At 44.9% G+C, this 144,179-nt stretch overlaps 1 protein-coding gene and 2 long non-coding RNA genes across 3 annotated transcripts; all 3 read right to left on the bottom strand.

Annotated features, from left to right (window-relative positions):
* Window positions 1-35,939: 35,939 nt before the first annotated feature.
* On the bottom strand, window positions 35,940-59,450 carry LOC134577533 (uncharacterized). Its single transcript, XR_010086036.1, has 3 exons — window positions 59,402-59,450; window positions 58,057-58,097; window positions 35,940-36,193 (listed from the first exon to the last, which is right to left on the bottom strand). It is a non-coding gene; the product is annotated as an uncharacterized LOC134577533 (long non-coding RNA).
* Window positions 59,451-65,294: 5,844 nt separating this feature from the next.
* On the bottom strand, window positions 65,295-81,711 carry LOC134577099 (uncharacterized). The gene is made up of 3 exons (XR_010085925.1): window positions 81,662-81,711; window positions 81,491-81,538; window positions 65,295-65,384 (listed from the first exon to the last, which is right to left on the bottom strand). It is a non-coding gene; the product is annotated as an uncharacterized LOC134577099 (long non-coding RNA).
* Window positions 81,712-81,807: 96 nt separating this feature from the next.
* On the bottom strand, window positions 81,808-138,460 carry LOC134576869 (uncharacterized). Its single transcript, XM_063435558.1, has 5 exons — window positions 138,387-138,460; window positions 108,231-108,263; window positions 104,800-105,081; window positions 87,515-87,796; window positions 81,808-81,881 (listed from the first exon to the last, which is right to left on the bottom strand). The coding sequence occupies exons 1-5, from the start codon at window positions 138,412-138,414 to the stop codon at window positions 81,808-81,810; spliced, it is 699 nt and encodes a 232-aa protein (XP_063291628.1). The 5' UTR covers window positions 138,415-138,460.
* Between the last annotated feature and the right edge of the window lie 5,719 nt (window positions 138,461-144,179).

The following is a 144,179-nucleotide window of genomic DNA, read 5'->3' as shown; positions in this document are numbered from 1 at the left end:
AGGGGTCCAGGTCACAGACGAAGATGAGTATGAGGAGGAATCCCAGGGCTCACAGGATGCCACGGGGCCTCCGCCTCGCCGTTCCCTCGATGATCCTTTCGGACATACGGGCCGGGGAGATCGGGCCCCTCCTAAATATGTAGCTTTTAATCCTACTCAGGCTAGTGCTCTGATGAAATCACTGACTGACCCGAAAAGCAACCTATGCCTTTTTACCGAGGGATAGTTCAGATTCAAAAGACTTATTCCGCAGCATGGCGTGATTTACTGAGCATTTGTGCTATTAAAGCCGGAGATGCATACTGGCCCAGCATAGCCCGCCACCTCAGCACAGATTTGCTTATAAGTGACATTGATTACCCCTCCGGAGTAGCATTCTGCAACCAGCTAAAGGAATGGCCTAAGGACAAACCTGCTGATCAGGCTGCTGGCCTTACTGATATTGTACAGGAAAAAGGAGAATCAGTGGAAAAGTTTCATGCAAGACTGTTTCAACTGTTTACAGATTTGGGATTTGATCTCACAGACAAGATGCTGTCAAATGCTGTCTGGTTCATTTGTCCAAGGTGTTAAAGACTCCATTCGCAAGGGAATCATTGCTGCACGTCCTGAATATAAAGTAGTCCCTCTGGATACCTTACTCCTAGTTGCTAGGGGTCTGGAATCTGCCCAGACTCCCAGAAGGCCCAATTCAGCTCCTCTCATGGTGTCCCGCCCCGGACCTGTTCCAAAAGGCACTAAACCCGAGGATGGACATTGCTTTAATTGTGGTGCTAAAGGTCATTTCAGGGGTGAATGTCCGGAACCTAAGAAAGTGACAAAGGCTGCACATGTCCCCAAAGCCCCCAAAACAGTTCCAATTGTTGAGGAACCAGATGATTAGGAAATTGGCAAGCCTGTGTCATTAACCCCTGTCATGGCAGTGTCTTCAGGGGATAAGGGGGGGCCACTTGCCACTGTGACTCTACCCATTGAAGGGCAACCTACTACATTTCTTGTTGACACAGGTGCAGCCCGAAGTGTTCTGCGAGAACAAGATCTGCCAGACCCATAATTTCTGTCAAATATTGATGTCTCTTGTGTAGGAGTGGATGGCCTACCAAGACACAGTCCTTTAACAACTCCATTACGAGTTGGCAACTACCCTAGCTTGCTTGCTCGTTTTGTGGTATCCTCCACATGCCCCATTAACCTGTTAGGTGCTGATGTCCTCTCACGCCTGCAGGCATCTATCATTTTCACTCCAGATGGACAAGTAGAGTTATCTACCCCTCTAGCTGTGTCAGACACCTCAGCCTTGTGCTCCCTTCCTTTGATGCTCCATTTAGAAGAACCCCATGGGGAGGCAAAGGAACTGAGGTCCAATTTCCCTGATTCACTAAAGGCAGCTGTTCCTGCAAAACTATGGTCCTCAGGCCCAGAGGACATAGGTCACCTAAAAGTTCCACCTGTGGTGGTAAAGCTCATTCCAGGAGCAAAGCTACCAAGAAAACCACAATACCCTTTAAAGCCAGCCCAAGCTGCAGCTATCTCAATTCAAATCAAAGCACTCTTGGAGAAGGGTGCTCTTGTCAAGTGTGAATCAAAATGCAACTCCCCATTATTTCCTGTGAAGAAGAAGACTCCAAAAGGTGAACCAGAGAAATACAGAATGGTCCAGGATCTCCGTGCAGTGAATGAAGCCACAGTCCTGGACACCCCTATTGTGCCAAACCCACACACTCTGCTCTCTGGGGTCCCACCTTCTGCAAAATACTTCACAGTTCATGATCTGGCCAATGCCTTCTTCAGTGTACCACTGGATCCAATTTGCCAATACCTGTTTGCCTTCACACATGAAAAACAACAGTATACATGGACTGTCATGCCCCAAGGGGCACAAAATTCTCCAAGTCAATTTGCAAAGGCCATGTGCTCTATCCTTGACCCATGGCAATCAGACCATCCAGAAGTTGTCCTACTCCAGTATGTGGATGATTTGCTGCTCTGTGGAGATGACATACCCACAACAGAAGAATGTTCAATTAATCTCCTTTGCTATCTAGCAGACCAAGGATGCAAAGCTTCACTTCTCAAGCTTCAATTCTGTCAACCAACTGTCATCTTCCTTGGCCATTGTCTATCCCAGGGTACTAGACATCTCACTTGTGACCGAGTTAGAGCAGTACTGGAAATTCCACCTCCAAGGACTTCAAAATCTCTACATGCCTTCTTAGGCCTCATTTCCTACTGCCGAGCATGGATCCCTGAAGCCTCTCTGCTCATGCAACCACTCTATGATGCACTCAAGTCAGACCCATTCTGCCTGACCAATGAAGCACTAGACAACTTCGGTACACTAAAACGTGCCATTGCATCTGCTCCTGCTCTAGGCCTACCAGACTATTCCAAACCCTTCAAGTTATTTGTCTCTGAAAGACAAGGCCATGCTACAGGAGTCCTTACTCAAACAAATGAATTTAGAGGCCGTCAAAGGCCTATTGGATTTTTCTCCTGCCAGCTGGATGTTGTGGCCAGAGGGACCCCTTCTTGCCTTTGGGCCATTTTTGCAGCAAGAGAACTCATTGAAAGAACTGCAGACCTGGTCCTTGGCCACCCTTTAGTTGTCTTGGCCCCTCATGACATTTCTGCCATCATCAACCAAGTACAACTCAAGCATGTGTCTCCTGCAAGGCACCTACGTCTCCAATGTCATCTCCTGTTACCTGACAACATTACCATACAAAGATGTCAAGTTCTCAATCCGTCCACTCTTCTCCCACTACCTGAGGGGGGTATCCACTATGGGTTTATCATGGATGAAACCTACATCTATCTTCTTGCTGGTACCATCAAGAGAATGCATCCTGATTTATCCTTTCATGATGGACAAACACCTCTCTGCGAGGGAGCAGGATATGCCTTCTGTACCATGTGGTACAAAGCAAACATCACTCCTGAACCTTGCTATGAAGATGAGCTCTATCATCTGGTGGAGGTGAAACTCACTGCACAAGACTTCTACTGTGACTCTGAAGGCAACAGCATGGTCCTGATTCTTCTACCTTCGGAACTCAAATACTTGTATCGTCATTGGGACATTGCCGTCCCACATGTCCCTGTCACCAAGCTGAAAACAAGATCATGGAATGATCTTGGGCCCATGGCAAAATTATGGGCCACCATGGATGAACCACAGCTACAGGAAAATTGCATTGTCAAATACCCAACAACTGACCATCTTGAAGCATGGCCACGCCACTTCCTGGAAAATGAATTTCAAGATCTGGTCATAGTGAATGACTATGACCCAGAGACACCTCATGACTGTTTTGAACAGATTAAAATGGAAACAATACACCTACCAACTGTACATGAGGATCCACTAACAGATCCTGATCTCACTCTGTTTGTGGACGGTTCAAGGTATGCTGATGAAGAAGGAAAATACCACACAGGATATGCCGTAACCACAACAGATGAAGTTATCAAATCATCATCTTTACCACCAGCAATGTCTGCACAAGAAGCTGAATTGCAAGCTCTGACTTCAGCATGCAAGATCTCCAAAGGAAAACGTGCCAGCATCTACACAGATTCAAGATACGCTCTGGGTGTGGCACATGACTTCGGACTAATTTGGAAAACAAGAGGATTTCTTACTACTGCCGGTACACCAGTCAAACACAGCTCTGCAATCAAGGAACTAATGGACGCCCTCCTACTCCCTGAAGAAGTGGCCATCTTGAAAGTGAAGGCACATGGGAAGTTGGATACAGATGAAGCAAAGGGCAACCACTTAGCTGATCAGGCTGCTAAGCAAGCAGCAAGAAAATTGCAGGAAGTGGATGAAGAAGTGTCCGGACACGAAGAAATTCCTATTTTTACCTTGCAGACTCTTCCTACTGACCTAAGAATCTTACGGGAACAGCAAGCTACAACTGCCCCCGAAGAAATACAGAAAAAGGAAGAAGAAAGGAGCAGTCCTAAAGGATGGAGTATACTACAACAACTTTAGATTCTGCCTTCCTAAGAATTTATATCCAGCAGTCCAATGGGCACATGGACCTGCACATCTGTCAAATGGCTGCCCTCATACAGAAGTATTATGAAGCACCTGGAATCACAACATTGATCAAGCTTCTGTAGGGCCTGTGTCATTTGCGCAAAATGCAACCCAGGAAAACCAACTAAAGTGCCCTTGAAACACCTGGCTAAGCCTATGTACCCATTCCAGAGAATTCAGATTGATCACATACAAATGCCCAAGAGTGGGCCTCATGAATATGCACTAGTAATAGTGGACATGTTTTCAGGCTGGCCAGAAGCCTATCCAGTGGCTAATATCACTGCCAAAACAACAGCAAAACGTCTACTTGCAGATATTGTATGTAGATTTGGACTTCCAGAAGTCATAGAAAGTGACCAGAGCCCAGCCTTTACAGCAACAGTGACTAAAGAAATTTGGACTGCTCTGGGAGTGACCCTAGCTTTTCACACCCCTTACCACCCACAAAGTAGTGGCAAAGTGGAACGCATGAATGGCACCCTAAAAGCCAGAATGTTAAAAATGTCACAAGAAACAAAGATGCCCTGGCCAGAAAGTCTGTCAATAGCTTTATTCAGCGTTAGGCACGCACCTAGAGGGAAGCACTCACTATCCCCATATGAGATTCTATTTGGGACTGCACCCAGACTAGGTTGTTATTACCCGCAACAGTTGCAGCTTCAAACTGATGTTTTAGTAGACTATGTAACTGAACTTGCAAGTGCCTTGAACAAAATACATGCCCAAGTTTTCTCTTCAATTCCAGATCCCGATTTTGACACAGGTACTCACAACCTGCTTCCCGGAGATTGGGTTCTGGTCAAGAAATTTGTGCGGAAACACACTCTGGAACCAAGATTTGACGGACCATTCCAAGTTCTCCTGATCACCTCAACCTCCGTCAAGTTGGCCGGCAGGCCACATTGGATCCACGCTTCCCATTGCAAGAAGACCCCTGCCCCAGAGGAAGCAGATACCGCACAACCATGTGCCTCTGGTACATTATCTCCTTAATTAGCTTAATTAAGGCCCAACAAGTAGCCATTACTAAAGATGCCAGTGGGTATACCTTCTGGTACAATTCTTCATGTACCCGTGTGGCTACTTACACTTTTGATTACTGTGACATTGTAGACTGCCCATTCCCTACGTCACAAATTCAAAATATCTATAGAGATATCCCACATGTAAAAGACCCCTATGTTTGTGTAGTTGACAAACAATGGGGGCATAATTGTAACCATTGGGGGGGCTGCAGGGTGGAATGCTGGGCCTGCCTGGGGTTACAAACCCAAAAGTGCCTTATCTAAGGTAGATGACCATGGTAGATCCCTCCTCCAAAGAATGACCCTAAGGAAGCCTGGAGGAGGTACACCCATGAAATTAATCCTAAATATTGAGCATCCCAGCCCAACAGATGCAGACCAGTATGTAATGGGAATGTATTGGAAGAAAGGTTCCTATAACAAATTAGGGCACTTCTACCTGAAAGATATGTGCCACTCCCCAGAGTGGCAAGGGGCCACCCATATGGTCTCAAATCCATTAAAACCACACATTCAGTCCTTTAACCCCTTAAGGACACATGACGTGTGTGACACGTCATGATTCCCTTTTATTCCAGAAGTTTGGTCCTTAAGGGGTTAAAGACATGATGGCCATTGCTAACCCCACCTTTGAAGATACCATGGCCGCTGAAACAGGTTTTAATGATGTTAATTTATGGTTAGAATGGATGAAATATAATGCCAACAAACATAACAGAACTGCATGCTATGTGTGTGGTGGTGCCCGGCCTCACCTCGGCACCGTACCTTTAACCTTGCCAGTAGATATAGAAGAATGTGTTCTGAGTCTTTTTGCCTACCACTACAACTTCAATAGGTCCCTCTGCAAAGCATGGACAGTAGAATACCCTCTCCTAACCAAGGATGTCAAACCCCCAGACGGTGTTACAGTTTATAAAGGTAACTACACCTGTTATGCTAATTATGATGGAATTGGTAAATTCTTGGGTAACTTCTCCAAAGGGTATTGTGCCACCTACAGAACTGTCCCTATGAACCTGTTGCAATTCCATACTAGGTCATTGGGGGGATATTTACTGGTTGTGTGGGGATTTACAGCTAAGATCCAGGATGGACAAGGAATGGTGGGGGGAGTGTACTCTGGCTAAAGCCATCATGCCTATACATATTATCTCTGACACACACCCTGACATACATGAGTCCATACACACACCAGCCAAGGTTAAGCGTGAAGCCCCAGTAAGAGGCAGTTTTGACCCTCACATTTACATTGATGCCATTGGGGTGCCCAGGGGGGTGCCTAATGAATTTAAAGCAAGAGATGAAGTTGCTGCGGGGTTTGAATCACTTTTTACCATAGTTACTGCAAACAAGAATTTAAATTGGATAAATTACATTTACTACAACCAACAACGCTTTGTTAACTACACCAGGGATGCCCTCCAGGGTTTAGCTGAACAGCTGCAGGCTACATCTCAAATGTCCTTCCAAAATAGAATGGCCTTAGACATGATTCTAGCTGAAAAAGGGGGTGTATGTAAAATATTGCCCGACACCATGACCTGTTGTACTTACATCCCAGAAAACACAGGTCCTAATGGTAAAGTCACTTTGGCCATAGAGAAATTAAATGAGCTCTCTGAAGAGTTAAAAAGGAATTCTGGGATAAAAGATCCCTGGGAAAGATGGTTTGGTTGGATGACAGGATGGCAAAAAGCTTTAATGCATATTGGTATGGCAATACTAATTTCTCTTTTTATTTTTGCTCTTCTCGTTTGTTGTGTCCTCCCTTGTCTGAGAAAATTCCTACAGAAGACTGTAGACCAAGCAACACCAACTTTTGCACATCTGACAGTTGATGACCAAGATTTCCAAGATCTCAACTCACCCTGTATACCGCTGCAAACTATCCCTTTTACTGATAAAGTGCAAGAGTTTTAGGTAGGGAACCAGCTTAGGGACAGCGTCCGTCTCTATGGAACTGACTGCCGTGCGGAGAAGTGGTGGACTAGCCACCATGGGCCACCAGCGGAGTGAAGAGATTTCCTGACCGTATTGACGGATGTGCTGCAGCCTGTCAGGGAAAGGAAGGGACAGAATTGCACTTCGCAATAACACCTAGCTAGCGGTCACGGGGTTTCTGTGCCTTTGGGCTAACACGTCTTCTGGTATTAACAAATAAAGTTTATCTTTTTTAGAATCTAACATTTCATAGGGGGGACTGATGTAGAATTATTAAAAACCTTTATTAAACCTGTATCGAATTTTTGTACTAACTCCATTTTAACTTCATTACATGACAGATTTCCTAACAGCATTTAGAATACTGCATAGAGAATGTATTTTCTAGAAGGACATGACTAACACCGGAATTATCAAGTTCCTGTAATATGAAACAAAGTATATTATAGCTAGGCCATGAGAAAGCTGCTCTAATGAAATGTTCTTTCATAAAAAAGACCCTGAACCTGACCACGAGTCTGACATCACTAACTACCCAAAATGACGCCCAAGCCCCCCTTCCCACCGAGTAAACCTCGTGCTGGGTAAGATGGCGCCTGAGCCATCTGTCCACACCCGTGTCCAAAATAACGCCACCTCCCGGTGGGAGGACACCTAGCTAACCACTTAGTTCTTGAGCCAATTAGTAATATTGATGGGTGGACATTGACATAACCACTTAACACTTAATCCAATTAATGATGTTTATTTATTGTTATCTTGATATACAATGATGATGTAATTTTGCTCTTATAAGGGTCTGCGAGCCCGCTTTTAATCAGATGCCATTAAATTTTCTCGAAGTGCTTTTAACCTGAACTCTGTGTGTCAGTGTGAACTTACTTCTGCGTATACGCAATTTAATCATCTCAGATTTGGACAGGAACAGATAGACATTTAAACATATTTGTTTATTTCTAAATTAATCTACATCAATTGTAGTACACTGAATGACCAGTAGGGGGTCAGTGTGTAGGTGAAAATGCAGTGGTTTATTGGCTTGTACATGAAAAAGCAAAAAAAACGTCTAAGAAGCCTGTAGTACACCGAATGACTGATAGGGGTCAGTGTGTAGGTGAAAAATGCGGTGGTTAGTTGGTTTGTACATGAAATGCAATAATGTCTAAGAAGCCTGTAGTACACCAAAAGACCAGTAGTGGTCAGTGTGTAGGCGAAAATGCAGTGGTTTGTTGGTTTGTACATGAAATGCGATAATGTCTAAGAAGCCTGTAGTACACCCAAAGACCGGTAGGGGGTTTAAACGAATTATATGCATGAACATGCAATGGTTTTAGAACAGACTTAGACAAAATGCAGTCGTAAAGTGAGGACCTGACCCGTGCATGGTGCTGTGGGACTGATGCCTGGCGTAACGGGTAGGTCAACTTACGGTTTGTGAGTCACTTGGACACCATCCACGGCGATGGATTGAAGAAAGAAGGTGGTAGGCCGGAAAAGCCTGTGGCTGGATTCCTGACACAGCTCAGCTTAGAAAACCTCATGGAGTAATCAGGTAAAATGGCGTCTGGATGACCCGGAAGTGGAAATCATTCTGATGCTGACCTCAAGCGATATGAGTCAGGTAAGGGGTGTCCCTTATATAGGGGAGTGAATTAATTTAAGCCCCTCCCACAAATACAGGCCAAACGGCCTTAATATTTTTATATATATATATATCTATATATATATATCTATATATATATATTTCTAATATTGTGGGGAGGGGGGTTGTAAGGTGTGTAGGGGTTCTGTAAGGTGGATGGGGGACTGTGAGGTGGGTAGGGGTTCTGCAAGCTGGGTAGTGTGGCTGTATGGTGGGTAAGGGGACTGTGAGGTGGGTAGAGGGGCTGTATGGTGGGTAGGGGGGCTGTATAATGGGTAGATGGACTGTATAGTGGGTAGAGGGATTGTGAGGTGGGTAGGGGGGCTGTATAGTAGGTAGGGGGACTGTGACATGGCTAGGGGGGCTGTATGGTGGGTAGGCGTTCTGTAAGGTGGGTACGGGGGCTGTGAGTGGGTAGGGGGCTGTATGATGGGTAGGGGGACTGTGAGGTGGGTATATATATATAAATTTGTGTGTATATATTACTCAATCATCTGGGGTGGCAAGACATGGTGGGTAGGAGTTCTGTAAGGTGGCTACGGGGGCTGTGAGTGGGTAGGGGGCTGTATGATGGGTAGGGGGACTGTGAGGTGGGCAGGGGGGCTGTATTGTGGGTAGGGGGCTGTATTGTGGGTAGGGGGCTGTATAGTGGGTAGGGGGGCTGTATAGTTGGTAGGGGGGCTGTGATGTGGGTAGGGGGGCCGTATGGTTGGTAGGGGAGCTGTAAGGTGGGTAGGTGGGCTGTATAGTGGGTAGGGGGCCCGTATGGTGGGTAGGGGGCTGTAGAGGAGCTGTAAGGTGGGAAGGGGGGCTGTATAGTGGGTAGGGGGGCTGTGAGGTGGGAAAAACAAAATACACCTACAAATATAAAATAGAGAAAGCACTCATAGGGTAGTAACGTAATATTAGTTTAACCCCATGGTTTAAAGATTGCACTCACAGAATGACTGAAAGTTCAGGCTCATCAGTACCCTGTTGGTTCCACCAGGTTCGATTTATTATTTGGAAATCCAGAGATTATGTGGAGAAAAATTGAGAAACCATAGTGCAGTACTGATTGTAAATAAAAAATACACTTCAATGGTCACACAAGATAAAAAAGAATAAAATGCCCATCAATACGTTCTCATGATCCCCAGTCCAGGTCTCTTGAGTATTCACAGGAACCAAAGGCAGTCAATGAACTAACAGCATACATAGAAATAAAAACTAGTTAAACTAGACTTCCTCAGGAGTATTAATAAAGTGCTTGCTTCTATGTAGATAAAGTGCTGTAATCTGTAGCCTGAATGAGAGATTTATTTTAAATTCCTTACACTATCAGCCAATCTCTTTTTTGCTCTTCATCTGTTGGCAATCCTTCTGATGGCAGTATTCCATATATGGAGATCCGGGAAATTCTTCTTGGAATGAAAATGCGTTCCACATACCCGAAAGTTCGGTCCGTAAGTCCGGCATAAATGATGACGTAATCACGTCTGAAACGCACAATTGCATTCCAAACACTGTCTGTATCCTTGTAAATGTCTCTCAATCAGGCGGACATATGCATAAAAAAGAAGGAGTGATCAGACAATATCATAATATTTTACATGGTCTATTGCACATTGTATTATTGAGATATTTATCCACAAGAACAATCAAAATATTCTGCATACATACAATGAAGGATATGAATAAATAGAAATGTGGACAGTATCCTATATCTAACTCAGCATATTCCCACACCAAATTTGTGTTGAATGCACAAGTAAGAATAACACTAGATCTGTGGTTCTTTGGACATGCGAGGGTGAACTCCTAAAAAAAGAAATGGAGTCATTAAGTGAAAAAATAAGTGAAAAAATAAGTGAAAAAATAAAATTTTAAAATAAGGAGCAAGTAAAAAGATATGAACATAAAAATAATAATAACTGTGAACATAAATAATAATTAATAAATAAAAATAGAAATAAATATAAAAATAAATATATTAAAAATCAGAAGGCCTGTAACAGCGGAGAAGAACGGTTGCACGCTCGATGAGCTCCAGGCCGCGATAAGGGAAAAACCCTCCATCCACACCCTTAACTGGGTAAAACGTGTCTCTGAGGGACCCCATCAGACAAAAGAGCATAATGGGGCGAAAAACGAAAAAGCTTAGACCTGAAAGGCCCATGCCGGGCATGGATATCGGCGAGCTCTGGCGGCAGGCCCGCAGCGCCTCAGGCCCCAATATGGCATCTCTACATGGCGGGTGCTCTGATTTTTTCGAGGAGACATCGAACGAAGGTGAGGAGGAAATCCCCTCGGGTCACCCACAGCCACAGCCGGCCAAAACACAGCATCCACCACCGGCCAAGGCCACCACGCCTGTAAGCATGGAGGCCATCAGAGAGCTAGTGGCAGAACACCACACAAAGATTTCGGCGGATGTCGCCTCGATCAGGGATGCACTGCAGGGCTTGACAGGCCGCATTGGGACCGTGGAAGCCTCCATGACCACCCACATCACCCAAATCCAAACGCTGCAGCAAGAAGTCCAGGAACTGAAACGCTAGCAGGACAGACTGAGCTAAGGTTTGCGGCACTTGAAGATAAACACCGCATGAGGCACCTTAAGATTAGGGGCATCAGCGACGACATACCTGATACCGAACTCCCCCACCTCACCAGGCGACTCATTACAGCTCTGCTGACTCCAAAAGCAGCCAAAGCTGTAACAATAGATGGAGTATTCCGTATACCAAAGCCCACTAAAGCTCCAGCCACTGCCACACGGGACGTAATCTTACAGTTCCAAGCATACAGGGACAGAACAGCAGTACTAGCAACTACCAGGGATCAGTCATCCTACCTCTTCGAGGACATGTCTCTCACATTTTAACCTGATTTATCAGGAGCGACGCTGGCGTGGAGGCGATCCCTACAACAATTGACAGCCCTCCTGCGAAAGCACAGCATCAGGTACCGCAAGGGGGCCAGCACATACCCTACTGATCACCAAGGGCGACACCGCACTTACGATACGCAGGATGCAGGAGGCATCGGCGATGCTACGAGAGCTACAGCTCCCGGCGGACTCTCTGGCACTACCGACACCAGCGGACAGACACAAGAATCCACCAACTTGGTGCACAGCAGGCGCAGCGGAATTTATCCCCAGGAAGTAGGCAGGAATCCCTAAAGCCAAGACCACCACCTGAAAGGACTGGGACTCTATACCATACTACCGGGACTTTGCCCTCTAGTACTGACCCTGAACCAAACACAAAATACCGGAGAATTGTAGCCCTTCTTTGCGGATGGCTGCACTCCCCTACCCAACGGCATCCACACACCACACACTAGCGCCAGGCCCCCCTTTAGGAGCTGACTTACCCCTCACATCTCCACCACCACGCGGGCACCCCAAGCTAACCTTTCTTCCCAACAACATAGAATAGGAATAGGAATTTGGCCCCCACCTAGCTCCTAACACGAAAACACCTCCCATCGCCCTTCATATCCATGCCCTTAAGGGATTCACCGAGAAACTCACCACCCGACAACAATTTGTGCAATGTCTTTCTGCCACTGTTTTACTCGCATATGTTCCAGTATAAATGCACGCTGTTGTGGCGTATGTAAACCGTATGTACTCACCTGCACACCAAAAATAAAGAATTAAAAAAAAAAAAAATAAATAAGAATAAAGAATAAATAGAAACATAGAAACATAGAATGTGATGGCAGATAAGAACCATTCTGCCCTTCTACTCTGCCCAATTTTATAACTGAAAATAAAATAAGAAATAATATAAGAAATAAAAATGAAAAGTAAATGAAAAAATAAAAATAAATATAAAAATGAAAATACAAGTGAAAATAAAAATAATAATAATAAGTAAAATAATAATAAAATAAAATAAGTAAATGTTCCTCCTAATAAATCATAAAAAAACAAACTAAATCAGGTTTTTAACCTGTGTATCCAGAAACCCTGTTGCTGTCTTAATTTAATTATGCGATTCCCACCTCTTACATCCAAAGTGACCCATTCTATTATAATCCATGAGAAATTCTCCACCTTAAAACTAGGACAGACATTACAGTGTGTGGGGATGGAGTGGTTTTGGGCACCCCTCCTAATATTGTTCATATGCTCAAGGAAACAGGTTTTCGCCTTTCTACCCGTCCTTCCCACATATTGTGCCACGCATCCAAATGTGAGAAGGTACACAACATGTGTGCAAAAACAGGTAGACCCCCCCTGGATTTTGAAGGTTTCTCCAGTAGTCCTACTAGAGAAGGAATGAGTGTGAGATGGAATAAAGCGGCATGCCTTGCAGTGTCCACAAGTGTAAAAACCCTTTCTAGTATGATCCAGTTTCCTCTTGTTAGAGAACAGACTAGTGGTTAAATAAGTAGTGAAGTTCCTTCCCTTTCTATATATGACTTGTGGTCTTTCCGGCAGTTCTCGTCCCAGATACTCATCCTGCTGGAGAATTGACCAATGTCTTTTTAATACACGTTGGATAGAGAAAGCTTTAGAATTATACTGGGTGCTGAAGGAGTATTCAAATTTACGGTTTCAATGTGAAGCGGGTAGGGGGACTGTGAGGTGGGTGGGGGGCTGTATAGTGGGTAGGTGGGCTGTATAGTGGGTAGGTGGGCTGTGAAGAGGGTAGGGGGGCCGTATAGTGGGTAGAGGGGCTGTAAGGTGGTTAGGGGGACTGAATAGTGGGTAGGGGGGTTGTGAGGTGGGTAGGGGGGCTGTATAGTGGGTAGGGGGGCTGTATAGTGGGTAGGGAGGTTGTATAGTGGGTAGGGAGCTGTGATGTGGGTAGGGGGGCTGTATAATGGGACTGTGAGGTGGTAGGGGGGCTGTATATGGGGTAGGGGGACTGTGATGTGGATAGGGGGGCTGTAGGGTGGGTAGGAGTTCTGTAAGGTAGGTATGGGGACTGTGAGTGGGTAGGGGGCTCTAGGGTGGGTAGAAGTTCTGTAAGGTGGGTATGGGGCTGTGAGTGGGTAGGGGGGCTGTATGGTGGGTAGGAGGACTGTGAGGTGGGTAGTGGGGCTGTATAGTGGGTAGGGGGGCTGTGATGTGGGTAGGGGGCTGTATAGAGGGTAGGGGGATGTATAGTGGTAGGGGGGCTGTATAGTGGATAGGGGTCTGTGATGTGGGTAGGGGGGCTGTATGGAGGGTAGGGGGCTGTATAGAGGATAGGGGGTGTGGCGGGATTGCCTTAACTGTGAATTTTGCATGTGCATGTGCCTATTAGAATGTGTGTTTCCCCTCTTTCCTATCCCTTTTTCTATAATTTTGCACTACACCCGTTTGACCGACCAGGGGCGATCCGGCGCACGGAGCCCTGTGTGGCAGACCACCCCGGCACCTCAGTTAGAACGTTTACTTAGAATGTTCACACCTCGCTAACGTTCGTATTGCCGAACACCCACCAGGGGGAGCATTCGTCCTCCGAACAGTGCCGGACCACCATGATGCTCCAATTAGAATGTTCACACCTTACTACCGAGGTGTGAAAACCACAGAAGCCAGGGGAACGAGCGGCGCGTGCCGCCCCTGGGTGACTGCTGGTTCGTATTACCGAACGCCCACCAGGGGGAGCATTTGTCTCCAGAACGGCCCTCTGTATGCTGACTTTGATCCCGGTGTCAGGGATCACCCTACCTGCTCCCAACAGAGCTTTAATCACTTTTCCTCTTGCCTTGTCCTACCCGTAGTCCCTCATCCCTGACCCTCACCTGGGGGCTACGAGGTTGTGCTCGTGGCTGCCCCGGTGAGAGACGCGCAGGGCTCTCGCTGGCCGCATGGACTGCCTCAGAACATCATACACAAGCTACAGTTGATACAGAACGCAGCTGCAAGGCTACTTACGGGTGTGGCCCGCAATGACCATATCACTCCATCATTAAGAGCCTTGCACTGGCTGCCCGTTCGTGAACGGGTTCTGTTTAAAAATGGTTGTTTGGTATATAAGGCAATCCATGGTATGGGACCAGACTATCTGAAGGATAAATTCACACGCTATGCTCCCAGTCGATCCTTGAGATCGGCTGATTTAGCCTTATTGAAGATTCCAAATTTTAAAAAGAAAAAGTGCGGAGGGAGAACGAGTGATGTTCAGGGAGCGCAATTTTGGAACTCCCTGCCTCTGACATTAAGACTTGAGAATGATCTACTGAAGTTCCGCCGGAGCTTAAAAACAGTTTTATTTGCTCAGGCGTATGGGATGACATGAAATTTTTAATTTGGTTCAAATGCATGTGATTATAATGCTGTTGTTTTGCTGGATATTGTTTTGTCTGTTTTTTGCTGGTATGCGCATCGGGACCCTATGGGTAATAAGACTGCGTTTTCTTAAGAATTTGTAATAAATAAATAATAAATAAATGGAAGTCCGCACCGACCAATGGGAGAGGGAGCGCCCATTCAAACTTCGTTTGCGCCACTCTCTTGGTTGGCCGGCGCGAACAAAGCGCTGATTGGTCGCCACAGGGAGCGAGTGACCAATCCAAGTATGAGTGCTCATTCAAACAGGGTTTCGCGCCCTTCCATCTGATTGGGCGGCAAAGCCCTCCCGTCCGTAGGCGCTGATTGGCGCGAATCCGTTTTGCACCTTTCAGCCGATTGGTGACATTGGGTTTCGCGCCCTATCTTTTGATTGGGCTGCGAAACCCCCATCCTTCTCAAGCACGGATTGGTGTTTCGTGCCATCTCTTCGGATTGGGAGGCAACACTCCTTCCTTTCCCTAACGCTGATTGGTGCGATTTGGTTCGCGCCAGTTCGGCTGGTTGGTCGTTGCTTGGTTTAGGCGTGAAGTTTGAATTCATCGGACTAAACCAAGCAACACCATGGAACTGATTCCGGGGATGTACAGAACCTTGAGCCACAGACTTCCGACACTGCTATCTCCGGCTCTGTACATCCGATCACCCCACTTTTTTGCATGGATCCCAGATGGGACCCAGGGCTATCCCCCCATATAAAATGTAGCACTGTGCCCCCGTCCTGGGGCACCAAGCCCCAAAGTTCACCCCCCTGTATGTGAAGTGTCTAATGCGTGTCCCTGTGTCCTGTTAGTATCTCCCAGAGCGGGAGATGGTTATCAGTTCCCCAGCCCCCTCCTGTATGTGTGTGTGCTGTGCTGGATGGAGGCCCCCTGCGGGGGTCTGTGCATAAAAAGGTGTGTGCCAAATAAACATTGTCAAATGTTGTATCCTGGAACTGTGTCCTGTCCTGTTACTGGGGAAATGGGTCTGACCTACTCTAACCAAAGGGGATAACCAGCCAGGTTACCCAGGTCCCGCTACAGGGGGGCTGCATAGTGGGTAGGAGTACTGTCTGTGAGGTGGAGGGCTGTATGGTGGGTGGGGGAGTTCTGAATGGTGGGTAGGGCACTGTAAAAAGGTAAATACCTTTTCGTTTCCTGATGGTCCGGTGGGCAGCTTTCCAGCAACGTGTTTGGGGCGGAGCTTGTGTGAGGGAGGCAGAGCTTCCATGTGGGGGCAGGGCATGCGGCTGAAATGGTTTAAGACTGTGCAGGGAGACTGGCAGGCCTCCCTGCGGCTGCTGACAGCCACACCAGCCCCCAGCTCCTCCCTCCTTACTCCCCTCGGACTGACAGGCTGGCACAGTCCGAGGGGAGTATTAATCATGATCATCATTAGGGCTGTCAGCCCAGCTCCAGCTTGCTGCGGCCCACCGGGAAATTTCCCGGTATCCCGGTGGGCCAGACTGGCCCTGGCTGCATCCCCAGAACTGAATCAAACTGAAACAAACACATTTAACAGGCTTAATCATAATAAGAATAAGACATGTGCAACAATATCCTACTGAAGCCACTCAATGAATCTTAGTCAGCAAAAATAAACAAATCTAAATTCGAAAATCCGATGTAAATACATATACAAAGGTACCATAACACTAACAATAAAACACCATAAGGTACGAAAGCAACATACGAGACAGATTGTCAAACATCAACAAATTATTCATAAATAGGAAGAGAATCAGAGACATAAATATATAAATAGATATAAATATATAATTCAGAATAGAAAAAGAAGAAGGGAGGGGAAATACTCACATGTCATTACTAAAATTTAGATTATAAGTATGCTAAAGCTAGCATAATCTTAAATTTTACCACATGATAGGCGGCTTGATATTTTGCATTTTTAATGCTAAGAAATTAGAAAAAAGTGGCATTAGAAGATATACGGAAATAAAAAGTCCAAAACTTATCCACCCAAGATCAGAATGCATGGCTCAGGGGGGCCGGAACGGAAGGAGGGGGACTCCCTGGAATGCCAGGTGATTCCCTGCATCGTGATCGCCATCGTGGGATCGCCGGCGACCGGGTAAGTACAAAGGACGGCAGGGACATGCTATGCCGCCCCCTGGCTTTAGAGCCGGGTCCCCAAGGACTGCATAGCATGCCCACTGTCCTTAAGGGGTTAATATAATGAATTATAAAGTTTTTATGTCTATATTTATTTATATTTAATACATTATTTTAAAAAACAAAAGATTTTATTGCTTCCAAAACAATCCCTATTTTTTATTGTATTCTCAATTAATAATATATTTTAAATATAATATATTTTTATATTGTAATATATTTTAAATAGAGAAACTCTTATCAATTATATAACATTATGGCTAAACATATCTGTGTGGTCAGCCCTGCTAAATTCTATGCTTTAAGACTTTATAGTGGTCAATTGGGGTAGCAGCTGTATTAACCAGCCAGTACTGTAAAAAAGACTAGAGAAACATCCCACAAACAAGAATATTTCAGACCCGGGGGTCATCGAAGGCGAATGCCCCTCAACTAACATCAAACTAAGGGTTTCTTGCCAATTGGAAGCCCTTGAACTGGAACATGAAAAACCAAATTCGCAGAACAAGCTACGTTTATGGAACTACAGGAACAACCCGATGAAAAAAGCAACAAAGTTTAAGACTGCAGATAGAGGGAATGTAAATTGATCAAGACCCCATTCCACACCATCAAGTTCAGTAATCCCAAGCGGAGAACTACGTTTCATCCCCGGAGGCCCACAAGTCTAAAAGATGTCCTTAGCCACTTGTGAAAGTTTATTGACATGCTAGGAATCCTTGAAACAGTCCAAGACATGAGAGGGAGTCGGTCATCCAAGAGCATTGTGTGAGAGTTCCCTTGCAGATAAGTGAGAAGCACAGTTTGTTCATCTCTGCCCCAGCCATGTGTTTAGCTCTACCCCGCTTCCCAGTTTTTAAAATTCTGCACTGCTGTCTGCCGTTCACTGTGTGTGTGATTTATGTGGGCCGCCAGGCGCTCCTGCTGCCTTGGCGCCTGGTGCGGCCACACAGCTTCCACACTCCTAAGGTCAGCTATGCCTGGCCCCGGGAATCCCTTACATAGATTGCAGTGGAAAAAATTGAGTTCCTGAAGCAGAAAACATGTAGCAAGGCCCAGATGCCTCCCAAAGAACCTAGAGAAAATAAGACAACCCAGGAACAGAATTGGAAAAGGAAGGTAGGAACACACAATATGCTTAAAGGATAGCAAAGGGTAATACATATAAAGGCAATAAAAGTACAAGGAAGAGTTCAAAAACTCTGACCCTGTGGATGGAGGAGGTGCTCAGGTGCTCTGTACCTCATATACACCCTACTTATTGTTGATTGGTTCTTTGTTTCTGTGTGTGTTTTCTTTGCTGCTATCGAGCTAATTACATAGAATAATGCAAAATATGAAGCCTCCTGTCATTTGGTAAAATTACCCATGCCCCAAAAAATAAATGTGTTCTATATGTGCATTGTATGCCTTTTATCATGAACAGTATACAGGGTTATTAATAAACACCAGATTTTGAATAGACAGAATTAGGTGAAAATGTGTTTACTCTTAAGGAATTCGGTGATATCCTGCTCCCTAAACTGCTCGCGGGCCTTAACTCCCTCTTGGAGGGCGAGAACCTCCCAAGGGACTTACTAACGGCCACTATCACAGTTATACTTAAGGAAGGAAAAGACCCGACCGCCTGTGCGAGCTATAGACCGATTTCCCTCCTAAACGCAGACCTGAAGCTTTTCACGAAAGTCATAGCCACGCGCATTAGCCGGATATTGCCAGAGCTGGTCCACCCAGATCAGGTCGGATTCATCCCGAGGAGAGAAGCTAGGGACAACACTATACGTGCCCTGAATGTCATCCAGGCAGCACGCCAGTCCTCGCAAAAGATCCTACTCCTCTCAACAGATGCCGAGAAGGCCTTTGACAGGGTCGACTGGCGCTACATGAAGGCTACGTTGAGGGCCATGGGCTTTGGACCGCACATGATGGCGTGGATCTCCTCCCTGTATGTGGACCCGACAGCGCGCATACGGATCAATGGCGCCCTATCCGAGCCTATCCACATTCGTAACGGAACGCGACAAGGCTGCCCGCTTTCCCCTCTTCTGTTTGCCCTCTCCCTAGAGCCATTTCTGGGTGCGGTCAGGCAGGACGGGGGAATCGGGGGACTAAATATCTATGGCCAGACACACAAGGTTGCGGCCTATGCCGATGACATGCTGTTCTTCGTCGCTAACCCGCTGGTGTCCCTACCGAACTTGCTGAAGGCTTTCGCGGAATACGGTAGTGTGTCCAAGCTAAACACGGATAAGTCGGAAGCGCTACCCATCACCATCGACAAGGAACTGACCGAACGCCTGAAAACCCATTTCGCCTTTTCGTGGTGTAGCCACAAAATCAAATACCTAGGTATATGGCTATCGGCGGACTTAACCCAACTCTACACCCACAACTTCGCACCAATGCTCCACACCCTGAAAGCAGACCTGACACGCTGGGCGAGCCTCTGTGTCTCCTGGTTCGGAAGAATAAACGCCATAAAGATGAACCTCCTGCCCCGCCTTCTTTATCTCTTTCAAACTTCAAACCATCCCCATCAACCCACCTACCTCCTTCTTCCGAACCGTCGAGGCAGCCGTCACCCAGTTTATATGGCGATCTAAGACCCCCAGGCTGAAGAGAATACACCTCCACCAGCCGAAAGATCGAGGGGGAACTGGCCTCCCTTCTATCAGGGACTACCATAGGGCAACACACCTACTCAGAGTAGTAGACTGGCACGTGAACAGGACCGACAAAACATGGATACACCTGGAGCGGGCGCAACTGGGGGGCACCCTCCCAGCGGTGGCCTGGCTCGGCGGCCCACTGACTAACTCGCGGACCCGGAACCATCCTCTGATAGGGGTGACACTGCGGACCTGGTACTCCATCAGGATGAGGCTCCAGCTCTCCACGACACCGGGACCGCTCACTCCGATCACACCGGAACCTGTCGAGGCAACGCCATCGGGCCTCGACAGGTTCCGGTACTTCCAGGTTAAGACCTTCTATCAATCCCACCCTGGACGCCACCTGTTTCATAGACCGACCACGGAACTTGAGAACCTGTGCGTGCGACGGGCTCATATGACTGGCGGTGTCTCTACCCTCTACAAGATGATTCTCGCCGCATCCGCCGGGGAACCTATGAAACATATGACACGCTGGGAAGAGGCCGCGGGCATCACACTTTCGGCCCCCCAGTGGACGAAAATCCATATACTGGCCCACCAGAGCGCCTTGAGCTCCAAACATCAAGAGCTTAACTATAAACTACTGACTGGCTGGTATAGGACCCCAGTACGGCTACACAGGATGATGCCCGAAATCTCCGAGGTCTGCTGGAGGTGTGGCTTGGAGGCAGGTACTGATATACATATCTGGTGGTTGTGTGGGAAGATAGCCACATACTGGCGGCAAGTCCACGCGAAGATCAAGGACATTTTGGACGTAGAACTCCCCTTCCAACCGCTGCAGATGCTCCTTCACCACACCCCCCTACCCCTTTCCCGATACAAAAAATCTCTGACCCGACACCTCTTGAATGCGGCCAAGCTCCTAATACCAGCTAGATGGCGGTCCCCCCAGGTGCCCACTCTTATCCAATGGATGGACAAGGTGGAGGAGATTCATGGCATGGAACAACTTACGGCTTCCCTCCGGAACACCACAGAACGACACCTACAGACCTGGACCCCATGGCTCATGTTTATCTCTGACAACCGCAATACCAGGGCACAACCAACGCCCGTAGCCACCGCCATCGCTGAAAGAGAGACTGACTAGACCATTCGAGGGCCTCAGACGTCCTTGGGTACCCCCTGAGGAGCCACTGTGGAGGGGCGCGGAGAGGGAGGACACCCCAGAAAGGGGTCGTCCCGAGAGGTCCACATTGTCCTAATCCACTCCTCCCTCCTGTCCTCAAGCACCCACACTTCCCCGTCTATCTCCTTTTCTTCCCGAATCTTTGCTCGCTCTGCTCTACCTGCTTTCACCTCTCCTTGCCTCCCGTACCGAACACGCCCAGTACTAGGGTGTCAGGATCGGGACAGGGATCCAACACGCAGAGTACAAACAGTAGAAAGGTACGTATACCGGGCCTTAGAATGGCCGGACTAACGTACAGAGAATAACAGAGAATGGTCAGAGACAAGCCGAGGTCGAGGGAACGAGAAGACAGGTAAGCGAGAGACAAGCCGGGTCAGAGGGATAACAGAGATAAGCAGAATAGTACAACAAGCCGGGTCAGAACCAAAGAGAATGCTAGAATACAAGAGCACTGAGTGACTAGACAAGCTAGAACCACGACAGGGCAATGAGCTGACGAGAGAAGCAAGCTTAAATACCCTGAGTCCGGAGAGTAGACACGCCTCCGCTGGGTGCTGATTGGATAAAGCCAATAGAGTGACAGGTCGCTCGGGATAGCGTCAAGACGTCACGTATCGAGCGTCATGTTAGAAAAGGAAGCGGATCCCTTGCGGCCAGCGTTAGAATGACTGGATGGAGCGCGAGGAACGGGAGATATGGCGTGTCTAGACGGATAAACAACTAAGTCTCTACCCTTCTCAAGGGTAGAGACCTCAGGTACCCTGACAGTACCCCCCCCTCTCAGATACGCCCACCGGGCGGAAGGAACCGGGACGAGATGGGAAGCGGGAGTGAAACGCCCTGCGGAGACGAGGAGCATGAACGTCCTCCTGAGGTACCCAACTCCTCTCCTCAGGACCATATCCCTTCCAGTTGACCAGATACTGTAATCTTCCCCGGGAGAATCGGGAATAGATAATGGAGTTGACCTCGTACTCCTCCTGACCGTCCACCTGAACCGAACGAGGAGAGGAAACCGTAGAGGAGAATCTGTTGCAAATCAGTGGTTTCAGCAAAGACACATGAAAGGAGTTGGGAATACGTAAGGCCGATGGCAGAGCTAGGCGATACGCAACCGGGTTGATACGAGACAAAACCCTGTAAGGGCCTATGTACCGAGGCGCGAATTTCATAGAGGGAACTTTTAAACGAATGTTCTTAGTACTCAGCCATACTCTATCCCCAGGGACAAAAACTGGAGCCGCCCTTCTGTGTTTATCAGCGTGTTTTTTGAACAACATAGAATTATGCAGGAGAATTTGACGAGTCTGATCCCACAACTTCTTCAGATTGGCGACATGATCATCAACCGACGGTACTCCTTGGGAAGAAGAGACCGAAGGAAAAATGGAAGGATGAAAGCCATAGTTCATGAAGAAGGGGCTGGAACGAGTAGAATCACAAACGAGATTATTGTGTGCGAACTCTGCCCAAGGAATCAAACCGACCCAATCATCCTGGTGTTCGGAAACAAAGCAGCGCAGATATTGTTCAATCTTTTGATTAGTACGCTCAGCGGCTCCGTTAGACTGAGGGTGATATGCAGAGGAAAAGTTCAATTTGATACCTAATTGAGAACAGAAGGATCTCCAGAATCGTGAGACAAATTGAGAGCCTCTATCAGAAACGATTTCAGAAGGTATCCCATGTAAGCGAAAAACTTCTCTCGCAAAAATCTCTGCCAATTCAGGAGACGTGGGGAGTTTAGGCAACGGCACAAAATGAGCCATCTTAGTGAATCTATCCACCACCGTGAGAATAACAGTCTGTCTCTTGGAAGCAGGTAAATCCACAATAAAGTCCATGGCCAAACAGGACCATGGTTTCACAGGAATGTCCAAGGGGAGCAACAAACCACAAGGAGATGCGTGAGGCTGTTTAGTCCTGGTACAAGTCTCGCAAGCTCCGACGAACTCCTTAATATCCTTACGTAAGGAAGGCCACCAGAAATCCTTGGAGATCAGGGAATAAGTCTTGCGAATGCCAGGATGACCAGCCACCTTGCTTTCGTGGAAACACTGTAAGAGCTCCAGTTGGAGTTCAGGGGGAACAAATTTTCTTCCCTCAGGAGTCTGTCCAGGTGCCAGATGCTGTAAGTTCAAGATCTGGGCATGCAACGGGGAATGGATTTTGAGACTCGTGTTAGCAATAATATTGCATTTAGGTACAATAGAGGACAGAACCGGTTCAGATGAAGCAGAAGGTTCATATTGGCGAGATAGGGCATCGGCTTTAGAATTCTTCGAACCAGGCCTATAAGTGAGAACGTAATTGAAATGGGTGAGGAATAACGACCAACGAGCTTGCCTGGAAGACAATCGCTTGGCCTCTCCAATATAGGACAAGTTCTTGTGATCCGTTAAAATAGTAACAGGATGTAATGTCCCTTCCAATAAATGTCTCCATTCTTTTAAAGCCTTGATAACAGCTAGTAGTTCTCTGTCACCAATGTCATATCTGCTCTCAGCACCAGACAATTTTTTAGAAAAAAATCCACATGGATGTAATGGTTTATCCACACCTAGCCTTTGGGATAGGATAGCACCTATGCCAGTCTCCGAGGCGTCTACCTCAAGTAGGAAAGGAAGAGTGGTATTAGGGTGAACTAAAATTGGGGCGGAAGCAAAAAGCTCCTTGAGAGTTTTGAAAGCAAGGAGAGCTTCCGTAGACCAATTCTTAGTATCAGCCCCCTGTTTGGTCATATTGGTGATGGGCGCAATAATAGAAGAATATCCCTTAATAAAGCGCCTATAATAATTGGAAAACCCAATAAATCTCTGAACGGCCTTGAGACCCTTGGGTAGAGGCCAATCTAGAATGGACTGGAGTTTATCCGGGTCCATCTTAAATCCCTCCCCAGAGATCACATAACCGAGGAAATTTACTTGGGATTGATCGAAACTACATTTCTCCAATTTGCAGTACAGACCATGTTGAAGAAGTTTGTGCAAAACCCTTCTGACTTGTTCGTGGTGAGTCTCAATCTCTCTAGAATGTATGAGTATATCGTCCAGGTATACAATAACACACTCATGCTGAAATTCCCTAAGAACCTCATTTATCAGATCCTGGAATACAGCCGGTGCATTACATAACCCAAAAGGCATTACTGTATATTCATAGTGACCGTAACGAGTATTGAACGCCGTCATCCACTCGTGTCCCTGCTGGACTCTCACCAAGTTGTATGCCCCTCTGAGATCTAACTTGGTGAAAATGTTAGAACCCTTTAAACGATCAAAGAGTTCGGTAATCAAAGGAATGGGATAAGCATTCCTAATGGTTATCTTGTTCAAACCTCGATAATCAATACAAGGCCTAAGTGAACCATCCTTCTTTTTAACAAAAAAAAATCCAGCCCCGGCAGGAGAGGAGGATCTCCTGATGAATCCCTTGTCTAAATTCTCGTGAATATACTCCTCCAGAACTGAATTCTCTTTAGTAGATAACGGGTATACATGACCCCTGGGAGGCATGGTACCAGGGAGTAGGTTAATCTTGCAATCAAAGGATCTGTGTGGAGGTAAGGTATCGGCTCTCTTTTTATCAAATACTGCCTTTAAATCCAGGTACTGAGGAGGTATTTGTGTCTCTGTAGGATTAGAGGAGTTAGCCGACGTGTTCGCCAGGCAAAGAGGCGAGGCCTTCCGCAAACATTTCTCTAGACAATTCTGACCCCATGAAACTATCTCCCCTAACTCCCAATTAATGATAGGGTTATGTCTCTTTAACCAGGAGTACCCCAGGACTATGGGAATAGAAGGAGAGGAAATGATCAACAGGGATAGGTCTTCCTCATGCAAGATACCAACAGTTAAATTAACAGGTATGGTCTCACGGAAAATAACAGGCTCAAGTAAAGGTCTACCATCTATGGCCTCAACGGCCAGGGGTGTCTCCCTTAACTGGGATAGTATGCTTGTTAACAAAAACTTGATCGATAAAGCTCTCAGCGGCTCCAGAATCGATCAAAGCCATGGTTTTTACTACTCCCTTCTCCCAAGTCAAAGAAACGGGTAACAGAAGCCTGTGATCTTTATAATTGTGAACAGAGGACAAAATAGATACACCCAAGGCCTGTCCTCTAGAGAAACTTAGGTGCGAGCGTTTCCCGAACGATTGGGACAATTTAGGCGTAAATGACCTCTGACTCCACAGTACATACATAAACCCTCCCTTCTCCTGTACTGTCTCTCCTCCTCTGTGAGGTGAGTATTACCTATCTGCATAGGCTCAGGGAAACGTGAGGTTTCGATCTCAGAATTTCGAAATGCAGGAGCTAGTTTAAAGGAGGGTCTACGAGTCCTATCTCGAGTGTTCTGCCTCTCTCTTAAGCGTTCATCAATGCGAGAGATAAAAGAAATTAAATCCTCCAAATTCTCAGGGAGCTCTCTAGTAGTGACCTCGTCAAGGATTACATCTGATAACCCATTTAAAAATACATCTATATAAGCCTGTTCGTTCCACTTAACTTCTGCCGCCAAGGATCTGAACTCTAGTGCATAATCCACAAGTGTTCGATTTTCCTGTCTAAGGCGCAACAGTAATCTAGCTGCATTGACCTTCCTACCAGGGGGGTCAAAAGTTCTTTTAAAAGCAGCTACAAAGGCATTATAGTTATAGACTAACGGGTTATCATTCTCCCATAAAGGATTAGCCCATCTCAGAGCCTTCTCAATGAGTAACGTAACAATAAATCCAACCTTCGCTCTATCTGTAGGATAGGAGCGGGGTTGTAATTCGAAATGGATGCTGATCTGGTTCAAAAAGCCACGACACTTCTCAGGAGAACCGCCATAACGTACTGGTGGAGTAATACGAGAAGAAGCACCTACAGTAGCTACTTCTAGACCTGAACTTACAGGAGAGATCGAAGGAGTACGTGTCTCCTCTGGTGGGTTACTAGCACGAGACAATAGCGCCTGTAGTGCTAGGGCCATCTGATCCATCCTGTGTTCCATGGCATCAAACCTGGGGTCGGAAGAACCAAGCTGACTGTTTGTACCTGCAGGATCCATTGGCCCTGTCGTAATGTCAGGATCGGGACAGGGATCCAACACGCAGAGTACAAACAGTAGAAAGGTACGTATACCGGGCCTTAGAATGGCCGGACTAACGTACAGAGAATAACAGAGAATGGTCAGAGACAAGCCGAGGTCGAGGGAACGAGAAGACAGGTAAGCGAGAGACAAGCCGGGTCAGAGGGATAACAGAGATAAGCAGAATAGTACAACAAGCCAGGTCAGAACCAAAGAGAATGCTAGAATACAAGAGCACTGAGTGACTAGACAAGCTAGAACCACGACAGGGCAATGAGCTGACGAGAGAAGCAAGCTTAAATACCCTGAGTCCGGAGAGTAGACACGCCTCCGCTGGGTGCTGATTGGATAAAGCCAATAGAGTGACAGGTCGCTCGGGATAGCGTCAAGACGTCACGTATCGAGCGTCATGTTAGAAAAGGAAGCGGATCCCTTGCGGCCAGCGTTAGAATGACTGGATGGAGCGCGAGGAACGGGAGATATGGCGTGTCTAGACGGATAAACAACTAAGTCTCTACCCTTCTCAAGGGTAGAGACCTCAGGTACCCTGACATAGGGTTACTACCAGGCCGACCGGGTACCCAGTACTAACGCCACCTTCTCCCATCACATTACCGGTGAACCCTGAAAGGCCCAACCATGGGTTAGAGGGGAGATAGATGCCGCAAGGTGGACATAAAGATAGGGATGCACCTTGATCCTCACCACACTACTCAACGGTAGTGACACGTACATTTTAGAGGCCCATGACCGACACATGACGGGGACACGATACACCCACAACAGCCCAAGGATGATTGTGACTAGGTGACCCTAGAATACCCATACTTACTTCGTGAAACGTGACACCTTGATAGGTGATCCGCGTCTGACAGTTGACTTCTGGTAACTGGCGACCTCCCGTGGGCGCCACCTAGGCGAGCTTCATGTAACCACACACAAGGTATAGGCTGAAAGCTCGCAAATTACCCGGGCACTCGGACGAACGCAGTACATACACATAGTATACAAGATAGATAAATCGGCGCAAAACACCTCTATAATGAAAACTGGGTATAGACAGCAGCACCAACAAAATACCCTGGTAAAATGGTATACAGTAAAATAGGAAGAAAGAAAGTGCTAGTGCGCTTAAAACATATACAGACACCTCTAATATATAAAAGTGACTTGCAATATGCAAAACAGTGTTAATATTAAAAAACCCAAACAAGGTGTGTGAAACGAAAACACTGACAGGTGTATACTTATAGCCTGCCAATGAACAGCTGGATACTGTAATAAAGGAGACAAAAAATGGGGGAGGGGGGACAACAGAAAGCACTCCTAGTGCAATAAAGTTAATAATATAAAAATATAAAAATAATCTCTCTAGCGATAAAAAACTCACAAGTAAAGAGTGGTATAAGCCCCACTCATGGCTATCAAGCCCAGGGAGGATCAGCCCCTTGGGTGCGTGGGATCAAAAGAAAAGCTCTGGTGACCACTGTGTCAAACTCGAAAATTTTAATTCACATAAAAAACACTCCAATCTGCACACTTTAAAACGACTGAGTCCACTGCAGGCTCACCACACCAAATGGGGATCTGTTGCTGTTACGAGGACGGTATTTAGATCCTGTTCTCGTTCCCCTGCTCGGAGTGGTGTCTCCTGCCTGCTGATATGTAACGAACACTTCCGTGTGTGTTGATCACGTGGTCCCGTGACGCGTTTCGCCCCGCCTCTTGGGGCTTTCTCAAACGAGCATAATCTCCTCCCACTGGAGAACCCATTAAGAATCATATGTCCTGAGGCCGTGATCCAATCGGCCTTTCAACCTTATTAAGTTCATATGAGGTCTGTTATTATTCAATTATGCAAAAGCTTCTCTTTACAAATAAAGTTCATTTAGTCCATATAAAGTCTGTTATTATTCAATTGTACAAAAACTTTTCTTTAAAAATAGCCGGTAAACTCCTACAGTTCCCTAAAAAAATAAGTCATATTCTATATATCAGCCACCTATACACCGCAATATTAAAAAAGTATTATATATAAGCCATATTTAAAGAAACATCATATGTGCAAAAAACATTATCCTATATTAAGTACATATAATCCTGTATGGAAGGGGCACATCCCATAGCTAGTAAATAAAACAGTCCAGAGAAGAATCTATATTTGGAGGAAAAAGGGGAAAGTCTTCTAAATGAAAACTTCCAAAGTTACACATCATAAAGATATAAAGGAGATGATAATCATACAACGTGAGGTGAGGAATAAGTATATATCTATATAGAGTAAAAAAGGGAATGAAATTAAAACACACAGAAAAATATAACATATAAAAAAATAGTACATAAAACATACCATCTCCTGTAAACAAATAGATAAAGGGACAGGAACTTTATAAAAATGATTATAAAAAATTATTATAAAAAATTACATAACTCAAAATCCCTATTAAGACCGGACGGGGATAAGGTATCAAGTAAAAAAATCCAGCGCATCTCCTCCTGTCCGATCTTACGGATAAAATCACCTCCTCTCCAATCCCTGAGAACCCGTTTTATCCCTATAAATTCCAACCCACTCGGGTCTTGGTTATGCATTTTCTTAAAATGTTCAGAGACACTATGACACTCTAAACCCCTCTTAATATTGTACATGTGCTCCCTTATTCTGATATGGAGAGGACGTGTAGTCCTCCCCACATACTGTAGATGACATGGGCACTGGAGAAGGTAAATTACATTATTGGAATGACAGCTAATATGTTCTCTGATGTTATACTCCTTACTTGTCTTCTCTGATTTAAAAGTTAGTTCCGTTTTGGTATCCTTCTTATTACCAGTCCTGCATGCATAGCACATCTTACATCTATAAAAGCCCTTTGACTCTCCTAGAAACGTACCAGGTGGTCTCTTCGTCTTTTCTTTATGAAAACTATGCACTAAAGTGCTTCTTAGGCTGGGTGCTCCTCGAAAGGTTATTTTAGGTTCAGGTGGTAATAAATCTCCCAAATCTTTATCTGATTTTAATATTGGCCAGTATTTTTTTATTGTATGTTTAACCGACCTGTGTTGATCATTAAAATCAAAAACTAAAACATCTTTAAAATCACCTAGGTTATTATTTTGTTCCTGTGTTCTCTCTATCAGTTCTATCTGTGTTACCTCTTTCACTTCATCAATAGCGCTCTCTAAAATTTCCTCCGGATACTGTTTATCCTTAAATTTCTTCACAAGGTCCAGTGCTTGCTCTTGATACCTCTTTTCCTCTGTGCAATTACGCTTCAGTCTTAGGAGTTGGCCCTTCGGAATATTGTTCAGCCATGGGGAGTAATGCCCACTACTATAGGTCACATATCCGTTAACATCCACCTTCTTAAAAAAGGTTTCCGTCTTCAGGACTCCTCCATCTATAAAAGTCTTAAGATCTAAAAAATCTATGGACTCTGAGCTAAAAGAACTAGTAAGGTGAATACCCCACATATTATTGTTCATAAAATGTAAAAAATCATTAAAATCCTGTTCTGTTCCCTCCCAAATAAAAATCATATCATCGATATACCTGCGATAGGCACGTACCCGTGCGCTCCAGTCATGCTGCCCGCTCCAGTCATGCTGTGATAACACATGTTCACAACCCAGAATTACAGGTGCTCCACCATTGGGAATCATCCTCTCACTACAGCACTCACCAACCTTACTAATACCCGCAAGGAATCCCCACACTAAGTTATCACTTAACACAAAGATTTAACTATAGCGCACCTATATATGAGGAACCTGGGCAAAGCGTAAAATCTAACCCTCATCACTCGCCGGCAAGGTGCAGGAGAGAGAGCCCCCTAGCTTCCCATTTCCCCTCACCTTAACCCTGTGTACTCCCCTAATACTGGCTTATCGCCGAAAACAAAGCCTACAATATAATTATCCGACTAGCCTACCCTGGAGCACGGATGGCATAACACTACTAGCGATCTCTCTTACGTGTTGCCCTTTACAATATTGTTGTGAAATACTCACTAGCACTACTCATCTCAATAACATTAAGAGGCTCGCAGTCACTCAGAGATACCGTACGGTACATTGTATCTTACCTCCCTCATATCGAACTTCGTTGCCTTCCTAGCCCCACTCTGTACCCCGCTTAACTTTATGCCTTCATGACTCAAAAGGTGACTAATATGCCTCCTCAGAACCATAGTTTGTATTTCTGACTCAGGCTTATTGCCAAAACTTATCTTATTTAACTCTTAAAACAAAATCTGAAAACAAAAAATAAGGCATCGTACTTTGGTATTATAATCTATTCTTGTTGTTTGTTGTATCAAACCCATACTGTTACTTAATCGTATGTTTCCCACCGACTTTTCTTCTGTATCCCATATTTACTGCCTTTAATAAAAGAAAGATTGACAAAAAAAAATGTGTTTACTAATTTAGACCACAATGGCAATTCTCATGTTTACTAAAGCATAAAATACAATCTGAATACATCCAGTTCCTATAAAGGCCCCATCCCATAGGTATATGGCCTGTAAAATAACAGGGGAGGGAGGTAAACACCACAGGGTATTTATCTCTTGGCATTGGGTGGTAGACTTTGGTGGGGGATATTAAATAAAAAATGTAAATAAAAAAAAAAGAAGAAAAAAAGCAGGGGGCATGCCCCAACTGTGGAGAGCAGGTGGGTGCTATTTACAAAATAGGGGACCTAGCATTCCCCACTATATTATAATATAACATGTGGAACCTAGTGTCCCCCCATCCATTGGCATTTAGCGGAGGCCCTAATTACAATATTCAAAGGGGAGCCTAGTGAATGGGGCTCCAAATAATTATACAAGGGGTTGCATTCCATTGTCTACTTTCTCAAATATCTACCAATGACCCACCCCCATATGCCAAAGGGTTCCATATCATATATTAATTATATCTACCCCCTCGCCATAATAATAGTAAGAGGGGCATTAAACTACAACTGTAAAATAAAATAATTGTATTTTTGGGGTAACGATGATAGGTAGGGTTGGTTTAATTTAATGCGGTGGCTAAGAGCTTGGAGATCCCTAGCCACGTGGGAGGAAGAATGCACAATGGCATGTTATTAAGGTGGACAATGCCATGTTCACTTCTGTAGCAGAGCTCCTCTACTCCGGCTGGGTATCTCACTGGATTCTCCTCGCAGCTAGAAGGAGCACTGGTTAGTGATTATAATACTTTACCCCAGTAACTATACAACACATAGTTCTTGGAGTTTTTTTTTTTTTTTTTGGCAGTCCAGGTAGTTACAAGCAAGTTTGTAGTGCCACAACAACATCAACAGACATAAATAGTCAGACACAGTGGTACGTAGGCATGGCAGGTAAATACTGTGCACAATTTTCTTCTTTAAGATAAGGTAAGGTCAAAGGATATAGGCAAAGTAGTAATTGGCATCCTGAGAACAAGCAGATTAAGACAATCGATCGTGCTGGACACAAGATAATAGTCAAGAGTAAACTCTTTTAGCGTTTTTATTCCTAACACGTCTAAGCTTAAACACAGAATATATGTATACATCAGCAGGTAACTAGACCTCTATATAGAGTTAATGATGAGGTTAGTAATCACTGGGCCCCAAACCACTGCATCGTGGCTGCACCCGGTCAGGCTTTACGTATTGGCAGGATAAACATGCGCCTCTGGGCCTTTTACAAGAGATAAAACAGAATTGTAAGGACATGAGTTGAAAAAAATAATAAAAATAGCATATCGCGGTTCATTCAGTGGGGACATAATTTTAATGAAAATAAACAACTTCATATAACTAGTGGAGTTTGGCTGTTCAAAGAACTTGGCGCCCACTGAATTCAACAGGCTAATTAGAGGGACAGCTAGACTACAAGGAAGTTTGGTGGCCACTCAACCTATGACTAAGTGTGGTAAGTCCTGATCTCCATCTTCAGTAGGCAACCCCTCGAGATCAGTCCCCCTGGTCCACATTGCCCGGCACCGCTGCATTGACTGCCGCAGGCTTTTGACAGGGGTTTGTAGCTTTGGTATCACAGCATTGCGTGCATGGTGTTTTGATGTGCAGGCTATAGGGACAGGTGGGTCACGCTGGTGGTATCTGGGATTATCTCTCTGTAGTCGGGGTGAGTGGTATCTGCTACAGTAGCGTGATTGTTGAGGCCCAGCCGGCTGCCGGAATGGCTTCCCGCTTCTTCTCCTCTTCAACTTTCCTCTGGGAACATGCAAAGGTAGAGCATGTGGTCGAGGTTGTTGAGCAAGTCGGCTCTGCGGGATCGGAGTGTAGGTGTGTCTCCGGTGGATTTTTGTGGATTTTTGCTCAGAACTTTCCATTTTCTCCAACGTGGCTCAGTACTGCTCCCTATCCAAACATTTAAGCATCTGTGAGAACAAAGACGCATTTAGATGGTGTGGAGAGACCGCTGCCTGTCTGTGAATTTTCTTTATGTGATTGCCTGTATTCCCCCCGACATTGTATTTGGGAATATTTGTATGTTTTACCTGCCGTTCGTCTCCCTAACAGGGACCACCTCAATACCCCATTTAGAATGTTTATTTAGAACGTTCACACCTCGCTAACGAGGTGTGAAAACCACAAACCACAAGGGAGAAGAGCGGTGCGTGCCTCTCCTGGGTGGCAGCATTTCGTATATATGAACGCCAACCAGGGGGAGCATTCACTGATTGTGTCCTGGTGCATTCGTTTCCCAAAAAAGGACCCCCCAGTGTCCTTTGGAATGTTCGCACCAATCAACTAGAACGTTCCCCAACTTGCAACATAAGTGCGAAACCGCAATAACATTTCGCAACAAGTGTGAAACCGCAAGGGAAGTAATTAATGAGTGCTTCCCATGGGTGGCTGCCATTCTTATGGACGAACGCCGACCAGGGGGAACGTTCATATCCCAAAAGGAGATGCTTCCCTTGCCTGGTTTCACACAGGGACTTCACGAACAGAGGAGGTTCGCACCGAACACTGTTGTGGAGGTCCCTGGGTTTGGTGTGGACATCTCTTTGTGGACAATCAGAGGGGGGGGGGGGGTGTTGGTGGGCTTTCCAGCGCTGGGACTCCCAAGTACAGAGGATCCTGGACAAGAAGACCCCCCTGTCCCGGAAAGTGGAAAACCCTGTACTTAGGTGGCAGGAACTGGGGACAAAGGAATTGGAGTCACTGTCACATGCAAAGGCCCCTGGGAGGGGGAGGACCCTGGGAGGGGTCATTGTCTGTGTCTGGTGTTCACCCCTTGCATGGCGAAAAGTATGTTGTTGTACCCCTGGAACTGTGTGTCTTCCAGTTACTGGGGGAAGATGGGTCTCTTCATTCTGTATTAGCTGAGGTAACCATTCAGATTACCCTCGGCCTGCTACAGATGGATTGGGAGCATTGGGGCATTTACAAGAGCTGTTTCCAGTTGCTGGAATGCGTTCTCATACTCGGGGGCCCATACTACCTGCCGGGGGTGGTTGAGGGGTTTAGTGAAGACACTATACTTCAGGACAAACTTTCGGTAGTTACCTGAGGTTCGGGGGGAAGGACACTGGGCTATAGCCTCAAACGTGGCTGGTTCGGCCTTTTGCTTCCCACAACCCACCCGGTGCCCCAGATACTGGACCTTGGCCATCCCTATATGGCACTTGCTGGGCTTAAGCGTCATGCCTGCTCTCCGGATCCTGTCGAACACAGCTCATATATGCTCCTCCCACATAACGCTAAAGATGGCGATGTCATCTATGTATGCACAGGCATAGTCCTGGAGACCATCTAGGAACCAGTCTACCATCCACTGGAACACAGCCGGAGCGTTCTTCCGGTGTAACCCGAAATTGGTATAAGCTGAACGGTGTGACGAATGCTGACTTAGGCATGGCATCCTCAGCTATATAGACCACACTATGAGGGTCTTAAAAGTCAGGACCATAAAACATAGCAACAATATCCCAAAAACTTATATGTCCCACTCCATCCCGGTACACTGTAATTCATGGCCACAAATTTAATTTCAGTTTTTGTTATTATGGCTTGACTCTATACTACCTCTAAATAGCACTGAATCTATAAAAAGAGCATTAGAACTCTATTTCTGGTGCTGCTGTAAAGACCAAAATATATACAAAATGCAGATTAAGGAACAGCATACACTCAAAAAATTACCCCCTATTTGGAATTCAGGCCAGATTCATGTTTGTGTTAAGCACCCACCCTTCCACTATAGGTGCCGCTTTGATAATGACCATAGGAAAGCATTCATTTGAGGGAAGTCTCATCTTCCATGGTAAAATTAGCATAGAACCCACCGATATTGAGGTACTGTGATGTAGTGATGGGCCTAACAATATCGCCATATGGTGTAACTGAATCCCCATATTCGTTTGCTAATACAGGTGATTTTAGTAGCCTTGTAATATGTAAAACTGTATTTTTCTTTCTGTATACGATGTTCCTTAATCTGTATTTTGAAAAGCAGCATACAGTCACAATTATACACTATATCATATACAGTCACATAGACACAGACACACAATCAAACATACAAATCCACAAATACAGTCACTTGCTTACCTTGTCACATATATTCACATACATACAATCAGTCACACAATCAGACATGCACAGTCACAAGGACACAGTCATTCAGTCATATGCATATAGCCAGATGTCAAACTCAGGAACACCCACAGTCACATACAGTGACGGGCACATAGTCACACTCATGCTCAGTCACAGGCATACAGTCAAGCACAGCTGTACCGTCACAGACACACAGTCATTACCAGGAATACATACAGAGTTACAGGCACACATGCAGATTTCGTACCCAGGGGTGGGGGGGGGTGCGGGGCTTTTTATGTTATTTGAATATCTATTTTGCTGTGACAGATATGGGATTTGTGCACTGACGGTCACTCAAAATTTTGACGGTTACTCAAAATTAACCTCTCCCAATTGCGCCCCCCCCCCCCCCACTTGGCAGTGGCGGTTCCAGAAACTAATCTTGGGAGGGGCACTGGCAGATCATTTAAAGAAACAATCCAGGCACAATAACCACTATAGCTCTCTGTAGTGGTTTTGGTGCCAGGAGTGCCGTGGCACCCTTCCAGAGTAAGTAGTTAAACCGTTTCAAAAAAATGATTGATAGCTTGCCTGGGGTCTGAGGGTCGCAGTATGTGTATGGAGGGGCAGTGTGTGTGTATGGGGGGTCAGTGCGTGTGTGTGAGGGGTGCAGTGCATGTATGGAGGGGCAGTGTGTGTGAGGGTCGCAGTATGTGTATGGAGGGGCAGTGTGTGTGAGGGTCGCAGTATGCGTATGGAGGGGCAGTGCGTGTGTATGGGGGGCAGTGCGTGTGTGTGTGAGGGGTGCAGTGTATGTATGGAAGGGCCGTTTGTGTATTGGGAGCAGTTTGTTTGTGTGTGAGGGGCAGAGTGTGTGTATAAGGGGGAAGTGTGTAAGGGGGGCAATATGTGTAAGGTAGGTAAGAGCTCCCCCAGGTCCTCTTTCCCTCTCCCTCTCCTGCTGGCTTCCAGCAATGTGCCCGTGGGCCGGGGAGGAAGATCACTGTTCTCCCCTCCCGTCCGTAAAGGCAAACAGCAAGGCAGCAGGGGAGAGCCTCGGCTTCACTATTTTCTTCTGTTTGTATCCCTAACGCTATAGTGTTTCTTTGATTTATTCATCCTTATTTTCCTTCCACTCCTACATCACTTTGCACCATAGGATCTTTGCTGGGACTTTTATGAGTCCATCTGCCTTACGCAGAAGGACTGTAAATTATTTCACACCTTCCTTTACGGTACACAGTTCTACTCATTGTCAGCAGAGGAGATATGGAAGGCTCTATGCACAAACTGGATTTACCCCAAAAATTATATCAACATTCAGATGGTATTCTGTAATTTCTGAAACAAATAATGACTGGGAAGTGGTTTGTTTAATTTGGCTATAAATAATAAAATGAAAAACTATTTTACTTTACTTCATTAAGAAGCAAGAAACTATGTCCTCACAATAAAATACACAATCATCTGCTTCTTCTTCTTTTTATTTACAGAACAGTTTAGCAATTTACCCGACATTCTACAAAAACACAAAAATACAATAGAACCGTTTGATCAATTGTTAGTTCCTGTTTTGACTAATGCATACACGCTGACATCTTCAACAGGCACATCTTGTGAAACATTCTTCTTTTTTAAGGCATTAGTGTTCAGTATGGCGTAAGTTATCTCATCCTCATCTTTGTAATCACTGAGATTTTCCGCCTACATTTTTAAGAAAAGAGAAGAACAAGTGCTATTGACGTCTCTGTTTGTATCCTTAACATTTCATCTGAAGAACAGAAGCTCAGTTAAATGGATATCATTTTTAAAATTGCAATTATTTATAAACCGTTAACATGCTATGTAGCACTGTACAATAAGTAAAACAAGATGAAAAATTAACCCATTTCACATACAGGACAATCAAGGAAGGAAATAATTAGAACATGGACAAACATTTTGGTTGCTCCTGAGTTGGAAAGGGGCAAATGCGAGAAATATTTTTAAGGTCAAAGTGACAGGATTTGGTGATAGAGTTTATGTAAAGGGTGAACGTATGGTGAGAGTCAAAGAGCACACCAAGATTACGTGCCAACGGGGTAGAGGATGTGATAGTTTTGTTGACCTGAAGAGAAACAAGGACATACCTAACATTAGAGGGAGAAAAGACAAGAGTTCAGTCTTGCAGAGGTCGGATTTTAGGAATTGTGAACTCCTCTAATCATAAATATAGGATAGGCAGTCAGTGATACAATCCAGCAGATGGCAAGAAAGACCAGAGAAGTATATCTCTGTATCATCAGTATTGGGGCATCTAAGATAGACTGTTTCTTTCTAGCTCTTGCTAATTTGAGCTAAACACAGGCTAATACCACACTAAAACACCCCCCACTCAAATCAGGGACCACCCTTACTTTTAACTACATCGTATTCAACTTGCTTAAACGTGCCCAGGCAGAGATATACTGAGACCGACACTTACGTCCCGTACCGAGGCCTATCGAGTTTTAGGCGCTGAGGTGGCCAATCTCCTGACATCAAGCGCACATCTTGGTGTGGACCAGTCATAGCCCCATCCAAGATGGCCTCCACAATGGAATCTCCACAATATTGACTGAGCCCAGAGAAACAGCAGGGGAAGGAGGTCTTCAATGCAAAGTCTAAAGCAATATACCAAGAATTCTGGAGCTGCATCTAGAGCAGATCTCTAGTGCTGCACAAGTATCCCATTATGCAGACCCAGCCACCTGTCCTTCTGGTCTAGGGGCCTACTGGCAGACATCTCCATACCACCATCCAAATGTCCATGAGGAAACCCAAACCACAGAGGACCTATGGGCTCAAGAATCAGCCATCATAGGGAGGAGGATCATTGGACTAATGGGATCGGCCCTCATCGAAGCATGTAGGATGATCGTACTTAGGAAATGTTGTAGTTTTGTGCACCATTTATAATACACCTATTATACATGTAGAGTTAGGTGCTTTGGTCCTGTACATTTTCCTTTATGATCTTTATGATCTCTTACGGCTCTCCAACATCCAGTGGTCTTTCCTATGCCTTTCTTACTATAAGTAAGTTTAGCTTTGCTTTATTGTTTTGCCTTACTATTCGAATAACTTGCCAGTTAAATCTTTTTTTCTTTACTTTAAAATGAGGCATACTTGTTTGGTATGTGACATATTACCCTCATGTTGTACGTTATAGTAATAGCACTACAATGCTTATTAGGGATTATTCTAGCTTACAGTGAACAAATAATCTAAATTTTATTAAAGACAGGAAGCGAATATTTGCTTATCTTTCTTTACTGTAACTCCCAGCAGCAAAGAAATAGTTAACAAGTTGTAAATAAAAATTCAACCAATCAGAACACATCATACAACAATATAGTGCTATCAGACTCCTCCCACTTCCTCTTTCTTGCTGGTGCCGATCAGCGATAGTAGTAGTCAACCATGTAAACTTTAAACTGTGGAACTAGAATTCCGGTGTACAAGCAATCAACCATGTAAACGAGTAGCCGAGCAGATGCAAATGTGATCTTCACACTAGGAGAGAAGAAGAGAAAACTCGTGAAAGTATGGTCTCTTGCATAAGATTCCCTTGACCAATCTGCGGCGGATAGAATATCCGCCAACGAGCTGCCCGCATGAAGGGTAGAGGATGCGGCTGCACCTCTAACGGAGTGAGCACCAAAGGATTGATCGATCTTATCCAGCGCGCGATCGTGGGGGAAGAGACCGGTTTGTGAGGTCTAACGTAGGAGACAAAAAGAGGTCCAGTTGGGGCACGTAGAGAGGTCGTGCTCTCAATGTAACAGTGGGTACACAGGGCTATACAGAGAGACGGTCTGTCTGGAAAGTAAGGATAAAAAACTGAGGAGGAATTAGTCTTAGTGCATCTAGTAATAGTAAATTTTACACCGTCCGGTGCGAAGGTCACAGCATGAGAGTCAAAGGCCCAAACGTCTGAAACTCTGCGGAAGGACACCAGGCACAGGAGCCGGGCCAATTTCGCAGAGAGTTGGCGTAGGGATAGATCCTCGTTAGACGGCCAGGAATCCAACAGCTGGAAAACTTTAGAAATATCCCAAAAGTTGGAGAATTTAGCTGCGGGTGGCCTCGTCAAGCGTATGCCCCGTAGGAGAATTATCAACAATGTCATGGGCCGCCGAAATGGCGGAACAAAAAATATTAATCGACCGGTATGACTTACCTTGGTCGAAAAGGGATGACAAAAAATTTAAAATTGGTGAAAGAGGTGCTGAAACGGGATCGAGGTCCCTCTCCAGACACCAGCTGACCCAAACCCGCCATGCGGCGAGATAGGTTCGTCTGGTTCCTGGAGCCCACGAGTCCCACAGGAGCGTCTGGGCAGTGCGTGAAAGTCCCGCGACATGCCAGGCTCCCCTGAAACTGTCCAAGCTACCAATTGGAGATGGCCCTGTAGGGCGAGTGGGTCGTAGTCACCCGTTGGGTTCCTGAGGACCCGGAGGGAGCGAGGTAGTAGGATCGGATAGTCTACCGATAGTTCCAGGAGAGTCGGGAACCAGGTCTGAGCCCTCCATAGTGGAGTGATTATTACTATCTTGGCCATTTGTGCTCTGACCCGGTGAAGGGTCCGTTGAATCATCGAGAAGGGAGGGAAAGCATAGGCTCCTCTCCTTGGCCAAGGTTGTAGAAAAGCATCGACAGCCAGAGATAGAGGGTCTGGTAGCAAGCTGAAAAAATCGTCTGTCTGACGGTTCAGACGGGATGCAAAGAGATCGAGTGTGAGGGGGCCCCGTGATAGATGAATATGGTGGAACAGAAAAGGGTCTAATTGCCAATCGCTGGCATCCCTCCAGTGACGTGAAAACCAGTCTGCGACTAGGTTGTCGGGTCCTGGGAGATATTCCGCACGGATGGATAGATTCCTGTTCAGGCAGAATTGATACAGATCTTTGGTGAGATCGGACAGTAGTTTGGATTTGGAGCCTCCGAGGCGGTTTACATTCCTCACTGCAGAGATGTTGTCCATCCAAAGTACTAGAGAGCAGTTGGACGCGTTCTTGGCAAAGCTGCAGATCACAAAGGATCCAGCAATGAGTTTGAGACAATTTATATGGAGTGCCTGTTCCGAAGGGGACCAGAGACCCCCTGTGGAGGTTCGGGCACATGTAGCGCCCCAACCCAGAAGGCTTGCATCGGATTCCAGGATAAAATCTGGTTGAGATCCGAAGATCGCTTTCCCATTCCAGGCTTCCATGTTGCAAAGCCACCAGTGGAGTTCGATGAGAACTTCGTCTGTCAGGGATATGAATTGGTCGTAAGAGGTTGAGCGATGCAAGTAGGAGGTTTTCAACCGTTGCATTGCTCTGTAGTGTAAAGGCCCAGGAAATATAGCTTGAATTGTTGTGGACAGGAGTCCAAGAATGTGAGCAAGGTCTCGGAGCCGAGGTCGTTGCGAAGAGAGTAACTTTCGTATTTCCTTCTTTATGTTTTTGATTTTTGGGTAAGGCAACTGCAAAGTCGCCTGAACCGAATCTATCTGAAAGCCCAGAAATTGGACTATTTGAGAAGGTTCCAGATCTGATTTCTGGAAATTTATTATGAAACCGAGGTTTCGAAGGAGAGCAGAGGTCATGTGTGTGTGTGTTTGCGGAGCAAATGTCGGTCTTGGGCCATAATCAGGATATCGTCTAGATATATGATGGGGCGTACTCCTTGAGAACGGAGTAGAGCTATGACCAGTTTCATTAACTTGGTGAAACACCAAGGAGCGGAACAAAGTCCGAAAGGGAGGCAGGTGAACTGCCAAATTTCATCTTGCCAGAGAAATTGCAGGAAAGCACGATGACTCAGTGCGATAGGGACCGTGAGGTAAGCGTCCGTCAGATCGAATCTGGAGAGCCAATCTCCCACGCAGTGTAGGTCCCTGAGAAGATGGATACCTTCCATCTTGAAGTGACGGTATGTGATAAATTGGTTCAATGTCTTGAGGTTGATAATAGGACGGTGGTCTCCCGTCTTTTTCTGTACTAGGAAAATATTGCTGATGAAAGTGTGAGGGAAAGGCGAAGGTTTGATCGCCCCTTTGTCTAGAAGTTTGTGTAACTCTGAATTCAAGGTTTGTTTGTCTACTTTCGACATCTCTAGGGGTGTCGGAGGAGAGTTTTGAATGGGGTGTGTAAGGAAATCTATCTTGAAACCCCTGACTGTATGAATGATCCAGTGATCCTGAGAGAGTAGTTTCCACTGTTGGAAAAAAAGGGTTAGTCGACCAGCAATTGGTACATTTTAGAAATAAGTAAGGTCCATTACCTGAAGCAGTGCGTCCCCGCAGGGATGCAGAACCACGTCCTCGAATGGAGCCTCTTATGTTGAAGAGCTGTCTGTGGTATGGTCGGGTGGGTCCTGAAGACCAGTAGTCTGTGGGTCGGGTCTGTAGCCTTGAAAGGCTGCTCTACTGGTAGCTCGACCCCGAAAGCGACCAGCTCTCCCATAAAAACAATTTGTTTGGGACCTAAAAACCCTGCGTAATGAGGACTGGGCTTTATTTAGGGTTGTAAAAACTGAGACATGCTTAGAGAGGTCTTGCATAAACTTGTTGCCGAATAAAAGACCATCGGCTTCTGGCCCCAACTCTTTGGAGCTTAAATCCACTAATTTGGCATCAATCTTATAGAGTGCTGCTTTCCGTCTCTCTATCGACATTGCCACATTGGCGTTACCCAATAGGCATAGAGCTCATTGAGCCCATTCCCTTACTGTGTGTGGGTCAAATTTACCGCTAGTGAGTGCCTCATCTGCCAGAATAAAAATTTGAACTATAGGACCTGAAACGTTCAAAAGTTTGTCTTGGGAGGCGGAGCTTGATGGTGGAGCGAAGCGGTCGCATGCTCGAGAGGCTCCGTGACTGAGCGAAGAAATCAACCCGTTTTGGGGGACACTAACCTCTAAAACTGAGACCTATCCCCCCATAACAACAATGGGTCGAAAGACGAAGAAGCTGAAACCGGACCGACCCAAAACAGGGGCCACAATAGGCGATCTGTTCCGGCAGGCAAGAAGCGCATGTGGGCCCAATATGGCCGCCGAGCTAGCAGAGCTCTCAGACTCCTCCGGGGACTTCTACCAGGAGGAAGCCTTCAGTGGCCTACCCACGGCACAACCGCCGCAATTAAGCAGGAATCCGGGCGACTCGGAACCAGTAACTGCAACCTTACTGAAAACGATGCTGGGAGAGCTACAGAGGGCCCTGCAGGCAGATGTAGCACAACTGCGAGCTGACCTAACGGGCTTGGTAGGCCGCATTGACACAGCGGAACAAATCTCCGCCCAACACTCCCATGAGATTGCCGAGCTCAAGCAGGAGATATGTGCCCTGAAGCTACAGCAAGCGAAAACAGAGCACCACTTTGCGGCACTGGAAGACTCCAGACGCAACAAGACCTTAAAGGTCCGAGGTGTAGCAGAGGGAGTCCCTGCAGAAGAACTCCCACACTTCGCCAGGAGACTAGTGGGATCCTTGATACCCCCCAAACAGGCCAAAACAATCAACATAGAGGCGGCTTTCCGCATACCCAAGCCCCAGAGAGCACCAGAAAAGGCGCCCCGAGACCTCGTGGTGAGGTTTAAAACTATTACTGACAAAATGGCGCTCCTCGCAGCCCTGAAAGGGACAGCTACATACAACTTCGAAAATATGGACTTATCCTTCTATGCCGATCTGTCGGGAGCCACCATGCAATGGCGCAAGTCCATGCAACCACTTACTGGCCTGCTCCGGGCGCACCAAATACCATATCGTTGGCGTCCTCAATGCAAGATACAGGTACTGCACAAAGACTCAGTCCACCTAGTCACAGACCTCCAGGGCGCGACAGCACTGCTAAATACACTGGGACTGCCGCAGTTGGAAAAGCAGACAGCACCAAAGAACCAGGGGAAACACAAATGGGATCCGGCCAGAATTACCCCGTTTGTCCCACAGGGAAAGGGCACAGCTACTGCAGGCACCAGCACGGCCCGCACATAGTAGGGGCCAAGCTCACCCCATCTTTCCAGTCAGTCGTATAGACCCATACTGCACTACTCAGCAGCAACCTCTGGACTGCCATTGCCAAGGGGATCACTAGATCGCTTGATACACGCATTTATCCCGAGACTCACCTCCAAGTCTGGAGCCAAAACGGGGACGACAATCCTCACATCAGACGCCTCGAGCGGGGCCCCCCCAGACTGCCAACTTACTGGACTTTCACCAGCCAGAACCTGGATCCAGGAACGTGGGTCTGAATGCTGAACGGGACTGTGTGACCCATTGGATGGTATACTAAGGGACAATCTGCTAAACGCTTCCAGTCATGGACTAAAATGTGGGACAATCACTATAGGGCACTAACTTTTTACGCTGACATCTTGTGTTTTGTTTACACTTCTACCCACAACACAATTTCACACACTAAGGCCACAATGAGACCACGACCCATAGCATTCTTAACGTTAATCTCTAACACACAAAACCCTACACACAGGTTGCGCACATAACCCTCGTCAGAGTTACTGCCATTCTATTTTTCTTTTGTACTAGACCTCGCCAATCTCTCAGCTAAAGTAGCCTTTATACTGTGTAGCTAGGGACAGTTATCAGCTTAATCTGCAGTTACTTACGTTTATTATGTTGATTAGACAGCTAATCCACTCATATTGCCCTGTAAATTTAGCACAGCTTACTCGTGAACACAATGGCCTTGTCCTGTTACAGTGAGCCATTCAAATGAAAATATTCAGCTGTCGCACACCTTGCACTCACTGTACATGTTCAGGTTAACCTAGCCTCACAGGTAATATATTGTGGTTATATGGTGTGTGACGAAGTGCCCTTCGCCACTTTGTCCTGGAGAGGCCTGCTTGCCTGCCTCCTCCCCTGCGACTATGGTCCTGGACTATATTGCACTGTAAACCCTGTATTCAGGCATATGGGCTTGTATTAGACTGTCTTTTTCCCTTTATCTATGCTGTAGGTTTGGACTACTAATATAACCTAACAGCCAGGAGATTTAGGCGAATATATTGCATAAGAATCACATTACTGGAGAATACAGCCGTTCGCATGATTTCATGCGAATTCTTTGTGCTCTGAATAGGTGGCCGCCATTTCGGGACTTTTCCACGTGTTCGCGGCCATCTTGCGTGCGAACAGCGGTGTTTGCCTGTGAACGCATGGAACTGAAATCGGAAGCGCAAACAGGCGAATACCGCTAAGACCTCCAGACATCCAGAATTACGCACGGAAACTACCGAACGACCGGCCGTTCGGTAGTTATACTTAACTTAGTATGGGGATTCTAGCGACCACAAAGATGCGAATGGATGGCAAGAATTTCGTCTATTTTACCGTGCGAACGGAGACCGACCGCAAGGCCAAAACTCATGGAACTATTTTCGGCTAGTTGGTCTGTGCGGTCGGTCAAAACTTTGGAGCCCTGTATCTCCCGAACCATCCATCCGAATGGGCTGATTTTTGGACAGACTGTTCCCCTGAACAAGGGCTATTTGGGGATACCAGATTTAAAGCTGTACCCCCTGTTTTTGGGGTACATCCAGAACTTGGGTAAAATAATGTATGTTTTAATTGGGTTATGTGTTTATCTGAGGGGAGGAGACGTGGGGGTGTTACCATGCATGTGATTGGTCAATTTCATCCTCCCCCTGGGAGTGTCCTGTATGTACCTGATCCTAATAAAAAGCAGGCTGGGTGTTCCAGTCGAGAGACCTCTTCTGACCCTCAATACGTAGCCGTGTCTCGTTATTGGAGGGAACTGCTATATCTCACTGGGGACTGCTATGCGCTGCATATTCCCCTGAGCTCTTAATCACTTAGCTCTTGTAAGAGCTTGTTCCGGATACGCTCTCCTGGAGGAGAGGTCTTCCCCACACGGTCCTGGAGGACAGAAGCCGATCCAGGGTGGAAGGAAGACGGCGCGGCTCCAGTTAAGCTACGGCGGTTGTGGAGCCTGCGGTGGTTGTGGTGTCGTCTGCAGTGCTTGGAGTCCTCTGAGAGCGCTAGGAGCATCCATCAACGGAGGGTACTCGGTCGGAGTACACGGAGCTCCGTTACATTGGTGGCAGCGGTGGGATGGCGTCCTAGTGCGAGGAGAAGCAGCTCAGAGACACTGGTAACGTTTGGAGTTACAATTGAGGGCAACGCTAGCCATTGGGCAGCGCCCCTGGCTACAACAGGATGGCTTCCCTAGGGCGAGGAACAGCATCCTGGGAACACCCAGCAAAACTGGACTATTGGTATAGTCACGTACAGTTTGACGCTATGCTGAAGCGGCGGTTGGATGTCTACGGGTCCCTTCTAACCGAGGAAATGGTACCAAGAATAAGGAGAGAACTGGCGGAGTATCTGCAGATGGAAGCAGAATATCGGGCAGTGAGGGCAAAGTATTCCGTCCCTGCGCCCCAACAACAGCGTGAGTTACAGGGGGCCGAAGGGGTCGTCCTTTCCCCCCAGCAGCCGTGTGTCCTACAGAGAGCAGAGACAGTTGGTCCCTCTCTACAGCAACAGGACCATGGTAAGGGAGTGGAGACAGGCGGTCTCCCTCTCCAGCGGCAGTGTGTACCCCAGGGGGCCGAAGGTGCCGTCCTTCCCCCCCAGCAGCAGTATGTCCTACAGAGAGCCGAGACAGTTGGTCCCTCTCTACAGCAACAGGACCAGGGTAAGGGAGCGGAGACAGGCGGTCTCCCTCTCCAGCGGCAGTGTGTACCCCAGGGGGCCGAAGGTGCCGTCCTTCCCCCCCAGCAGCAGTGTGTCCTACAGAGAGCAGAGACAGTTGGTCCCTCTCTACAGCAACAGGACCATGGTAAGGGAGTGGAGACAGGCGGTCTCCCTCTCCAGCGGCAGCCTGTGTTTCCAGGAAAGGAGCACAGCACCCCCTCTCCCCAGCGGCAGCTTCCCCCAACAAGGGGAGACACCAATCCTCCAGACGGCGCAGATGGGACCGTGGTCTCTGTGCCTGACCTACAGGGATGCTGGACAGCCTTTCCAGATCCCCAACTACCCTCACCGGGACACCCAGAGGAGGGGGTAAGTACAAATTCCCCTCCCCAGCTAACTCCTAGCGTGGCACCAGGGTTAACGGAGGCGATGCTAACCCCTCCTGACGTCCATGTTCCCTTGACTACTGAGCCGGACTATGGTCTCAGCACCCCAGCGGAAGAGCTGGCAGCTGGACAGAGCGCAGTCGGCCTCTGCCCTACCTTTGTCCCTGGTCCAGAGCCTGATGTCCTGCAGGCTACCCCAGCGGAAGAGCTGGCAGCTGGACAGAGCGCAGTCGGCCTCTGCCCTACCTTTGTCCCTGATCCAGAGCCTGATGTCCTGCAGGCTACCCCAGCAGAAGAGCTGGCATCTGGGCAGAGTGCAGTTGGCCTCTGCCCTTCAAGTACCCTCGGCATGTGGCCTCATTACCACAGCCAAATACCCAGGTGCAGTGACTGTGTGTTGTGGGTGGGCTGTTCCTGTACTTTGATGTTGTGGGGGGGCTACTCGGACATCTGTTTATTGTGGGTTGGTGGATCGACTAACGGAGGCACTGACCGACAGAAGGTCAGGTGCCTGGTTAGTCTTTCCCCCAAAGGGGAGATGTGTGACGAAGTGCCCTTCGCCACTTTGTCCTGGAGAGGCCTGCTTGCCTGCCTCCTCCCCTGCGACTATGGTCCTGGACTATATTGCACTGTAAACCCTGTATTCAGGCATATGGGCTTGTATTAGACTGTCTTTTTCCCTTTATCTATGCTGTAGGTTTGGACTACTAATATAACCTAACAGCCAGGAGATTTAGGCGAATATATTGCATAAGAATCACATTACTGGAGAATACAGCCGTTCGCATGATTTCATGCGAATTCTTTGTGCTCTGAATAGGTGGCCGCCATTTCGGGACTTTTCCACGTGTTCGCGGCCATCTTGCGTGCGAACAGCGGTGTTTGCCTGTGAACGCATGGAACTGAAATCGGAAGCGCAAACAGGCGAATACCGCTAAGACCTCCAGACATCCAGAATTACGCACGGAAACTACCGAACGACCGGCCGTTCGGTAGTTATACTTAACTTAGTATGGGGATTCTAGCGACCACAAAGATGCGAATGGATGGCAAGAATTTCGTCTATTTTACCGTGCGAACGGAGACCGACCGCAAGGCCAAAACTCATGGAACTATTTTCGGCTAGTTGGTCTGTGCGGTCGGTCAAAACTTTGGAGCCCTGTATCTCCCGAACCATCCATCCGAATGGGCTGATTTTTGGACAGACTGTTCCCCTGAACAAGGGCTATTTGGGGATACCAGATTTAAAGCTGTACCCCCTGTTTTTGGGGTACATCCAGAACTTGGGTAAAATAATGTATGTTTTAATTGGGTTATGTGTTTATCTGAGGGGAGGAGACGTGGAGGTGTTACCATGCATGTGATTGGTCAATTTCATCCTCCCCCTGGGAGTGTCCTGTATGTACCTGATCCTAATAAAAAGCAGGCTGGGTGTTCCAGTCGAGAGACCTCTTCTGACCCTCAATACGTAGCCGTGTCTCGTTATTGGAGGGAACTGCTATATCTCACTGGGGACTGCTATGCGCTGCATATTCCCCTGAGCTCTTAATCACTTAGCTCTTGTAAGAGCTTGTTCCGGATACGCTCTCCTGGAGGAGAGGTCTTCCCCACACGGTCCTGGAGGACAGAAGCCGATCCAGGGTGGAAGGAAGACGGCGCGGCTCCAGTTAAGCTACGGCGGTTGTGGAGCCTGCGGTGGTTGTGGTGTCGTCTGCAGTGCTTGGAGTCCTCTGAGAGCGCTAGGAGCATCCATCAACGGAGGGTACTCGGTCGGAGTACACGGAGCTCCGTTACTTGGTGTTTCCCACGTGCATTACCGCCACCGTTTAATGTTGTTTTACTAAATTTCTACGCAAAGACGCCTAATCGGGACTGTACATTGCCCCAGGCGGGAATTGGCTGAACGGGACATTTACCACCTCGGATGGGACAACCGCCCCATACCTCCCATCGCTCCTAATCGGTGTCTGAATATACAATGTGGTGAACATGTTTTATTCTAGGCCTGTTGCCCACTTGCAATACCTTGCTCCTAAACATGATAACTAGCTGTCGACTAACAAAGCGATTGTTTAGCCAATATATATAGTGTATAGCCTAATTGTACAATATGTTCCAAGCGAAACTTTTAATACAAACTGAGCTGACATTGCATGCCACAAAGCGTTCTTAAATGCTCTTCTCTTTACCTGTACAGGTTGGTGCGGTGGCTCAAGCGGGATGTTTAAGCACGCTTTGCTAACCATTTGTCCGTTTACTTTATGCTACTATAAATGACTAATCGCCGTAGTTGAGATTATATTATACAAAAATGCCTTATAGTACTTGTTAACTTGTTAACTGACTTAAAGCAACAGTTGCAATCAACCTGTTTTATTATGTACACGAGCTGACTATCGTTTACCTAAATATTACTTTACAAAAATTGTGCAGAACATTCTACATGCTACCCAATGGTTAAATATTCTGTTTATATGCTGGTCAAGCTGTTGGGGCTTGACGAGCCCACTTGTTATATTTTCATGCACGCAAAAATAAAGAATTTAAAAAATTTGGTTAAATAAGTGACCAGCATAGGGTCAAATTTAGGGGTAGAGGCAACTTTGCCTGGTATAGTGGGTCTTGGGCACTCAGCCCTTAACTTGTTCCTAATCTCTTTTTCAAGTGGCTTGCGAAGCCACATTTTGCAGAAATTGGCAATATGATCAGGAGGGTCCCACTCTGCAGATCGTGGATGACGAATTGTCCTTGGGTCGAACAAGGGGAGGCCTGAAGCATCCAGAAGGATGTCTGAAGCAGGCTCTTTAAATGAAGGGCCACCTTTCATATCTAGATTAAGGAAGGTTTCCTTAACGAACTCCGATGTTGAGGAATCCTGGGGCACATTCGCCGTGGAGTCCTCATCAGAGTACGTTGGATCATAATCATTTAAGATACGTCCAGCGAGTCGTGAAGTAGAACCCTCAAGGGGATTCTCCACGGTGTGAGGCAGAGAATATTTCAAAACTTTGGCAGGAGCTTTGCCTTTGCCCACTGTAGCGCTATTCCCTTTCCAGGGTCTTTTGCGCGGGGCACTTTCTTGGTCAGAAAAATGGGAGTCCTCTGAGTCAGATGGTAGGTGAGTAGAGGGATGAACCTCTAGAGCAGTCTGTTCATGATAGGCTGCCAAGGCTTTGGGAATGGACTCCACAATGGTGGAGAAAAGCCATTCCCGAAGTTCCGCAGAGATTGCAGGGTCTTGGCGGTCTGACATAGTTTATTGATTATTAGATGGGACTGGCAGACAGAAATTAAGATATTATGAATCTGAATGTATAGTAGTCTTGTTAGACAACAAAAGATGAGGCAACTCAGCTAGGGTATTTGAGGAGGAAAAGGTGGGGGTCACCCACTATGTGTATTAAATCACTGTGGATAGTGAAAAAGTGGATAGTGAAAAATATATGGGTGTCACCCAGTAGATAAAGGGGTGTTCTACCACTGAGACCTTAATGAAACAGGCATAAATATATGTATATAATAACAAAATGATGGGGGTCACCCACTATTATTGGAGCAGCTGATAATAGAGATCACCCACAATATAGAATAAAAAGCTATGGTGATGATGAGTGGGGGTCACCCACAGAGACAACAAGGTGGGGTCACCCACAATACTTTGGAAAACAGATAAAAGTATATATATATATAATGTAAAGTGGGGGTCACCCACAGAGTAATAAGGTGGTGTCAGCCACACAGTAAAGTTATAATAATATAAAAGCTATATTAAACCAATTGTTTATTAATAAAACAGGGAGGGGGTCACCCAAACAGTCTGAGCAGGTTTTGTCCTGAAGCAAGGAACCTGCAAATGTAGGAAAAAGGAAAAAAATCAGACTTCTGATCAAAAGGGGGTACAAAGGCAACAAAACCCTTAATGAAAGGGTTAATTCTATTTGGGTGAGACTTACCTTCCGAAACCAAACAGGCGTTTAGAGGTGAATTCCCTGTCAGGAGCCGCGGGGTCTGCCAAAAACGCGAAACTGCGATCAAAGATGGCCGCCGCGTGTGAGAGGAAGGCGTTGCCGGCCGCAACGGCGGGAAGAAAAAAGGGCGCGAAGGCTGTAGTGCAAGGTAACGGACTCCTGGGAGATGGCGTCCGTTACTGAAGAGATTCCCCTGACGGAAGGGGAAAGGAATGACCCGGCGGGCCGTTCTTGTAGTTGAGAAGAGAACGGCCCGGCAGAAATTAAAAACTGAAACTAATTAAAGGTGTAAGACCTTAAAAAATAAAGGTGTAACTCAAACGCAAAAAAACAAACATAGCATAGGTATATAAATATAAAAGGTTCTAGTGAAGCATGAAATGCCTCATAGCAACAAGTATTTATTAAAAATAGTAATAAAATATAAATTCATGTAAAAGTAGAAATACAATTAATGACAAGATAATAAAATAATGAATGAGACTAGGCAACGTAATTAGAATAGACTCACCTGGGAGGCAAGCAGCAAAGAAAGATGAAGTGGGAGGAGTCTGATAGCACTATATTGTTGTATGATGTGTTATGATTGGTTGAATTTTTATTTACAACTTGTTAACTATTTCTTTGCTGCTGGGAGTTACAGTAAAGAAAGATAAGCAAATATGAAGCCTCCTGTCTTGCCATAAAATTACCCATACCCATTACATGCCTGATTTTGTTACTGTCACTACTGTCAGGGTACCTGTGGTCTCTACCTCCGAAAGAGGTAGAGACTTAGCTGTTCCTCCATCCAGACGGTCTGATGGCTCCCTTCCCTGCGGTCTATCCGGTCATGCTAGGCCGGCCGCGAGGGAGTGACTGCCTTTTACAGCATCTAGGCAGGAAGTAGTCATCAGGACACTCCCCCGGAACGACCTGTCAGTCAATTGCTGCAGGACCAATCAGGATGCCTCGGAGGCGTGGTTACTGCTCTGAACAGGGTATTTAACAGAGCTTCTTTCATTAGCTCATTGCCCTGTCGTGGTTCTAGCTTGTTCTAGTCACTCAGTGCTTGTGTATTCTATTATCCCTTTTGGTTTTGACCCGGCTTGTTTACCTTACTCTGCTTATCTCTGTTACCCTTGATTCGGCTTGTCTCTCGCTTACCTGTCTTCTGTTACCCTCGACCTCGGCTTGTCTTTGACCATTCTATACTGTACTACTTACGTTAGTCCGGCCATTCTAAGGTCCGGTATACGTATCTGGCTACTGTTTGTACTCTGCGTGTTGGATCCCTGTCCCGATCCTGACATTACGACAGGGCCAATGGATCCTGCAATGGATCCTGCAACAGTAAGCTGGCTGCTCCTGATCCTAGGTTTGAAGCCATGGATCACAGAATGGATCAGATGGCGCTTGCGCTACAGGCTCTATTAGCTTGTGCCAATAACCCACCAGAGGAGATACGTAATATCCCTGTTTCTCCTGTCGGTTCAGGTCTAGAGGTAGCCACAGTGGGTGCTTCTTCTCACATTACCCCCCCCCCCGGTACGCTATGGTGGGGCTCCTGAGAAGTGTTGTGGTTTTTTAAACCAAATTAGTATCCACTTTGAATTGCAACCTCGCTCTTATCCTACAGATAGGGCAAAGTAGGATTTATTATCACCCTACTCATTGAGAAAGCTCTGAGATGGGCCAACCCACTATGGGAGAACGATAACCCATTAGTTTATAACTATAACGCATTTGTAGCTGCTTTTAGAAGAACATTTGACCCTCCAGGTAGAAAGGTTAATGCAGCCAGATTACTGTTGCGCCTGAGACAGGAGAACCGAACACTGGTGGATTATGCACTAGAGTTCAGGTCTCTGGCGGCAGAAATCAAGTGGAATGAGCAGGCGTATATGGATGTATTTTTGAATGGCCTATCTGATGTAATCCTTGATGAGGTTGCTACCAGAGAACTCCCTGAGAATTTAGAGGATTTAATTTCGTTCATCTCTCGTATAGATGAACGTCTAAGAGAGAGACAGAACACTCGAGAGAGGAACCAGAGACCTTCTTTTAGGTTAGCTCCCGCTTTTCCAAGTCCTGACTCCACTGCTACCAGTTTCCTTAACTTGGGGGAAGGAAGTAGTAAGGGCTATGGCATTGATAGATTCCGGTGCTGCTGAGAATTTTATCGACCAAGCCTTTGCTAGTAAGAACAATTTCCCATCCCAGCTAACGGAGACACCTTTGGCCGTTGAGGCCATAGATGGTAGACCACTACTAGACCCTGTTATCTTTCGTGAGACCATACCCATTGATTTAAATGTTGGTATCCTACACGTGGAGAAATTATCTCTTATGCTCATTTCGTCTCCTTCCGTTCCCATAGTTCTGGGGTACCCATGGTTGAAAAAACATAACCCTATTATCGATTGGGAGTTAGGAGAGATACTCTCGTGGGGCCAGGGCTGCCAGGATCGGTGTTTGTGCAAGGTTTCTCCATTAGCTAATATTAACATACCGGAGAATCCTACTCAGTCCACAGAAAGACAAATACCAGACCTTTACCTAGACTTAAGGGCAGTGTTTGACAAGAAGAATGCCGATTCTTTGCCTCCACACAGGTCATTTGACTGTAAGATTAAGCTTCTACCCGGCACTATGCCTCCGAGGGGCCATGTATATCCTTTGTCTGTTCAGGAAAACTCGGTTCTAGAGGAGTATATTCGGGAGAATTTAGAAAAGGGATTCATCAGGAGGTCTTCTTCTCCGGCCGGGGCTGGGTTCTTTTTCATTAAGAAAAAGGATGGCACGCTGAGACCTTGTATCGATTACCGAGGCTTGAATAAAATAACTGTCAGAAATGCCTATCCTATCCCACTAATTACCGAGTTATTTGATCGTCTTAAGGGCTCCAAAATCTTCACCAAGTTAGATCTCAGAGGGGCTTACAATTTGGTGAGAATCCAGCAAGGTCACGAGTGGATGACGGCATTCAATACCCGGTATGGCCATTACGAATACACTGTTATGCCATTTGGACTATGCAATGCTCCTGCAGTATTTCAAGATTTGATTAATGAGGTACTTAGGGAGTTTCAGCATGATTGTGTTATTGTTTACCTGGACGACATACTAATACACTCTAAGGAGATTGAGACTCACCATAGACAGGTCAGAAAGGTATTACACAAGCTGCTGCAACATGGTCTATATTGCAAATTGGAGAAGTGCAGTTTTGATCAGTCTCAGGTAGACTTTCTTGGATAAGTGATTTCTGGGGAAGGTTTTAGAATGGATCCTGTAAAACTCCAATCTATTTTAGACTGGCCCTTGCCCAAAGGACTCAAGGCTATCCAAAGGTTTATTGGTTTTTCCAACTACTATAGGCGCTTCATTAAAGGATACTCCTCTATCATTGCGCCTATTACCAATATGACCAAACAAGGGGCTGATACTAAGTTCTGGTCTAAGGAAGCTCTTGGTGCTTTCAAGACTCTCAAGGAACTTTTTGCCTCGGCTCCCATTCTAGTCCATCCTGATACGACCCTGCCTTTCTTGCTTGAGGTCGATGCCTCTGAGACAGCAGTTGGGGCTGCTCTGTCTCAAAGGTTAGGGGTGGATAAACCGTTACACCCTTGTGGTTTCTTCTCTAAGAAATTTTCTGGGCCTGAGAGCAGATATGACATCGGGGAAAGGGAACTGTTAGCAGTCATTAAAGCCTTAAAGGAGTGGAGACATTTGTTGGAGGAGACCCTACACCCTATTACGATTTTGACGGACCACAAAAACTTGTCCTATATTGGGGAGGCTAAGCGCTTATCCTCTAGACAAGCTCGTTGGTCCTTATTCCTGACTCACTTCAATTATGTACTGACTTACAGACCTGGTTCTAAAAACTCTAAAGCCGATGCATTATCTCGCCAATATGAACCTTCTACTGTACCTGAACCAGTTCTTTCTTCTATAGTTCCGAAATGCAATATCATTGCTAATACAAATCTCAGGATTCATTCTCCATTACTGGCCGAGATCATTAAGTTGCAACATCTAGCACCTAAACAGACTCCTGCGGGCCGTCATTTCGTTCCTCCTGCTCTTCAACTGGAACTTTTACAGTGTTTACATAATAGCAAGATGGCGGGACATCCGGGTATTCGCAAAACTTACGCGTTGATCTCTAAGGACTTCTGGTGGCCTGCTTTACGGAGGGATATTGAGGAGTTCATCGCTGCATGTGAAGTTTGTACTAAAACCAAACAACCCCATACGCTTCCATGTGGATTCCTGCACCCCTTGGAGGTTCCAGAAAAACCATGGTCCTGTTTGGCCATGGACTTTATTGTCGATCTACCTATCTCTAAAAGACAGACTGTTATCCTCACCGTGGTTGACAGGTTTACTAAGATGGCACACTTCATTCCCCTGCCTAAACTCCCGTCTTCTCCCGAATTGGCAGAGATATTCGCTAAGGAGATTTTTCGCCTACATGGGATACCCTCTCAAATTGTATCGGACAGAGGCTCCCAATTTGTTTCCCGCTTTTGGAGGTCCTTCTGCTCTCAACTTGGTATTAAATTAAACTTTTCTTCTGCCTATCATCCTCAGTCTAACGGAGCTGCTGAACGTACCAACCAGAAAATTGAACAATATTTACGATGCTTTGTTTCTGAACACCAGGATGATTGGGTCGGTTTGATTCCTTGGGCGGAGTTTGCACACAACAATCTCGTTTGCGATTCTACTCATTCAAGCCCCTTCTTCATGAATTATGGCTTTCATCCGTCTAATCTTCCTTCGGATTTTCCTTCCCAGGGGGTGCCGTCGGTTGATGTTCATGTTGCCAATTTGAGGAAGTTGTGGGATCAAACTCGACAAATCCTTGTGCACAACTCTATGTTGGTCAAGAAACACGCTGATAAACGTAGAAGGGCGGCTCCGGTCTTTGTTCCAGGTGATAGGGTATGGCTGAGCACGAGGAACATCCGTTTAAAAGTGCCCTCCATGAAGTTCGCTCCTCGTTATATTGGACCCTACAGGGTGCTGACCCGTATCAATCCAGTTGCGTATCGTTTAGCTCTTCCTAATACCTTACGCATCCCGAACTCGTTTCACGTTTCATTGCTGAAACCACTCATATGTAACAGATTTTCCTCCACAATAGCCCCTCCTCGCTCCGTTCAGGTGGAGGGTCAGGAGGAGTATGAGGTTAACTCTATTATTGATTCTCGAATCTCCCTGGGGAGAGTACAATATCTGGTTGATTGGAAGGGATATGGTCCTGAGGAGAGAAGTTGGGTACCTCAGGAGGATGTTCATGCTCCCCGTCTCCGCAGGGCGTATCACTCTCGCTTCCCATCTCGTCCCGGTTCATTCCGCCCGGTGGGCGTATCTGAGAGGGGGGTACTGTCAGGGTACCTGTGGTCTCTACCTCCGAAAGAGGTAGAGACTTAGCTGTTCCTCCATCCAGACGGTCTGATGGCTCCCTTCCCTGCGGTCTATCCGGTCATGCTAGGCCGGCCGCGAGGGAGTGACTGCCTTTTACAGCATCTAGGCAGGAAGTAGTCATCAGGACACTCCCCCGGAACGACCTGTCAGTCAATTGCTGCAGGACCAATCAGGACGCCTCGGAGGCGTGGTTACTGCTCTGAACAGGGTATTTAACAGAGCTTCTTTCATTAGCTCATTGCCCTGTCGTGGTTCTAGCTTGTTCTAGTCACTCAGTGCTTGTGTATTCTATTATCCCTTTTGGTTTTGACCCGGCTTGTTTACCTTACTCTGCTTATCTCTGTTACCCTTGATTCGGCTTGTCTCTCGCTTACCTGTCTTCTGTTACCCTCGACCTCGGCTTGTCTTTGACCATTCTATACTGTACTACTTACGTTAGTCCGGCCATTCTAAGGTCCGGTATACGTATCTGGCTACTGTTTGTACTCTGCGTGTTGGATCCCTGTCCCGATCCTGACAACTACTATGCAACTGCGTATGTTTCTAATATGTGCCTCAATAAAAATTTTGATTGACAAAAAATAAGCCATAGGATGATATCAGGTCACCAAAAGAGGCAAAGTAAATTGAATAGAGGTCCCAGAACAGAGCCTTGAGGAACACCAACCGAGAGAGGTACATAAGAGAAGGAGGAACATGACAAGGAAAGTTCTTTCTCCACCAGTCCCACATTTCAAAATCCTTCATTGTTTATCACTGTTTCTAGGGATGTGTGGGGATTGGGACATTCTGGAGACAAGTAGAAAGTTATGTAACTCGACTACTGGGTAGATTATTTAGTATTTTTCTATTACTAGAAACACTAGGGGTAACAACGGAAGGGTCAAGTCATGTTTCTAAACTTCCACTGTGGCACGTAAAATTATATTACACCACTGGATCAGTCCTTTCACGTCTTCACTATAACTGCTTCACACAAAAATGTCCTTCCTATTCCTCATGGATTGGATAGAAGCCCTCATCAAAAAAAGCACATTGGCAAAAACATTTGTTTCTTACTTGGCAACATTATATTAACTCACTGGATAGCTCTATTTAATCTAAAATGTTATGATATGTTGTTCCTTTTATTTACCTTTTAAACAAAAATGTTATGCAAGATAAGTCATTAGTCTCAATTCTGCTATTTTAAATGTGTGACGGATCACCCTGTCCCTGGATTGTAAACCCTTCATTTCATTCCCCTATGAGTTGGGGACATTGCCTTCTGTTTAGTTTATTTCTAATTTCTTGCCCTACCGAACAAACTACAGAACGGCCTGATCACCAGTGTGTGGGGTGTGTCCCTCCTTAACCTCTATCACCTCTAACACCTCGAAAACCACACACATTCTAAGCAGTCGGCTGGGTGGTCAGTGTTTGGTATACGAACACGTGGCGGCGACCATATTTAACAGTGAACACATACAGCGATGTTTGGTCGTCGAGTGCATGGAACTATAATTGGACACTCGACGATGCTAACACCGCTGGGACTTCCATACCTTCATCTGGATTCGTATGAAAAGAGCGGAGTTCGCTAGGAATAAGCTCCTGAACCAGATACACAGACTAAGTACCCATACGAACTCTTACGTTCGGTATTTTGACTGTTTCATGTATTCCTGAAATAGACCGACCGCACAGCCTGATTTCATGGAACTCTTTTGGGTAGGAGCCTCATGGGGTCGGTTCAAAATGTGACTTCAATGGAAATCCCGAACCCCTGAACCGATCTGTGTAATCTTTGGATATGTTGGTCCCCCAGATCAGGGCTATCAGGGGATATAATTTAGTGGGGTTTCCAGGAGTTTTGAGGGTACTTTCAGGATACTGTTTAAAAGTATATTTTGTCTGTGCTTGGAGATAATTGGATTATGTGAGTACAGTGCCTGAATTAATTATCTCCCAAGCACAGAGGAAGGATTACATTGTTTGTGTATGGGAGTGTCCTGGACCTGAGAGCCAATATCATTGTATGATTGTCTTTACTGTAGTCTACTCTCAGGTCCAGTGGGGGGGGGGGGGTGTTCCTTGCATGGGGATTGACATAAAAGGCTGTGTGTGGCTCCATTAAAACCAGTTATCTCACAGCATAGAGCCTCGTCTCATGATTGTGGGAGATAGCTATAACAGCTGTCTCTCTTCTGCTTGGAGTGCTTAATCACTAGCTCTTGTAAGAGCTGTTCCTGCTCTGCACTACAGCATCCCTCCCACTAGGGAGAAAATAACATATCTGGCAGCGAAACCCCTCTTCCCATTGGGGAGGCTGCCACAAAATGCAACATCTTTTGCTGTTCTACTAAAAGTTTTGGGTCGTGCGAGAAGGTGGATAAGAGGAAGTTTAAGTATGTTTGGGAATAGAGAGGGAACAAACGTAACAGAAATTTGTAGTGCAGGAAGTCAGCCGTACTTTGACACTTCCTCCTTAAACATAAATAAAACATATTAAAGTGTTAACACAAATATTTAACTGCTAACCACAATGCTAGATTAAGCAATAGCTCAAAAGTCCTGTATTGCGTTCTATCTAAGCTAGTTTACTCATTGTCAAATGTATGTCTGTGTTCAGAAAAGGAAATAGATCAGTATATATGGTTAAATACTAAACCCACACTGGTTTTCATATACATGAAGAATTTGCAAAACTCACTAGAGCTAAGGTCATCCATTCACAGAAATAGAGCACCCATTCCCTGAAGTAGGCTTCTCTTATACATCTGACTAAGTGTACATTGTGCATCTACGGGATGCACAATGTAAGACCTATCTCTTTGGGAGGTTGTTTCTGAGCAGGGAAAGCTCATTTTGAAGTGAGGGAAGTTGATTTCTCCTGTGTAAGATTTATAAAAAGATTGTGCAGTAATAAATCATATTAACACAACACAACAATTTCTATTAAGGCCACTTGTTATTGTCTTTAGTTACAGCCATATAAAATTAAACACAAATGGTAAATGCATGAGTCCTTCCACTGATCGATACACTACAGCCATAGTACTAGCTGTATGATTAGCGCTTTACAATATCAGAGATCCATGCATTCCTGTAAATTTTACTTACATTTAAATAGCTCTCTTTCCCATGTTCGTCCGCAGAGAAATCTGCCAAAAATAAGAAAAAAAAATCAGGAAAACTGCATATAGTTGCACACTTCGACAAAATGGTGTGATTTATGCATATGTAAATTAAAATATTGTGTCTAACTGCCAGGATCAGGCAATTGCTATTGTAATTATAGTGCTTGTCTTTTAGATAGGACCAGTCTTTCTCTGGATTTTACCAGTGCTCTGTTCAGAAAATAATCAGTAAGTAAAAGAGACAGTAATCTCTAGAAAAAAATATATATATTTTACTTATATTCACTCTCTGATCAAGTGTTGAGCTTTTTATTAGATGGTCACCAGTGAAGCAAGTTGTGTCACTGGTGACTTCTCTTCTGATCTTTCCTCCCTCAAGTGCTACTACTCCCGTGTCTGTCTCCCTCCAAGTCAACGGCGCTACCATCACCTCTACTTTGAAGGCTCGCTGCCTGGGTGTTCTTTTTGACTCCAACCTCTCCTTCACCCCTCATGTCCAATCAATCTCCAAATCCTGTCACTTGCATCTCAAAAACATTGCACGCATCCGCCCTTATTTAACCCCGGATGCGGCTAAGGTGCTGGTCCACGCTCTTGTTCTCTCTCGCCTGGACTACTGGAATACTCTTCTCACTGGTCTTACGTGTTCCCAGATTGCACCGTTGCAATCTATAATGAATGCAGCGGCAAGGCTCATTTTACTGTCCGCTCGCACCTCCCACGCCTCCCCGCTCTGTCAGTACTTGCATTGGCTTCCAGTTAGATATAGGGCTCAATTTAAAATTCTGGTGCTTGCTTACAAGTCCCTACATAATGCTGCTCCAACCTACCTATCCTCCCTAATACACAAGTATGTTCCGTCAAGGCCCCTATGCTCTGCCAAAGACCTACGTATATATCCTCTGTCTGTACTCCCACCTCTAACGCTCGCCTCCAAGACTTTTCCAGGGCTGCACCTCTTCTGTGGAACTCCCTTCCCTCCTCCATAAGAATTTTACCCAGTCTTCACTCATTCAAAAAATCATTGAAAACTCACTTCTTTCATCCCCCACCCTCCATGACTCCTCTTCTGCAACTGTCAAAAATTACCTATTAAGCCCTCATCGAATACTTTTCTAACAACTTACTTCATACCACTACTTTTACCCTTTGTGTCACTCTACCCCACTCCCTCTAGAATGTAAGCTCATTAAGCAGGGCCCTCCACCTCTCTGTTCCTGTACGTCCAATTGTCTAGTTACAATTAAATGTCTGTTAGTCCACCCTTTGTACAGCGCTACGTAATCTGATGGCGTTATATAAATAATAATAATAACGATGTTACTTACACACTGGTTCAATGACTTCTGCTGGTTTGTCATCAAGTGGTAATGAACTAGAATTTAGAAATTTAAATAGTTACCAAAATAAAGCATCCAAAGTAATGAAAAGGTGACATGAATTTATAAAATCAGAACCATATCCACCAGTCTAAATACATTTAGAGTCAGCCAAGGGTTGATTTAGAAAGAATGAATTTTATAGGAGCTTTTCCTATATTTTCTTTTCTATTCTCTTTCTTATGCATTTTAACATTTTTACATTCCAAAACAGCTACCCCGGTCATTCCCCAACATTTTCCTTTTTTCTGACTTCCGTGAAAAATATGTAGCATAGCTACAAGAATATCTATCCTCCCCCAAGAATTAGATTTGATGACAAATACCTCTTTGTAGTGCAGTAAATAATCGTATAAAATATATGAATAAACGGGGGCTTCCGGTCGGCGACTCGAGGTGATCGGACGCACTACTCTGGAGCTCCGCGACAAAATCGGAGAAATCTCGCCTAATCAACGCCAAGATCACCACCGCTCCTTGTCAGCAAGTACCCCACAAGCCAAATGGGACGCAAGCATAAGAAGAAGGCGGCAGACGTAACAACCCCGGGGCTCACGATCGGGGAAATGTGGAGGAGAGCATGTGGCCCGAGTGAAGCCAATATGGCGGCGCTCCACGGTGGCTGCTTGGACCTCTCGGACGATTATTCTGAGGAAGCAGAGGAGGAATACCTCCCACCTTCAGACCCGAAACCAAAGCAACCCTCCAGCAACGTGAGAAAAGACCCTGATGCCGACCTGGTGACCACGGGGGTGCTCAAGGCCCTCCTGGCAGACCTGCAAAGCAATATCCTCACGGATGTCACGGCCTTAAGGGGCGAACTGCGAGGTCTGACAGGCCGCATCTCTGTGCTAGAGGCCTCCTCTCAGGAACACAAGAGCACCATCGCTACCCTGCAAAGTGACCTGCGGGAACTGCACCGCAAGAATGCGCTGCTGGAACGACGCCTAGACGCCCAGGAGGACGCGAAGAGGCGATTCAATATCAAGGTCAGGGGGCTGCCAGAAGAGCTACCGGAGACAGAAGTTCCGCGCACGGTCAAACGCCTTCTGACCAGCATACTGCCTCCAGGTACTACTGCACCTATTGAGCCCATAACTATATTCAGAGTCCCAAAATCAGCCAAAGCCCCTACCTCAGCCACAAGGGACACCATCCTTACCTTTCGTAACGGAGCGGACAGAGCGTCGGTCCTTACCGCCCTCCGGGGAAAGACCCCCCTGCAATTCGAGAATAGGAAGCTGACTTTCTATGGAGACCTGTCAGGGGGCACCTTGGCGTGGCGTAGGTCACTCCGACCCCTCACCATTACGCTTCAGCAGCAAAATATTCCATATCGCTGGCGGACCCCCAACTCACTCCATGTACAGCACGGGGAGATAACCCACAAGATCAATGACCCGCTAGACGCAGCGGAACTACTACAGACCCTGGGCCTCACAAGGGACTCACTCCTCCAGACGGGCCCCGCAACCTCCACCACACCGACCCACAGTTGGAATCCAGCGGGCAGCGCCCCATTTGTACCCCGAAACCTTACACCAGTTACATACGCCGCAGTTACCACATAAACCGAACTGAGGCGCCTTCACCTTCTCTCCGACGTTGCCCCCACCTGACTACACTGGGCCCCACCACCAACCTCTATCAAGCAACTTAAAATCTCTGGGACTTAATAGATCACCTACCGGATTGTTATCCCACCCATTGCTGGGTCCCGACGCAGCCACCAAGAGACCACGACTCGTTCCAGCCAACCGGACACAGACTCTCTCTCTGGGAATAGATCTCTGTGGATGGTCGTGACGACCCAACTTACCGCCCATGCTGCAGCCAACGGACTGTACTGGTATCGGGTTTGCTCCAGAAGCGGACTACACCCATGTCGGCCCCAATTCCGGGACACTGTATGATGTACATGGTTCTATATTTATCTATGATTTGAGATTAGCAATCAACATCGAACTTCTGAGCGCAGTTTATTCATATTCATAGTAGTGTTGTTTTTTCTTTTTTTTTTTTTTTTTTTTTTAATTTATTTTTTATTTTTTATTTTATTTTTTATTTTCTTGCTTTGCTCCCGAGCTATTGCATGCCTATATATTTCGCAGCTATGTAAAGGTTAAATATCCTCATGTGTTCAGCAGACATGCACCTGAATAACAGACCAGCACTGCACAGTGTAATGATATCTTACTTAGCTCCCTACCAAGTTAATCTAAACACTGTGCCCGTATATCACTATCATTATCCTGTCCCTTACTTAAAAGTGTGGAGCTAACCAGTGCACATACTCAGCGTGTTTCTCCCACGCATGTCCTAATTGTGCAGACATGTGTACCCAACATCTTATTTTATTGCCATATGGCAGTTTAAAGACGTGCTGGACTGTAGATAAAACTTTGTTTCACCAGGCAATCTCCCTCCTGACGCCCAATAAGTAACAAGCCTACTGTATCTAACCACAAAATGTATTAGCCCAGCCCATCTAAAATGTTTAAAATCTGTTTTGCCCTTTGAATTTGCCATTACCTCTGCTATTAACCCGCATGCAACAGATAATGCCCTAAATAAGCCTGTGCCTTTAAATCCACAGGCAGTCAACACGTCACCTTTAATGGCTCCCCGTTGGCCCTACCTGATCAGGCATAACGTGCGGATCTTAAACCTGATATCTTTCCCTGCTGGACACACACGCAACCCACTCTAGGCACACAACGATTAACTAACGGACAGCTTCACACTGTTGGGCTTCTACAAGCCAACAGTAGCACGTAGTGCACAACTACCACAAAATGTGACATATCCATTCACCTGAACCCATTGTATAACTTCACCAGACTGCATACCCACACTAAGCCCTTGTCCAGGGCGATCACAGAGTTTACTCCTGCATAGCTAAGCGAACTCTCTCACACTTAAGTACCAATATATATGCATTATGTTTTACTCGCTGACCTCAACGTGACCCACTACATTAATCGTACTTAGCCCTTATTCAGCTTGCACTACACTATTCATAAATCTGTGCTTCTTCCTTATAAGCCAAGCAAATGTTCAACTCTATCATTATATGTTTATAAGCTAGCTACGCATTTCTTGAGTTAAATACGTTATGTTAATACTCTTTCAATCAAAAGCGTTCGGTAACGAATGATGTTAAATTTCTCAACACTCCTTAAACGTGACTAGCTTTGTTAAAGGCTTAACTATTGTAACATGTTATGTAAGCGTTTCTATTAGCCTGTCAACTTTATACAAAAAATGTGCCGACTAATCTGCCACAATGTAAACTGCAATAACTATGCTTGTGGATGCTGTTGTGGCTCTACTTGCTTGTTGTCATCATCTGCACAAGAAAAATAAAGAATTAAAAAAAATAAAAAAAATAAAAAATATATGAATAAACTAAACAGTCAGGTTCAAGTTAAACTCCGGTATTACTCCAACTGCTAGCACCAAATTTTTGCTGTGTTGCAGTACTTGTGGTTTTCCTGTGTTCCCATGTGTATATAAACAGACCCATCCTCTATTCAATCACTCTATTCTAAGTCTACTGCTGGTAAGTTAATTTCTAATGTCTAGTACTTTTAAACACATGTTTCCGTTTAAGGTATGGGATCACCTATAGTCATGTACTGAGAAGTGGCCAGCTTTCATCTCTAGACCATTAGGTGCAATCAAACATTCATTTATTATCAGCACCAGGTCCTACTGTGAGATCTCTCTATTTTTATTTATGTTCATGCTAAATTACATAGTGCAGTGGCAAAGCGTTAAAAAGTTTAAAAAAGAAATGGTCTTTCCATGTGAGAGTGCAGAGAGGTGGGTTCTCATCTCACGAGACATACAACAAATCACTAGAGTCAGATCCTACACGGATGACTTTCATGACATACTCCATCAAACAGATTGATTAAAAAATTTTTTTATTCAAAAACAAAATTATATTTGGACATTATGTGCAGGGGCACAAGGAAGGGCAACGCTGATGCGTTTTGTACTACGCAAGGCACGTCCTCCATGTTTTTGAATAAAAGAAGATTTTAATCCGTTTGATGGATAGTGACATGTATGTACGGAATTCAGGATCCAGCACTGATGATGTATTTTTATGTCCATGCTCCTTGCCTTTTGAGTGTATATTTTTGTGACTCTGGATCTTGACTCCTACTCTGTGCCCTGAGGAACACCTACTTCTCTATTTTTCATCCTGGTCAAACCTTGTTTCCTTAAATATTTTATTGTTCAGGTGGAAATTGGTGTAAAGCTCTCTAAATAGCATATTTCGGTTTTGGTTTTTAGTTTTCTACATTAATACAACATACATTTTTAAGCTGTTCAACTACATTTAAATTTACTTCTTACTTTCAGAAATAGAGCATTTCAAAAGGCAATTTTTGTCCCCAACTTACCAGTTTTCTGTAATATTCCTAGAATTCTCTGTAAAAATAAACAAGTTAAAAAATATGTATAATACACATTTGAAAATGGAATAACAAGCACTCATGTTCATTATTGCAGATTCTCTTTAAAGGCACTTTTCAATTTTCAACTTAAATAAAAATTATACTTTAAACGTTTTGTTTTTAGTACATACAATTTCTTTCAGTGGGCACTTAGTGAGCGTCAGTGGGTTCATGTGTTTCAACTTCGGGTTTAACCATTTAAAAAATGGATTAACTCCTGAAAGTATGATGGTGCCCGGACACTTTGTCCCAATACCAACTAAAATATTTACATTGTCAAGGGTTTGGGGTGTTTCTTAAAGCAAACTTCCATTTCAGTTGCTAAGCTAAGTTATCCACGATCTGCCAGTCAAAAGTATTTCACAAAAGTGAAAACTGCAGACATTAGGAACAGAGAAGAAGAAAATGGCAGTGCCTTGATATTGGAATGCAGCACAAGAACAAGAGAAGACAATACATATAAAAAAGGGACATATTTAAAGGAACATTGAAAGAATAAAAATACGACAGTGCCACTTTAAGTAAATCACTAATAAGCACCAAAAGAGCAGTATAAATATAGTCTCGGTCAACACCTTTAAAGAGCCACTGAGCTAGACACAAAACAATCAAAATAGTCAAGATCAGCTTGTGGGTTAGTGTAGAGATAAATAGTTAGCATGATGCTTTAGCAAAAGTAAAGGTCATTTAGATTAGACCACTTGGTAAATGCCATTGTACAGAACACTGGTGAGACCTCACTTGGAGTACTGTACACAGTACTGGAGACCCTATCTTCAGAAGGATATTGATACCTTAGAGAGAGTTCAAAGAAGGGCTACTAAACTGGTTCATGGATTGCAGGATAAAACTTACCAGGAAAGGTTAAAGGATCTTAACATGTATAGCATGGAGGAAAGACGAGACAGGGGGGATATGATAGAAACATTTAAATACATAAAGGGAATCAACACAGTAAAGGAGGAGACTATATTTAAAAGAAGAAAAACTACCACAACAAGAGGACATAGTCTTAAATTAGAGGGACAAAGGTTTAAAAATAATATCAGGAAGTATTACTTTACTGAGAGGGTAGTGGATGCATGGAATAGCCTTCCAGCAGAAGTGGTAGAGGTTAACACAGTAAAGGAGTTTAAGCATGCGTGGGATAGGCATAAGGCTATCCTAACTATAAGATAAGGCCAGGGACTAATGAAAGTATTTAGAAAACTGGGCAGACTAGATGGGCCGAATGGTTCTTATCTGCCGTCACATTCTATGTTTCTATGTTTCTAAATGTGCAAAAATCTAATATCAAATATGCCGTGAACACCACAGAACTGGTCAAGTAAAACATATTATTTTGCGTTAATGAATCCCTAACCAATACTTACTATGCTTCCTTATGATGCAGCATGCTATGATCAGAACACAGATAAGTACCACTAGGGCACTCACAGATGAAATAATAGGAATCAGTAGGTCTGAAATAGAAAAATAGAGAGTTATACCATACATTACGCAAGTCACAATCCCATTACAAAATGTTCAATAAAGAAAGGATCAAACCTGAAATGTTTTCCTAAGATGCTGCTATTTGACTGTAGACTCTATGTTAGCTTTGGATTGTAGACCTTCTATAGACTCAGAGGTGTCAATATAATACTGTCACGGCGCAGGGGGTCTGAATCGATGCGGTTGCGCCTGATGAGTGCGACCTCGCCGATGCTTCAGAGATAAGTAAGTCCCTGATCAGCACGGCCACACATGAGCAGGGCAGTAGCGACGTAAAAGGGAATTATAGCTTACCTGGATCGCGCCCGAGTGCCGCCAATCCTTCAAGAAGATGGGTCCTGGCTGGTGCGGCGTTCTAACGGACGCCGGCCAATGCGGTCCCGTTCTTAAAGTTAAAGGGCGCAGAGTCCACATTAAAGATGGCACCGGTGTGCGTGTGACGTCACGTTATCGATGCACACGCATGTTTTGGGGGTCAAAGGCTGTGTAATAACCAATCACAGCACTGAGAGGCATATTTAAACCCTGTTATGCCCTTTCTCGGTGCACTGTCATGGTTTCCACTTGTTGGTTGTCAGAGAGCGAGTTCTTGTTTTGACTTTCCCTACTTCTGGTATCCTGACCCTTGGCTAGTTTATTCGTATTGTCTCATTCTGTATCCCCGGCCTTGGCTTGTTATTTTGACCATTCTCTTTTACGTTCAGTACGGCTATATACGTTGTTTGTGTTGATATAGTTTTGCGTATTGGGTCAAACCGTAATCGTGACAAATACTATAACACACATAAGCTTGCAAAAGGATGATCAGATGGGTAAAACTTGAAAATTAAAAGATCATAGCCAAACAGAGCAAGACCAACCTCCAAATTTCTTTTTATGTACATTGATGCCAAAAATGTTAAGAGTAAAAGAGTTGGTCCATTGGAATCTGAGATGGTTGTGTTAATCAAGCGGGAGCAGGGCAGGGCAGAAATTCTAAGAAAAAAAATGTCTTCATTATACGGGTCTTACAGCAAACAGGAGATTGGTTAACACAGGATAAAGTGCTACGGCAAGTTAATGTAAACCAAGCCCCAGGGCCAGATATAATTCACCCACAAGAGCCTATGGAGCATAGTGTACCACTGTTTTTAATATTTTAGGATTCTTTTCAAGATTATCTCTCCCTGTGTCTATATATAGGGAAGTATACTTCGTAACAAAATTAAGTTCAAGCTATACAGCTATATACAGCTAATGGAGCGTCAAGAGGCTATCTAAGACTGATTCTCTGGTCTATTTATTTCTCCTTATTTTACTTACACCTTATCAAATGTTTTACACATTTTTCACTATTTGATTTCCTTGCTCTATATGTGTTTGTCCTGTTTTATGTAACATATATACAGAGGGATTTGGATAAATTGGGGGACTGAGCAGGCAATTGGCAGATGAGAGTCAATAAAGATAAATGTAAAGTTATGCATTTTTAACTAAGGTACCCACAAGCCACTAATACTTTAAATGGGGTTAAGTTAGGGATAACATTAAATGAAAACAGACTTGAGAACAATTATAGATAACAAACTAGGCAATGACAGGTCAACAGTATGCAATGTAGACCTGTGATTGCAAAAGACTAATAAGGTACTTTTGTGTATAAAAGAGATCATTTAAATATTTGACATCATATATACATAGTTAAATATATACATTTATATCGAAAGCAATTAAGGGATGGTCAGATCCCCCCATGGTTAAATGTTGGCCATTGTGAGTAGAAGAAATTATTTTGCTTTCTCTAAACAAAACTGGATGCAAAAAAATAGACTGAAAATTACTCATCATCAAACCATGTTATGTTTTTCTATTTCACAATGGTCCAGTATGGTGCAATAAAGAAAACAGTTATCCATCTGTGCATTGGTTATAGATACAAGAGATGTAAGACAAGCTCTTTTGTTGTAATTGGGATAAAAATATGCTGATCCAATCTTGCCACGTCATGTGAGATATTCATCTATCTCAAATGGTGTCAGTATTTTTGAGGTTCTTCAGTATCCAGTGTGTAATTTGGGCACAGACTTTTGGCCTCATAAGGTGAGTAAAAACAACAAATACATACAGAATACCTCTTTTTCACTGATTAATTTACAAGCACTTAATTAATGCATAAAATAATAAGAAAACATTTACTCATGCAAAACATGCATTTGCGAAAAGTAATGCCTTGCCAAGGTCCCAGAGACAGTCTTGTGCGTTATTTCGCAAAACTCAGAATCGCAAATGATCCCGCCATAGGTTTCGGGGCATTGATGTGCATTCTTGACTTGCTCTCCAACCATCGACCTCCTGTTGACACACACTCGCAGTGGGTGCCCCATTCATGGAGCCACAGGAGTTAAAATAGCTGCAGTCGGCAAGGCGGCCCCTAGATCTGCCGACCCTAGTAGAGACTTTCCCCTGGAATTCACTCCTCATGGAGGAATGGGCCTTATCTAGGACAGTTAAGGCCCCAACGAAATGATCTTTGATAAAGGAGTTGCCAAACAGCAGACCCTGGGTATCTTTACCAGCCTCAGTGAGGACGAGATTGGCCAATTTAGGCTCAATTTTAAATAAAATAGCTTTGCCCTGCTCCATAGAGAGGGAGGTGTTCACGCTGCCAGCAATACAAATGGCCCTTTGGACCTAACCACGGAGTTCCTCCGGGTGGACCAACCTGTTATCGTCCCTGGCGTCCTCTGCTAGATCAAAAAGGTTAGCCATAGGGCCAAAAATGTCTAAATTGGCATGATCTGAGTGCTGAATTAAGTCCCTTGTGGGTTCCAACCTAGCTTGGTCAAGAACTGTGTCATATTGGGGTCAACTTCCAGGGTGTCACATACCTTGTTAGGTACCACCAGTCTAGGGCACTCAGCTCTAAGCTTGTTACGTGCTGCCTTGCTAAGGGGGCGCCGCAACCAAGTTTCCAGGTAGTGGTCCACATGGTCCACTGGAAGCCACTCGGCCAACCTTGGATAAAATAGGTCATCCGGGTCGAACAAGGGCTCACCCGGACCAGCCCTGAAAAAGGTATACGAGGAGAATCCACTTTTAAATACTATAAAAGAAGTAGAAGCAATGGATAGATCTTCTTTTAAAATGCAAATCTAAAACAAAGAACAAAACCAACATTTTGCCTTTTATTTGTAATTTTAATCAAGAAAGTCAGAAAATGAAATGTATAATAAATAAATACTGGCCTATGTTAAGAAATGACCCTATGCTATATACTATATTACCAGAGAAACCTAGACTTATATATAGGGGAACCCCTAATTTAAGACCGAAGCTAACCCACAACCATATAAAAGAGAATAAACCAAATTCATTCTTCCAAAAAGAGGTTTTTTTTGGTTGTGGGCAATGTAGGAGCACAAAAACGCTAAGAGACACATAACAAAGTTTCTGGATCCAAGTGGCCAAAAAGAATATAAAATAAAGGATATGATTACATGTTTCTACAAAAGAGTAATCTATTTATTAAAATGTCCATGTAACCTTTTTTATGTTAACAGAACAAAATGTCCCTTACAAGTCAGGATAAATGAACATATACGCAATATAAAGAAAGGATAAGACAAACCCAGTGTCTCTGAACATTTTAAATTAGTGCATGGAAATTATCCCCAATTTTTAGATTTTTTTGCGATCCAAAAAGTTACATTAAACTGGCAAGGAGAGGATGAAATAAGAAAATTAGGTAAAAATGAAAAAAATGGATTTTTGACTTGAATACTGTAGCGGATTGTGTTGGGCTGTCTTTAACTATTGGTGTTATAAGGTCATTTCCGTTTCATTTGTTTTCTATATACATGTATTGTATGACGCATTCGTCTGATTGTTTGGTAAAACCACTCCGTTCGTCATACGAACAAACTACCGAACAATCAGACCACCCCAGAGAGAAGTGTGCCTCTAGTTTACCTCCTTGATCGGTGCTAACTGCAGTCTAATTAGCAATTAGACAAATGCTCTGTGTGTGTTCCCATCTTGCCATACGAATGCCCAACGGTGTTTGGTCGTCGAGTGTCTGGAACCCAAATCGGACTCTCGACTACGCGAACACCACTAAGACCTCCATAGTTCCATAATTACCCAAACCAAACACACGAACAGCCCGCCGTTCGGTTAAATTAATCCTACGAACAAGGGGATTGATACGAACATCAGCTATGGATGGCAAGGATTTTCGGATCTTTTACCCCACGAACAAAGACCGAACTGATTTCGGCTACAGCCTCGTGTGCGGTCGGTCAAATAAACACTTCCACCTAACTCCCGAGCCCCTGGTCCGATCTGGGTGATTTTTGAATATGTTGTTCACCCAGATCAGGACGTCTATCTGGTATATTTGGGGTACACCCAAAAACAGGGGAAAACCATGTATTGTATAAGTGAATTATCTGTTACGCTGAAGGGAGGAGATGTGTGGGAGGTAACGTGTAAATGATTGGTTACTGTACTAATTACTGTGGGTGTCTCCCTTGCGTGGAATACATCTTCAGTTCTGCTCCTGATACTGTGTGTCGTCCAGTTATTGGGAATCGTGATGGGATATTACTGGATTATTTTATTATCATTGATGCTGTTTATCCTGGATTAACTTCTTGTTCCTGCTTCACTGTTCTAATACCAGCGGAGAACTCTATGGGAAACTAGTGCTCCGCTACAAATACCCTTGCCCCATTCAGATTGAGTGCGGACTTTGAGCTATGCCATTTTTTATAATTATTTTAAGTCAAATTTTTATTGTCTAACTGTATTATTATTATTTTATTTTTTTAAACAGTTCATGCATATATAGGAGTTTCCATTGCTACTCCTAAAGAATATCAATATTTTCTTCATATCTAAATTTTCAGTATAGTTTTATCTATTAATACTGGCTATTTAAATATGCTTACTAAACATGCCTGTTTTCAAAATATAGATAGGATTCTCTGTAGAATATACTTCCTATGGAAAGATTAAAACATACATCTTGTCCTTTAAAAGAATTTTAATAAGAACCAAAAATAGTTTTTTTGAAGAGTTTGTTTTATATATATATATATATATATATATATATATATATATATATATATATATATATATATATATATATTCTTTTCACATTTCTATATACTACCACATGTATATGTACAATAAGGTATATATCTATCTCTGTGGATATTTTCACTAATATTCTAACAAAATGTACATATTTAAGCAAGCTCTTTAAAAATCAATCACAATGTGGACGTATATATATTTTTCTTACTATATATTTATATGTACATTTGATATTTATGCACATTTGTTCCTTTTTTCACACTCTGTTTTGAGTAAATCAAATATAGATTCACACACAGAATGCCAACCAATGGATTGTAACCGTGCTAATCATATATTAACACGAAACATACTGGAAATACTAGTACTCTGAGGACACAAAGCATTGCAGGACTTGAATTTCAGGAAACAAAAACGGAAACGATGTTACGCCACTCTGAATGTCAGAGTAATTACATGAAACTCTGGGTTGGACAGCCGAAAATTAGTGTAATGTAAGGGATACAAAGACCGGAACGAGCAGAATGAAGTTGAAGCCGACTGAGGAAGCCGATCTACACGGCGAAATGCGTCTTGGCAACAAGTGAACTACTAAATTGACTATTAGTAATACCCTATTTGCTTTTATTATTTTATGTAATTGTTATTTTTTAATACAGTAATTTTAATTATTCTTTAATAAACTTACCATCAACTTCCATCTGCATCCTGCACTGTGATTCCGGTGAGGGGAGTGTCACCCCCAAACTTGACACCAAGCCTACATACTTAGAGCCAGTTATTAAAAGGCTCTTGAGAAGGTGAGCACTTACCTCATTTTGTGTATAAAATCACTCAAAATAATTATCAAAGGTACTGCACCTACAGGTGATACTCAAAAAGTTCATTTATTTCAGTAATGCAACATAAAAGGGGAAACTAATATATGAGATAGACGCATTACATGCAAAGCAAGATAGTTCAAGCCATGATTTGTCATAAGTGCGATGATTATGGCTTACAGCTCATGAAAACCCCAAATCCACAATCTCAGTAAATTAGAATATTGTGAAAATGTGTAATATTCTAGGCTCACAGTGTCCCACTCTAATCAGCTAAGTAAGCCATAACACATGCAAAGGGCTTCTGAGCACTTAAATGGTCTTTCTGTTCAGTAGGAATCACAACCATGGTGAAGACTGCTGACCTGACAGTTGTGCAGAAAACCATCATTGACACCCTCCATAAGGAGGGAAAGCCTCAAAAGGTAATTGCAAAGGAAGTTGGATGTTCCCAAAGTGCTGTATCAAAGCAAGTTATGTGGAAGGGAAACGTGTGGAAGAAAAAGGTGCACAAGCAGCAGGGATGACCACAGCCTGGAGAGGATTGTCAGGAAAAGGACATTCAAAAGTGTTGGGGACTTTCACAAGGAGTGGACTGAGGCTGGAGTCAGTGCATCAAGAGCCACTACACACAGACTGATCCTGGACATTGGCTTCAGATGTCGTATTCCTCGTCAAGCCGCTCCTGAACAACAAACAACATCAGAAGCGTCTTACCTGGGCTAAAGAAAAACAGACCTGGTCTGTTGCTCAGTGGTCCAAAGTCCTCTTTTCTGATGAGAGCAACTTTTGCATCTCATTTGGAAACCAAGGACCCAGAGTCTGGAGGAAGAATGGAGAGGCACACACTGAAAGATGCTTGAAGTCCAGTGTGAGGTTTCCACAGTCTGTGTTGATTTGGGGAGCCATGTCATCTGCTGGTGTTGGTCCACTGCGCTTCATTAAGTCCAGGGTCAACGCAGCCGTCTACCAGGAGATTTTCGAGCACTTCATGCTTCCTTCCGCAGACAAGCTTTATGGGGATGCTGACTTCATTTTCCAGCAGGACTTGGCACCTGCCCACACTGCCAAAAGCACCAAAGCCTGGTTCAATGACCGTGGGATTACTGTGCTTGATTGGCCAGCAAACTCGCCTGACCTGAACCCCATAGAGAATCTATGGGGCATTGCCAAGAGATAGATGAGAGACATGAGACCGAACAATGCAGAAGAGCTGAGAGCCGCTATTGAAGTATCCTGGTCTCCCATAACACCTCAGCAGTGCCATAGGGTGAAAACTTCCATGCCACGCCACATTGAGGCAGTAATTGCTGCAAAAGGGGCCCAAACAAAGTACTGAGTTCATATGCATGCTTATACTTTTCAGAGGTCCGATATTGTTCTATGCACACTCCTTATTTTATTGATTGCATGTAATATTCTAATTTACTGAGATTGTGGATTTGGGGTTTTCATGAGCTGTAAGCCATAATCATCGCACTTATGACAAATCACGTCTTGAACTATCTTGCTTTGCATGTAATGCGTCTATCTCATATATTAGATTCCGTTGTATTACTGAAATAAATGAACTTTTGCACGATATTCTAATTTTTCGAGTATCACCTGTAGATTCTGTTTTTCCCTGCACTTTTGTTTATTGCATATATCAAGGGGAAGAACGTATACATCATTCTGCAGAAAAGGGGTTGTGTTGTCTACCTTAAAGGCACAGGAATCTGTAAGTTTAGAGCCTTATATCTGGAAAAGGCTCTATAAAATGTGAGTGTATTTCCACTCACAACTCACAAATAACAATTTTTCTGCTACAATATACAATATTGCACTATTATTTGTATCTTTCTTTTGTCTTTAAGTATACCTCTTAAAACAAGTGTTGCAAAGAGGGTAAGAGTTTTATGCACTTCTTTGAGGGAATTCTACCTCACATACTGGTATAGCGCTGCACTCAAACTGACAGCTTGGGAGGTGGAAACACCAACCAGACTTCAAGTTTATGGTTTTGAGGGGGATACATGCCTAGATTTTCGTGTAGCCTTTTTCGGGGCTTCCCCAAGGGAATCCACCTCTAGATGCGGAGTGTGCATCAAGGGATTTGTGGCCCCTGTGCCCAAAGGAAGAGCATATACTCTGGGACAAAGCCGAAGACATTGAACCCAAAGCGCTCATAATTGCTTCGGTCACAGACTATTGGAGTGCCAAGGACTGCACATCCTCCCTGGGAGCAGGGAGCAGTGTCCCCCGCCGAGGGAGGGGAGCCAGCAGTAGGTGGGGCAGCTCCCAAAAGCAGAGGGGCGTCCAGGGGTAGGGGGGCATACAGGCACCTTAGGCTTAGGCATGGCAGGCAAATATTTAAGACACACAATAAACTAAAAAGTGCAATAGGCTAATGTGAATGCTGTCAGGAAAAAGCAGTGCAAGTAGTGAGGGTTAATCATCCAAACTAGCAACCCAGAAGAAGGGACAGAAGAGAGCTCACCAGGGCCCAGACCAGCAGCTAGAGACACAAACCAGAAAGAGGCAGGGGCAGGGAGAAAACGGAAGGAAGCACAGTGAAAAATCGCGAATTTGCATAAAAGAACTACCGAATGGGTGAATTTGTTCTGCAAACAACATGAGTCAGCGAACATGAGTCAGCGAACAACGGAACGGCCAGGTAAGAATCCGTGAACGAACAGTGTTCGAAGTTAACAATCAATATGTATAAGACTACCTGGCGTTCGCATGCGAACTGCAGAACATGGGTCCTGAAACGGTGCTAATTGGGCCGAAAGGAGGTGCGAAATACCACCGAAAGGGCGCCAAAATGGACCTGAGACCCGGCAAGGATTAAGGGAGAGATACCCAGGCAGGAAAAGACAAATAAAAGAGGGGGAAAACACAGGTTCTGGAGAAGGGAAAGTACAAGAACCAAAGTAAGGTGAAATAAGCCAGTGGGGGGATCCCACATTAGAAGGGGGGAAAAAAGAAAACCTTTAGCGGGTCTGGGACCCTGAGCACAGGACAAAACACATATACAGCAAACAGGTACCAAAAAAACAGTAAAATAACAGTACAAGCTTAACCAAAGGTTAAGCAGTACAACTAGACACTCTAAAGACAAAAAAGTTGGCACTTAACTGACTGTGGAGCAGAAAAGAAAGAGGAAGAGTTAAGGGAGGTGCTGACTATTATACAGGGATTTGGTATGGGAGTGACTTATATCACAATGTATGCCATATTTTTCTTACTGCTTTTTTGTATTTGCTGATATTGGTGGACAGTAAATAAAGGGATATGCAATATGAACCTCCGTGTATTGTTAAAAAATTCTAGTGCTAGGTGGATACAATCAATGCACAATCAGGAAGAAGATGGGAAGTGTGCCTCAGAATGGGAATCGGCAAACCCATAATCTATTCTAAACCATCTCCGAGATTCTATTTCTTTTTTTTTTTTTTTTGTCAATCTTTCTTTTATTAAGGCAAGTAGAATGGGATACAGAAGAAAAATTGGGGGAAACATTCAAGAGATTTACAGCATAGGGTTGTTACATCAATCAGAGAGTAGATAATGTTTCCAGGATTGCGATGCCTCATTTTTTAAAATTTTTGTTGTTAAACTTTAGCTTGAAAATACAGGCTATGGACCATAAGATCCGATTGGTAAGTCGCAGAAATATTATAACCAGACCTCTGGAGAAACCCGGTTAGACAGTATACGCTCAATTTAGGATTAACAGAACAAGCTTAACTTAAGTGGTACAAATTAAAGTAAAGATGTCAGGGTGAGGATCAATATAGATGATATACACGACTTAATAGCGCAGAATCTTGGCAGTAACAGGCTAATAATTGGTCTAGTAAAACATGGGTATAAACACGTTGGGAATTTGCGCCAGGCTTAAGAACAAGAAAATCTTAATCATCATGAGGATAATTATCCGATCCCAAGAGTGTTATAGAGTAAGAGACAGCAGGGTGGCATGCATAGTGGTAACGAGAACAGCAAAACTATATGCACTTATTATATCGTAAAGAGCACAGCAAGGCTAATTTGTTAAATGTAAAGAGACAGGTAAAACATCATGCTGTGTAAGTTCCTTGCAGGTTATGGTTATAAAAGCAGCCAATAGGTTAATCCAGCTTGTCTACAGCAGCATCGGCTAAGCAGAGATATGACAGTATGCGATCAGCTGAGAATTTACTCTCTGAGCTGCCACTATGTTAGAGCTGTACATACTAGGTAGCAGGATACAGTGTAAAACTGAAATGATATGGTACAGTTCAGTTATAGACATGCAAATATATACATAATAACTGTAGCATAACCTTATTGTCGTGCAATTGGTTCGGGTAATCCGTTAGTGCTTCTCGTCAGTACCACTGCACATTTTATCACACTTAAAAAACCCGAGCAAAGCTCTCTGCTCTATGTCAGGGTATATGGCCACTATGTTTGCTAAGACAGAGCTAGAATCCGCACTGTATCATGCTGATGTGAGTTATTAGATGCTTAAAGTCTATAGTTCGGTTGGTCAAATTGCAGTTGCTGCGTCGCGGGCTGGATTGTTAGATGGGGGCCGCAACCTGCAGGTTCCTGGATTACCTCACCCGATGCCTGTTCTGTAGCTCTGCTTGCATGACCGGGTAGACGTGGGTCGCGCCAGCTCCCTCTGGGCAGTATCGCCGGCAGCGACTGCAGGTGGGTCAGCGAGGAATGGAAGTGGTTGCTGCAGGGGGCTTCTCCCTAGTGTGGGGTCGGCACCTTATGTCCACAGACTCGGTTGCCTCTCGGGGCCGGGTCTTTCCCATTATGGGCGCTGAGGAGGGTCTTGTTGGTCATCCGCTGCCTGCGGCGGGCGGCTCTCCGGCGATGTGGTAGGTGTATAGGAGGGAGTCTCCTAGCGTACCCCTGCCCGGGTGGGTGTACCGCCCGTCGGTGCGTGGCGGTTGTTCCTGGGGTCTGCTCACTCTGCCTCGCAGTTTGGGGCTGCCTTGACTCTTCCATGCAGTTAGAGGTTTGGAGTGCCATCCGCTCCTCCAACATCTTCCAGAAACGGTTGAGCAGAGCGTCAAGCCGCTCATGCAGAGGCTGGGTGGAGGTTTGGTCTATAATTGGGCCTGTTGCCGCCATTTTAGGTGCGGTCGCTTGGTCTCTCGTTTCGCGCTCTCGGCTGTTCTCACCCATTACGCTTAGTTCAGGTTTCGGGTACAAGCTTGTGTGGACCAGGATAATCCCCGCTGGTCCTGGGGGGGGGGGGGGGTTGGAAGGCCCGATGCTGCGGGTGCTGCTTGTTTCGGCGGGTCAGGAGAGCGGCCGTCTCTCCCATCCCCCATGCGTGGTAGGCCCAAAGTTCCCGGCCCAGTTTCTCAGCATATGTGCAGGCTTGTAAGGTGTCATTCTGTGCCTCAGTTTGCATGGTGCCGGTTGCTGTGTTGGCAGGACCGATTCAGGCAAGATTTCCTCAGTTTATCGCCGAAAATCGGGCCCAGGCTCGGGAGCTCGCTGAAAGCGTGTCTGCTCAGCTCCCCGGTCAGGCCCCGCCCCGAGATTCTATTTCATCCTTTTATAGATAACTCCATAGGCCTTATTCATGTCACCACAGCAATTCTATAAATCTGCTTCAGGAATCTTAAAGATGCCAACATGTAAGGTATAGATCAGAAACTAGAAAGGCAAAAAAAGAAAGTAAAAACGGAATGGAAGGGGGTGGCGCCCATCTCAATCCGAAAAAATTGGGGGCATCCAGCACCAATTCTGGCCACACCCTGCCATTGCATCCAGAACACTCCGCCGATGCTATTTGTTCTTACGCCCGGTTCCAACCCCGGGGGTGGACAGCAGCGAGCCACAGCGGAGGGACTCTGGTCCTGGGACACACTTGACCTGGATGATTGGCACCCCTGCCTACAGAGTACAGGTGAGATGGGACACAGGTATCAAAAACCGCTCCCACACATCCCAAAGCCACAGCGCGACATCAGCCAAATGCTGCAGGCACCAGGGACAGTGCGGACCCAGACTCCCCGTTACACCTCCCCACTGCCCTCAGAGAAAGGAGAAACCCCAGACAGCCCACAACTCAGTCCCCAAGAACCGCACCCCCATGGTTAGAAGATGACAGCAACTCAGCCTCAAAAAGTGACACACAGGCCATGCTGACTGGCCTACAGCAGAATCTCAGGCAAATGTGGGAGGCAGATCTGGCAGTGCTAAAAGTACAAGTGCAAGCAGTAACAATACGCATGCAGGTGATAGAGAAGGAAGTTGAGGGCCTGAAACAGGGACTACCAGCACTGGGGGAGAAGGTCCAACACCTACACTCTACACAAATGGCCCTGCCCAGACAAGTCAACCTACTGGATGACAGGGGGAGACGCAAAAACGTCAATCAGTGCCGCTGGAAGAATTACCACACTTCATCAGGCGCCTTGTGACCGCACTCCTACCAGCCAGACAAGCCAAAGCTTTCCTATTCGATGTAATTTATAGAATTGCTAAATCCCCACAAGCACCTAATGCAGCTCCGCGAGACATCATACTGCGGTGCCAATCGTTGTCAGACAAATTGGGACTCCTGGCAGCGCTACAAGGAAAGACTTCTTTTAAATTTGAGGAATGACGACTCTCCTTTTTTCAGGAGTTATGTAGGGCCACACTACTACGGAGCAAAAATATGCAACCACTCACTAAACTCCAAGCAGCAGGCATAGTCTACAGGTGGTCAACCCAGGAACCCTCTGGGTTGCCAAAGATGGCACGGCACGGACCCCTCAGAGGGCCCTGGGACTCCTTAACCTAGAGACATCCTCAACAACACAGCAAGGCCACCATCCTTGGAATGCGGTTACAGCGACAGTCAGCGCACCCAGAACGCACAGAGGCACCAAGACCTGAACTGATGCTCGTGGCCTACGGCCTTTAATAAATTAATGTGTCTCTCATATTTTGTAAATGTTTGTTATGTTAGCTACTTTTCAGTAATCATTATTAACAACACCCATGTAACAGTCCATAAGATGAGAAAGGGGCCTGTCAGGGTTCCACCACCCAGCTCTGGTGAAACCCTCCCCCCCACCCCCTTTTCCTGGGGTAAAAGCATATTGACAGCATGGGACCTCTATAACCTTGCATGGCTTAGAACTTTAAGTCACATCTACCACCACTAGCACTATACCCTTCATGTACAGCTAGACTTTCTCAAACTCCCATAGCTCCCACCCACATAGACGCATACTTGACATAGACGCAAAACCACCTCGCTGTCACCACTGCTATAAAATAGCCCAAGGCCTACAGTGCACTACCACTACAGGCGTCAGCCACGCAGCTTCAGATGGGTGCCAACATGGGTGCAGACCAAGATTATGCAAGACCAAGATTATGGGGGAATGCCACAACACACCACAAGCCTAACACGGCCTGGGCGTCACGAGATGCACCTCACACCAATAGCCTTAAGCAAAAAGACCGGGGCCTGACTCCCATAGCCAAAACTCATAAGGGATGCCCCATGCCTCAACCACCCTATGGCTCCATGGTAACTGCACTAACTCCCATAGACAGGTGTTTTATACACCCAAAGTTTTAGTCATGTTCTCGTTACAACATACCAGCCCAATATAATCAAAAATGTGTGCGAATTATACCTCAACAATACCATGTTTTTACTGTGAATTGTTTCCGACTGACGTGTATATGCTGTTGTGGTTTTAAACGTATGACTGTCTTTTCACCGCACAAAAAAATTAAGTATCAAAAAAATAAATTAAAATAAGGAATGAAAAGATGTATTATTGCTCCTCCTTTTTTCTTTTTTTTTTTTTTTAAAGCCTGAAAAACATAAGTCAGTGTTGTAGTTGCAGCCAAAAAAAACCCACCGTAGCTGAGTGAGTGCATCAGAGTTATAGAAAACATGGTTTTTCAATGGTAAGTTTATATATAAGGTGAAAACAACAAAAGCACTACTAAGAGTCATGTGCACCCAAACCAGTGGAACTGTGCCAGTAATGTCTAGGGCAGGGGTTCCCAATTCATTGCTCCCATGGAACCCTTTGACATGTATTCCTTTGAAGTGTATCAACAACATGGAACACTCCCTTCCCCCTCCCCCCCCCCCCCCCCCCCCCCAAAAAAAAAAAAAAATTACACCTTAGCATCAACCTTTCAGTTAGCATAGTGTAATGTTTTCTTTTTTGGCAAAATTTGTTTATTTGTTATATATACACTAATTTCTACAGATAGTAAACAGATTATAGTACTTAGAGCAGGTGTGTTTCTGTGTGTAGTGTTGGTGTTTGTATATAATTTTTGCGTTTTAATACAGGGATGTGTTTGGATGTAATGTTTGTATATAATTTTAGCGTTTTAATACAGAGGTGTGTTTGAATGTAGTGTTGGATTTATGTATGTCATGTCTGTGTTTGCAGGAGTGTGTGTTATGTTGCTGTTTGATTGCTGGGATGTCTGCACATGCATTGCCAAATACATACTTACACAGATATACATACACATTATCAAACAGAAACACACAGACACACATACACATTAACAAACAGAAACACACCGACACAGACACACACACTGACACAGATACACACACCTTGACACACAGATACATACACTGGCACATACAAACACAGGTACACAGATACACACACTGGCAACTACACACACAGATAAACACCCACTGGCACAAAGATACATACTGTCACATGCACACACAGATACACACCCACTGGCACAAAGATACACACTGACACATGCACACACAGATACATACTGACAGATACACTGACACACATGCTGGCACATACAAACACAGGTGTACATCCACTGTCACAAAGATACACACACATACACTGGTACAAAGATACACACTGGCACATACACACTGATAGATATACTGACACACAGATACAAAAACAGATACACACACCTTAACACACATATACAAACACTGGCACATACACACAGATACACACATCTTGACACATACACACACACACACACATAAACACCTAGACATACAGGCACACAGGTATACAAACAGATACACATACTGACAGATACACACTGGCAAACAGATACACACACTGACAAACATATACACACACACACTGGCACACACACTCTGATACAAACACAGACAGATACACTGACATACATATACACATACTGACAAATACACACACCTTGGCACGCAGATACACACACACTGGCACAATGATATACACACACACTGACAGATACACTGACACATATACACACTGGCACATACATACACACACTGCACTGACAGATACACACACTGACACATAGATACACATACTGACAAACAAAGAGATATACACACACTGACAAACTGTCAGGGTATTTGTGGTGACTGCCCAGGCAGGGATCCCACCTGTGGGTCTTCTCTCACATGATGGGAACACTCCTCACATTCTCTCCTCTCATCTCAGCCGACCATGGTAGCTCCGCCCCTTTTTGTGACGCGGCGCATAAGCGCCGACGTTATTACGTCTAAACTTTCGAATTTGAACGTTTTTGGGGAGTGGCCATCACTTAAAGAGCCAAAGTATAAAAAGGACTAATTTGCAATGAATCATTGCCCTATTGTGGTTCTAGCTTGATCGTTCCTATAGTGCATACTCTGGTTTGGTTTATTGGTATTTGACTTGGCTCTGAATTTGATTATTCTGTGTTCTCTATCCCTTTGACTTGGCTTGTTTATTCGCTTACCTGTTTCCTGGCTCCCTCAACCTCGGCTTGTCCCTGACTATTCTCTATCCTTTCCTACATTAGTCCGGCCATTCTAAGGACCAGTATACGTTCTCCTATTTTGCATTCTGCGTATTGGATGCCTGTTTCATTCCTGACACAAACACAGAGATACTTACACACAGTGACACATACACACTATTGGTACACAGATACACAAATTGGAAGATAGTTGCCCTATAGCTAGATACCTTAGCTGCTGTAGCTTGGGGCAGACTACATACCCTCATGCATAGTGATATATCTATCATATATCTAGAAGCAAGTCGCTTTTATGCATAACTAGTGTAGGATGTAAAGTTTTGAGCCCTGATTAACCAGATTAACCAGTTAACCAGCCGGTAATCATTTTTCTCAGTCTCATTAATTCTGTCTCTCTCTCTCTCACTCCCTCCAAATAAAAATAATCTCACCTGTATCAGTGCTTTGAGTAACCACACCTACATCAACCCATCCATCTGCTACAAAGAGATTAGTTTAAGATTACGTGATACCAGTGCAGTTAACCCACAGGTAATCATTTTCTCAGTCTCATTCATTCTGTCTCTCTCACTCCCTCTAAATAAAAATGAGAATAATCTCACCTGTATCAGGGTTATGAGTAACAACATCTTCATCATCCTGTCCATCTCCTACAAAGAGATTAGTTTAAGATTACGTGATACCAGTGCAGTTAACCAACAGGTAATCATTATTCTCAATCTCATTCATTCTGTCTCTCTCACTCCCTCTAAATAAATATAAGAATAATCTCACCTGTATCAGTAATCTGAGTAACCACATCCTCATCAACCCTTCCATCTTCTACAAAGAGATTAGCTTATAATTTTACAGCGTATATACATACATTTATGGTTAAAGCTACTGTGTGGATCTTGTTGATCGGAACACTAGCAGAGTAAGTATTATCTGTAGTTCCTTTACTTCCTCAGGGTATGGGGTTACATAACACAGTAATCTATAACACCAATCACTTTGCTATCTAGTTATCTCTATATAACAGTAAATACATTCTAAACCATTGTACAGCGTTACAGAATCTTATGGCGCTATATAAATAATAATAATAATAATAAACAAAATTCCCAGCTCCTGAGAGCTGCCACTGTCCTCCGTGAAATACACAAAATGAACCTTCCTTGCCTATCCAGGTGTGCCTCTTTTAAGCCTGAGTAACTGCTACAGCAGGTACTAATTGGCTACATTGCAGTACTGGGCTGACAGACTCCTGCAAATCAATTAATGTAATGAATCCTACAGATCAACACAATCATAATCTAGGTAAATCTTTTACATTGGCTATACATAGTTAAATATATAAAAGCAAATGGATATTCAGAGCTTGTCCAGTACTGATACAGTCAAAAGGACAGCTAGGTCACCAAATCCGAAGTCTCTCTTTTGTCCCATAGAGAAGCAGGTAAAAAAAACAAAGAGGGAGGTGCAGCATCTGGAATGTCATTGGAGTGTGTATATACTGTATATATAACCATTAAAAGAAGGAGCAATAGGAAACTGATAGTGAAGTACATAAAAATACATTACGGTGAGGCTAAATAAAATCATATGCACTCACACTTTATAGGATCTTAAAAGCAGCTCCAACTTAGACGCTCAGGCAGAATAATCCTCACCTGAGGATATTGTCAAGTACAGACTCTATAGCAGGATCTTGTGGATGCATCTTCTCTTGCAGATATGTAGGAGAAATCAGAGACTCAATATTAAAATATATAGCTATCAAGGATGTGCACTTATGTGTTCTGGAGCCTAGAAAGTGGCTCCACAGCTATAGTGTGAAGAGGTATGATCCCCACTCTATGATATAGGTGCTGGTGGTCTCTCTCCGTTTATAAAAGTAAAATAGAAAATAGAACCACAATAGCATAGACTGTAAAAAGTGGTGAATAAAATTAAATGGACAAAAAACTATCGACATTTGATACAGCAAATAGGGATTGCTCTGTCCAGCAGGCTTGGGTGGTATTATCCCCATCAAGGATATGAAGTAGAGGAATCCAGCAGCAAACAGGTTCAAAAAAAAGTACTTTTATTAATAAAAAACAATAAATTAAAAAAATAGGGTAAAAGAACTATATAAAACAATATTTAAATACACTTAACGCTTTTCACCATTCAAAAGTGTGAGAAAGCCATTGTTTTATATAGTTCTACATTTCTGCAAGAAAAGCTGCATCCACAAGAACCTCCTATAGAGTCTGTACTCCACCATATCTTCAGGCGGGGATTATTCCGCCCTGGCATCTAAGTTGGAGCTGCACCTAAGCTCCTATAAAGTGTGAGTGCATATAAATTAATTTAACGTCACCTTACTGTATATTTTACATACTTCACTATCAGTTTCCTATTTCTTCTTCTTTTTATGGTTATATATACATACTCAAAGGACATTTCAGACACTGCACCTCCCTTATTGTTAAATATATATATATATATATATATATATATATATATATATATATATATATATTTACAAACAAAGAGGGTGAATGTATATGGTTGTCAACATCCTTTTTCTCCAGCCTATGATTTTAAGAGTATTAATGAATGTGTTTTTTTGGGTGGTCACGCACTCTGTCACAATAGAGAACCATGGAATGCCCAGTCCCTCCCCCTGGTGCTAAGAGTCTTTAGGATAGAGAGTGGCAAAGCCCTCTGGCGCTTCTACAAAAAATAACACCCACTTTCCCAAAATGGGACCAAGTGAACCTAAACTTAGTCCAAAAATCTTAAAAACATACAAAGTAAAAGAAATGCAACAGTGAAACATGTATTTAGGAAAAAGTTTGCCATATTAAGTTCCTAAAGACAGTCTTCTGGTTTATTATGGTGTCTCCAGAACCCCTCAATGGCATGTTCTCAATAAACATTTTCAATGGATGCTACATCTGGTGATTATGTGTCTTTCTTTGTAAGCTACTTTATGGGCATTTCGGCACAGGTGAGCTGAGTAAAGAGTTCCATAAAGGTACTGTTGGAAAGAAAGACATCTCTCAGGACTGAAGAGTGAAGCACAAAACTCAGTCTGGGGGCTTAAGGAATTGAGGGAGAGAATTTTCATGAGTGGCCAGAGTGCTAGGTGAATACAAGTAATGCACAATCAGGATTTTGGAAAAAGGTGGGAAGTGTGCCTCGGAAATTGAGTCTGCAAACACAATCTATTCTAGGACCATCTCATAGAAAGGTTATTCGATTCCATCCTTTTATATAGAACTCTATACACCTTATCCATGCCATCATACCAATTCTGCTTATCTGCTTAAGGAATGGTAAAGACTCCAACACGTAAGGTATAAATTAGAGACAAGAAAGTTAGATTAGGAAAATAAAAAAAAAAGAATGGAAATATATATCATGGCTCCTTGTTGTTTTCAGACTTCAAAAAACTTCAGTGTTGTATTTGTAGCCCAATGTCAAAGAAAAATACATCACATTAAAAATGAATAATTACAACAGTATTATAAATGTCATAGTAGTCTTCCCATAATGATTAAAGGATGTTGAGGGTAGAGAAGACTCATGATGTATTGTACTTTGGTTAGTGACATCAACATTCAGCACAAATCCAGTGTAATGGAAAAATAAAGATGCTGAAAGATGCTACACACCAAGAGTGTGATAGTGGAGGTTGACCCCCTCCAATGTTCCCACAAATGCAGGACAACAGCATCAGGTGCTCCAGATTATTGTTTGAACCCAGCAACTTGAAATTAACCCTTCACATAGTTCTCACTGACAGGTTTGCTCAGAAAACTGGAATGCAAAGGTTCTGAGAATGGATGTATTTCAGAGGCAGGCAATTGGCATCTGCTCTGCACCATCAACTTTCCAGTGGGCTACGCTTGAGGGTCATTTTGGCTCAAGTAGCCTACATTCAATAGAGCGTAACTCAACATGGGTACCTGAGCAATAGAATAACAATATGGTCTGATGTACCATAAAGTCCATCGTTGTATGATTTTCATGAATGTTTTATGTTATAATTAAAGCTTAAAGACTAGTTTATACCATATGATTTCCGTATGTCATGTGTCTGGCAGTGACATCACAGAACAGCCTACTCTAGAAAAGCATTTCATTGGGAATAAAAAGGAGAGTTAAGAGTTATCAGAGTCATTTCCTCACTCCTATAACTTTGTAAGCTATATGTTTACTTTGTTCATTTCTGTATGGTATTATTTTAATAATTCTCTTTTACTTGCTATAATTTGTTTTATTATTAGTCTGTTACCTATAATTTATTGTAGTAAATTGACATTATTATTATAGCCATTTATATAGCGCCAACAGATTCCGTAGCATTTTACAATATTATGAGAGGGGAGATGTAACTATAAATAGGACAATTACAAGAAAACATACAGGAACAAAAGGTGGAAGAGGACCCTGCTCAAACGGGCTTACAGTCTATAGGAGGTGGGGTATAAGACACGTTAGAACAGGAAATATCAATCAAATAGGGTGGGAGTGAAGCAGAGCTGGAGGAGAGAGTAAAGCACTGCCCTATAGGAGAGAGCAAGAGGCAGGTATGTAAGGTAGACGTTACTCTGGGAGGCCATAAGCTTTCCTGAAGAGATGGGTTTTAAGGCCCTTCTTAAATGATTGAAGACTAGGGGAGAGTCTGATGGTGGTAGGCAGGCTATTCCATAGGAAAGGAGCCGCCCGTGAGAGGTCCTGCAAGCGCGAGTTGGCCATACGGGTGCGAGCAGCGGTCAGGAGGTGGATGGATCAGTGAAGAGATATAAGAGGGGCTATCATTGTTCAGTGCTTTAAATGTATGAGTTAGCACTTTGAATTGATTCCTATAGGATACAGGGAGCCAATGTAAGGACTGGCAAAGGGGTGAGGTGTGAGAGGACCGACTAGAGAGGAAAATCAGTCTAGCTGCAGCATTCATTACAGACTGTAGCGGGGCAATACTTTTTTTTTGGGAGACCAATCAGGAGAGGGTTACAGTAATCCATGCAGGAAATTCTTCTTGCGTAAGAAAGGGGCGGATGCGGGCAATGTTTTTAAGGTGGAAACTACAGGATTTGGCAACAAACCGGATGTGAGGCTCAAAGGTGAGGCCAGAGTCAAGTCTGATGCCAAGACAGCGTGCTTGCAAGGATGGACTTATGTGGATATCACTGACTTGAAGGGAGAGCGAGAGAGGAGGATCAGTATTAGGAGGAGGAAAGACAAGGAGTTCAGTTTTAGAGAGATTGAGTTTCAGAAAGCGTGAGGACATCCAGTCAGAGATGGAAGAAAGGCAAGCAATGACACGTTGCAGGACGGCAGGGGAGAGATCTGGGGAGGACAGGTATATCTGAGTGTCATCAGCGTACAGGTGGTAGAGGAATCCAAAAGAGGCAATACGTTTGCCAAGAGAGGCAGTATAAAGAGAAAATAGAAGGGGACTAAGGACAGAGCCTTGGGGAACTCCAACCGAGACAGGATGAGGGGAGGAGGTATCCTTGGAAAAGGAGACACTGAATGAGCGTTGGGACAGATAGGAGGAAAACCAAGAGAGGACTGAGTCACAGAGACCCAGCGATTGAAGAGTTTGAAGGAGGAGAGCATGATCAACGGGGTCAAAGGCAGCAGAGAGGTCAAGGAGAATTAATATGGAGTAGCGACATATAATATTACAAATGTTTTGTGCCATTTCTTTATACATATTCAACCATAATACCAAGAAAAATTTAAATATTAATGTTGTAACTTATTGCTTAATTATTCGATACGAATTAACAGATTGATATTTATATTTAAGTCTCGGCCACAATATTAATTAATCTTATTTTCATGATATGGACAGATGTATATTGAGAAGGCCAAAGGATTTCTTCAACAACATCTGATGCCCACTGTTAATCTGATAGCGCATGCCTAATGGTACAGGCAGCCATTTTGTGGTGTTGTTAGGCCTGGTATTGTCTCAGTTTAATTATACAAGCAGAGGGCAACTTATGGGAGTAGTGGCATTCTCTGATGTACACATTTTCCAGAATAATTATGTGCCCATAGGCACTGCAAAAACACTAATGCGAAGTTTCAGGGAGATATTGCCTCTCCCTCTATTGTGAGTTTCTGGAAATCGTTATGGAAATCTGATCAGCTAGTAATTACTTAGATAAACAAATTGTGTGCACATTGTAACCGTATTGCAATGTATCTTACAATTTTAGTTGTTCCAATGTACTGAAATATTAACTGCGTTCACACTTATGTACAAAGCCTAATATTCATTTTGGAACTGATATTAATACAATATATCCTTAACAGTTTAAATACTGCACCTTGTACTTTAAAAATATCTAGTACTTTGCAATTCAAAAAGAATATGGACTGTGAAGAGTTATTAGGTGAATTAGACCAGGCCTCTAAGGGAATCTGTTAATGTAGCTTTACAATTTGTCTGACATAGTACTTACCTATGAGCACAGGATCACTCTGTGGAGATTCCACATAATTCACGGTTTTGGTTGTGATTTCTACTTGATAAGAGCATTTGAATGTAGAACCACCATTGGCAGATACTGAGAAAAAGGTTGTTAGTGAGTTCATGTTAGAATTTCTATCTTTGAATCTAGCAGTTTTTTGGAATAGAAAAAAAAAAACAATTCGATAGTCGGATGGTGGAGCAGTACAACGAAATCTGATTTTTGTGTTATCCTCAGGATCTCTCTCCTTATCCAGTATTGGCTTTTGCAGATCTAAAAAAAGTTCAACATACACAAAATGTGTTACTGAAAACAGGCAAAGCAGATATCAATACAGGTGACCAGACATGTTTTTCAAATTAAATTCATTATTTCTGTCATGTAAATTTCGTATAGTATTACAGCGTGTATTAAGGGTATATAATAATGCACGTAAACAGTTGTCTGGTACACCTGGCTGGGGCAATGCAAAGATTTTAGGGATCTAAATCAGTGGGTTTTATTATACAAATTTCACATTTGCTTAAATACTTTAAAAGCACCAGAACCACTAAACCTGTAGTCTCTAATTTTTAAACACCAGATTTTCTATATAAAGGCAGTGTTTACATTTTTCCTTATGGACAAATCTTGTGCTTGTGACTGAAACTGCCACTAGAGGTGTTTCCTATTTGCATGACTGGCATTCAGCACCTTCACACTCTGCATGAAGGTGACGAACAGACCCCATGCACTTGCCTTGGTATAATGAAGGTCTTTGAGCAGTTGCTGATTGGCACTGCACGTAGTTGTGATGGTGGAGCACTGGATTGGCTGCAATCATAAAAAATGATCATCTCAGCCAGGGGAGAGGCAGCAGCCTTGTGTAATTTAAGAAAGTAGGACTAATACGAACTTATACTTCACGTGCCTGTGACATACTATACCATTTGAGTTTTTTATCTTACCCTATGGTTTAACTGGATGAAGAGAAACTGCGACTCCAAGACTCCCACGAAAGAAAAATACAATAGGGCTACGCTTCATCATTATAACCGGACTTTCTGCTAACTTCCATATATTATCGTTGGACTTTATACCTTGACCTTTGACTTTTACTGTAAGTACAATATTTGTTATCATACTTTTAACAAAAAGATCTGTGGCAAAACCTAACAACTGTTTTATTGTGTAATTTAAGGTATGCACATTTTCTTTATTTAATGGTTACTAGGAGGCTACATCCAAACATACAGGACAATACTGTAACATAAAAAAATACATGTTTCTATTTCTAATGTCAGAGTGTCCCTGTAATAGTATTCACTAATTTATTTAACATTTGTACAGGTCTTTTCCATGATGATGGCTTCATTGATCAAAGAGAGTGAAGAATGTATGGGTGAGAACTATAGTTTCCAGTATGCGTATCTCAACTTTAACTTAATGGAGTGGTTTTGGTTTATACAGGGATGTGCGAGCTGTGTGGCCAAACAGGACACCATGACAGCAGTGGCACCATGTGAGCGACAATGCTCGAACATGCTATAAAACAGATTGCGCTATGTAGCATGGATGCATGGCACCTGGGTGGAGGATTTCATTATCCTTCCCACAGGTCTATCAGAGAACCTAATAAGACAGAAGGGGCGGAGCTTGATAAAGACCCTGAGGGGTTGAAATGTTGCTGTGTAGTTCCTGGTTCTAATAAAATTGCCTATATTTTGGAATTCGTTGGAGTGCCTGGACTATTTTCTACAATTATAAATTTTATATTTGGTCCTTTTTGGTACTGGGACTTGTCCATTGAAGCACCCTGGATTCCTGGATGAAGGGTGCACTTCCACTTTTCTCTTATATCTAGAAGGGGCGGAGCTGACTGAGTGGTGGAGGCAGGGCCGGATTAACATAGGGGCTGATGGAGCTGCAGCTCCAGGCCCAGGCCCATGGAATGGGCCCATTGATTTAGAAAAAAAAAAAAAAACTTTTTTTTTTTTTTTTTTTACACATTACTCTTAGGGTTGCCACCTGGCTGGTATTTTATGGTATTTGAGGCTGCCTGGCCAGGGCCAGTATTGCAGTAAAACCGGCAATACAAATGCCGGCATATTTCTATGTATAAGCAGAGGTTACTCTGCAATACCTGCGCTGGCCAGAAGGGGTCACTGTGTGTGGAGAGAGGCAGGGAGTTACAGCATATCCCTGCCTCTCTCTACTCACTGATCCGCGAGGGAGCAGCTACACGGCACAGAGAGTTCAGACAGCAGCTCCCAGCCTCAGGGAAGTGAGGGATGGGGTAAAAGCTGCAGGGAGACATGGGGACACTGGGAGACACTAGGGGACACTGGGTGACATGGGGACACTGAGACACTAGGGGACACTGAGACACTAGGGGACACTGAGACACTAGGGGACACTGTGAGACACTAGGCACTTGGGGACATTGGGAGACATGGGGACACTAAGACACTGTGTCCCTAGTGTCTGTGTCCCCAAGTCTCTGTGTCTCCATATCTCCCAGTCAGTGTCCCTAGTGTCTCAGTGTCCGCATGTCTACCAGTGTCCCTATGTCTCAGTGTCTCCCAGTGTCCCCTAGTGTCCCAATGTCTCACAGTGTTCCCATGTCTCTTAAGTGTCCCCTAGTGTCCAAGTGACACTGGGCAACATGGGGACACGAGGGGACACTGGGAGACATGGGGCTTTGAGACTTTTTGATACATAGGGACACTGTGATAAATAGAAGACACTGAGACATGGGGACATGAGAGGACACTGAAACACTGTGATACATAGGGGACACAGACACTAGAGGATACTGGGAGACATGAGGACACTGGAAGACTAGGGGACACTAAGACACTGGGAGACAGGGAGACACTGGGAACAATCCATCTTTTATTCAGCAGAAAATGTAAGTAGTTTTTTGGTGATTTTACAGAATTATCTCTCAGCTCACTCCTTGTGATTTACAAGCATACATAATTAATTATGCAAATTAGTAAGGCCATTATTTTTTTCCAAGAAAGGTGGCAACACTAACTATGCTTCACATACTCTTGCTTAAGTATGGAAACTTTAGAGGGATGTATGGGAACAAAACTTGTGTGGACTGACTGACCATGAAATTAGTTAAAGGGACTCTCCAGGCAGAGTCTTTTACTCACCTCGTTCCAGCGCCGGGAGCCTCGTGAAGCCGCGCCCCTTTTTCGTCAAAATGACGAAATAGGCTAGCGCGAGCAGGGAGCAATCAGACGCTTCCATTTGGAAGCGTCATTGCTCCCTTGTGCGCATGCGCGGCTTCGCCACACATGCGCACATACTTCAGAGGGCGGCATTCATGCCGCCCTCTGAAGTCCTGAGCGCACTACCGCGCATGCGCGCGGTGTGCGCGGCCGCGAGCTGAGCTGACTGACAGCTCAGCTCGCAGTCTTTGCCCGCCCCCCTCCTCTGCTGACAGGCTGGAGAGAGAAGGTGCGCACACAGTGCCTTCTCTCTCCTGCACGTCAGACGTATTTTAATACGTCTGACGTATACAGGGCCTTTTTAGGGCCATACATGATAGGAAGTCCCTCTGGTGGCTGTCTGAGTGACGGCCACTGGAGGTATTCCTATCAATCAATGTAAACACTGTATTTTCTCTGAAAATACAGTGTTTACATTAGATTGCCTGCAGGGAGCTATAGATCATACCTGAACAACTACATTAAGCTGTAGTTGTTCAGGTGACTATAGTCAGGGGCCGACCGACCGGTCGGGCGCTTCGGACATGGTCCGAGGGCCCGGCCGGGAGGGGGGCCTGCAATCAGGGGGCCCGGCGGCACACTTTGAGGGGGCCGGCCGCCCCTTTAAATGCTGCAGCCGCCTGAGCGCTCTCTTAAGAGCCTCAGGCGGCTGCAGCTTCTCACCTCCCCTCCCGCGGAACAGGAGTTTCTGTTTCCTGTACCCGGCCGGACTGACAGGAAGGTGCACACTCAGTGTGCACCTTCCTATCACTCCGGCCGGGCACCGCGGACCAGAGAGCAGCTCGGCCACGCTACAGGGGAGAGGGTAAAAACAAAGAGGGAGGGAGGGAGGGGTAAAAACAGAGAGGGAGGGAGGGGTAAAAACAGAGAGGGAGGGAGGGGTAAAAACAGAGAGGGAGGGTAAAAACAGAGAGGGAGGGAGGGGTAAAAACAGAGAGGGGGTAAAAACAGAGAGGGAGGGAGGGGTAAAAACAGAGAGGGAGGGGGGGGGTAAAAACAGGGAGGGAGGGAGGGGTAAAAACAGAGAGGGAGGGAGGGAGGGGTAAAAACAGAGAGGGAGGGGGTGGGGTAAAAACAGAGAGGGAGGGGTAAAAACAGAGAGGGAGGGAGGGGTAAAACAGAGAGGGACGGGGGGTAAAAACAGAGAGAGAGGGAGGGGGGGTAAAAACAGAGAGGGAGGGAGGGAGGGGTAAAAACAGAGAGGGAGGGGGGGGGTAAAAACAGGGAGGGAGGGAGGGGTAAAAACAGAGAGGGAGGGAGGGGTAAAAACAGAGAGGGAGGGGGGAGATAAAAAACAGAGAGGGAGGGGGGATAAAAACAGAAAGGGGGGTAAAAACAGAGAGGGAGGGGGGTTAAAAACAGGGAGGGGGTAAAAACAGGGAGGGAAGGAGGGGGGTAAAAACAGAGAGGGAGGGGGGTAAAAACAGAGAGAGGGGGGTAAAAACAGAGAGGGAGGGGGGGTAAAAACAGAGAGGGAGGGAGAGAGGGGGTAAAAACAGAGAGCAAGGAGGGGTAAAAACAGAGAGAGGGGGAAAAACAGGGAGGGGGTAAAAACAGAGAGAGAGGGAGGGGGGTAAAGAGAGGAAGGGAGGGGGGTAAAAACAGAGAGGGAGGGAGGGGGGTAAAAACAGAGAGGGGGTAAAAACAGAGGGAGGGGGGTAAAAACAGAGAGGGGTAAAAAGAGGGAGGGGGTAAAAAGAGAGAGGGAGGGGGGGTAAAAAGAGAGAGGGAGGGGGGTAAAAAGAGAGAGGTGGGGGTAAAAAGAGAGAGGGAGGGGGGTAAAAAGAGAGAGGGGGTAAGAAGAGAAAGGGGGGGTTAAGAAGAGAGAGGGGGTAAGAAGAGGGGGGGAGTAAGAAGAGGGGGAGGGGGGAGTAAAAAGAGGAAGGTGGGAGTAAGAGGAGGGGGGTAAGAAGAGGGGGGTTAGAAGAGGGGAGGGGGGAGTAAGAAGAGGGGGTAGGGGGGAGTAAGAAGAGGGGGGAGGGGGGTAAGAAGAGGGAGGAGTAAGAAGAGGGGGAGGGGGAGTAAGAAGAGGGGGAGAGTAAGAAGGGGGAGTAAGAAGAGGGGAGGGGGGAGTAAGAAGGGGGTAAGAAGAGAGTGAGGGGGGAGTAAGAAGAGGGTGGGAGTAAGAAGGGGGTAAGAAGAGGGGGAGGGGGGAGTAAGAGGAGGGCAATTGCCCCCTCCCCTGTCCGCAGGCACCGTGCGGGCAGTCGGCAGGGGAGGGAGGAAGAGAGGACCCGGGAGCTCAGCCTGCAGCTCCTCTGGGTCCTTCTTGCGCGAGCACAGATCGTTGCCGCGGTTACCACGGCAACGTTACGGCTCTTGCGAGAGTAAACTCTAGCCCTGGAGCTACGGCCTAGAGTTCACTCTCAACACTGTGACCACCAGGGATTCCTGGTGGTCGCAGTGGTGAGAGTGAACTCTAGCCCCATAAACACACTGCCCCCACACACCATACACATTCACACACTGCCCCCATACACACACACTGCCCCCACACACACCATACACATTTACACACATTGCCTCACACACACACACATACACTGCCCACCCATACACACACAGCCCCCCATACTAACATTGCCACACACATACACAGCCCCCTCATACACACATTGCCCCACACACCCTACACATTCACACACTACACCCCCTCACACACACTGAACCTCTTACACACACTGTAAAAAGAGAGAGGGAGGGGGGGGTAAAAAGAGAGAGGGGGGTAAAAAGAGAGAGGGAGGGGGGTAAAAAGAGGGAGGGGTAAAAAGAGAGAGGGAGGGGGGTAAAAAGAGAGAGGTGTGGGTAAAAAGAGAGAGGGAGGGTGGTAAAAAGAGAGAGGGAGGGGGGTAAAAAGAGAGAGGGGGTAAGAAGAGAAAGGGAGGGGGGTAAGAAGAGAGAGGGGGTAAGAAGAGGGGGAGGGGGGAGTAAGAAGAGGGGGAGGGGGGATTAAAAAGAGGAAGGGGGGAGTAAGAGGAGGGGGTAAGAAGAGGGGGAGGGGGAGTAAGAAGAGGGGGTAGGGGGGAGTAAGAAGAGGGGGAGGGGGTAAGAAGAGGGAGGAGTAAGAAGAGGGGGGGGAGTAAGAAGAGGGGGAGAGTAAGAAGGAGGAGTAAGAAGAGGGGGAGGGGGGAGTAAGAAGGGGTAAGAAGAGAGTGAGGGGGGAGTAAGAAGAGGGTGGGAGTAAGAAGGGGGTAAGAAGAGGGGGAGGGGGGTAAGAAGAGGGGGAGGGGGGGAGTAAGAGTAGGGCAATTGCCCACTCCCCTGTCCGCAGGCACCGTGCGGGCAGCCGGCAGGGGAGGGAGGAAGAGAGGACCCGGGAGCGCAGCCTGCAGCTCCTCTGGGTCCTTCTTACGCGAGCACAGATCGTTGCCGCGGTTACCACGGCAACGTTACAGCTCTTGCGAGAGTAAACTCTAGCCCTGGAGCTACGGGCTAGAGTTCACTCTCAACACTGTGACCACCAGGGGTTCCTGGTGGTCGCAGTGGTGAGAGTGAATTCTAGCCGCATAAACACACTGCCCGCACACACCATACACATTCACACACTGACCCCATACACACACACTGCCCCCACACACACCATACACATTTACACACATTGCCTCACACACACACACATACACTGCCCACCCATACACACACAGCCCCCCATACTAACATTGCCATACACATGCACAGCCCCCTCATACACATATTGCCCCACACACCCTACACATTCCCACACTACACCCCCTCACACACACTGAACCTCTCACACACACTGCACCCCTTACACATTGCACCACTGCTCCTATACCCTACTACAGCCTCATATCCCAGCAGACCCCAGGTAAGTTGTCAAACTGTTCTTAAACGGTTTGACTACTTACTCTGGGAGGGGGGCCCGGCCCTCCTAGCACCATAACGACTACACAGAGCAGTAGTGGTTATTGTGCATGGATTATTTCTTTAAATAATCTACAAGTGCCCCAGTAGCCAGCCAGCCCACAGGCCAGCCAGCCAGCCCACGGGCTGGCCAGTAGCCAGCCAGCCAGCCCACAGGCCACCAGTTAGGCTTACAGCCAGCAAGCCCACAGCCTGCAAACCGCAGCCAGCAAGCCACAGCCTGCCAGCCAGCAAGCCACAGCTAGCAAGCCACAGCCTGCCAGCCGCAGCCAGCAAGCCCACAGCCTGCCGGCAGTAGCCAGCAAGCCACAGCCTGCCAGCCACAGTCAGTAAGCCCACAGCCTTCCAGCAAGCCCACAGACTGCCAGCCAGCAACAGTAATTAAGGTAAGAGGAGCCAACTTGGCCTAGGTATCAGCGAGCTATGTTGTGTTGCTATATTGTGAATAGGAACCAGAGTGTTGGAGAAACCCCCCTCCAGGCCCCATTAGACTCCATTGTAGTCTCTAATGGGACCTGGAGGAAATTCTTTCTAACACACTCTCTAAAGGATACTGAGATAGCCTCTGCTAGAATGCTCCCCCCCCTCCATGGCCCATTAGTCCTCAATTGTAGTCTCTACTGGGGCCTGGAAGCGACTGTTTCCAGCAGGGACACTGAGATGGCCTCTGTTAGAAAGACCCCCTTCCAAGCCTATTAGACTCCATTGTAGTCTCTAATAGGGCCTGGAGGGGATTCTTTCTAACACACTCTCTAAAGGACACTGAGATAGCCTCTGCTAGAAAGACCCCCCTCCATGGCCCATTAGCCCTCAATTGTAGTCTCTACTGGGGTCTTGAAGGGATTATTGCACTTTTGTTCCTTGTGTCTAAAGATTGTGTAGGGTGTGGCTGGAGGCGGTGCATGGAGGCGGGACATGGGTGGCGCTTGCTGCGGAGTATGGGTGGGGCCTGTAAGGGGGCCCTTGATTTATTTTGCCCGGGGGCCCTGAGGGTTCTCAGTCCGCCCCTGACTATAGTGTCCCTTTAAGGTAAAGCTGACTTTGTGCACAATGCAAATGATCTTGCTGCTTCAGTCTCTCTAACACTATGGCATGTTCCCATTCCTCTACACTCACAGCTTTTCTCTGTCCCATATTGTATACCAGGAGCTTCTGCCTGCTCGTAAGAAGGTTAGGAGAGGAATGGACCAGCGAGTGCTGGGGACAGTCCTTAGAATGTGTGGAGTGAACTCATCATTAGATGCATTTATGCCACGATCAGGCTGCTGTCTGCATAGTATGCCCCTAGCTGGCCAGCTTGCACGATTGGCAGGCAGCCTGACATGCATTCATGCCAGGTTGGCCTTCCAATTCTTTAGGCAGACTTGCCCCCTTTTTAAGGCATGTTTGGCCCACCCTTTTACCCCACCATTGACTGCCTGCTTTACTGGACACTACTGTTAGGGGTATGGATTTACTTGAAAGATGAAAGCATAAATTAGAGATAAGCATAGAGTGTTTTTTTCTCATAGCTGCATCCTATGAGTTTCCCTTCAGCACCACTTCCGCCAGATACATGACGATTGGTAGGTATGACTTTTTTCGTGTTTTTGGTCGATAAGACTCTGTAATTAGGCCCGTCATAATGGTCAGCACCAGGCCCACTGGGCTCTTAATCTGGCCCTGGGTGGAGGCAGAGCTAAATGGAGCTAAAATAGACAATTGAGTCTGAGCAGGCTGCCTTGTAACTTTTGCACACAGAGGAGGAAGCAGGAAGCAGGAAGCTTCCCCAACAACTAGACTTCAGGTACTTCCCTCCAGCCCATAATGGAAAGATGTAACTGTCTGCCTCTACCTGTGTGTAACAGTGTGTATGTCTGCCTGTAACTGTGTGTTTGACAGTTTGTAACAGTGTGTGACTGTTTGCAGCTGTGTGTGTTTGTGAATGTCTGCCTGTAACTGTGTGTGTGTGTCTGACTGACTGGCTGTAAATCTGAGTGTGTCTGTGTCTGTCGGTCTGTAAGTGTGTGTGTGTGTGTGACTGTCGGTCTATAAATGTGTGTTTGACTATCTGCCTCTAACACAGTGTGTTTGCTGTCTGTAACTGTGTGTGAGACTGTCTGCGTGTAACCATGTGTGTGTGCGTGTGTGTGACTGTCTGCATTTACATTGGAAGTAATTGCACTTGAGGGGCTTAGTCCGATGTGATGTGCTTTACTGAAAATTTTGGAAGTTTTGGCTCATTGTATTGTGGGTCCTGATACGATGCTGACGTCGGGTAGCCCTTTCCATCCCCTCCTAGACCGCCCCAGCAGCCGTCGATGTATAGTTACGCTGCGTGATGCCGTCACACGTTGCGTCCGCATACATGATAACATCATATGCGGAAGTGCAGGGACCCACCTCATGCCTCTGACCCCGAACCACCGTACCTCCGCAGTTACTGGCGTGAGACCGAGATGCCCCCCCCCCCCCTGGCCGGACTGCCGCTCTCTGCCGCGCCCAGTGGATATAGGAGTGGCCAATCAACCAAACCTTGTAGGAGACCAGACCTAGGGAGGAAAACAACACAGTCTAGCTCAGGAGGCCGGCAGGACGCACATCAGAGACAAACCTCCTGGATTACCACCTCCCTGTTCGCTGTACCTCCTGATCCAGCATACCCAGCCGAGAAGCCTCCGTCGCTGCACCAATTCGGAAGGAGTGCCCTCCAAACTTCGCACCCTCCATGTCCAACGCAGCCAACCCCAGCCGAAACACCCTGACAAACTGAAAATGCGAGAGGAAGCTCCCATCCTCAAGCACTAGCAGGGGGCCAGCCAGTGCAGTGCGAACTTTGCAAAAACACCAGAAGGACAGAACTGGGCAGGTGGCCAACCCTGGGGCAGCTGCCAGCTGAACCCACTTACCTTTACCAAACACATCCGTCTTGGAGCGGCGAATCTTAAAGGAGACCCAGCCCAGCCCGTCCCTGACATCCGAGAAGAGGATACCCCCAATAGTTGCCCTGCTTGGACACACCAACTCCCCAATCCTCATGGCCCCAAAGAAAGCAAACGAAAAGGCCAAGCAAAAAAGCCACACCTCGAAGTCTGAAAAGCACACCTGCGGGAGCACGTGGCACAATTGCGCCAGGAGCCCCCCCGACACCAGCCTCCGGGTATCCACCATAACCCGACCCCTACGCAGCCCCTTATCCGCCTGCCTCACCACAAACTCCTTGGTCACGTCACCCCACCCTTGCAGCTTAAAGAAAAAACTCAGCCCAGCCAGGTGCGAGGACACTGCCGAAGGCGACATGCCCGCCGACACCCAAGTGTTCAATAGCCGCAACAAACCCCGCAATCGAGCGGGCGTATCCTGGAAAACCCCCAGACCTGTCTCCCACTCGAGCCATTCCGCCCATACCTTCGAGTATCTGGCCCAAGTGGAACTCGATACAGACCCTCGAACCAGGTCCATCAGCCTGTCGAGCCCAGGGACCATAGTTCCACCGGACACCGGCACCCATCCTTGTCCGCGTGGGGCGCAGCTGCCCGGAACTCCAACCACTGCGAATGAAAGAGAGCATCCGCAATTACATTGTGAACCCCCGGAACATGCAGCGCCCTATAAGACACGTTAAGGCACAGGCACCGTAGCACCAGGTGCTGGTGCAAATGAACCAGCGGCGGGGAGGAGGCAGAGAGCTGGTTAATCGCCTGCACGACCCCCAGGTTGTCACAGTGAAAGACAACCCGCCGATCCCGCAAGTCCAGACCCCAGAGCTCCAACGCCACCACAATGGGGAAAAGCTCAAGGAAAGCCAGATTCTTAGTCAGGCCAGAGGCGTACCAGCCCCCAGGCCAAGTGTCAGCGCACCAGCGCGACCCCAGTATCGCCCCAAAGCCGACGGAACCCGCCGCGTCCGTGTAGAGGTGGAGATCCGCACCGGACACCTCTTGCGCTTGCCAATACCACCTCCCATTATAATCCGCCAAGAACGTACCCCAGACGTCCAAATCGTCCCGTAACTGCCTCGTGAGTCTAATGTAGTGCCGAGGCCTCGCCACCCCAGCGGTCGCGGCCGCTAGGCGCCTGCTAAAAATCCGCCCCATGGGCATGATCCTGCATGCGAAGTTTAACTTCCCCAACAGCGATTGCAGCTGGCATAGCTGTATCTTCCGCAAGCCCCGTGCTTCCGCCACGTCCCGGCGCAACCCTTCCACCTTGTCTAGGGGCAGCTGGACTCCATGGCCACCGAATCTATCTCGATGCCCAGGAAGCTAAGGCACGTTACCGGCCCCACAGTCTTATCGTGCGCAAGGGGAACCCCGAAGTGCCCAAACACCCTTTCCACCATGGTGAGCAGGCTCCCACACGCCGGAGAATGTGCAGGGCCCACAGACAGGAAGTCATCAAGGTAATGCAGCAGCGAGTCGATCCCAGACTCCTGCTGCACAACCCATTCCAGTAAAGTGCCGAAGCACTCAAAGTAAAAGCAGGATATGGAGCACCCCATCGGGAGGCACATATCCACATAGTACTGGCCCTGGAAACAACAACCGAGGAGGTGATGGCAATCTGGGTGCACCGGCAACAAGCGAAACACTGATTCCACATCCGCCTTTGCCAGCAATGCCCCGGGACCCGCCGCCCTGACCATGCATACCGCCGTGTCAAAGGAAGCATTATACACCCGACACAGCTCGGCAGAGATGTCATCATTTACCGAGCCCCCGCGAGGGTACGACAAATGGTGAATCAGGCAAATTTTTTCCGCCTCCTTCTTGGGCACCACCCCCAAGGGAGACACCCGCAAGTTGGACAATGGAGGGGCCTCAAACAGCCCCGCCACCTGCCCTAGTGAAACCTCCTTCCAGAGCTTTTCAAGGACTACATCAGGAAAATCAAACACCGACTTCAGGTTCCTGACTGCCCTGGAGGAGGGGCGCTCTGAGAAGGGAATCCAAAACCCCTGGGTAAACCCCTCCAGCAGCAACCCCACGGCCTGGCGGTTCCTATAACGGCCGAGCCAGGGGTGCATCACGTCCACGGCCACTGGCGTCTTCGCCAATAGTCCCCTTAAAGCAGCGGGATGCCGAGTGGGCACCACCGCAATGGGAGCATTCATGTTTAAAACGACATGTTGCTCCCCACTTGCATTGGCTGTCGTTGAACTTCCAACAACAGCCCGGCCGCCTGTGTGATGCCAATGGGGCAGAACCGCCACCCCCACCGTCCCCCAAGAAAGGACGACGTCCCCCCTTGGTGTGCCGCCGGGCGAGTCATGATGGACAGGCACAGGCCAATATCCATCTGATCCCACGAGATAGAGGGGCGGACAGCGAGCCGCTGACGAAATTGTTCGTCATAGCGCCACCAACCAAGGCCGCCATAGGTCCGACACGCGTTCCAAATGGTGTCCTGATAACAAAAGAGCGCTGAGCAGTGCTGGGGAGCCTTTTACCAATCACGCTCGCCAAAATGGAAAACGCCCGCACCCAGTTCCCGAAAGTTTTCGGAATCTTCCTGTAACGGAACTTCTCCCTATCCTTGTCCGACTCTTTTCCCTCCTTGTCCCCAAGAGGGGGTGCATCCTCCAAGGGCAACAGGGAAAATATCTCCACGAATTCCCCTTTCCAGATATTGTCCCTGACCTCGGGCTTGAGATGAAAGCCAAGGGGACCCGACCAGCACATATATGCTGCCCCTCTAGCCACGTCAGCAACGCCCGCTGTACTATCCAGCACCCCCCCGTCACGGCCACGGGAGACGGAGTTGCATGAATGCTAACCACTGCGCCAGGAACTGAACCCGCGCTCCCTCCCATGGCTGAACCCGCCTGGGGCAACGGAGGGGACCACACTAAACACAGCTGACCATCCAACCCATGGGACCCCTGCGCTAGCACCCCTCGCTTCCACTGGGAAAAAAGCTCCCGCAGACCCGTTATGAATCCACCCAGCGTGGATGCCCCAGAAAGCGCAGGAACATGTGACTCACCTGGCGGTGCCCCAGGACCCGCTGGCGGCACCAGAGCAGCAGCAGCAACCTGTGAAGAGGATTCCATGGCAGGAACAGCAGTGTCCATATTCACCACAGCTCCAGGCGCCATCTGGTGGACGGATCCAGCAACAGCACCCAGAGCCTGATGAAGCAGTGAAGAGATCGTGAGCCCACGCCCCTGCACAGGAGGCTGCCGACACAGGAAAGGTGGGGGGGGGAGGGGACCCCAGGGGCAGGTGAGACCCAGTGGCCAGGGGAGAGGAGGACACAGGGGGGAGGAAGGCAGAGTAGGAAAGAGGGAAGGAAAGAACAGGGGAGGGGAGATAGAGAGAGGGACCAGGGGCAGGAGGAGGGGGGGGAAAGGCCCAGAAGAGGTCCCCAGGAGTGAGGACCCAGTGGGGGGGACCCCCGGGCCACGGAGAAAGGGAGGGGGAGCAAGGGGAGGGGGAGCAGGGGCGGAGGGGGGAACCACTAACCCCATGGACCCCCCAGAGGACTGGGAAGGGGCCAAGGAGGTGGAGGGGGCAGGCTGGAAGGGGCCCAGAGGCCCAGGGACCGCGGGGGAAACTCCCACCCCCATGGATGACCGGGGGGGACACACCCGCCCAGCGGAACCCCGGAGGACTGAGGGGGGGCAGAAACGGGAGGGAGGACCGGCTGGAAAGGGCCCAGAGGCCCAGGGACTGCAGGGGACACCCCCACTCCCAAATTTGACCGGGGGGGACACCCGCCCAGCGGACCCCCCAGGAGGGGGGAGAACAAGTGAGGGGGAAGGGAGGGGAGGACCATGAGGGCCAGAGAGCACAGAATCCGGGGAAGAAACCCCCCCCACCCGGCGGCAGTGGGAGAGGCCCACTCCACGTGGGGCCTACTCGCCACCCGGGCCGAACGCCTGGCCAGAGCACCTGATGGCCGTTGAGGATAGCGGCCCACATGAGAGGCCGCTGCCCAGCCTCCTGCAGCCGCAAGAGAGACCGGGGCGGCCAAGGATGTTGCAGGCCGCACGCCACGTGGTTCCTGCGCGCGAGCCTGTTGTTGCCTCGGGCCCGGGCTGCGGCTCCTGTACCGGGCCCGAGTAGAGGCAGTTGGGCTCAGCCGAGCCGGAGGGTGGGTGCGCCGACCCGCGCTAGACCGGCCACCCAGCGAGGGTACCGCAGGGGGCAGGGATGGAGGAGCCACAGCGCTGGGAGGGGGAGCCACATCGCCAGGCGGCTGAGGCTGGAGCAGGCGCCCAAACTGCTCGCGGAGCTGCCGGCCACCGTCTGCCGCCGCACTAGCCCTGAGGGCAGACAACATAGCCTCGATGTCCATGCCACAGGCTGAATATCCTACAGGCCCAGCAACAGAAGGAGGAGGAAAACTTGTTGCTGGCCCGGCTCCTAAGTGGCACTGTGGTCAGTCTGCTTTGTCACCCCTTCACATCTCACACTCCCACACGTAGCACATAGCCAATCATGCATCATCCATCCCACACTCATACATGTGCCCCTGTCCGCTAAGCTGCGCACTCTCCCTGGGGCCTTGTTAGTTGAGATCCCCCTTGAGGAAGGCGTAGTGCCAAAACGTTGAGGTGCTGTGGTTTCCAGCTCGGATCAGTATACTTGTAGTTACACTTGGGTTAAGGCATTGAACACTTTATGTCTAGTTTATGTGGTTATTTGTAAGGTGAATACTCTGCATGTTTGCACGTTACTATATGTATGTGTTTACTAAAGCATTATGTGAATAGAAACCTTTTCTGCAATGCTATTTTGTTGTGCTATAGGTTTATTTGTTTTATGGTGTTTGCCAATCTGTTGGGGACACAGGTTACTTGTACTCTTTTCGCACCCTGCACTTTCATAACTGAATTCACAAATTAAAACCTTGATAGTTGAGCGCTTGCTATATTGTTTTTGTGTGGGACTGTCTGCCTGTAACGGTAAGTGTATCTGTTTGCCTGTAACTGTGTGTGACCATCTGCCTGTACCTGTGCGTGTGTGTTTGTCTGTGACTGTGTTGGCTGTGTGACTGCCTGTACCTGTGTGTGTATGACTGACTACCTGTAAGTGTGTGTGTGTGTGGGGGGGCTACCTTTAACTATGTGTGTGTGACTGTCTGCCTGTACCTGTCTGTGCCTATGTGCCTGGAAATGTGTGCATGTGGCTGTATTTGACAGTGTATGTGTATAACTGTGTGCATCGGACTGTGGGACTGTGAGCATTGGGACACACCTGGATTCACACATGCGCCTACATGCATATTTTTATATAAATTAAATACCCATCACATACAGCCAATACACCCAGCAAAAATATCATGCAGCCAGTACACGCATATATCACACACAGTCAATACACCCATTACAAATGTCACATACAGTCAACACATAGCTTACATATCACACACAGCCATCACGCCTATCACACAAAGACAACACACACATTACATCATATTATTATAATATTTATTACAGTGGAGCTTTGTCATACAAAATGTACATTAATCTGTGTTTTTATAGTTGGGGAGCTCTGTGATACACTAATAGGCACATTACTAGGAGTTGTATTGCTATGGAGCTCTGTGATAAACTGGTACATACAACATAGTACTGTGAGGGCTTTTTGAAGGGGTATGACCTAAGGCCGGTCATGTGTGTATAACTCAGGTCCTTGTAGTGTATCTGCTCAATTATGTAATTCAAAGAATCATGGGAGTTGTAGTTCAGCAACATTTGGGGGGCCGGAGTTTGAGGACCCCTGCTCTAAAGGGATCACACTCTCTGGCCATATATTTAGCAGGACCAGGGGTCTGAGTGTTTATTGGTATTGGAGTAGGGGGCTTGGTGGCCTGTTATTTATTGCCCTCTTCCCTATCACTAATTGGGTGAAAAATAGGGCCAACCAAGTTGGTCATTCTTTTACCTTTTACCCCATAATACTTGGGTGGAGAAAAAGCTACAGGCCTTTCTCTCATGCTCACAGGGCTGAGAAATAAATAGGAGAGGTCACTACCTGGACCTCCTTTGGTTAAAAAATTTTTAAATGTATTTTTAGTGTAGAACATCAGTGAAAGCTGATCATCTCATTCTTGCTGCTCTGCCACATAAAGGGTTAATTATACTGCCATCATACAGCTTTAGAAAACAGCTACAGTATGTGATCATACAGTGCATAAACCTGCCACAACGCCATTCTACCCCATTTATGTCGGGTCCTACTCTAACAACCTAATACGTGATCTTATGAGATTAACCCACTTACTTGGAAAGCCATCATCCTCATGCTTTCTGCAGCGCAAGCTTAAATAGGGTCCTAAGATGCCAAAAGGCAAAAATATAAAGCAATGACATAAGTGCCAACAGTCCTGAATTTGCTAGGACAGTCCAGTATTTTGGGGTGCTGTACCAATAAAATAGGTCCCATAGACCTCAACCACATTTTGCAATATGCTGGCAGATTCTGAAATGCAGGAGAGAATTGGATGCACAGAGTGCTTCAGCAGAACCCCATGCAAGGTCTGGCTTAAGGGCACCATTTGTTACTCAGCCTGCAAACCTCTTTAGGGATGGGCACACTACGTATATATTGCCCTGTGCAACCTGCTCTCTTCCTTGGCCACCTCTGTCCTGAAAGATGAGCAGGGAAGATTTTCAGGTATGCAAAGGGCTCTAGTAAATCAATCTGTAGGCACAAAGAAATAAGAATAGAATGACTTTTTAGATGATGGGATAAATACAACCACACATTGCTGTATGTTATATATAATGCTTTCTATAATGCTTTCTGTTTTGGATGTACACAATCCAAAACAGTCAAAACAGAGAATACGAGAATACTGAGAAAGACTAATAACTCATTAGTGTGTCTACAAGGAGCCCAAACTCGGGGCCTTAACATTTTTATATTTTAAAATGTGTAAATCAGATTAAATCCACCCACAAGTCAGTCTAGCATTGAAATGCACATTTAACCTACAGACAGAGCACTTCAGAAGGGTTGAGTGCTGTTGTCCATTGCCATGCCCTTTTTGGGTGGCGCCGTCACTTTTTTATCCAAGACACTTTTACGAATAGACCCATCCTTTGCTGCATCACTTATCCACCCACCCCATCCTGAATTCTCACCTCCTACTATAGGCATGTGACAAGTTTATTACATTGCAATACTGAACCAGATATCTGTAATACACTCTGATTGAAAAATGTAAATAAAAGCTTCTCACCTATTATCCATATTGGGAGAATAGTGCTGGTAACAAATTTATTGTCAATATCCTGAGTAGAGCAATAATATGATCCACTATCAGACCGTTGTGTATTATTGATAGTAACTGTTGCCACTTTCCCTTTAATAACCTCACAATGGAATGGTTGTCTTTGCTCAATTAGAAAACAGAATTTCTCAATTTCTTCTACAGCTTCACATCGGAGAGTTAAATTTTGGCCTTTGTTAACAACGCTGCCAGGAAAGGCTGTGATTGTTACTGCTGGCGACTCTCCCAAACCTGTTCATAAAATGGGATAATATGTTTAAAGATTCATTTTAAAATAATCCAGTGACACCTACATCTGAAAGCAAAGCAGATTTTAGGGGTAGGGTTGGTTGATTGGTTTGTTTTTTAATTACAAATCATTTCCATTATATCACTCTGGATATGTAATTAAAGGGACACTCCAAGCACCCAGACCACTTCTGCCCATTGGAGTGGTCTGGGTGGCAACTCCCACTACTCTTAACCCTGCAAGTGTAATTATTTCCGTTTTTTTATAAACTGCAATAATTACCTTGCAGGGTTAACGGCACCTCTAGTGGCTGTCTACTAGACAGCCACTAGAGGGCACTTCCATGTCCCTAGCACAGGAAACCTGTGCTAGAGCATCGCTGGATGTCCTCACGCTGGGTGAGGACCTCCAGTGTCTCTCAATTCCCTATAGGAAAGCATTGAAAAGCATTTTCAATGCTTTCCTATGGAGAGCTCTAATGCGCATGCACGGCATTGCCACGCATGCACATTAGGTCTCCTCAGCCGGCAGGCAGAATCAGTCTCGCCCACCGGCTGACGGAATCACTGGGAGGAGCGGCGGCGACTCGAAACCACCGCCGAGGGACATCGGTGGGGTCTCAGGTAAGTGACCTGAAGGGAGTTTCCCTTTAACAATTCCAAATTTACTAAATACTCAATTGAGGCCTCAGTGGTATGTGACAGAACAAGCAGAAAATATCCATTTGATTTATTTATGCTTAGTGGAGCACTCTGTGCAATGCTTTGAACCCTATGTATTGCTCATGCCCTATATTTTATGATCTACTTAGATAAATTGTCAATGTGCCTATGTTTCCAATACAGCTATTTTGGCCTAAAAATGTCCAACAATTTTAGTGAATAAACTTGACTGGTTTTACGCTTCAAAAATAATATATGGGGGGCGGAGCCTGGCAAGCAAGCGAGCAAGACGTGCTCTGCTCGAGCTCCAGCCGATCGGGAGGTTTACTGCCTAATATCTGGGGGTGAACCACAGACAGAACCACGTACAGTGTCTAGAAAGCTTGGGGAAACCAGCACTCACATGCGGATACCCGACTTGCCACACAGCATGCCTGGGAACCGAAACGGCGGAGTGAGGCCTACAAGGCGGCCGCTTTCCGCTCACCATACCGGGCCACAAGCAAGCACCAGGCGTCCCTCCCCCCCCCACGGACCGGGAGGGATATCCCGGTCCCCGCCACGTGGAGCTGGCTCAGCTGCACACCTGCACTCGGGACCGACAGCCGAAACAAGCAGACCGGAGGTGAGGGCCTCCAAAATGGCGGACGCAAGCGACGGCAAAACTCATGGTACGCAGCAGCAGCCTACTACACCCACATGCATCTCTAAAGCAGGCAAGAGGGAGGTGAAGCAAAGTGGGGCAACAAATCCACACAGCCTGTCCACAAGGGCCACCCAGCCAGTGCCCGAAATGCGGAGCATCAGCCTCAGGACACACAAGTCCTCACTAGAAACCTTTGATTGGCTCTGCGCAGGCCTCAAGGAGGCTTTATACAGCCGGGGAGTAACTCACCGCCAAGCTGAACTAAAGGTGGCATCATGGATACGTCCTGCAGCGAGACGCAGCTACTTTATACAGATGCCCCGAGCCTCCAAGATGGCCGTCCGCCACAACAGATATCGCCGGGCTTTGAGGCGAGATGGGGTACCAAACCCCCAGCAAACACGAACCCAACAGCACAGTCGGCACAGCGGAGGGGCACCCAGAGATGTAGGGCTGAAATCTTCACCATGGACGAAAAGCCGAACCTCTGCAGCAGCTCAGGGATCAGATCCGAACCATCCGCACCGATATACCGGGACCCAGCGGTGGCACATACGGCCAGACTGCGCAAGGAACACCCGGCGCGTTAAGCGACTGACATCACCTGCCAACTGCCGTGCGAGCGGAGATGGACACACATGCCCAAGGGAGCGAGGTATGCCAGCGCTTGTCCCGCCCCTGAAATGCCCCAGCCAGCCCCACTGGCCCCAGTTCGGACCACGACACCCGAGAACTTTGCACTCCTGGGTTACTGACCCCCCACTCATGGGCATTGGCTAAAAGGACCGATGGCAGAACCCCACAGTTGCCGCCTGCCTCTACCTAACTAAATCTAGCCAGAAAAGCTCCTAACCCTTTGTTTATAATTTTCCGACGAGAGCAGGCGTGAGCTGATCGGGACTCTAAACACAGGCCAGCACTCCTAATTCAAAGTATTCGCTGACACCCAGCCTCATATGCCTCAAATGGACTCACAAGATCATCTATTACAGCGTTTGGTTCATCTTTTATGTTTATTTTTTCTGTTTGTAATATTGCCAGAGGCCTGACTATCACTATAGCGAAGCCATGTGTCACCCTGTCGACATACCCCCTAGCACTCACCCAGCTACTGCTGTTTTGTACTAAGCTATGGCTTAACCACAATTCCTTTACCTACCGTATAGCACCACGGCTACATAGTTAACCTACCTTGTTTATGTTACAAGCTCAGTACTAATGCTATTAGTTTTAACGCAACAGCGCATTCTTAACCTTCAAAACGTATACTAAGCATAGAACAACATTGTATGTTCCTATATAAATAACATTTAGCAGAGTCTTAGCCATGAAGAATGATTCGCAGTTAGATATATATACCTAGCTTGTTTACCATTGTATGAATATAAAAACGCAATGCTCCTAAGTGAATTAACCTATAATATAAAAATTGTGCAAGAACTAACCTAAACCCTAATGTTATATCTGTTGAACAGCATGAGGACTGCCGTTGGGGTACCGCATGCCAGCTTGTTATATCTCAATGCACTGAAAAAATAAAGAATTATAAAAAAAAAAAAATAATATATGTATATATGAAGATGATTTCTGTATATTTATACCAAGGTTTGTTTGTTTGTTTTTTGTGCAGTGTACGAGTTAAACTACCCATGACTGCTCAGTGCCAAATGTATGTTAATACTGGGGAGAAAAACTGAGGGGTCCAAAGTTGGCAGGATTGAAATCAGCACAATGTCTCCCAATGCAAAACAAACTCAATGTTTTTTTAAAATGTATGTACTGAAATTGTTTTGTGAAAAAAAACATATAATTTGTGTAAATATTAATGATATTAGACACTCACCCCATGTAATGAAGAATCCAGCTAGAAAGCCATCTGCAAAATGTTAAAACGATAAAAATTGGTATCATTACAAAAAGCAATATAATCAAGAAATGTACTGCACTCTCTCTCTCTCTCTCTACATATATATTTATATACAGGCATTTTCCCATTTATGAAGTCCTGCTTTATGAACTTCCACCTTTATGAAAGTTCGCCCAGAAGCGCCACTATTTTGTTTCACCACCATTTTGTGTCAGTGCTCCGCAGATCCGGACTGCGGAGTGTGCTTTGGAGCACAGAAAAGACAAGAAGAGGATTTTTTTCCCAGGAGTAGACAAGGCGAAGAGGAGCAGGAACACAGTTCCTGAAGATAAAGGTAAGTCTAAAAAAACGGGTTAGACTTTACTGTAGTCTTTCTCTGCTTCCATGGGCATACCTGTAATATTATTGCACTGTATATTATTGAGTAGAGATTTGACTTGATTTGCATGTGTGTGTGTGTGTGTGTCTGATATTGCTGTCTGTGTGTGTGTGTGTGTGTGTGTTTGCTATCGTGCCATGCGAGGAGCAGGAGGAGGGCTCAAGATCCTGAAGACACAGGAGAAGGAAGAGAGTTTGGGAGCTGTAAAAATAAAATGAGCAAAAGAAAAGTGATAAAGGAGAAGGTGGAAGTTGATGAAGAAGAAAGTGAAGCAGGAGGAGGGCTTAAAAAAGGTGTAAAAAGGTGGACTGTCCGGTGCCCCCATTCAACAGGTGCAGCATGACTCTTCATTGAGGAATGTGATGATTAATGAGGATTTGATGACTATGGTATGTATTCCTTTAACATTCCAAAAAACATATATGTATTTGTTATGCTTTTATTTTGTATTTATAATTGACAATTTAGGTTTTCAATGGTAAAATTTCGTGGTCAGGAAGGAACATGTGCATTCTGGTTGTTATATATAATGTTACTTTTTTCCTGGATACAGATTAATATGGTACTCACACTCTACTGTAAAACTGTGAACTGTGGTTTTGGCAGAATTGTTGTTGGGTTCTTGAAACAACTGGGGCTATAACCAAAACCAAAAACGACATCTTACGCTAATAGAGATTTGCCATGACATGTCCATGCCTTTCTATGTTATGTCCCCTCCTCTATCCATGAAGAGCGTGCAGATGATATTCTCCAAGATCTCAAAGAAAGCATAGCCAGAGACCAGCACATGCTTCACATCCAGCTACTCAAAGCGATCCTACCATGTAACATAACTAAAAGAGGGGTGTGCTCCATAATTATGTTCTCCAGAGACATTTCCCGACAGTCACCTGGTCAACAGCATCTCCTTGTCTTAGTAGCTTGGAAGAACACCAACACTATTGGTCTTTATTGTTTTAATAGGCAAGTGCTTTGAGAAGCAAGTGAATGACATGAAAATAAAAGAGCACAAATATCCTCCTGTCCCTTCACCAACTGTAGAGATCTGAAGTCAAAGAACCACACTTCTGCCCCAAAAGCTCGCTCCAATATCTTTTTTTTTTCTGATTCTTTGGCTAAGATATGTAAATGAAAATAATAGGCACTCACTATAAAAAATATAGGATAGCTGTGGGCTGCAGTAACCAGTACAAGGATTCACAGACCTTGTGAGTAATGGGATGTGGGACAGAGAGATGGTAGGAGACCGCACCCCAAATAGTATATAAAAACATATATACGTACACAATTTTTTCAGCCTTAATGCGCGTGGACAAAATAATCCCCGTCTAAGGATATGTGTAGGTGTAGACGTCTTTGTCGTCTCAAATAGGATGAAGTATGCAGGACATGTATATTGAAATACAGAAAGATACCCCTATGGTGAAGTAAGTACTGTTGAGTGTAAAAGAAAAATCAAGTAATGTACTTACATTTACCAGAGCAGATTGCATTTTTTTGAAAGTGTCAAAAGCCTTACTGAAATCTAGGTAAACAATGTCTACTGCACCACCTTGATCTATTGTTTTAGATACCCAATAAAAAAAATCAATAAGATTAGTTTGGCATGATCTCCCTGAATGCAAAAATACTAGAGTTGAGCGAACCTGAACTGAAAAGTTTGGGTTCGTATCAAACATTACGGTTTTTGGACCCCGGACCCGAACACGGACATTTCAGTGTTTGTTCGGGTTGGAGTTCGGTGTTCGGCGATTTAATGGCGCATTTTGAAAGGCTGTAGGGCAGCCAATCAACAAGCTTTTGACTTGTGTGCCCTTAGAAGCCATCACAGCCATGCCTACTAATGGTGTAGAATATTGCATATTCTATGTTTCTATTGATTATATATATGGATGTGTGGATTGACATAAGTAACAGATGGTATCAATAAGTCACAAGGCTTTCTTTGTCCGAGAGCTCTGGAATGTGGATTTCGGGGTCTTGTCCTTATATGGCAAGAGTCATGCTCTGACGTCAGTATGGGCACATTTATAGTAACTGAACAAAGATACACGAGGTCTCTTCTCTCGGGGCTCTTAGCTCTCTCTGGCTCTCTCTCGATGTAAAGATGTAAGGACGTCAGGAGTCCAGCAATTACCATCTGCTGTTGAATGTCCATTATCCTGTAACCTTATTTGTTGTTTTATTATGTATCCGTAACTAAGAATAAACCTGAAGAAACCGTAAGTCAGATTGCATATTATTACTTTTCAATAATATAGACATATATTATTGTGGCGAGCATTTGGCCCAAGACTATATATATATATATACAAAGGACGTATATATATATATATATATATATATCAATCAACTGAAGACAAGAAGAAATTAAGAAGATTTAACTGTGACGATTCCAAACCAGTTTTTACATTGGCTAGCCAGCCAGTCTTCTATTCAAGTTTTGTTCCCACTTCAAGGGGGGAGAAAAGAATCGAGTTACAAAGCTGTTTTTTTGGAACTGGGAAAACAAACTTGAAGAGAAAAAAAATAATCTAGACTGTCACAGAAGAACTGTGCTTCTGTAAGAAAAAGAAAGTTTTTAAATCACAAAGACTGTACAAGACTATTTTCTACAACTGAGACAAAAAGCACAAGATACAACGTGAATTCTAGAAGCAAGCACGTGGCAGAGATTGGCAAGATTCCTGATCCAAGCACAGCACCAGCTCTGCGCAGCTGTGTGGATGAGGCAACGAAATAAAGAGAAATAACTGATCTGGTGAGTAACATGGAATTCATAAATGATATTGCAGAGAACAGTAAATTGCAGTTTGCATTTAGTAGCAGCTATTCAGATGCTGTGTTGTTGTGGCAATCTTTATACACACAATGTGAAATTGCCAATAGTGAAATTAACAAGAAATTGTTTGTTAATAAGAAAAAACAAAAGATCAGAAATGTTATGAAACTAGTCTGTACTTACAATGCATTGATTTGTAAACGAGACGCAGGTCAAGAAAATTTAGAATCAGCAGAAAAAGAAGTAGATTTGAATGGGTTAACAGAAGACAAATCAGATTTAAATGAAAAGTGTAATAATGTAACAGAGAGCACATGCTGTAACTGTGAGAGATTGTCAGAAACAGTCTGTGAACTAGAGGAGAGAGTTGAACTAAGAAATGATCTTATTTGCCAGCTTAGAAATGAAGTTAAGCAAGTGTGTGTTAATTCAAGAAAAATACAGGCACAGAATCTAATCCCAGAACCAACAAATACTGAAAATGTATCCTCACAGAGTGATTTGCAGAAATGTAAATTTCAAGACAGTGCTGCAAAACGTAATTTGAAAATCCAGGAACAATTAATGAAAATTGTGAAATGTATTCCAGTTTATGACACGTCAGTGGATGCATTTACTAATGCTGAGATTTTTGAGTCAAATTTGGATAAATACAGCCTTAATGACGAACAAAGGAATAGACTATATCAAATATGGCTGCCGACTCAAATGGCATGTAGACTGACCACGCCTGTAAAATGTAAGGACAATGATAAAATAATATATGGAAATGGGCGAGACAGATTAACACAATTAATAAAATTAACAACAGGGAATGATTTTGCAGACATTGAAATGTTGGAAAAACTAAAACCACACAAGGATGAGGATATTTTTAGTTTTCTTGTAAAATTTGAAAATGCATATAGACTTGTTGCGGATTTTCCTGAGGATCAATTAATTAATGAATTTGTGAAAAAATTTCAATATCTAGATCCAACTGCAATTGTAATTGCTAGAGAAAAAAGCACTTTGAATGATGTTGCTTTATTCTTATATAACTTAAGAAGCGAAATCAGAAATTAAGGGGTTAAAATGACTTGTGGAATTAGGCAGAGAAAGAAACTCAGACCTGACACCCCTCGTCCCCCCCCTCCTTTTTCTAGGACAGAGTGTAAGAGTTATACAGACAGCTGAGCCACTCCCTATTTGCTCAACTATAAACTGTTTACAAAAAACTGTTAACAATCAAAGGCAGAATAAAACTCCTAAAGTTATTTGTTTTTGGTGCAATAAACAACATTATTTAAGATCTTGCAGATATTTTATCCGAGATATCAAATCAAAAGCAAATGAGAAATTAAATTTGTTGATTGAAAATTTTGACAGACAAAATACATGTGGAGATAAATCAATAAAAGCCTTTCCTTGTAAACTGATAATCAGACAAATAAGAGCAATTTTATCTAAATCGAAATTAGGAGACAGACAAGCAATGCAGTGTAACACAGAAAGTTATAAGAATCAGATAACTTCAAGAGACATGATCAGTTTAGGGAATGAGCATGGATATGTGTGCCAACAGATGTACACAGGCTGATTCCAGAATTAAGAATAGCACACAAAAATAGAGATCTATGTTAGTTTGTTGTCTTAATGAATTGTTAGTCTGAACTGTTTTTTCATTGTTTTTATGTGTGTTATAAGAAACTATTAGGTTACCGTAATTAATTAAAAAAAAATTTACATCAAGTTTGCAAATATGGCAGGATGAAATACACTAATGTAGCAGTTAGTTATATTGGGTTTATGCGATTATACAGTAACTCCAATTGTTTTACAGAAGGAAAAAACAATAGATTTATTCTTTGTTACTTCTGAGGTTGATTTAAAATCTTTGATTTAATTCATGAGAATGAGATTTTAATATCATGACTGATTATGGATTACTATATTTTGCAAAGCCTGGACATACATATGTTTTGACTATATAGAAGACAAAAATTTTGATAGAATAAAACCTAGATTTACAAATACATTTGATGTAGGAAACAATATATGTTTTTTATAGTTTGTTTCATGTGACAAAATGGTGCCAGTGTTAAGACAAGATGGCTGCTATTGCTAAAGTATAGTTGGAAAACAATATTTTGTTGCAAAATCTGATATGTGATTAGGTTATACCTCCAGATTATTAAACAGTTTAAAAGGGGGGTATGATTAGTAAAATGTTTGGAAAATTAAAATGTTCAGAAAGATCTTGATATAAAGGAAATTTAAAGATTAAACATCACATGGCATAAATGTAATGACCACAAGATGGTAGATCTCATGAGAAGAAATGAGTATGTTTTGTGTAGTCAATATAATTCAATGTTAAACTGTATAATAATAATAATGAGATAAACAGTGTAAGCCATTGTATTGATGCTGCACATGTTTTTTTGTTTTAATGTAGGTAAAGCGTGACAGATCCTTGTGGCAGTAAATTAGGAAAGCATTCCTTCAGACAACTGGACATCGACTGTTGGAAAGAGACTTTTCATCTGATCTGCAAACTTTGATGGAAGATTCTACAGAGTTATTTTGATACAGAAGATTAACAGACTTACAAAGAAATAAAAGATTGACACTAACATACATATATATTCCTAAATATTAACGGGAAAAAAAACAGACAATGAAAAGTTATATAACAGTTATGAGTATTAATACCAAAAGAGAGTACTTATACATGTATATGAAAGGATAGTATTATGAAGAGATCTATTACATTAATACCTATACATAGAATGAGAAGTATCAGAAGTAGATAAGATATGAAGTTGTTAAAATAAGGATCATGGTTATTTAATTCTACAAAGATTGAGGTCAATAGTATTTCATAGATTAACTATAATGAGTAATTTGTTTATATTGAGGTGGAGTAAAACAAACTATGGTAACATAAGGAAGAAAACAAAGGAAGGATAATTTATATTGATTAATATTAAGTAATGGTATACATGAAGAATGCCTTGGATATAAGAGTTCAGAGATCCAAGAGGAATTGAAGTTTAGTTAAGAGTATAGTACACAATTATATTTGACCTAAGTCTATAAAGGTATGGACTAGGGAGAATAGGTTTCTGGATATGGTGATATCCAATGAATGAATACGTTATTTGATGATTATCCTGAGTTTGTTAGACACAGACTAGGAATAAGAGTTTCTGGGCAGTATGACCCCAAGTTTATTTTATTTTATTTTAAGATGTATTACATTAATAAGTCATCACAATGCTAATGAGAAGAGTGATGCTAATGAATTTAAATTATTCTTTCCAAGTTATTTTAAAGTAAACTATATTTCTGTTGAATGAAAAGTTTGTTACTACAAGGTGGAATTTTAGTGAAAATTATAATTATGTAAACAAAAACAAATCTATGATAGGAAGATTTATGAATGGAGAATTTCTAGGACAATAAGTATTGTCAACACCATAAACATTATTTGAAGAATTATTATAGAACTTCATGGTTGATAACAACACATCCTTTGAATGAGTCTTATAAGTAGTGTTGGTATATTTTAGTTAGTGAGAGCCTACTGAATATATAAATTAAATACTATGATTGTATAGTATTGATACAATCATCACTAGGTGGTATTAATGGTATAGGAATGTAATTCATGAATACAAATGACAAAGAGTTTAACTTCACTAGAAAACATATGATTCATGGAAATATAATTGGACAGGATATTATAGTAATACATGTATTAGTACTTAAGTAATATCAGGTATTGTCAGGGTACCTGTGGTCTCTACCTCCGAAAGAGGTAGAGACTTAGCTGTTCCTCCATCTAGACGGTCTGATGGCTCCCTTCCCCGCGGTCTATCCGGTCATGCTAGGCCGCGAGGGAGTGACTGCCTTTTACAGCATCTAGGCAGGAAGTAGTCATCAGGACACTCCCCCGGAACGACCTGTCAGTCAATTGCTGCAGGACCAATCAGGACGCCTCAGAGGCGTGGTTACTGCTCTGAACAGGGTATTTAACAGAGCTTCTTTCATTAGCTCATTGCCCTGTCGTGGTTCTAGCTTGTTCTAGTCACTCAGTGCTTGTGTATTCTATTATCCCTTTTGGTTTTGACCCGGCTTGTTTACCTTACTCTGCTTATCTCTGTTACCCTTGATTCGGCTTGTCTCTCGCTTACCTGTCTTCTGTTACCCTCGACCTCGGCTTGTCTTTGACCATTCTATACTGTACTACTTACGTTAGTCCGGCCATTCTAAGGTCCGGTATACGTATCTGGCTACTGTTTGTACTCTGCGTGTTGGATCACTGTCCCGATCCTGACATTACGACAGGGCCAATGGATCCTGCAAGTACAAACAGTCAGCTGGCTGCTCCTGATCCTAGGTTTGAAGCCATGGATCACAGAATGGATCAGATGGCGCTTGCGCTACAGGCTCTATTAGCTTGTGCCAATAACCCACCAGAGGAGATACGTAATACCCCTGTTTCTCCTGTCGGTTCAGGTCTAGAGGTAGCCACAGTGGGTGCTTCTTCTCGCATTACCCCCCCAGTACGCTATGGTGGGGCTCCTGAGAAGTGTCGTGGTTTTTTAAACCAAATTAGTATCCACTTTGAATTGCAACCTCGCTCTTATCCTACAGATAGGGCAAAAGTAGGATTTATTATCACCCTACTCATAGAGAAAGCTCTGAGAAGGGCCAACCCACTATGGGAGAACGATAACCCATTAGTTTATAACTATAACGCATTTGTAGCTGCTTTTAGAAGAACATTTGACCCTCCAGGTAGAAAGGTTAATGCAGCCAGATTACTGTTGCGCCTGAGACAGGAGAACCGAACACTGGTGGATTATGCACTAGAGTTCCGGTCTCTGGCGGCAGAAATCAAGTGGAATGAGCAGGCGTATATGGATGTATTTTTGAATGGCCTATCTGATGTAATCCTTGATGAGGTTGCTACCAGAGAACTCCCTGAGAATTTAGAGGATTTAATTTCGTTCATCTCTCGTATAGATGAACGTCTAAGAGAGAGACAGAACACTCAAGAGAGGAACCAGAGACCTTCTTTTAGGTTAGCTCCCGCTTTTCCAAGTCCTGACTCCACGATATCTTTGCTTACTGAACCTATGCAGATAGGGTATACCCGCCTCTCTGAGGAGGAAAGACAGCACAGGAGAAGAGAGGGTTTGTGTATGTATTGTGGAGCCAAGGGTCATTTACTCTCGAACTGTTCTAACCGCCCGGGAAACGCTCGCACCTAAGTCTCTCTAGAGGACAGGCCTTGGGTGTTTCTATTTTGTCCTCTACTCCTAATTATAAAGATCACAGGCTTCTGCTACCAGTTTCCTTAACTTGGGGAAAGGAAGTAGTAAGGGCTATGGCATTGATAGATTCCGGTGCTGCTGAGAATTTTATCGACCAAGCCTTTGCTAGTAAGAACAATTTCCCATCCCAGCTAACGGAGACACCTTTGGCCGTTGAGGCCATAGATGGTAAACCACTACTAGACCCTGTTATCTTTCGTGAGACCATACCCATTGAGTTAAATGTTGGTATCCTACACGTGGAGAATTTATCTCTTATGCTCATTTCGTCTCCTTCTGTTCCCATAGTTCTGGGGTACCCATGGTTGAAAAAACATAACCCTATTATCGATTGGGAGTTAGGAGAGATACTCTCGTGGGGCCAGGGCTGCCAGGATCGGTGTTTGTGCAAGGTTTCTCCATTAGCTAATATTAACATACCGGAGAATCCTACTCAGTCCACAGAAAGACAAATACCAGACCTTTACCTAGACTTAAGGGCAGTGTTTGACAAGAAGAATGCCGATTCTTTGCCTCCACACAGGTCATTTGACTGTAAGATTAAGCTTCTACCCGGCACTATGCCTCCGAGGGGCCATGTATATCCTTTGTCTGTTCAGGAAAACTCGGTTCTAGAGGAGTATATTCGGGAGAATTTAGAAAAGGGATTCATCAGGAGGTCTTCTTCTCCGGCCGGGGCTGGGTTCTTTTTCATTAAGAAGAAGGATGGCACGTTGAGACCTTGTATCGATTACCGAGGCTTGAATAAAATAACTGTCAGAAATGCCTATCCTATCCCACTGATTACCGAGTTATTTGATCGTCTTAAGGGCTCCAAAATCTTCACCAAGTTAGATCTCAGAGGGGCTTACAATTTGGTGAGAATCCAGCAAGGTCACGAATGGATGACGGCATTCAATACCCGGTATGGCCATTACGAATACACTGTTATGCCATTTGGACTATGCAATGCTCCTGCAGTATTTCAAGATTTGATTAATGAGGTACTTAGGGAGTTTCAGCACGATTGTGTTATTGTTTACCTGGACGACATACTAATACACTCTAAGGAGATTGAGACTCACCATAGACAGGTCAGAAAGGTATTACACAAGCTGCTGCAACATGGTCTATATTGCAAATTGGAGAAGTGCAGTTTTGATCAGTCTCAGGTAGACTTTCTTGGATACGTGATTTCTGGGGAAGGTTTTAAAATGGATCCTGGAAAACTCCAATCTATTTTAGACTGGCCCTTGCCCAAAGGACTCAAGGCTATCCAAAGGTTTATTGGTTTTTCCAACTACTATAGGCGCTTCATTAAAGGATACTCCTCTATCATTGCGCCTATTACCAATATGACCAAACAAGGGGCTGATACTAAGTTCTGGTCTAAGGAAGCTCTTGGTGCTTTCAAGACTCTCAAGGAACTTTTTGCCTCAGCTCCCATTCTAGTCCATCCTGATACGACTCTGCCTTTCTTGCTCGAGGTCGATGCCTCTGAGACAGCAGTTGGGGCTGTTCTGTCTCAAAGGTTAGGGGTGGATAAACCGTTACACCCTTGTGGTTTCTTCTCTAAGAAATTTTCTGGGCCTGAGAGCAGATATGACATCGGGGAGAGGGAACTGTTAGCAGTCATTAAAGCCTTAAAGGAGTGGAGACATTTGTTGGAGGGGACTCTACATCCTATTACGATTTTGACGGACCACAAAAACTTGTCCTATATTGGGGAGGCTAAGCGCTTATCCTCTAGACAAGCTCGTTGGTCCTTATTCCTGACTCACTTCAATTATGTACTGACTTACAGACCTGGTTCTAAAAACTCTAAAGCCGATGCATTATCTCGCCAATATGAACCTTCTACTGTACCTGAACCAGTTCTTTCTTCTATAGTTCCGAAATGCAATATCATTGCTAATACGAATCTCAGGATTCATTCTCCATTACTGGCCGAGATCATTAAGTTGCAACATCTAGCACCTAAACAGACTCCTGCGGGCCGTCATTTCGTTCCTCCTGCTCTTCAACTGGAACTTTTACAGTGTTTACATAATAGCAAGATGGCGGGACATCCTGGTATTCGCAAAACTTACGCGTTGATCTCTAAGGACTTCTGGTGGCCTGCTTTACGGAGGGATATTTTAGGAGTATATAAGGGTAGTTGTCATTAGCTTGGCTAATAGAGCTTGGTTGCTTCATCTAAGTGTTGCTTCTAAGTGTGTGTGTGTGGTTGGAGATATTCTGGAGAGTTTTACAGAAGCTTCAACTGTCTAAGAGCTGTGCTAAGAGTTCTTTTTTACTGTTACAGGTAAGATTCATCTGTAGGAAAAGGTTACTGACTGCACAAGGTTTGATTTCCTGTTGGTAATTATAAGGCATTTGATTGGATTAGGTAGCTACTTGCTATTGATTGCTGTGTGAATTAGCTATTGTTTGCTAATAAGCAGAGGCCTACCCAGGTGTTAAACATTCCTAGTGGGAGGTGATTTTAGGAGTATATAAGGGTAGTTGTCATTAGCTTGGCTAATAGAGCTTGGTTGCTTCATCTAAGTGTTGCTTCTAAGTGTGTGTGTGTGGTTGGAGATATTCTGGAGAGTTTTACAGAAGCTTCAACTGTCTAAGAGCTGTGCTAAGAGTTCTTTTTTACTGTTACAGGTAAGATTCGTCTGTAGGAAAAGGTTACTGACTGCACAAGGTTTGATTTCCTGTTGGTAATTATAAGGCATTTGATTGGATTAGGTAGCTACTTGCTATTGATTGCTGTGTGAATTAGCTATTGTTTGCTAATAAGCAGAGGCCTACCCAGGTGTTAAACATTCCTAGTGGGAGGTGATTTTAGGAGTATATAAGGGTAGTTGTCATTAGCTTGGCTAATAGAGCTTGGTTGCTTCATCTAAGTGTTGCTTCTAAGTGTGTGTGTGTGGTTGGAGATATTCTGGAGAGTTTTACAGAAGCTTCAACTGTCTAAGAGCTGTGCTAAGAGTTCTTTTTTACTGTTACAGGTAAGATTCATCTGTAGGAAAAGGTTACTGACTGCACAAGGTTTGATTTCCTGTTGGTAATTATAAGGCATTTGATTGGATTAGGTAGCTACTTGCTATTGATTGCTGTGTGAATTAGCTATTGTTTGCTAATAAGCAGAGGCCTACCCAGGTGTTAAACATTCCTAGTGGGAGGTGATTTTAGGAGTATATAAGGGTAGTTGTCATTAGCTTGGCTAATAGAGCTTGGTTGCTTCATCTAAGTGTTGCTTCTAAGTGTGTGTGTGGTTGGAGATATTCTGGAGAGTGTTGCTTCTAAGTGTGTGTGTGGTTGGAGATATTCTGGAGATAACCTGGAGGTAATCCGAGGTATTCAGGAGGATAAATAAAAAGTTAAGGTTTGTTTGATTTAAATTATTCACCTCATTGGAATGGCAGACTTAGTTCAGTGTAATAGTTGCTTTGCATTTGTTTCACGTTCCACTTTTTGGAGGTTTGGTTGTTGTCTAATCTGTAGACAGTTCTCTATTTTGCGGCAGGAGATTGTATTTTTGAAGTCTGAGATTTGTAAATTATCTGGTAAACAAACTCAGGCTGGAACTGCTGCAAAGCCACTGCCGCAGAGACATACTAGGAATGGCAGATGGATTACTGTAGGATCTGGTAGACTTGGAGTTGTGGATAAAAGGCATATTGCACAGTCTGTTGCTCTACATAATTCATTTTCTGCACTTTCAGAGTGTAGTGGTGTCGTGGAGAGAGGCACTGAGGCTAGTGGTGTTGTGCAGAGAGGCACTGAGGCTAGTGGTGTTGTGCAGAGAGGCACTGAGGCTAGTGGTGTTGTGCAGAGAGGCACTGAGGCTAGTGGTGTTGTGCAGAGAGGCACTGAGGCTAGTGGTGTTGTGCAGAGAGGCACTGAGGCTAGTGGTGTTGTGCAGAGAGGCACTGAGGCTAGTGGTGTTGTGCAGAGAGGCACTGAGGCTAGTGGTGTTGTGCAGAGAGGCACTGAGGCTAGTGGTGTTGTGCAGAGAGGCACTGAGGCCAGTGGTGTTGTGCAGAGAGGCACTGAGGCTAGTGGTGTTGTGCAGAGAGGCACTGAGGCTAGTGGTGTTGTGCAGAGAGGCACTGAGGCTAGTGGTGTTGTGCAGAGAGGCACTGAGGCTAGTGGTGTTGTGCAGAGAGGCACTGAGGCTAGTGGTGTTGTGCAGAGAGGCACTGAGGCTAGTGGTGTTGTGCAGAGAGGCACTGAGGCTAGTGGTGTTGTGCAGAGAGGCACTGAGGCTAGTGGTGTTGTGCAGAGAGGCACTGAGGCTAGTGGTGTTGTGCAGAGAGGCACTGAGGCTAGTGGTGTTGTGCAGAGAGGCACTGAGGCTAGTGGTGTTGTGCAGATAGGCACTGAGGCTAGTGGTGTTGTGCAGAGAGGCACTGAGGCTAGTGGTGTTGTGCAGAGAGGCACTGAGGCTAGTGGTGTTGTGCAGAGAGGCACTGAGGCTAGTGGTGTTGTGCAGAGAGGCACTGAGGCTAGTGGTGTTGTGCAGAGAGGCACTGAGGCTAGTGGTGTTGTGCAGAGAGGCACTGAGGCTAGTGGTGTTGTGCAGAGAGGCACTGAGGCTAGTGGTGTTGTGCAGAGAGGCACTGAGGCTAGTGGTGTTGTGCAGAGAGGCACTGAGGCTAGTGGTGTTGTGCAGAGAGGCACTGAGGCTAGTGGTGTTGTGCAGAGAGGCACTGAGGCTAGTGGTGTTGTGAAGAGAGGCACTGAGGCTAGTGGTGTTGTGAAGAGAGGCACTGAGGCTAGTGGTGTTGTGAAGAGAGGCACTGAGGCTAGTGGTGTTGTGAAGAGAGGCACTGAGGCTAGTGGTGTTGTGAAGAGAGGCACTGAGGCTAGTGGTGTTGTGCAGAGAGGCACTGAGGCTAGTGGTGTTGTGCAGAGAGGCACTGAGGCTAGTGGTGTTGTGCAGAGAGGCTTGGTGAGGCCTAATAGAAAGCAGTTGTTGGTGGGGGATTCCATCATAAGAAGTGTGGAGATGGACAATGGTGGTCTTGTGAGGTGTCTTCCCGGAGCTACTGCTCACAGAGACAGGAGACGTATCGGTAATATTGTTAAGCAAGCAAAGCAGGAAGGGGAATTGGATGTACTTGTCCATTTAGGGACAAATGACTTGGCTTGCAATGAGGTTTCAGAGGTTAAGGAAGTTTTTAGTGTTTTTGCCAATGATATACGGCAGGTTGCTTCCACATTGTCATTCTCTGAAGTTCTGCCTGTGCATAACACTCAGAATGACAGGCGGATGCGTATTAGGGACTTTAACTTGTGGCTTGGTGAATGGTGTCGGGAGCAAGGATTTGGCTTTATTGCTCATGGTAGCTCTGTTTGGAATGGAAATAAACTGTACAAAAAAGATGGTTTGCATCTTTCTCAAAAGGGAACAAATGTTCTCAGTGAGCAGTTCAGAGGTTTTGCTAGGATGTATTTAAACTAGGAGGGGGGGGGCAAAAGGGTGATAAAACATCAATCCAATTGTCCCCCAAAACAAGGACAGAAGGTGCCTGTAGCAAGTGTGTTAAAAAATGATAAGCTTAGAGTCATGTCTACAAATGCTCGCAGTTTAGGGAATAAGATCCATGAACTTGTGGCAATAATGGCAACTGATAGTGTAGATTTAGTCGCTGTTACTGAGACATGGTATAATGAGAAAAATGACTGGGACATAGCAATATCAGGGTACTCTTTATATAGAAAAGACAGGGAAGGCAAGAAAGGGGGAGGGGTGGCCCTGTATGTAAAGAATAGCATAAAATCTAGCCTAATAAAGGTTAGTGAGGCGAACATAGAGTCAGTTTGGGTTACGTTAGAATTTGGTAATCACACAGTAACTCGTGTAGGTGTGATTTATAGGCCCCCAGGACAAATTGAAGAGTTAGATAATCTACTAGTTGAAGAAATAGCTAAAATGACAATGAAGGGGGAAGTTATCATCATGGGTGACTTTAATCTTCCTGATATAAATTGGAAAACAAAAATAGCTACTTGTGCCAGGAGCACACATATTCTAAACTCCCTACTGGGATTGTCTCTAAAACAAGTCGTTGAGGAGCCAACTCGTAAAGAGGCCATACTAGATTTAGTGTTAACAAATGGAGATTTGGTATCAGATATTACTGTAGGTGAAAGTTTAGGATCCAGTGATCATCAGTCAGTGTGGTTTAATATAAGAACAGTGACTGAGTCACACCACACAAAAACAAAAGTTTTAGACTTTAGAAAAACAGACTTTTCCAAAATTAGAATATGTGTAAAGGAGTCATTATCAGACTGGAGCAATTTAAATGGAGTCCAAAAGAAATGGGATTATTTAAAAGTTGCACTACTGAAGGCAACAGAAAATTGCATTAGGCTTGTCAGTAAAAGCAAAAAATTCAAGAAACCACTGTGGTACTCCACAGATGTAGCCAAAATAGTAAAAAACAAAAAGTTAGCATTTAGTAATTATAAAAAAACCCAGAGTGAGGAAGATAGAATTACCTATAAGATTAGGCAGAAAGAGGCTAAGCAAGTTATAAGAGCTTCCAAATCACACACAGAAGAGAAAATAGCACAGTCAGTAAAAAAGGGGGACAAAACCTTTTTTAGATACATAAATGAGAAAAGAAAAGTAAAACAAGGATTAGTTAGATTAAAAACAAAAGAAGGAAGGTATGTAGAAGAGGATAAAGGTCTAGCTGACTGCCTCAATGAATATTTTTGTTCTGTATTTACAGATGAAAATGAAGGAAAGGGACCTCAGTTAAGAAAAAGGATAAATGAGTCATTTATTACACGTGAGTTTACAGAGGAAGAGGTTCTATTTCAACTGTCAAAAGTAAAGACAAATAAGTCAATGGGACCTGATGGAATACACCCAAAGCTATTAAAAGAGCTTAGTGGTGTACTAGCAAAACCATTAACAGATTTATTTAACCAATCATTGATAACAGGAGTAGTCCCAGAAGATTGGAAGTTAGCGAATGTTGTGCCCATTCACAAGAAAGGTAATAGGGAGGAGTCGGGCAACTATAGGCCAGTAAGCCTTACTTCAGTAGTGGGGAAAGTAATGGAAACCATGTTAAAGGATAGGATTGTTGAACATCTAAAAACACATGGATTTCAAGATCAGAGACAACATGGGTTTACTTCAGGGAGATCATGCCAAACTAATCTTATTGATTTTTTTGATTGGGTAACTAAAATTATAGATCAGGGTGGTGCAGTAGACATTGCTTACCTCGATTTCAGTAAGGCTTTTGACACTGTTGCACATAGAAGGCTTATCAACAAACTACAATCTTTGAGTTTGGATTCCAATATTGTTGAATGGGTAAGGCAGTGGCTGAGTGACAGGCAACAGAGGGTTGTAGTCAATGGAGTATATTCGAAGCTTGGGCTTGTCACCAGTGGGGTACCTCAGGGATCTGTACTTGGACCCATTCTCTTTAATATTTTTATTAGTGATATTGCAGAAGGTCTTGATGGTAAGGTGTGTCTTTTTGCGGATGATACTAAGATATGTAACAGGGTTGATGTTCCAGGAGGGATAAGCCAAATGGAAAATGATTTAGGTAGACTAGAAAAATGGTCAGAGTTGTGGCAACTGACATTTAATGTGGATAAGTGTAAGATAATGCATCTTGGACGTAAAAACCCAAGGGCAGAGTACAGAATATTTGATAGAGTCCTAACCTCAACATCTGAGGAAAGGGATTTAGGGGTGATTATTTCTGATGACTTAAAGGTAGGCAGACAATGTAATAGAGCAGCAGGAAATGCTAGCAGAATGCTTGGTTGTATAGGGAGAGGTATTAGCAGTAGAAAGAGGGAAGTGCTCATGCCATTGTACAGAACACTGGTGAGACCTCACTTGGAGTACTGTACACAGTACTGGAGACCCTATCTTCAGAAGGATATTGATACCTTAGAGAGAGTTCAAAGAAGGGCTACTAAACTGGTTCATGGATTGCAGGATAAAACTTACCAGGAAAGGTTAAAGGATCTTAACATGTATAGCATGGAGGAAAGACGAGACAGGGGGGATATGATAGAAACATTTAAATACATAAAGGGAATCAACACAGTAAAGGAGGAGACTATATTTAAAAGAAGAAAAACTACCACAACAAGAGGACATAGTCTTAAATTAGAGGGACAAAGGTTTAAAAATAATATCAGGAAGTATTACTTTACTGAGAGGGTAGTGGATGCATGGAATAGCCTTCCAGCTGAAGTGGTAGAGGTTAACACAGTAAAGGAGTTTAAGCATGCGTGGGATAGGCATAAGGCTATCCTAACTATAAGATAAGGCCAGGGACTAATGAAAGTATTTAGAAATCTGGGCAGACTAGATGGGCCGAATGGTTCTTATCTGCCGTCACATTCTATGTTTCTATGTTTCTATGTTTCTATTGAGGAGTTCATCGCTGCATGTGAAGTTTGTACTAAAACCAAACAACCCCATGCGCTTCCATGTGGATTCCTGCACCCCTTGGAGGTTCCAGAGAAACCATGGTCCTGTTTGGCCATGGACTTTATTGTCGATCTACCTATCTCTAAAAGACAGACTGTTATCCTCACCGTGGTTGACAGGTTTACTAAGATGGCACACTTCATTCCCCTGCCTAAACTCCCGTCTTCTCCCGAATTGGCAGAGATATTCGCTAAGGAGATTTTTCGCCTACATGGGATACCCTCTCAAATTGTATCGGACAGAGGCTCCCAATTTGTTTCCCGCTTTTGGAGGTCCTTCTGCTCTCAACTTGGTATTAAATTAAACTTTTCTTCTGCCTATCATCCTCAGTCTAACGGAGCTGCTGAACGTACCAACCAGAAAATTGAACAATATTTACGATGCTTTGTTTCTGAACACCAGGATGATTGGGTCGGTTTGATTCCTTGGGCGGAGTTTGCACACAACAATCTCGTTTGCGATTCTACTCATTCAAGCCCCTTCTTCATGAATTATGGTTTTCATCCGTCTATTCTTCCTTCGGATTCTCCTTCCCAGGGGGTGCCGTCGGTTGATGGTCATGTTGCCAATTTGAGGAAGTTGTGGGATCAAACTCGACAAATCCTTGTGCACAACTCTATGTTGGTCAAGAAACACGCTGATAAACGTAGAAGGGCGGCTCCGGTCTTTGTTCCAGGTGATAGGGTATGGCTGAGCACGAGGAACATCCGTTTAAAAGTGCCCTCCATGAAGTTCGCTCCTCGTTATATTGGACCCTACAGGGTGCTGACCCGTATCAATCCAGTTGCGTATCGTTTAGCTCTTCCTAATACCTTACGCATCCCGAACTCGTTTCACGTTTCATTGCTGAAACCCCTCATATGTAACAGATTTTCCTCCACAATAGCCCCTCCTCGCTCCGTTCAGGTGGAGGGTCAGGAGGAGTATGAGGTTAACTCTATTATTGATTCTTGAATCTCCCGGGGGAGAGTACAATATCTGGTTGATTGGAAGGGATATGGTCCTGAGGAGAGGAGTTGGGTACCTCAGGAGGATGTTCATGCTCCCCGTCTCCGCAGGGCATATCACTCTCGCTTCCCATCTCGTCCCGGTTCATTCCGCCCGGTGGGCGTATCTGAGAGGGGGGGGGTACTGTCAGGGTACCTGTGGTCTCTACCTCCAAAAGAGGTAGAGACTTAGCTGTTCCTCCATCCAGACGGTCTGATGGCTCCCTTCCCCGCGGTCTATCCGGCCATGCTAGGCCGGCCGCGAGGGAGTGACTGCCTTTTACAGCATCTAGGCAGGAAGTAGTCATCAGGACACTCCCCCGGAACGACCTGTCAGTCAATTGCTACAGGACCAATCAGGACGCCTCGGAGGCGTGGTTACTGCTCTGAACAGGGTATTTAACAGAGCTTCTTTCATTAGCTCATTGCCCTGTCGTGGTTCTAGCTTGTTCTAGTCACTCAGTGCTTGTGTATTCTATTATCCCTTTTGGTTTTGACCCGGCTTGTTTACCTTACTCTGCTTATCTCTGTTACCCTTGATTCGGCTTGTCTCTCGCTTACCTGTCTTCTGTTACCCTCGACCTCGGCTTGTCTTTGACCATTCTATACTGTACTACTTACGTTAGTCCGGCCATTCTAAGGTCCGGTATACGTATCTGGCTACTGTTTGTACTCTGCGTGTTGGATCCCTGTCCCGATCCTGACAGGTATTGAGAATGAAAATACTATACTATATATGTCTGTAGGAATATGATAGTGATATACAGTTATTATTTAGAAAGTTATCATCTTGATTTTGTTGTCTACAAAGACATGACTGTAGCTGAGCAGGTTGATCTTTCTCATTGCTTTACATTGTTTATTGGATCAACATTTGTAAATATTTTATTTTATTCATTTATTATTGTTATATATATATGTATATATTATGTTCAAGTAGTTATGATGTAAGATGGATATGGATATCAATACATAGCTGAAACAGAGGGAGTTTGAAGTAAAGTAAGCAGTATAAGGGATAGAAACTCGACCTTCTAAGAACTCTCATATAATAGAAAGTTGTGACTACATCTTGTTCTATGCTCAATGACTGTGATACGAGTGATGTATGAATGGACAGGTTAGTGACATTGTGTTATGGTTTTAAGACAAACCATAAACAGAGGGAATGTAGAATATTGCATATTCTATGTTTCTATTGATTATATATATGGATGTGTGGATTGACATAAGTAACAGATGGTATCAATAAGTCACAAGGCTTTCTTTGTCCGAGAGCTCTGGAATGTGGATTTCGGGGTCTTGTCCTTATATGGCAAGAGTCATGCTCTGACGTCAGTATGGGCACATTTATAGTAACTGAACAAAGATACACGAGGTCTCTTCTCTCGGGGCTCTCAGCTCTCTCTGGCTCTCTCTCGATGTAAAGATGTAAGGACGTCAGGAGTCCAGCAATTACCATCTGCTGTTGAATGTCCATTATCCTGTAACCTTATTTGTTGTTTTATTATGTATCCGTAACTAAGAATAAACCTGAAGAAACCGTAAGTCAGATTGCATATTATTACTTTTCAATAATATAGACATATATTATTGTGGTGAGCATTTGGCCCAAGACTATATATATATATATATATATATATATACAAAGGACGTATATATATATATATATATATATATATATATATCAATCAACTGAAGACAAGAAGAAATTAAGAAGATTTAACTGTGACGATTCCAAACCAGTTTTTACAAATGTCATGGCTGTGCAGCATATGAGCCATAGACATAGTATACATAGACGCCGCATTGACTGCTGAGCGGCGAGAAATACACACAGATACAGAGATATCAACTGCCACACAGGGATAATGAGAAAGGCAGTACTCAGTTAGTGCAAAGCAGGGATAATGAGAATGGTAGTACTCAGTCAGGGCAGGGATAATGGTAATGGTAGTGCTCAGTTAGTGCAAAGTAGGGATAATGGGAATGGTAGTACTCAGTCAGTGCAGGGATAATGGGAATGGTAGTACTCAGTTAGTGCAGAGCAGGGATAATGGGAATGGCAGTACTCAGTTAGTGCAGGGATAATGGGAATGGTAGTAATCAGTCAGTGCAGGGATAATGGGAATGGTTTTACTCACTTAGTGCAGAGCAGGGATAATGGAAATGGTAGTACTCAGTTAGTGCAGGAATAATGGGAATGGTAGTACTCAGTCAGTGCAGAGATAATGGGAATGGTAGTACTCAGTTAGTGCAGGGATAATGGGAATGGTAGTTTTCAGTTAGTGCAGAGCAGGGTTAATGGGAATGGTAGTACTCAGTGCAGAGCAGGGGTAATAGGAATGGCAGTACTCAGTTAGGGGGCCCTAAATAACAATCAGGGGGGGGGGACCTACTGTTCTCCCCCCGGCCCCCACCCCTGAGCGGTGGGTGGGGGCCCTAAATAACAATGAGGGGGGGGACCTACTGTTCTCCCCCCCTGGCCCCTACCCCTGAGCGGTGGGTGGGGGCCCTAAATAACAATGAGGGGGGACCTACTTTTCTCCCCCCCCCCAGCCACCACCCCCATCCTAAAAATAATGAGGCGGGACCATAAGCTAGATACCTTTAAAAAGAAAAAACAAACTATCCATTTGATGTCTTTTTTCTTCTAAAATCTTCTTTTTTTCCGCTCCAAAAAAGGCCAAATAAAAATCCATAATAACCAACACACTTAAAAAAAAAAAAAAAAAAAAAAAAAGAGGGCAATCAGAGTGCTGTGACAGGTAAATGTAGAGACTTACCTGTCAGTCTCTTCATTTACCTGTCAGAGCACTCTGATTGGATGGCTTAAACTCACCAATCAGAGTGCTCTGTGTCATTTTACACAGCGTGGGAAAGTTCTTTGGAATTTTCCCACGCTGTGTAATTTGACTCATAACAACACTCTGATTGGTGGATTGAAAGTAACCAATCAGAGAGTTATGAGTCAAATTACACAGCGTGGGAAAATTCCAAAGAACTTTCCCACGCTGTGCAAAATGACACAGAACACTCTGATTGGATGGATTTCAAGTCATTTTGCACAGCGTGGGAAAGTTCTTTGGAATTTTCCCACGCTGTGAAAAAAATGACACGGAGCTCTCTGATTGGCTTAAACCAACCAATCAGAGTGTTCTTATCCTAATTGCAGGGCGGGGCAAGCTTTATAAGCCTTCCCCCGCCCTGCAGAGTTTGCTCAGTCTGCGCGGAGCCCTCCATGCTCGAAAATGGATTATAATTTTTTTTGCGCTCTGTTTTTTGGGGGTTTTTTTGACGATCATTATGGATTTTTATTTGTCCTTTTATGGGGCTGAAAAAAGAAGATTTTAGAAGAAAGAAGACATCGAATGGTAATTTTAATTTTTTTTTACAGGTACTTAGTTAATGGTCCCCCCTCATTATTTTTAGGGTGAGGGGGGTAGGTAGGGGTTATTTTTTTTGGGTGGCGGGGACAGACTAGGGAATTGGGGACCCCAAGTCACCTTGTGGGGGTTAAATTTTTTAAATTTTTATTTAGGGCCCCACCCGCCGCTCAGGGGTGGGGGCCAGAGGGAGGACAATAGGTCCCCCCCTATTCTAATTTAGGGCCCCCACCCACTGCTCAGGGTGGGAACAATAGGTCCCCCCCTATTCTAATTTAGGACTCCCACCTGCCGCTCAGGGGTGGGGGCCAGGGGGAGGACAATAGGTCCCACCCCTATTGATATTTAGGGCCCCCACCCGCCGCTTAGGGGTGGGGGCTGAGGGGGAGGACAATAGGTCCCGCCCCCTCATTCTTATTCAGTGCCCCCACCCACCACTCAGGGGTGGGGGCCAGAAGGGAGGACAGTAGGTCCCACCCCCATCATTCTGATTTAGGGGTGGGGGTATTTACAGGTGTGGGCCGGGGATATTTTTTTACAGTGAGCAGCTCACTGTTTACTAGACATGCCCCTACTCGCGGTATAGCGAGTAGGGGCTGAATTTACTAATACTAAATAATCTTTACTTAGTATTAGTAAATGTGGCTGAAAGACCAATTTAGGTCTTTCAGCCTTTTGGTAGATAGCTCCCTGATACCATGGAAATTAGGGAGCTATCTACTAAGCGGCTGCTTATTTTATGTTATTTTAAGTTATTTTAAGTGATTTCCCTATCCACATTTGTTTGCAGGGCACTTGTCTTACCCTTACCCCGATTTTACTTAATTTTGCAGCCCTCTAGCCCTTTCCAGGACTTTTTTAGAGGCATTTTAGACTTCAATGGGGTTCTGGGTCAAGTTCTGGGTCAAGTTCGAGCCGAACTCGAACTTTTTGATGAAGTTGGCAACAACGAACATCCAGGTGTCCGCTAAACTCTAAATAATACACCATTTTTTTTTTTTATATATTCTATTTGTAGTCATTTAAAGGGTGTGAGCAGCTGTATTAATAATGGCCAATTTTTGAAAATAGAACCAAAAGGCAAAATTGTGTAGAAACATTTTATTAAAATTTGTGAAGTGGCTCTTGAATCCTTTACCGTAAAAATCATGAGAATTAGTATAGAACAGAGAGTAATAAATTTGGAGGAGATACGGAGCAAACTAGAAACTTTTATTGGGACGGAGGATTTTGAACCCATTACTGGCCAGATTACTAAGAGACTAAATAAGTTAGAAGAATCAATCATTTGTCAAAAAAATTGAAAATATGAAAGCGATATTAAAGATTGCAACCAACAATGTAGGGAAAATACCTAAATTTAATAAAAGTAAACAGAAAAAGACTAAATATGGACAAAATTATGAAAGAAATCTTGAGAGAAGCTTTGAGGGAAATTACAAAATAGCCACTATGGATAAACCAATAAGAAAACCCATGATTAGAGTTGAGCGAACCTGAACTGAACATTAAGTTTTTTGGACCCCGGACCCGAACACAGACATATCACTGCATGTTCGGGTTGGAGTTCAGTGTTCGGCGATTTTATGACGTGTTTTGAAAGGCTGCAGGGCAGCCAATTAACAAGCGTTTGACTTGCGTGCCCTTAGAAGCCATCACAGCCATGCCTACGAATGGCATGGCTGTGATTGGCCAGTGCAGCATGTGACCCAGCTTGTAGGGGCATGTCTATTAAACAGTGAGAAGCCTGTGGCTGCTTACTGTTAAAAAAATTCCCCCCTCCTGAGGCCCCACCCGCGACGCGCAAGTGGGGGCTTTTAAACTAAAATGGGGACCTATTGACCCCCCCATCCCCCACCCCTGAGCGGTGGGTGGGGGAAATAAATAAGAATTTGGGTGGAGGACCTACTGTCCTCCTCCCCCGGCACCCACCCCTGAGCGGTGGGTGGGAGCCATAAATAAAAATTGGGGGGGGGGGGGCTAATGTCCTCCCCCAGACCCCCACCCCTGAGAGGTGGGTGGGGGCCATAAATAAGAATTTGGGGGATGACCTACTGTCCTCCCTACCGGCCCCCACCCCTACGCGGCGGGTCGGGCCCTAAATAAGAATAAGGGGGGATCTACTGTCCTCCCCCCCCTGGCCCCCACCCCTGAGCGGTGGGTGGGGGCCATAAATAAGAATTTGGGAGGGTGACCTACTGTCCTCCCCCCCAGCCCCCACCCCTGCGCGGCGGGTGGGGGCCCTAAATAAGAATAAGGGGGGGGACCTACTCTCCTCCCCCCCTGACCCCCACCCCTGAGCGGTGGGTGGGGGCCATAAATAAAAATTGGGGGGGGGCCTAATGTCCTCCCCCTGATCCCCACCCCTGAGCGGTGGGTGGGGGCCATAAATAAGAATTTGGGAGGGTGACCTACTGTCCTCCCCCCCAACCCCCACCCCTGCGCGGCAGGTGGGGGCCCTAAATAAGAATAAGGGGGGGACCTAAATAAAAACTTACCCCCCGAGTGGGGGCCCTAAATAAAAATGTACCCCCCCCTCCCAGGTGACTAAGGTTTCCCAAACCCCTAGTCACCCCCCTTCCCCCAAGAAAATTACCCCTACCTTCATCCTAAAATTAATGAGGGGGGACCCTTATCTAAATACCAGTTTAAAAAAAAAAGAAATAGACTTACTATTTGATGTCTTCTTTCTTCTAAAATCTTTTTTCAGCCGCAAAAAAGGCCAAATAAAAATCCATAATAACCGACGCACTTGGAGGGCTCCGCGCAGACTGAGCTCTGCAGGGCGGGGCAAGGCTTATAAGGCCTTGCCTCGACCTGCAATTAGGCTCAGAGCACTCTGATTGGTGGGTTTAAGTCTCTACATTTACCTGTCACAGCACTCTGATTGGTTGGCTTGAAATCCACCAATCAGAGTGCTCTGTGTCATTTTACACAGCGTGGGAAAGTTATTTTGAATTTTCCCACGCTGTGTAATTTGACTCATAACAACACTCTGATTGGTGGATTGAAACTAACCAATCAGAGAGTTATGAGTCAAATTACACAGCGTGGGAAAATTACAAAGAACTTTCCCACGCTGTGTAAAATGACACAGAGCACTCTGATTGGTGACTTAAGTAACCAATCCGAGTGTCATGAGTCAAATTACACAGCGTGGGAAAATTCAAAATAATTTTCCCACGCTGTGTAAAATGACACAGAGCACTCTGATTGGTGGATTTCAAGCCAACCAATCAGAGTGCTGTGACAGGTAAATGTAGAGACTTACATGTCAGTCTCTTCATTTTCCTGTCAGAGCACTCTGATTGGATGGCTTAAACTCACCAATCAGAGTGCTCTGAGCCTAATTGCAGGGCGGCGCAAGGCGTTAGTCTGCCCGGAGCCCTCCATGGGTGAAAATTAATAATTTTTTTTAAAGTGCATCGGTTATTATGGATTTTTATTTGGCCTTTTTTGGGCTGAAAAAATAAGATTTTAGAAGAAAGAAGACAAAAAAGGTAAGTCTATTTTTTTTAACAGGTATTTAGATAAGGGTTTCCCCTCATTATTTTTAGGATGAGGGGGGTAGGTAGGGGTAATGTTTTGGGGGGAGGGGGTGACTAGGGTTTTGGGTTCCCCTAGTCACCTGGGGGGATTTTTATTTATGGTCCCCACCCGCTGCTCAGGGGTGGGGGCTGGGGGGGAGGACATTAGGTCCCCCCCTTATTGTTATTTAGGGCCCCCACCCGCCGCGCAGGGGTGGGGGCCGGGGGGAGGATATTAGGTGTCCCTCCTTATTCTTATTTATGGCCCCCACCCACCGCTCAGGGGTGGGGGCCGGGGGGAGGACATTAGGTTCCCCCCTTATTGTTATTTAGGGTCCCCACCCGCCGCGCAGGGGTGGGGGCCGGGGGGAGGATATTAGGTGTCCCCCCTTTTCTTATTTATGCCCCCCACCCACCGCTCAGGACCCCTAGTCACCTGGGGGGATTTTTATTTATGTCCCCACCCGCCGCACAGGGGTGGGGGCCGGGGGGAGGATGTTAGGTGTCCCTCCTTATTCTTATTTATGGCCCCCACCCACCGCTCAGGGGTGGGGGCCGGGGGGGAGGACATTAGGTCCCCCCTTTATTGTTATTTAGGGACCCACCCGCCGCGCAGCGGTGGGGGCTGGGGGGAGGATATTAGGTCCCCCCTTATTCTTATTTATGCCCCCCACCCACCGCTCAGGACCCCTAGTCACCGGGGGGGATTCTTATTTAGGGCCCCCACCCGTCGCACAGGGGTGGGGGCAATAGGTGTTTTTTGGGTGTTTTTTTTTACAGTGACAGGCCACTGGCTGCTCACTGTTTACTAGACACGCCCCTACTCGCTGTATAGTGAGTAAGGGATGAATTTACTAATACTAAGTTATCTTTACTTAGTATTAGTAAATGTGACTGAAAGACCAATTTAGGTCTTTCAGCCTTTTGGTAGATAGCTCCCTAATACCGTGTGAATTAGGGATTTAACTACTAAGCAGCTGCTTATTTTATGTTATTTTTAAGTGATTTCCCTATCCACATTGTTTGCAGGGCACTTGTCATACTCTTACCCCCATTTTACTTTCTTTTTGCAGCCCTCTAGCTCTTTCCAGGAGTTTTTTAGAGCCATTTTTGTGGCCAAAAGTTCAGGTCCCCATTGACTTCAATTGGGTTCGGGTTCGGGGTCAAGTTCGGGGTCAAGTTCGATCCCGAACCCGGACTTTTTTTCAAAGTTCGGCCGAACCTGCCGGACCCGAACATCCAGGTGTCCGCTCAACTCTACCCATGATAGGAAATAATCAAACACAGGAATGGATTGAAGTAAAAAAAAGAAAAATAAGTAAGAAAAATAGTGGTAATCTGAGGAATAAAAAACAATTTGAAAGCAATAGAATACCACACTCCTATGGGAGAAGGAATAGATCCCCTCCCCCTCAAAGAAGGGATACCCCTATTTATAACCAGTTTGAGCCATTAAGAAATTTGGAGGACAATACAAATATTAACTCCCCTTTTTTACGACGGAAATGGAAAGAGCTTCCTTTGAGAACTCCGACCCTACAAAGAAGGAGATTCATAGATTTAGAAGAAGGGGAAAAAAGTTTCCCGACTCCTCCCTACAACCCTTCTTATGAATTGGCACAACATTTGCTAGTTTCCAATCTTCTGGGACTACTCCCGTTAACAATGAATGGTTAAATTACTCTGTTAATGGTTTTGCTTTTAATAACTTTGGGTGTATTCCATCAGGCCCCATTGACTTATTTGTATTTACTTTATATAACTGAAATAGAACCTCCTCCTCTGTAAACTTATATGTAATGAATGGCTAATTTGCCTTTTTTCCTAAATGAGGCCCCTTTCCTTCATTTTCATCTGTAAATACTGAACAAAAATATTAATTGAGGCAGTCAGCTAGACATTTATCCTCTTCTAAAAAAATGCTTTATCCCCTATTTTTACTGACTGTTTTTTTTCTTTTCTGTGTATGGTTTGGAAGCTCATATAACTTGTTTTGCCTCTTTCTGCCTAATCTTATAGCTCTGTCTATCTTCGTCTCTCTGATTTTTTAAATTACTAAATAAAAAAACAAAAAAATATTTTTTTTATTTTTTTTTACTATTTTGGCCACTTCTGCGGAGTACCACAACGGTTTCTTCAATTTGTTGCTCATACTGACAATCCTAATGCAATTTTCTGTTGCCTTCGGTAGTGCATCTTTTAAATAATACCATTTCTCCTGGACTCCATTTAAACCACTCCATTCTGATAATGACTCCTTTGCGCATATTCTAATTTTAGAAAAGTCTGTTTATCTAAAATCTAAAACTTTTGTTTTTGTGGTGTGACTCAGTCACTATTCTCAGCAGATTCTGTTCTTTTGAATATGTGCTTTCTTAGTTATTCCTGGCTTTGTCTGCAGCAATAGGGGTCTGGACTCCATCTGTGGCTGATACCTGTGCTTCACCTGAGGCAGATTGATTTACCAACCGGGTATTTAAACACTGCCATGCCCTGGGAATTTTGTCAGTTCTTTAATTCTGGTGATAGTGTGTTGATCCTGTTGTATGTATTCAGTTCCTGTGTTCCAGTCTCTTGACTGACTCCAGACTCCAAATTGACCCGGGCTTCTGTCTTCGTTTATCCTGATCTCTGGACTCTCTTGACTTCGGCTACACTTCTTTATTCCTTGACTATCCTGCTGTTTGTGTGCTTGTAGGTTCTGCATTGGAATCACCTTACCTGCACAGCCCCCGTGCCAGTGGCGGATCCAGAAGCTATTCTCGGGAGGGGCACTGGCAGATTATTTTAAGAAACAATCCAGGCACAATAACCACTACAGCTCTCTGTAGTGGTTTTGGTGCCAGGAGTTGCTGTGGCGCCCTCCCAGAGTAAGTAGTCAAACCGTTTAAAAAAACGTTTGATAACTTACCCAGGTCTGCCGGGATAGGGGTTGTAGTGTGTATGTGTTTGAGGGGTGCAGTGTGTGTGAGGGTCGCAGTATGTGCATGGAAGGGTAGTGCGTTTGTGAGAGGAGTGCAGTGTATGTATGGGGTAGCAATTTGTATATTGGGAGCAGTGTGTGTATTGGGAGCAGTGTGTTTGTGTGTGAGTTGCGCAGTGTGTTTTTGTGTGAGGGGTGCTGTGTGTATGGGGGGCAGTGAGTGTATTGGGGGCTATGTGTAAGGGGGGCTGTGTATGTAAGAGGGGGGCTATGTATGTGTAAGGGGGGGGGCTGTGTGTGTGTGTAAGGGGGGGGGCTGTGTGTGTGTAAGGGGGCTGTGTGTGTAAGGGGGCTGTGTATGTAAGAGGGGGGCTGTGTATGTAAGAGGGGGGCTGTGTATGTAAGAGGGGGGCTGTGTATGTAAGAGGGGGCTGTGTATGTAAGAGGGGGCTGTGTATGTAAGAGGGGGGTTGTGTATGTAAGGGGGGCTGTGTATGTAAGGGGGGGGGCTGTGTGTGTAAGGGGGGGCTGTGTGTGTAAGGGGGGCTGTGTGTGTAAGAGGGGGGCTGTGTATATAAGGGGGGGGGCTGTGTATAGAAGGGGGGCTGTGTGTGTAAGAGGGGGGCTGTGTGTGTAAGAGGGGGGCTGTGTGTGTAAGAGGGGGAGTGTGTGTGTAAAAGGGGGCTGTATATTTGTGTGTAAGGGGGTGTGTGTATGTAAGGGGGGCTGTGTATGTAAGGGGGGCTGTGTATGTAAGGGGGGGCTGTGTATGTAAGGGGGGCTGTGTATGTAAGGGGGGCTGTGTATGTAAGGGGGGCTGTGTATGTAAGGGGGGCTGTGTATGTAAGGAGGGCTGTGTATGTAAGAGGGGGGCTGTGTATGTAAGAGGGGGGCTGTGTATGTAAGAGGGGGGGCTGTGTGTGTAAGGGGGGGCTGTGTATGTAAGAGGGAGGCTGTGTGTGTAAGAGGGAGGCTGTGTGTGTAAGAGGGGGGCTGTATATTTGTGTGTAAGGGGGGCTGTATATTTGTGTGTAAGGGGGGGCTGTATATTTGTGTGTAAGGGGGGGCTGTATATTTGTGTGTAAGGGGGGGCTGTATATTTGTGTGTAAGGGGGGGCTGTATATTTGTGTGTAAGGGGGGGGCTGTATATTTGTGTGTAAGGGGGGGCTGTATATTTGTGTGTAAGGGGGGGCTGTATATTTGTGTGTAAGGGGGGGCTGTATATTTGTGTGTAAGGGGGGGCTGTATATTTGTGTGTAAGGGGGGGCTGTATATTTGTGTGTAAGGGGGGCTGTATATTTGTGTGTAAGGGGGGGCTGTTTATTTGTGTGTAAGGGGGGGTTGTATATTTGTGTGTAAGGGTGGGCTGTATATTTGTGTGTAAGGGGGGGCTGTATATTTGTGTGTAAGGGGGGGCTGTGTGTGGTGCAGTGTGTAGGGGGGCAGATTAAATATATATTTTTTTAATTATTAAATAACTAACTAAATATAGCTAATGTCCCCCCTCCCTTCTTACCTTTGCTGAGGGAGGGGGAGACATTGCTTTCTCTTCCATTCCCTGGTGGTTCTAGTGGGGGAGTGAACTCTAACCTGCAGCTCAGGCTAGAGTTCACTCTCGCGAGAACGGAGCGTTGCCATGGTAACGCTCCATGCTCGCGAGAGGAGAACCCGGCGGAGCTGTAGGTAAGAGCTCCCCCGGGTTCTCTCTCTCACTCCCTCCCCTGCCGGCCGCCCAGCAATCTGCCTGTGGGCCGGGGAGGGAGATCACTGATCTCCCCTCCGGTACGTGAAGGCAATCAGCAGGGCTGGTGCTTGGATAGCACCAGCCTTGCATGGGACGGCATGGGAGAGCCTCGGGCAGCAATATTTTCTCGGGGGGGGCAATTGCCCCGTTGCCCCCCCCCTGGATCCGCCAATGCCCCGTGCACATATTTACAGTACAGGTGGCTTCTTATCTGGACACCTTGGACTGTGTCTATCTGCAAGAGTGAGCAAACATATTTGCGCTACAGACTCCCATCTCAGGTAAGAACCCTGACACCTGGCACAAGCAGCTATTTTGGTTTTCCAGTTCACATCAGGAAGATTAAAGTCACCCATGGTGATAACTAAATAAGCACGTTGACAAAGCACTACCAAATTATTATCTATCCCCTTCCTATCCCAGCTTGTTTTATAGGGTAAGCAGATAATTGTTTCACTGTATTAAACCTTGTAGCACAATTGTTCAGCTCTTGTATCTGTCAAATATTTTTTGTTACTCAGTTACTTATTATGAAATATCATCATTGTATAATTGCAAAGCATTGTAGAAACTGATGGCGCTATGTACATACTAATAATAATAAGAATAATTCACTACTCACAGATGAAGGAAAGGCTGGCAGAAGCCATCACGGAAATCTTTAGCTGTTTCAGACGTGTGAGCTTAATGCAGGACAATCACTATCTCCTCTAAACTATTTCCTCATTTGATGATCAGCAAGTACTAGTTCCCTTTTCTATCATTAAAGTGAAACAACATTGTGTAATTTTTTTTATTCTGTTTTTTTTTCATCATTTTTCATCAATAACGGTTTTTTTTTCATTTTCTGTTTTAATTTTGCTTTTGTTTAATTCTGTTTTTGTACCATATTTCATTGCCTCAAATGAGCCAAATGGGTTGTCCTCACCATGCTCTCATTATGCGATTAGATTATTAGATTCACACGAAACACGTCTGTCGGTGGTGGCCTAGACATACGTACACAAATCAGTGTCAAGCCTGTCAGCATTTTTACGCACTGTAACATTTAAAAAGCTAACACTTTTCTCACTAGCCACTGTGGTCAAAGCATTATTTGGATGACACTTGTTCAGATATACAACAAATCTGTCCAGTTCCACCTTAGAACCTCTCCAGCTCAGAAAGCAGTCATCTATAAAACAATACCTCTCCACAATAATGACAGCAAACTGATCATGTTTAAAATGTCATGATTTCTCAAAATCTGTCATGAACAAGTTAGCATAGGATAGGATGGTGCCATCTTGACACCTATCAATGTTCCTTTCACCTGTTCATAATAGATCTTTTCATAACGAAATAAATTTTTGATATTTTCACAACAAAATACATTTTTACATAAAACAAATCTCCAAAAGAGTTAAAATGAAGTCCAATAGTCTAGGGGTAATAGACATTTTATTAAAATTTGTGAAGAGGCTCTTGAATCCTTTACCATAAAAATGATGAAAATTAGTATAGAACAGAGAGTAATACATTTGGAGGAAATTGATAAAATTATCAATGAGATACGGAGCAAACTAGAAACTTTTATTGGGACGGAGGATTTTGAACCCATTACTGGCCAGATTACTAAGAAATTAAATAAGTTAGAAGAATCAATCATTAGTCAAAAAAAAAGAGAAAATATGAAAGAGATATTAACCCCTTAACACCGCAGCCAAATGTACAAGTTGTGAACGAAACAAAATGTAAACAAAACCTGGCATTTGCGCTATATGTCTGTCAAACCGTAATTCACCTCTTTCATATTAAATGCACCCCCCCCTTATTATATATCATTTTATTCAGGGGAAATAGGGCTTTCATTTAATATAAAATATTTAGCTATGAAACATAATTTAATATGAAAAACATGGGAGAAAATAAGATTTTTTTTCATTTTTTAGTTCTACATGACATTTTAACTGTCAATGTCATAATACTGTTTGCTTTTACTGCAATAAAATACACATATTTGTATTCAGCAAAGTCTCACGTGTAAAACAGTACCCCCTATGTACAGGTTTTATGGTGTTTTGGGAAGTTACAGGGTCAAATATAGCGTGTTACATTTGAAATTGAAATTCGTCAGATTGGTTACGTTGCCTTTGAGACTGTATAGTAGCCCAGGAAATAAATTTACACCCATAATGGCATACCATTTGCAATAGTAGACGACCCAAGGTATTGCAAATGGGGTATGTCCAGTCTTTTTTAGTAGCCATTTGGTCACAAACACTGGCCAAAGTTAGCGTTAGTATTTGTTTGTGTGTGAAAAATGCAAAAAACGCCAATTTTGGCCAGTGTTTGTGACTAAGTGGCTACTAAAAAAGACTGGACATACCCCATTTGCAATACCTTGGGTTGTCTACTATTGCAAATAGTATGCCATCATAGGGGTAATTTTCATTCTTGGGCTACCATAGGGTCATAAAGGCAACGTAAGCAATCTGGCGAATTTTAATGTGAAAAAAATGAAACACAAGCCTTATATTTGACGCTGTAATTTTTTAAAACACCATAAAACCTGTACATGAGGGGTACTGTTGTACTCTGGAGACTTCGCTGAACACAAATATTTGTGTTTCAAAACAGTAAAAAGTATTGCAGCAGTAATATCGTCCGTGTAAGTGCTGTTTGTGCGTGAAAAATGCAAAAAACTTCACTTTTACTGGCGATATCATCGTTGTAATACATTTTACTGTTTTGAAACACTAATATTTGTGTTCAGCGAAGTCTCCCGAGTAAAACAGTACCCCCCATGTACAGGTTTTATGGTGTCTTGGAAAGTTATAGGGTTAAATATAGTGCTAGCAAATTAAATTCCTTATACTTTCGGCATGGGTTGTCAGGCAGGTCCCGCTAATTGTAATTAATTAGGATACCTAATTATGTAAAATTATTACATAAATATATGTGTAGAATTAATATATGTATATATATACATATGTGTATATATACGTCTATATATATATTTTTTTAAATATTTTTATTTATATATAGGTATATATATAGTGATATATACGTATATATTTATGTATATAGATATATATATTATTTCGTTCTACGTGTATTTTGATATAAATATATATATATTAATATCACAATACAGTTAGAACGAAATAAAACACATCTATATATTTTTTAATATTTTATTTTTAATTATTTTTTTATTTAATTTTTTTACGTATTTACATATTTTTTTATATTATTTATAAATATATATATAACAATAATTATATATATATATTTAATCAGTATCAGTCTACGTGTAATTTGATATTAATATATATATATATAATTATATATATATTAATATTAAAATACACCTAGACGGTGTATGTGTGTGTGTGTGTGTATATGTGTATATATATACTTAGATCATATATATATAATATATATATGATCTAAGTATATATATATTTTTTTTACACTTATTTCATTACTTTTAATTTGATTTTCAGCCAGCAGGGGGACCAACTGTCATTACAGTTGGTCCCCCTGCTGGCAATGCCTGAGCCAGCTATACCGGCCATGTGATTGTGAGGTCCTCGCAAGGACCTCACTCTCACATGACCGGGAGGGACCGGAGGAGGAAGATCTGCCGCGGGGGGGCTCCCTGGGAGTCCCCCCAACCGCGATCGCCGGCGTGGGACCACCGGCGACCGGGTAAGTAAAAAAAAACGGCGGGCGTATATTTACGTCCTGCGGCATTCAGAGCCGCTTTTAAAAGGACGTAAATATACGTCCACCGGTCTTAAGGGGTTAACGATTGCAACCAACAATGTTGTGGAAAATACCTAAATTTAATAAAAATAAACAGAAAAAGACTAAATATAGACACAATTACGAAAGAAACCTTGAGTTCGGCCAAATTCACATTCAGAACGAAGCAAATTGCACATGTTTATTACTAATCCTGTACCTAACCACCCACATACACCTCCGGACATGACACACCTCACAGTATTTCTTGAAAGGTTTACTCCAAACAAAAACTACTGATGCCCCAATGAACCAGACAGAGGTAGAGTTTACACACCTAGTATCAGAGGAGTTAATAGCGAAAAACTGCACATCTAGACCCAAGGCACAAGATCAGGGTTGGACTGGGAAAAAAATCGGCCTGAGCATGATAAAAAGGCCCTGTATTTGTTCTGCGCAGCGCAGGCATTTTTATTAACATGCTTGTGCTGTGTTTGCTTGTAACTTGTCTCTGGTGACTCCATAAGTGGGTTTCCAGGAGGCAAAAGGGCTAGGAAAGAGTATTGTGCATGTATTTGGAGCCTGCTTGTGGGATTACGTGTGTTTAGAGTGAGTTGATTGTGGTGTGACGTTGTTTAAATAGGTTGGTTTCAATTGTGTTGTGTTAAGGAATAAATCAATTATCTCCAGGCAGAGGGCACACAATTTTCCCAAAAGTTGGAACACCCCTTTCCCCACAAGGTATCCCCACAAATTACATATCCCCTGATAGCCCCGATCTGGGGAACAAACATATCCAAATTTCACCCAGATCAGTTCAGGGGTTCTTAAAAAGTATGGAAGTCATATTTTACCGACCACACACGAGGCTCCTACCCCAAACCGGTTCCACGAATTCAGCGTGTGCGGTCGTCAATTCAGAAAACGGTAAAAAAATGACAAAGTACCGAATGGATCCTCCTTGCTCATAGGAGCGATTGCACCCTTTGTCCGTACGAACAAAACTACCGAATGGTGCTCTCCTCGCTGTTCGGTAACTAAAGGAAGCAGGCGTTCGGTAGTTTCAGCGGTGGTTCGTGAGGCCGAGTGTCCGATTTTAGTTCCAGACACTCGACGACCAAGTCCCGTTGACTCCCCTCGTGCGAACAAGATGGCTGCCGTTTTCTATTCCACGTGGCGTTCGGCTATACGAACAGCGGCCGCCCAGGGAGCACTTAAGCACTTAGTCGGTTCTTTTGAGGTTAATGAGCCAGGAGGGTGGTCGGTGTTCGGTAGTTTCAAACTACTGAACCAATATTCAATATCCATGCAGTAAAGGGAGGGAAAAAACCCAATAAAGGAGAAAATGTTAAATAAAAGTCTATTTTCTTCACAATACTCCCCCTTAGTTCCATGGGTCGGCATACCCGCCGAGACCCTGCTGGGTTGGCTAGGGGATGTCCGGGTAGTATAATTAAACATCCAAGTCGGTTTGGCGGGAAAGCCCATCCGCATTGCCGTTCTGCTTACCCTGGCGGTATTGCAGTGTAAAATTGTAGGGCTGCAACGCTAAACTCCAGCAACCGGGGATTGTCTCCAGAGACTCGGTTGAGCCAAATGAGGGGATTGTGGTCAGTAAGAAGGGTAAAAGCACGGCCATAAAGGTACGGTTGGAGTTTCTTTAAGGCCCATACCAGCGCCAGGCACTCTTTTTCCACCGGGTGTTCCATGCCATCTTCCCCCACTTGGCTCAGCACGGCTCCCAGCCCAAACATGAAGGCATCTGTATGAACGAGAAATGTCTTATTAGGGTCTGGGGCCGCCAATACTGGAGCTTCGCTCAAAGCCGTTTTAAGTCTCTGGAACGCCATTGCACACTCCGGGGACCACGCTACCTGCTTGGGTAGAGACTTTTTGGTCAGATCGGTCAGGGGTTTTGCTAGGGTGCTATACTCAGGTATGAACTTTCTATGATACCCTGCTGTGCCTAGGAAGGCCAATACCTGTGTCTTGGTGCGGGGCTGGGGCCAATTGGCTATGGCCTCTACCTTGGCTGGTTCGGGTCGCTGTTTACCAGACCCTACTCTATGCCCTAGGTATTGAACCTCTGCCATACCCACATGGCATTTCTCGGGTTTTAGGGTGAGGCCCGCTTCTTGTAACTTCCCAAATACCGAAGCCAAGTGCAACAGGTGTGCCTCCCATGTGCCGCTATAGATGGCAATATCATCTAGATAGGCACATGCGAAGTCCTGCATTACTTCCAGAAGTCGGTCCGCCATCCTTTGAAATGTAGCTGGGGCATTTTTCATCCCAAACGGCATAACCCAAAATTGGTATAGCCCGAATGGGGTGACGAATGCCGACTTAGGGATGGCGGCCGGGTCTAGCGGAATTTGCCAATATCCTTTACACAGGTCCAGGGTAGTTAGGAAGTGCCCACTGGCCATGTGATCGAGCAATTCGTCGATCCGTGGCATGGGGTATGCATCAGTGATAGTCCGGTCGTTCAGTTTCTGGTAATCAATACAGAAGCGAGTCGTACCATCTCGCTTCGGTACTAAAACCACCGGAGACGCCCAGGGTCTTTGGGAAGCCTCAATATCCCCTAATTCTAGCATTTCCTGGATTTCCTTCCACATGCTAGTTCGTACTGCTGCCGGGATACGGTACGGCTGTTGCCGTAAGGGGGTCTCCCCCTGCGGCT

Source organism: Pelobates fuscus, chromosome 11 (assembly GCF_036172605.1).
Source record: "Pelobates fuscus isolate aPelFus1 chromosome 11, aPelFus1.pri, whole genome shotgun sequence".
Taxonomy (NCBI): Eukaryota; Metazoa; Chordata; class Amphibia; order Anura; family Pelobatidae; genus Pelobates; species Pelobates fuscus.
Note: the sequence above shows the minus strand (reverse complement) of the source record. Positions and strands in the feature narration are given on the sequence as shown.

What these genes read in the sequence shown, in the direction of transcription:
- LOC134576869 (XM_063435558.1), bottom strand. Translation starts at nt 138,414, where the DNA reads ATGGCTTCTGCCAGCCTTTCCTTCATCT. An exon ending in TGCCAGCCTTTCCTTCATCT is followed by an intron (nt 108,264 to 138,386) that starts GTGAGTAGTGAA and finishes AACATTTTGCAG; the next exon opens with ATGGCTTTCTAGCTGGATTC. An exon ending in TCTCCCAATATGGATAATAG is followed by an intron (nt 87,797 to 104,799) that starts GTGAGAAGCTTT and finishes AACTTTTTTTAG; the next exon opens with ATCTGCAAAAGCCAATACTG.